The sequence below is a fragment of the Eretmochelys imbricata genome, chromosome 7 (assembly GCF_965152235.1).
Source record: "Eretmochelys imbricata isolate rEreImb1 chromosome 7, rEreImb1.hap1, whole genome shotgun sequence".
In the NCBI taxonomy this organism is placed as follows: Eukaryota; Metazoa; Chordata; order Testudines; family Cheloniidae; genus Eretmochelys; species Eretmochelys imbricata.
The window spans coordinates 90508732-90652910 of NC_135578.1; the positions used below are offsets into that span (position 1 = coordinate 90508732).

At 40.1% G+C, this 144179-nt stretch overlaps 2 protein-coding genes across 2 annotated transcripts; both read left to right on the top strand.

Moving 5' to 3' along the window:
* Positions 1–992: 992 nt before the first annotated feature.
* LOC144267921 (phosphatidylinositol 3,4,5-trisphosphate 3-phosphatase and dual-specificity protein phosphatase PTEN-like) lies at positions 993–59612 on the top strand. The gene is made up of 4 exons (XM_077822363.1): positions 993–1749; positions 27618–27702; positions 45806–45850; positions 59447–59612. The coding sequence occupies exons 1-4, from the start codon at positions 1671–1673 to the stop codon at positions 59463–59465; spliced, it is 228 nt and encodes a 75-aa protein (XP_077678489.1). The 5' UTR covers positions 993–1670; the 3' UTR covers positions 59466–59612.
* On the top strand, positions 59584–91693 carry LOC144267920 (phosphatidylinositol 3,4,5-trisphosphate 3-phosphatase and dual-specificity protein phosphatase PTEN-like). Its single transcript, XM_077822361.1, has 6 exons — positions 59584–59685; positions 74624–74747; positions 75105–75246; positions 78136–78302; positions 86075–86299; positions 88177–91693. The coding sequence occupies exons 2-6, from the start codon at positions 74691–74693 to the stop codon at positions 88357–88359; spliced, it is 774 nt and encodes a 257-aa protein (XP_077678487.1). The 5' UTR covers positions 59584–59685; positions 74624–74690; the 3' UTR covers positions 88360–91693.
* The last annotated feature ends 52486 nt before the right edge of the window (positions 91694–144179 follow it).

A 144179-nucleotide genomic window follows, 5' to 3' on the forward strand; every position in this document is an offset into this window, starting at 1 on the left:
AAGAGCCATTCTCTCCTCCATTCTGATTACGTTTGCTCCAGTCTCTTCACCTTGGCTTCACTCCTCACCTACTCAGTCACCTTCTCCCACTTTCTTTCACTTATCCCCACTCACTATAACCCCCTAAACACCTCCCCCAAAATAAAAGGAACAGACATGCTATTTGCTACTATTGGATTGTTCACAACGCTTCCTCTAGCCCCTCAGGTTACATCATATAGCCTTGGGGGCAGGGACCATCTGCTTTGTTTGAGCAGCGCCTAGCACAGTGGAGCTTCCCCCTTCTCGCCCGCTCCCTCATACTAGGGAAACAACATGAACGATAGACGTAGCCTGTAGCGCCAGCACTGCATGGGCCATACCTGGCCCTACTCCCCTGTGTGAGTGGGGGGGGGGGTGCAACAGGCAGATGCCCCTGCACCCACCCCTCCGTGGGGCAGCCAGGCCCCATGGGTCCAAGGCCCGGTTCTGCCCCAGCCGCACAGCTGAACGCCCCGGAGTAGCCCGGCTACAGCCCCGGCAACCAGCTCCGGGACGGGCACCGCCCCGCCCCGCCCCGCCCCGCGCCGCGCCGCGCCGCGCCGCGCCCCCTAGGTGGAGGTGGGGGGAGCGCCGCAGGCAGAAAAGGGCCCCGACGCGGCCCACGTGACTCCACAGGGAAGTAGCTCCGTCGCGGCGGTAGCGTGAACATATCGTTCCGCTTCCCTGTGGCCGGCTCACCGTTTGCTTCCCGGGACGGATCTCCCACCCTCTCTACGATCAGAGCGTTTCACCGGGTGCAGGAGCGCGCCGAGGAGCGGGCGGGGCAGCGGAAAGAGGAACAGCGGTAGTGGGCGGCAGCGGGACGCTGATGTGGCGGGACTATTTCTCCTTGGCGGCGGAGGAGGCGGGGGGCGGAGCCTGGATCGTCTCTCCTCGGAAGCTGCAGCCATGATGGAAATTTGAGGCGCTCAGTGTCGCTCGGGCGCGGAGGAGGCCGGGGCCGATGAGAGCGGGCGGCCTGCAGCCCCGCACGCACCGCAGCGTCTGAGCCCGCGCAAACTCGCTTGTCCGTGCGAGCTGCAGCCGGACGCGCCGCCTTCTCCTCCCGCGAGGCAGAGAGCGCTCGCCCGCCCGCCCGGCTGCGCGGCCCCATCGCGCGGGCTGCGCCGCCGCCCCGGGCGGGGAGCGGAGCGGAGCGGGACGGGGGGGCCCGACCCGCTGTCACCATTTCTGGGGCCCGGCGCGCTGGAGAGTTCCCCTCTCCGCCTCCATCGCCTCAAAGACGGCGGCGGCGGCGGCGGCACATTCAGGGACCTGGGCCGACTCTAAACCCTTCCGCCGCCGCCGCCGCTCCAGCGCCGCTCGGGGCAGCTGGAGAAGGAGGGGGCCGCCGCCGCCGCCGGGAGCAGCCGCTGCCGCCGCCGCAGGGGGAGGAGGGTTCGCTGCTTCCCCTGTCCGCCGCCTGCGGGCCTCGGGCTGAGCCGCAGAGGCAGGCCCTGTCCACGGTGCCATCCAGCAGTAACAGCAGCCATTACCCGGTCGCCGTCCAGAGCCCAGCGGCCCCCGATACAGCAGCGGGGAGAGGGGAACCCGCCTCAACCAAGGCCAGGGCCATCTGCATCCTGCAGAAACCGTCACCGCTGCCGTGCCTGTCCTCGCTGTTTCTGAGCAGCCCCCGGCTCCCAGACATGACCGCCATCATCAAAGAGATCGTCAGCAGGAACAAAAGGAGATACCAGGAGGATGGTTTCGACTTAGATTTGACCTGTATCCTTGTCCGACCCGCTCTGGCTCTTTGCTCGCCGTTCCTCTGGGAGCCGTGATCATCTCCCCAGCGACCTGTCGTGTTAATGCTGAGCAGGGATGCGTGTCTGGTCTCCTCCCCTCCCCCTTCTCCAGTGCTGCCATGTTCCTGACTGAATCTGCTTGCTCCCCAGTGCAGCCAGAGCCCAGTCGGGCAGGCTGAGTGCTCGGCCTAGGTAGGCCCTGCACCCAGGATAGAAATGAGATTAAAATGAAAATGAGTGCTACACCTACAGCTATTGCATCAGACGTGTATAGCAATTACCTAGTGTGTCTGCCTGTGTTGTTTGTATAGCTATGGTCTGGCATAATTATTTCAAGCAAAATCAAATTAAAAAGTCAAATGTGTGGCTAGGTCTGTGCAGTTATTGTGATTGTAAATTGGTCAGTTTTTAGCAACCGTATTACTTTGTTTTGTGAAAAATTGATGCAGTCTGTTACAGAAAAAGCATATCCCAGGTCGAATGTTGTCTATCTTCCAGTTGGGTAATGTAGGATTAGGCATGAACATTACCTGTTCTATAGTTGTGTTTTAGGTTCTGTTTCTTATATAGCTCAAAATAGAGATTGAGTAGCTATTTGGTCTGTAATGATAATGTCATGCAGATTATTGGGCATTATATTTAGCAAATGGTGATTGCAGAGATTAACACTGGTGCTCATTTGAAATTAAAGCATTTTAGTCTGGTCTGTATTGACATTTCTCTTACTTAGGTGTCCTGTCCCATTTGCAGTGATTTCTAAACATGAGCAATGAATAGTGCCTCTTATCTTGATGTTTGATTTTAGTTCAAATATAAAACGTAATTGTCCTATTGTGCTGCATGTAGTGATGCCTTTTTCAATTAGTAACTTGACTACTTGAATCGGAGACATAATTTTAGTGGATGTGTAGGTTTGATTTGCTGTTACCTGGGTCTTTGTGTAAATACAAAATATGTACTGACAGTGAACAAAGCATACGTTTCCAGTTTTTGACTAAAAATAAGTTCGTTTGAATATAAGAACATAAATAACTATCCATATTAATTTAAAAATTACTCTTTAAAAAACACTAATTTGTCCATTCTGTGATATTACATACTGTGCATTAATGTACCTATGCCTATGTGTGTGAGGACATTTCACAAATGAAAATAGGGGATGAGGTTCTTTTTGTCAGCTGACTGATATGTTTTGAATACATAGGACTCTGAGAAATGTGTTCAGGGATATGTAATCTAACTCTATTAGGACTAAGAAGTCAAACCATGAAACATTAGAACTGCATAGTCCTTTGAACAGATGTAGTATAGTAGCAGCAGTGGACATGTTTGGCTTTGAATGTGTGTTGCAAAGTTAATAGTATATAAGGTTGTATTGTAATAAACTATCAGAATTAAGTTCTGTTTATCACATGCTATTAACTAAAAGTAGAATTTGCTATTATGAAGTACCCTTTAGTCAAGCACTATAACTGTCTTAAGTATTGAAAATGGTATTCATTTTCAGAAGAAGGTTTGAGTTTACAATGAGTTTACAGTAACATCAAGATATAAACTTACTGCTCTTCAGAATGTGAGCTGAGTTGCATCACAGATACTAAATTTCTTCTGTATGGAGAGAGCAAAGTGTCTGTAGTACAGAATATGTACTGTTACATTATTTGGGTCTCAGCCTAAAATTTTGAAGACTATTAAAAAAACAATGTGTGATCCCAAGAAGTGACCATTTAGATTTTTAAAACACTAGCTGCTACTTAGTAAAGCATTTGTTTTTTAGTCAATATTTTTCATTCTGTTTTGGGAACATACTGATTGATTAAAGAATTGCTGTTATTTCAGACTTCCATTTTAAGTTCTTTAAACTTCTTATTTCTCTGTGATGTGGATAGTAATACAGACCTGGATTTTCAAGATATAGGTTAATATTATAAAACCTGCAAGACTAATTTCTTGCTCTAAAATAAAGCTTACAGATTTCAATTTTATTGCTACACTAAATAGTGTACGTAGTTATGACTTCTATAATGATGGTAAAAAATGGAAAACCAATAGCAAGAAACCTGATTTCATACTTCTCAGGTTTAGGGTTTGTCTTTAAAACATGTTTTCTAAAATGTGTGTCATAAGGACATACTATAACAAAACAGAACTTTCTTTTAACTATTCATCTGCATATGCTTATTTTTGGCTTCTTGGCAAGAAGATTCTTGAATTTTAGTTAATGATTTTCTCACTTATCTGGCTCAGAGTTTTGTATGATACATTCAATATTGTTACAAAATTTGTCTACTTTGTACTTTGCAGACTTAAAAAAATTCAGACCTATTTTTTTTTAGGTTTACATTAGAAGTTTGTGAGAAGACAAAGTAATTTGACATTAAAAGCAGAAATTGGCTATTGGTTATTTAAGTTTATGGAAAGATTGGTTTTAGAAATAGTTCAGAATATTTCACGGAGGAGTTACTATCAAAATAATATGAAATGCTATTTTTAATAAGATTCTGTGTTCACTGTAGAAGATTCTGAACAGATAATGAAGAAGGCTCCACGTACTGAATGACAAAATATAATTGGATGTATTAGAATGCTAAACCTGATAAATAGGTGAGCCTTTAATTTTTTTTATCACTTTTGTGAAGGCTTCACAAGGAAGCCCTTTGACAAAGTTGTTAATGGGGTAGCTAGTCCTATCCAGTACCTCAAAAGTTATACTAAGTTGTTCTCTCTATAACTTAATCATTCTTTATTCATGTAATCTGCAAATTAATCTTAGTTGAGTTAACTTTTTTGTGTCTTTTGTGGGTAGAGTTTGCTCATAACTTTGAGAAGGAAAGACTAGATTTTAAATGTAGCACAGAAGGAGGTATACGATCATATGATCTAAGCCGGGGCAGGCAAACTTTTTGGCCCGAGGGCTACATCAGGGTTGCGAAACGGTATGGAGGGCTGGGTAGGGAAGGCTGTGCCTCCCTGAACAGCCTGGCCCCCTCCCACTTCGCGTCCCTGACTGCTCCCCTCAGAGCTTCCAAACCCCCATGTTCCTTGTCCCCTGACTGCCCCCTCCCAGGACACTGCCCCGCCTCCTATCCACACTCCCCGCCCCCTGACAGGCCCCCCTGGACTCCCAAGCCCTATCCAATCCCCTCCCCCCCCGACCACCCTCCTCCCGAATCTCCACCCTATCCAACCGCTCCTTGCCCCCTTACCATGCCGCTCAAAGCGGCAGGACTGGCTTATTAGAAAGCCTGGGAGGTGGGCGGGGAGGTGCAAGTCGTGCTGCCCGGCAGGAACGGAAGGCCAGAGTGCTCCCTGCAGGGGAGGGGTTAGGGGCTAGCCTCCCCGGCTGGGAGCTCAGGGGCCAGGCAAGATGGTCCCACCTGCTGGATATGGCCCATGGGCCATAGTTTGCCCACCTCTGATCTAAAGACTGTCAGCTTTTTGGATTTTGATTTTTCTTGTGTTTTTAATGTCAGAAGTCAGGATGTGTCTTTTTCTTTTAAAACGAACATAGATTTACATAGGTTACACATTCCTAAACTCATTTTACAGGCCGTAAAAAGTCCCTTTTAACTACAAAATGTTCTTTTGGGGCTGGGTTGAAATGTGTATGGTAGTGGTATTAATCCTGGGATGTGACCAGAGATGTTTTTATATGTAGATCTTGCATTATATGATCAAAAGTTCATAAACTAATCAGTTAACAAGTGCCATACTATAAAATCAGTTTAAATTATTCATGCAGAAAGAAGATTTTAACTTGATTACACTGATTTGTACACATTACACAGGCTGAACTGCTAAACAAATTTCTTGTATGTCACATTTCAACATGTACCATTTGTGAAAGTTTTTATACATCCTGGGAATAGCGGTAGAAAGGGATGTCTTAAACATTATATCCATTCATTTTAAAAAAGTAATATATCATATTTTCACCTGCCTCTGATTCAGTCTACCATATTTATCTCTACTTCGGCTTGAACAGTGTTAAGTATGCTTTGTGAAATAGGTGGGGGGCAAGGGGTAAATGTAACTTTTTTTATATTCCTGGTTTCCCTTTAACATACAGTGACACCTTAACTTTTTACAATGCTTAATAATTTTACTAAGCTCGAATACCTGCTACTTCTGAAACTATGTACTTTCATCAACCACACAAATAAAAAAAAAATTTAAGTGGTAACAATTGGATAGAACGGTCTCATGTAACTTTGATTGAATGCATGTGTTTTAGATGTAGTCTGTAGAAAGTTACTTAATTCTTTTGTGGAGTTTTTAGTCAGTTAAGAAGTCTGAAAAATAACAACATAGTTGGTTGGTACCTATATTACATACCAGTTCACAACTTGAAGCAGGCAAATTATGATCACTGCATTTTAAAGTGTTCATTTCACACCAAAGTTCCATCCTGCATTGAGATCAGCTGGCAAGGACACCTGTATTGATCCTGAAGCCGGACTAGGGTCCCAGTTGTGTGGATAGTGACTTTTATCCATATTAACAGGTTTCAGAGTAACAGCCGTCTTAGTCTGTATTCGCAAAAAGAAAAGGAGTACAGTTAGTCTCTAAGGTGCCACAAGTACTCTTCTTTTTATCCATATTAGTATCAATGAACTCCTATAAAAGTTCTTACTATTACATTTAAAAATAATTGTGCATATATTAGTTATTTAAATCAAAATTCTGAACAGAAGTTTCACAATGTAATTAATTTTTTCCTGTTAGTACTGTCAGAGCAGTGTGCGTTTTTGAATGAAATCTTAAAATGATCATATAACTTCACCATAAATTGTTGCGTCTTGGTTTTAGGAAAATCTGAAGTAATGGTGTGATGTCCTTATCGAATATTTAAAAATCTAATATTCCATTAAAAAAGAACTATTTGTTCAGTCTTTATAACTGAGGCACAATATATGAAATATTGTTATTAAATATTTTTTGTAATAGGTTTTAATTTATATGAAAGTACTAAAATCCCCTATATTATTCAGGACTCTAAGTGTACTAGTAAATCATTGCGTTTACTTAATTTACTGGTGAAAAAATATTTCTGTGTTTAGGTATGTATTATGTTGCTTAGCAATATTAAAAGCTTGACCTGTTGGAATTGCTCTCGGAGAGTTATCTAGGAAGTTGCATTTTGATCATGAAATACTAATTTCGATATCACTGTGAATTACTCATATATCCTCTTGTAGTATTGTACCTAATGGCTTTTATTTTTAAATGTGCACCAGAAGAGTGCTAGGTCACTAGCCTGGGGCACGGGAAACCCATCTTCAGTTTCCTGGTCCACCGCCGACTTCTTGTGTGAACTTTGAGCGAATCACTGCCTCCTTTTCCCCATCTGTAAAATGTGTTAATAGTACTTCCCTACTTCACAGTAGTGTGTGTTGAGGATAAAAAGATTTTGACATGTCCAGGTACTATGGTAATTAGAGGCCATATAAGTACCTAAGGTAGAAAACAAAGTGCTGTTGGATGTAGAATTTAAAAAAAAAAAACAAAAAACACTGATTAGGTGAGCCCTTACTTTTTGTGAGGAAGATTATTTAACTTTGCCGCTTTTGTATTATGTATTTGTGGTTAGCACTGTTTTGGTAAATAAAACCCATACAAAATATATACTTCAGTAATTGCTTTTGAATATGCACTTTTGAGCTCAGCATTTTTGTGCTGTATTAAAAGGGAGACTTAGTATATTTTCATTCAAATTATAGCTTGGCTCGTAGTATTTTCCTGTTCTATAAATAGTATGATAGTGGCAACTTCATGAGGAAATGCTTGATTTCTGCATTATCTCACCGTTTTAGTCAGTGTGCAGCTTTTCTGAAGACTGTTTGCACAAACTAAACATAAAGTTAAAAAATTAACCAATTACCTGTGTACATTTTTAAATGGACAGAAGCTGCCAACTCTTCCATGTGTTCACTTGTAGCTACTAGTCAAGTGATGGCTACATGTTCTATTTGAATTCTTCTGCTTAAGTAGGAGAGAGACATGAATACTGAAAAAGAGTGAATAACTTGTAAATGTCTCTCAGAAATGAATGATTTTTTTTAAAAAGAAAAAAAGTAAAATTGTCTAGTGAAATTATATGCTCTGAAATAGTTAAAACAGAATCTTAGTTTAACAAGTAGTTCTGGAATATGTAATGGATTTGTCTAATGTATTAAAATGGGTACTGTTCTGTAATGTGTAAAATATTGCAGGATTTAGTAGAGCAAATGTATATTAAAATTGAAATTTGGTTTAAACAGACTAAGGAAATTTAAGCTCAAGGCTGCAACTGTTAACCAAACATTAACTGTATATTCTAGTGCTCTGTACAAAATTATGAACTCCTTGGAGATAGCTGCAATACCATTTGAGCTGTACAACTAGCTGTCTTAATTCTGACTCTACTTGCTTTTGAACGGTTATTAAAATCATATTACTTTATAGTAGAATTTTTAGAAGTGCTGACTATTGGTGTGTGTTCATTTACTTCAGTGGGAGTACAGTTGGGCCAGTGCTGAACACTTCTGAAAATCCTACCCTTTAAACCTTTGTTTTAAGGTAAAATGTCAGTGGGTGGGTTAAACATCAGTCTTGAGAGTGTTGTCATCTTGATGGATGTGTACCCTATCTAGCTATTTGTGGCCATCACACTAATGTCCGAACATTAAGGCCTTAGTTCTGTCCTCAGATAGTCACATGTAACTACTCTTGTTGACCTCAAAGAGAGTATATTACCCATGTGTCTTGGGGAAGAATATAGCCCTGTATATGGAGCTTGTGAAACATTTGAGCTGGTTAGTATTGCTGCAGCATGGCATATATAGAAATACGAGCGAGGTCTCTTTATATCTGTTGATTGTTGACTAATAGCTTTCTTAGTAAAGTTTTTTGTCATTGCACAGTTGGTTATTCTCAATACACTTAATGATTATATAGTAACTCTGTTGAAAATTTCCAAAGTGTAATGTTTGCTGTGTGGGTAGTAGTTATTTTATTTAGAAAATCTTGGTAGTTCTTATTGTGTGTGAAATAATTTTCAGAAGCATCTAAGTACCTTTGATTTATACTGGAGGAAGGCACAATTATATATGTGTTTCTGTATTATCTTGATCTGTGGCAATTTGGGTACAGAAATTCCTCTTGTCTCGATGGCAATATACTAATTTATGGAAGTGGCCTATGTGAATTAATGTATTTCAGGAAGCAAAAAATATTTGAAAAAGGAAAATTTTCAGCATATGAGCTAAAACCATATAGAATATATTGCCCTTCAAAACATGATAAATTAATATTATTCTTAGGCAGAACTTTTGTATATGAAGTTTCTGCCTAGAATGTAGTTTTGGTTTGGTACATACTGCTGAACTTAGTCTTTAAAATGAAATGACAGAATTTGCCTGAATCAGTGTTACCAGACACCACGTTAATGCCGCACAAAAAAAAGTGAAATTAAACCACCTGCCAATAAATCTAAAGTTAGTATTTGTAGTCCCTTTGCACTATGTGTAAAGTTACCACATAAGAAATTTTAACAGTAATAGATTGTATCCCTGACCAGTGCAAGGGAATAACAGGTAAGTGGTGGGTTTTTTTTAAACACCTTATGAACACTCCTGAGGTCCGTTTCATAACCCACCCCTTCGTTCTCAGTGTAGTGTGTTGGTTGCTCAGAATTCTAACCTGGTTTATTGGTTTTATATATATTATATATATATATATATATAAAATCTGCTTTTGTATACTGTTGGTGTTTCTTAATTACATTGAGTGAAGTTCTGTACTTGTTTTTATCAGTGAGTGTAAATGATTCAATAACTAATTGCAAATAGTGGCTGCAAGATGGTTTTTCTGTAATGTTTAGGAAGTTATGTAGAGGTGGTCCATTAACTCTGATTTGGTATTGTCATAAATATAAAGGGAAAGGTAACCACCTTTCTGTATACAGTGCTATAAAATCCCTCCTGGCCAGAGGCAACAGCCTGTTATCTGTAAAGGATTAAGAAGCTCGGCTAACCTGGCTGGCACCTGACCCAAAGGACCAATAAGGGGACAAGATACTTTCAAATCTTGGGGGGTGGGGGAGGTAAGGCTTTTGTTTGTGCTCTTTGTTTACGTGGTCGTTCTCTCTTGGGACTGAGAGGCCAGACAGAAATCCATCTTCTCCAACCCATCCTAATCCAAGTCTCCAGTACTGCAACCAGTAGAGGTAAGCCAGGCAAGGTGGATTAGTTTCTTTTGTTTTATGTGAATTTTCCCTGTGTTAAGAGGGAGGTTTATTCCTGTTTTCTGTAACTTTAAGGTTTTGCCTAGAGGGGTATCCTCTGTTTTGAATCTGAATACCCTGTAAAGTATTTTCCATTCTGATTTTACAGAGGTGATTTTTACTTTTTCTAAATTTTAATTTTTTTTTAAGTAGAATCCTTGTTTTAAGAACCTGACTTATTTTTCCATTGTTCCAAGATCCAGGGGTTTGGGTCTTTGATTTTGTAACCAATTGGTTAGGATATTCTTCTCAAGCCTCCCCAGGAAAGGGGGTGTGTAGGGATTGGGAGGGATATTTTAGGGGAAGACCTCTCCAAGTGATCTCTTTTCCTGCTCTTTGTTTAAGACGCTTGGTGGTGGCAGCATACTGTTCAAAGACAAGGCAGAGTTTGTACCTTGGGGAAGTTTTTAACCTAAGCTGGTAAGAATAAGCTTAGGAGGTCTTCCATGTGGGTCCCCACATCTGTACTCTAGAGTTCAGAGTGGGGAAGGAACTTTGACAGGTATTTATACATAGAAATTGCAGAATTGAAACCTGTGCGTGTATGCAAATAGAATGAAGGTTGTACGTTAGTGTTTGAGTATAGAGATATGTAGACTATGCAAGAGTGATAGTTGAGATCAAGAAGAGGAACTAGTTAATAGAGTGTAGCTGGGATGTTGAATGACTTAATTATTTCCTTGTTTTTCATGGTACGTGTTGGTGGGGTACGCACCTTAGATTATTTTTTTTCCTGTGTGGGGAATTTTCCATAGTTTTTAATCTCTGTATATCAGTATGGATATTTATGTAGTTGGGTATTAACATTAATATGTATTGTATTAAACATAAATGCCAGCATTAGGGTTGCTTTTTCCTGTGCAATCTTAATTCAGTACCTTTTGTGTGTATGCATTATCCTAGTCCTGCCTAACATCACATATGAAGTCCTGAGGTAGAGCCCCAGCAATAGAACCCATTTCTCCTGGGTTTTAGAGCTTTTCTGTGGCCTGGTCTACACTAGGTCATTAAGTCATTATAACTACATCATTCAGGGGTGTGAAAAATCTACAACCCTGAGCAACTCAGATGAAACAGCCCCCCCCCCCCCATCCACCTGTGTAAACAGCACTAGGCTGATGGGAGAATTCTCCCTTTGACCTAGCTGCCACCTCTTGGGGAGGTGGAGTATCTATACCAACAGGCCGCCTCTCATTGACATAGGTAGCCTCTTCAGTGAAGTGCTACAGTGGTGTTGCTGCAGTGTTGTAAGTGTAGATAAACCCTACAAATGAAGTTTTTCCAGAATAGCTATTGTTCAGTAACTCCATATGTAGGCACGTTTTTATTTGGCAATAAGAGTGCCTTGTTCTGGTTTTGGTTAATCTGCTTTGGTAGTGGATTCAGGAATAGTTTCTGTGCTTTAAATTCACACAATACCTTAATCTGTATTAACTTCCAAGACCTTCCTTAGTCGATTGTAACATAAGTTAACACTGTTTCTGTTCTTACAATAGTCTGCTTCCTTCACTGCCTATCCTATGAAGTCAGTGGATGAGGTTCAGTAGGAAAAAAGGACATGATCATGCAATTAAACATTAGCAGAATGCATATATGCAGGGGATTTGAATAAAGGTCACACGGACAGTTTTTACTGTAGGGTAGCCTTGCGACTCAAGTGGTACAAATCTGTGCTGCGACGTGAAAGTGCAATTTTCATACCCTACTAATGTATGATGGGGAGGAGGGTGTAATTTTTTCATCTTTCCTTTAAAACAAAAACAAAATCTAGGAAATCGCATGTGAAAGGAAAACTTGTTAAAAGAATGTTGTTTAGGTTTCAAGGTAAAGTGCAGAAAAGTTAAATACCAGAGTTATGGCTGTCCATGCATTCTTAATTCTGCTCTCTTGAACATACGTAGTACAATACAGTTTTTAATTACAGGTTCGCATTTTTTTTCTTGCAAGATCCCTATATCATTCACTACGCTAGATGGATGCATAAAGTTGCAGAGAATTGTAAATCCTGCATTTCCTAAATTGAGTGCTTGATTGAGCAGCTAAGATACGGTTTTTGATCTAGTATTACAAATATATCAAAAATAATAACAGTCAGACTTCATTGGGAGAAAGCAAGTGTATTCTATCCCCAATCTGGTATTGAAGATTGTTTTGCATTCCTGCTTTTGTGTATGTATTGGTGATCTCCCGGAGGAAGTTATGGTTGAGGTTGTTAATAGTAGAAAATTCTTTAAATCCCTACATTAGATTTCACAGAACTCTTTAGTACAAAATGTCTGTATCCTCCAAGCTGATATGCTCTTGTATTTTTCCCTATTTGTGGAAGTTTTGGATGTCTTGGGACTTCTATAAAATTATCTGTTTTCTAGTCCTTGCTAAGAACAGTAATTCAAAGTGTGACTACATTAACTTGAAAGCAGCCATCAGAAAGATGCAACTCTCTAGCCTAGAAATCCTTTTTGGTTAAGAAGGAATAGAATTTAGATCACTCTCTTAGCTTTGCTGGTCTTGCAGGCTAAAATGAGTAAAGAGAAGTAGAACATATTGTTCTTGAATATGACCTGAAGAGATTCACATTCTTGACTGTACATATGCTCTTTTTGTCAGATACATTTACACAGACTTTGTTGTTGGGACCACATGCATGTTTCCTTGTGGAACTGAACACTTAGATCTGAAGTTAGCTAGAAGGATATGTGCTTTTATGTTAGCTGGTTTTCCTTGTTGAACTATATTTTCCTATAGTTGCTTGGTTTGTTAGGCCCTTTTTATTTTAATTTCTTATTGCTTGTTCCTTTTGGTGAGAGAATCTCATTCACATTCTGTAACATCAGCAATTACTTTTTAGGGAATTTATCAGCCTTCCAGAGGAACGCGTGCCATCTTTTTTGTTACCCAAATTTTTTGTGTCCATGAGTCTGCGAAGCATGTTGCAATTGAGAAATCCAGCACACCTTTTTCTTCCAAATCTTTCTCTAGCATCTCTTCTGGAGTAAATCTGACCCCATGCATGTAGTACTTAAAGTGAAGAAACTGTTGTTGAAATTATGGTTTCCTAATTACTATAAAATAGAACTTGCTTATAGCCTTTGTACTCCAATTAGACACTTTTATTGTTTGCATGAAGTTTTGTAAATAGAGGATTTTCTTCCATGCTCATAGTATAGATAAACAGAATTGCTCACTGTGCTTAAATTACATGCTACAAGTTTAAGTTTAAAATATAAAAAGAATTTGAACTGAAAACATCCGATATTAAAAGGTTAAAATGTTACTCCTCAATTGCAAAATTGTCCTATCAGTAAACCACATCTGAGACTCTTCTTGTTCTTTAAGTCACAGATGGTAGAGCTGGTAAAGTGCAGCTGGTTGGCTACAAGGAATCCTCCTTTACTATCTGAAGAACTTTCTTCCTGTTCATTTCCGTTCTACTTCCTGACCATCCAGAGTCACAGAAAAATAGCAAGCTGATTGTGTCCCAGACAAGCTAATGGGAATGCAGACTGTATCTAAATAGGGAGTTTGTGTACAGGATAGTACTGCCAACTGGCAAATGTCACGTGTGCCAACAGGCTTCTGTAGATGCATGCTCAGTGCATTTTTTTATTAGGAACAGCCAAGAAAACTACACAAAAGTTAGTTGACTCTTGAGATACAGCCAAGCTTCTTTAAGTCTGCTTCAGAGAATGCTTGTAAATGACACTTTAGGGGTGAATCCTGTTCCACATCTGTCACTGCTCTTGAATCAGTAGGATTTAGTGGTGCAGAGGTTGAGATAAAATTTTGGTAGCTCATGTAGAGGATTTGCACACTTCATGTACCGTTGAGGTCCAGATATGCAACCCTGTGCACCTCAAACAGCTAGGATTTGGTGGTAGTCATGGAATCTAATGCCCATTTCCTTTACACAGTGGAGGAAAAGAGACATTGAGACTATTTCAGCAAATGAGGAATGGTGACTCTGCTGCTGCAGAGAGGTGGCATGGGGATTGACCCCAGCGCACACTTGATTTGCTTAGGATATGGACTCTGCCTAAGATTTGGGTCTTTGGCATGTTATAGCTCTAGTTTCAGTCTGTCTGCAGACTCAGGAAGACAGCACAGCATTGATTACACCAGTTTCATGTTTGAAATCATGAAGGCTAAGAATGTAATTCTTTTTCTAAATAGAAGTTTAAGATCTGCAGGACTTAGTGAGAGATGGCTTTCACTTGTCAGAAAGTTGCCTACTCTCCATTGGTGATTTGCCAAGTGGATTTGTCAAGACCTGTATCTATCTTAGGATATTTCTGCACAGTAGCTGGGAGGTGTAATTCCCAGTATGGGTAAACATACCCATGTTAGCACTTCTCAAGCTAGTGCCTAAGAATAGCAGTGTGGCAGCAGCAGCACAGGTGGCAACTTGGGCGCCTCCCCTGTGTTACATGCTTGGGCAGTAAGCCAGAGGCTCTGGCTGTGCCAGTATCACCATGCCAGTATTTTTAGGTGCTAGCTTGAGCAGAACTAGCATGTGAGTGACTTTCCACACTGGGAATTATACTTCTCAGCTGCTGTGTAGACATACCTTTAGTTACTTCTAGAATGTGCTTCCGGTGTGTATATATAGAGACTGAACAAAACTTAGGAATCTAGAAAGAATGATGGATTTTCTTTGTTACCCCATATTCTAAGGAGCATGTGTTGTGTTGGAGGATTTTCTGTATATGGACATTTGTAAATTGACAATTTTTTAAAAAAAGTCTATTTAGAATCATAGAATCTCAGGGTTGGAAGGGACCTCAGGAGGTCATCTAGTCCAACCCCCTGCTCAAAGCAGGACCAATCCCCAATTTGCCCCAGATCCTTAAATTGCCCCCTCAAGGACTGAACTCACAACCCTGGGTTTAGCAGGCAAATGCTCGAACTACTGAGCTATTTAGAAAGTAAACTTTATATGGGCTCTCTCGTATGGTTTATAAATACCATGCAGAACTTGCCATTTGGTTGTCACTTGTGTCCATAGGTAATTGTTGTTACCTGTGAAGGAAAATGTTTAATAGTGTATTTTGTATAAAAAAAATCATACACCATATTCTTTAGGTTACCTAGTGATTTAAAGCTCTAATTTTGTTGATTAAAAGAGAATGTTCTCTGTTTGACAAGTAAGGCTTTAGTTGTGTACGTTTACAACTCTCTTTTGGAGTGGATTTAAGAGCATCTTAATTGGAAAATATGTCAGGGTAACTTATTAGGCCTACTTCCATTATTTACTGTTCCATAACATAAGAATTCTATTTAGTAACTTCATCTGTGTTTTTTCTGATTAAGTTATAGTAAAACACCGACACACACTAAATAGAACTCCTTAAATATATTCAAATACTTGAAAGAAAAAATAAATAAAATTATACTGTAAGCCCTTTAATTGTTGACTTGTACTCAAATGTAACTATAAAGAAAAACGACCACTTTTTGAATGAATTATAAATGCTCCTAATTGTTACATTATTTACCATTTGTTCCTCTTGAAATAGCACAAATCTCAACTTTTTAAATATGAAGAATTTTCTTTCCATTTTGGGAATTATTTCAGGGTTATGGAATAAAGAAATCTATTTACTGTCAAATCCAGAAATACAATTACAAAAGAGTACACTGTGAGATACAAATAACTCACTTGTATGTTTTTTTCTTCACACTTTATCTTCTCTTTGTCTTACTGTCAGGGAAGCATCACTTTTTCATTGTAATATTTTCTGTTATTGTCAGTATAATTCTGTTGTACTGTCAGTTTTGATTTACATGTGTCAAATGCTCTCCTGTTCATTCAGGTGACAGTTTGGTGTACATTTTGAACTTGCAGTATATATCAGTTTTTATACAAAGAAATATGTAAATACTAGGGCTGTCAAGTGTTCAAAAAATTCCAATTAATCAGTTTCAGTTGCATTGTTAATAATATCATTCATTTAAATATTTTTGGAGGTTTTCTATATTTTCAAATAGGGGCTACGGCCCAGGTTCCAGCCTCCCTTGGAGTGCAGGGCTCCAACCCTCCTCCCTCCCCTGCCGTGAGCATAGCCTCTGCTGCCCGCAGAGCTCCTGAGCTGGGGCTGCTGCCGCTGCCTCCTTCCCCACCTGGAGGTATGCAGTTAATGTGTTTAAAAACAAAACAATACATTAATTTTGTTTTCCGTTAATCACAGGCGTTAACTGTGATTAATTGACAGCCCTGGTAAATACAGTTGTCAAAGCTGAATTCATTGCTTTTGTAGGTTTGTCAGCGCTATCGTTAGGGAAATACTTTACTCTTCAAAGTCTTTATCAGGTAGCAGATTAGGAGAATCTTTTAGTTATGTAGAGAAGCTTTTATTGATGTGTTAAAAACTTAATTTGAGGCCTACACTACTAATTTTTTTCCAAGGTATCCTGATGTTAAGTAGCCAGTGTTGAACTGGAAATGAGAAGAGAAAGCTATGAAAATGTTAGTGTTTAATACGTCAATATTGATAGTTCTATTGCTTTTAAGTCCTGATTCTGCAAACAGTTGCACCAGAATGGATTTCTGTTCTCGTGCTGAGTTCCACTGAAACATGAAATAGTGCACTGGGGCATTTTGTTGGCACAAAAAATGAATGTTAAAACCAACATGAGCAAAACCATATGTGGTATACAGGGAAAAATTGCTTTAAATAGGAATAGGGATTTCAATTTTAATTTAAATGGGTTTGACTGTGATAATCTCTTCAGCTTTGTGTCTGATTTTAAATCCAGTGTAAGCTACCAATTCATTAATAATGTAAGTGAGTTGGACAGAATCTCCAGGTGTTGGAGAGGTAGCTCAAGATGAAAACAAGAAGATTCAAATATTGCTGTGGTAATTTTGGATTTTCTCATCACAGAGCCACACAAAGTGAGTCATGTACATTTGTTGGAAAAGACTACAGCCATTCGAAAATCAGTCCCGACACCAGGATTTTTAGCTCTGTGCATGACAACATATCTCTTCCCCCCCCCCCCATTGTGTGTGTGTGTATGTTTTCTTTGGGGTTTTTGTTTGGGGGTGGGGGGAGAAGGGGAGAGGAGTGGAAGCTGGGCAAATGGGCCAAAACCAGAATTTCCGTAAAAGCTACCTTCAAAATAACTTCAGCTGTTGGTTTAAGGCATATTATTTGCCTTCACATTTGTAGCTAAACAAAGTTCCCGATGTTTCTTCTCTCCATGCCATCTGAAAAATACAATCTATCTAGCCCACAGTTAATCTTGAGGATCCAGTAATTTTGCTTTTCAAAGTGGTAACTTCTGTCTGTCTTTCTTTTTAATGCATTTAAACTCAGTTTAGGCCTGAAACTTAGAATCTCACTGCAGCCAACAATTTTAGAAAATCTTTTCTTTTTTTTTTTTCTTGAGGGTAAGAGTAAGGAATGTATATGGTGGGTTCAGGAGAGATTTTAAAAGCTTTAAAACAAATTGGGTACTCTTTTATATTAATCAATGCATGCAATTTAACTGTTATGCCTTTGAAAAGGAGTCTCAGTAAGATGAATTATATGAATTTTGGTCTCTTCACTATTGCCATATTTCAAAATAGTCTCTTGTAATATGAGGATGCATTTGTCCAAGGTTATTTGACTGTAACTTTGGCCAGGTTTATTTACTTGTATTTGTCATGTTAAAAAATAGTTGGGTTCTTTAGTATGATGATTTTTTCTTATAGAGGCATTTCCAGAAATAATAATCAGTATTTGAAATGTGTGAAAGCTTAGTTTCTACATCTTTAGATTCATAGTTTCTCTTCTCAGTTTCTTAGCTTCAGAATTCAAATGGTACTTGGATTGCAATGAATTTCACTAATTTCAAGATTTTTAGGTTTATCAAATCACTTTGGCATGGAAATCTGGCATGGTTTCCCTATGGTGCTGTGGTTGGAAAAGTGTCTAAGTTGTTGAGTATAACTGAAGTTTTAGTAAAATCTGTGATCAATAATACTCTGCTCATTATGGGCACAATTCAAATACTTATGTTACTCCACAAATAACCCACTTCGCTTCCATGGGGCTACTTGCACAGTGAATTGTGTTCAACATGAGTAAAGATGGTGGCATTTAGCCTAGAAATGAAAAACTCTGATGTAACTTTTTAAACTTCAGCCATCTTTGCTGCTTAAAAATTGGTTTGTGACACATACAGTCCATAGTCTTAAAATAAAGGAGTGTTAGATTTGACCATAGTTGTTAATGTAAACATCTGTAACTATCTTGAATACTGAAGAAACTTGTACTGCTTGGAAACTGACAGATTGACCTCACCGTATGGGAGGGTTTTTTAAGTAATGGTGTAGGACAGTAGGGGCGGAGTTTGTGTAAACTGGAAATCTGTAAATGAACTAGTTCAGTTTACAACTCTTTCCTGCCTGTACCTTTGTTTGACCATGTACTGTGTGAAACAATATATCCATTAGCTCGCACATTTTAAATATCATTGCTTGGATGCTCTGTTTGGAATGTTTGGTCTGTCCTCTTTATGGCCTATAATAAGGCTGGGAGTCTGTCACAGATCACAGAAGTCACAGATTCTGTGACTTTCTGTGACCTCCATGACTTCTGCAGCTGCTGGAGCTGGCTCAGGGCAGCAGCAGCAATTTGGGTGTGGGGAGGGGGCTTACCTTGGGGTGGAGGACTCCTTAGCTCCAACTTGCATGGCCTCCCTGCAGCTCCTAGGCGGTGCAGGGTTGGGGGTCTCCGTGTTGCCTGCACTCCCAGGCCCCATCCCTGGAGCTCCCATTGGCTGCGGTTCCCGGCCAATGGGAGCTGCGGCAGCCAGCGCTTGTGGCAGGAGCAGTGGAGCCTTTGTCCTGGCCCCTGGGTCCACCACTTAGGAGCTGCAGGGATGCAGAGCCAGATAGGAAGCCCCACCAACCTCCCAGCACCGGCAGGGGTCCCGGGCCACCTCCTTCAGCACCCCTGGACCGACCCTCCCCACCCCAAGTTTTAGTCAGGGTGGGTATTTTTAGTTAGTCATGGACAGGTCACAGGCCCGTGAATTTTTGTTTGTGGCCCGTGACCTGTCCGTGACTTTTACTAAACATACCCATAACTAAAACATAACCTTACCTGTAATCTGTTGTTTCATCTGCAGATTACTCCATATAGAAATCCTGGAAAGTATTTGATTTGTTAATGTAGTTGCATAGACTGAGAGAAAGGTAGTTTTCATTGTTTGGGATATTTTTCCATCTTGAGAATTATGGCATCATGATTGTGTGGACGTATAGTCTCAAATGTGTTTTGGAGTAGCAAAAACTAGATTTAAAGGGGGGGAAAAAGTGAATTATTTTGCAAACTATCTGGAAGGGAGATTACTGTTTATGTACAGTGTTTATTCCCAGTTGTAGATGCAGAGGAATTGCTGTATTGAAAGTTGTTTCATGCAATATATTGCAGCATTGGATTTGAATATTTTTATAATATTGTGAAATGCTTGTATATACTCGTGAGCTGCAGAAATACTTCTTTAATTGAAAGCTTTGCTTTTAGTTACGATGTAGCAAAATGACACATACTAATTTGATTTTGCATGTGTTTCCAGTGCATATTGGGGTAGATTTGGTTTAAATCACTAATCAGGAAGTCTCTATTTAATCATGGCTTTCTACATAAAAGTGCATTTTTGTTGGTTATTATAACCTTAATACATATTCTTCACAACTCTGAGATAGATGAGACCCAAACTGGGTCACTTTTACGGCCTGCTGCCATTATTGGTTTTCCCTTCCAGTAGATCTCAAATCAGTGAAGGCTACATTCAGAAAGACCTCAAGACTTCTGAAATATGCTGCTCAGTTTCATTTTTGTTTCTACTGCCTGTTCCTCCCTTCTCCCATTTATCAACAGACTTCTCCTTGTCCAGAGATATTCTGCCCCCAACAATCTTCTATTCATTGAACTTTTTGAAACTTTGCACTTCTAGCGAGAGGCAAGGGATTGACTGTGTACACAAATTTACAGAGGGACAATAGGGTTGAGGTCTGTTATTTCTCACCTCTATATATTTTACTTAAACATTTTTGCTGTTAACCATGTACTCTCTGGAGACACAAATCCACAGTTTGAGAATTGCAAAACTAAGCATCTCTGATGGTATCTTCTAGACTAAGCACTGAGTCCCATTGGGTAGATAGAAAGATTAACCTAAATAATCTATACAGAAGGTCCTGGAACCCCATAAGATTGGGTCCCTAATCCATAAATTATTGGAACTCATTTACAAAACTTTTCTTAAACATTACATGAATATATTTTCTCATACTATAGAATTAGAATTTATAATCTCTATTCCATGATGAGATATCTTTGAGCTATAATGTATCTTTATCTTTAGATAGGTTTTTCCTCAAAGCATTTTATCAAAAAAATCCAATTTAAATGAAAAAATCCATTTTTTTTTGCAGGGGGAGGGGGCGGTTAAATCATTGATTTTTATCCACCCTGGTGCATATGCTTAGTCTTTTTTATAAAGGCAGGTGTGTTATACGTTTACATATTGGCTGGTTTTGGAACAGTGGTTTGTTATAGGTGAACTTTTTAGTGCAGGATGCAGACTATAAGCATTTTTGTGAACAAAACATAGTTCTCTAACAGGAATCTGTTTTTTATCAGATGCTTCTGAAACCTAGGAAAAAGGTAATTGAGTATACTAATTTAAAAGATAGGTAGTTGAGTAACTTACTGTTAACTGCTCAAACTATGTCCCTAAACCACTTATCTTATTACATAATTATTAGCCTCTAATTGCTGTAGAGTAAAAATTTAGTAATTACTAACATAGGAGTAAATACAAAGCAGTAGCTAGTTTTTTTTGTAACTATACTAATTGAACACAGCTTATTACTACTTTTAATAGAAAGCTGTAGACTGCATGCATTTTAATGCTCAAGACAGCTTGTATTTTGGAGTTTCACATGGTATCCGACCATGTAAATCTGTCATTGTCTTGAAAGAAGAAGAGCTTACTGACTTAAATATTAAAATGGTAAAATTTATTTTTTAACTTTGGCTAAAACTTGAGGTTTAATAAAAGAAAAATTTAACTAATACATTGCCTATTATACAAGATGGTTAAATTCCAGAATAAATTAGAAAGCATTTTAAAAATTATTGGGCATATATTTAACAGTAGATGTCTTGACTACAGTATATTTTTATTAGTACCTGGGAATAGAATTGTTTTAAATAATTAAAATAGATACTGTTCTGTAATATTAGGATTACTATGTATTAAATGTTTGTGTTTTTGTTGAAAGTTTAATACATTAAATTCTTGTCAGCTGTTTTAAGACTTTAGTGTACTTTCCACAACTTGTTCAGTATTTTGGTTAACACAGTTTGTAAATACAGAGATCTCAAATGTATTACTTCAGTACAAGCCACATAGACTGCAAACAGATTTGTGGGGAGTTTGGAATGGTTAACTAAAACTGCTTAACTGTTATCTCGTAGCTCATGACAGTCTAATCTTTGAGAAATACTGGATAATTTGTGTAAACATATTCATATCTTCAGAAGATGTGGCAAATTGCCATCTCAGTGGTTTCTTCAGCTTTTTTCATTTGTTTGTATGAGGTTAGTGCTTAGTTTTAAAAAAATCATTTATTGTATTTACAGTTAGCTTGATTGTCTACTCTCATATCTTTCTATATTTAGCCTAATAACTGAAGGACTACAGGAATATTCAGAAATTAGGAAAATGTGAAGACACATCTGTGAAATTCGTGGTTTAAATTACAGTTCAGTAATGTCTCACTTAACATTGTCCTGGTTAATGTTTTCTTACGTTGCTGATCGATTAGAGAACATGCTTGTTTAAAGTTGCGTGATGCTTCCTTATAATGTTTAGCAGCCACCTGCTTTGTCCACTGCTGGCAGAAAGAGCAACCTTTTGGGACCTAAGTGGTGGGGGCTTGGAACCAGGGCAGACTGGCAGCCCCCCATCAGCTCCCCTAAGTTCCCAGTGCTGCAGCTGCCCAGCAGGCTGTCAGTTGCTGGCAGTTCAGCTGTCCCTCCCTGCACTGCCGTGTGTTGCTCCTGCCCTCTGCCTTGGAGCTGCTCCCGGGAGCCTCCTGCTTGCTGTACAGAGGGTGGGGGAAGAGGGGTGCTAATGTCAGGGTGTCCCTGTACCTCATCTCCACAGGGAGGGCAGGGGATGGGACAGAACAGTGCTTAGAACGGAGGGAGCTTGCTGGCAGCAGCTGCTGCCTCACCTTGCTGATCTACTTAAAAAGGCAGTGTACTTAAAGGGGCAATGCGCCTACATCTCTCTCTCACACATGCTGTCGTGCTCTCAGACACTGTGTCTGTCTCACTCCGCCATGCTGTCTCCTCCCTCCATTCGTGCTGCTTTGTAGAGTGTGAGGCTACATTAACAGTGTGTTAACCCTTGAGGGCTCAGCTTAGTGCTAATTCATCTTTTGGCAGTAAGGCATTTCCTGGGAAATATCCCACCCTCTTTCACCCTCTGACTCCACCACCTCAACTAAGCTTCACAATCATCATTGCTGTGTATAGTATTACATTATTTGTTTAAAACTGTGTGTGTATTAGTCAGTCTTTGGTGAAGAAAATTTCCCTGTAACCTCTTTCCCACTCCCCCCCCTTACATTAATTCTTAGGGGAAATTGGATTTGCTTAACATCATTTTGCTTAAAGTTGCATTTTTTTTAGGAACATAACTACAATGTTAAGTAAGGAGTTACTGTAATTTAAAGTCTAATTAGTGGATTACTGTTTAACCCTACATTCATCTAATCAACATCCAGTGAGGGTTCATCTTTAAATAGCGCATCTTAAATTTTGTTCAGCCAGGCTTTCTGTACTCAAATTCACTGTTCCTTTTCTAAGCTCTTTTGGTTTCATGTATGCATATTATCTCTGTCTTTATTGTAGAACTTATTTTTTTCCCGCAGACTAAGATACTGATTAGAAATAGGTAAGTGAGCTGTAGCTCACGAAAGCTTATGCTCAAATAAATTTGTTAGTCTCTAAGGTGCCACAAGTACTCTGATTAGAAATATTAATCAATATCTGGAACTTTAGTGCAGATGTTGAGCACTGTTATGGTATGTAGCTACTCATGCTTAAACATTTAATTTTTCTTACAAACATTTTATTTACACATAAGAACGGACATACTGGGTCATACCATGGTCCATTTAGCCCAATGTTTTGTCTTCTGACAGTGGCCAATGCCAGGTGTTTCAGAGGGAATGAACAGAACAGATAATAGAGTGATCCATCCCCTGTCATCTACTCCCAGCTTCTAGCATCAGAAGCTGGGGGCACCCAGAGCATGGGGTTGCATCCCTGACCATTTTGGCTAATAATCATTGATGTACCTATTTTCCATGAACTTCTCTAATTCTTTTTTGAACCCCATTATAATTTTGGCCTTCACAACAGCCCCTGGCAACGAGTTCCACAAGTTCACTGTGCATTGTGTAAAGAAGTACTTCCTTATGTTTGTTTTTAAACCGGCTGCCTATTAACTTCATTGGGGTGACCCATGTTCCTTGTGTTATCTGAAGGAGTAAATGACTCGTACTTTTTCGCTTTCTCCACGCCATTCTTGATATTACAGACCTCTCATATCCCCTCCCCCCTTAGCCCTCTCTTTTCTGGCTGAACAGTCCCAGCCTTTTTATTCTCTCCTATATGAAAGCTGTTGCATATCTCTAATGGTTTTTGTTTTCTTCTCTGCACCTTTTTCAATTCTAATCTTTTTTGAGATGGTCTGACGAGACCTGATCACAATATTCAAGGTGTGGGTGTAACCATGGATTTATATAGTGGCATATGATCTTTTCTGTCTTACTTATTCCTAATGGTTCCTAACACTTCTAGCTTTTTTGACTGCCACTGCACATTGAGCAGATGTTTTCAGAGAACTATCTATGATGACTCCAAGATCTCTTGCTTGAATGGTAACCGCCAATTTAGTTCCCATCATTCTGTATGTATAGTTCAAATTGTTTTCCAATATGCATTACTTTGCATTTATCAACGCTGAATTTCATCTGCCATTTTGTTACTTAGCCAGTTTTTTGTAAGATCCCTTGGTAACTCTTTGCAGTCAGTTTTGGACTGAACTAATGAGTAATTTTGTATCCTCTCCAAATTTTGCCATTTCACTGATAAGCCTTTTTTCCTGATCATTTATGAATCGCACTGGTCCCAGTACAGATCCCTGTGAGAGACACCACTGTTTACTTATATCCCTTCTGAAAACTGATAATTTATTCCTATCCTTTTGTTGCCTGTCTTTTAACCAGTTCCTGATCCATGAGAGGACCTTCCCTTTTATCCCATGATAAGCTTACTTTGCTTAAGAGCTTTTGTTGTGGGACTTTGTCAAAGGCTTTCTGAAAATCTAAGTACACTGGATCCCCCTTGTCCGCATGTTTGTTTGCCTCCCCTCAAAGAATTCTAATTGGTGAGGCATGATTTCCCATTACAAAAACCATGTTCTCTTCCCGCCCCTCCCACCCAACAAATCGTGTTCATCTGTGTCTAATAATTCTGATTTTTATGATTGCTTCAACCAGTTTGCCTATTACTGAAGTTAGGTTTACTTGCCTATAATTCTCAATCGCCTCTGGAGCCTTTATTTGAAAACTGGTATCAAGTTAGCTACTTTCCAGTCACCTAGTACAGAAGCTGAGTTAAATGATAAGTTACATAGCACAGTTAATAGTTCTGTAATTTCATATTTGAGTTCCATTAGACCCCTTGGGTGAATATCATCTGGTCCTGGTAACTTATTACTGTTTAGTTCCAAAACCACCTCTGACACCTCAAGCTGGGACAGTTCCTCAGATTTTTCACCTCAAAAGAATGGCTCAGGTGTGGGAATCTCCCTCACATCCTCTGCAGTGAAGATGGCTGGAGAAAATTGATTTAATTTTTCTACAATAGCCTTATCTTCCTTGAGTGTCCCTTTAGCACCTCAGTCATCCGGTGGTGACTCCACAATGTTTGGCAGGCTTCCTCCTTTTGATGTATGTAAAAAATGGTTTGCTGTTAGCTTTTGAGTTTCTTGGCTAGTTCCTCTTCAGTCTTTTTTGTCCTGCGTTGTTGTTCTTCTACATTTGACTTGCCAACATTTATGCTCCTTTCTATTTTCCTCAGTAGGATTTAACTTTGAATTTTAAAGGATGCCTTTTACCTCTAAACACTTTTCACTTTGTTTATCTATGGTTGCACTTCTTTGGTCCTCTTACCATGTTTTTTAATTTGTGGTATACAGTTAATTTGAACCTCTATTATGGTGTTTTTAGTAAGTTTCCATGCAGTTTTCAGGTATTTTACTTTTGTGACTGTACCTTTTAATTTCTGTTTAACTAGCTTCCTCATTTTTGTATAGTCTCCTTTTTTAAATTGAAAGCTACTGTGATGGGCTTCTTTCATGTCTTCTCCCCCTCGCCCCATATTAGAATGTTAAATTTAAATTATAGTGGTTATTATCAAGTGGTTCAGCTATATTCACCTCTTGGACCAGATCCTTGTGCTCCATTTAGGAATATATCAAGAATTGCCTCTCCTCTTGTGGGTTCCAGCAGTAGCTGCTCCAAGAAGCAGTCAACTTTTTTGAAAGAGGATGCTTATGTTCTTTCCTCCGATTATATGTATGGCATTGAGATAAATGTGTGACTCAAGAGCAGTTCAGACAGAATAGTTTAATGCTGGCGCCAAAAATGGGGAAATTGGGCTTTCCCCATCTATACCAAAAAGAAATAACTTCATAATCCTTCCGAGATACTGTAAATGCTCATCTGCTGAATGTTGCATATTTAGGACTTCAGACATACTGCGGATAGAATACCACTTCAACCATTAGCTCTGAGTGATAGGTTGCATTATTTGTGCAGGGTTGCCAGTTCCTCCTTACCTGAGACATGTATTTCAGTATCTTAAAGTGCAATGTTGCTGTCTAATACTCAGCTGCCTACTTTAGGATCTTGCTAATGGCTTAAGGTAGCTTTTAGTTTGGAATGTTTTTGTAATTTAAAACTGTGTAACACTTTTATTTTTAAAATAGACTTTTATAGGTGTGGATACTATAAGCGTGAAGCAGTATAGCACTTTTTCCTCAACGTTTTTGTTGTCTTGGTTCTGACAACAAAATGGTTTGTGTTTTCTAGTGAACGTTAGTGTTTTGTCCAACTGTAAATGTTTCTGATAGACAAAATTAATCCGGGTTTGCAACACTTTGTGGTAGACTTTCAGTATGCTCTGGGATTATACTCCTGGAGGAATTCTGTGCCACTGTGTATGTGCAGAATTTGTCCCCCACGTATTTCTTTGCTTCCCCACAGAAAAATGATTTTCTGACTGGGAAGCTAAGAAAGCCACAAGAGCGGTCATGCAACTCTCCCCATTAATGTATTTCGGGTGCCTAGGGCAGCCGGCAGAGAGGAAAATCACTGTGGGGCAGGAGGCAGGACTGGGGAAGATCTGGCTGGTGGCTCCTACCCTGTGTCAGGCTCAGCTGCTAGTCCCAACTGGGCTGGGGAGGATGGGACTTCCTCTTCCCTTGAAAGAGATCTGGTGCCCGGTCAGACCAACCCCAGATTTCTCCCCTAGCTGAAGGAAGCTCTGCAAGCTCCCCCTCCCGCTTACTGCACCCATTGCTCCTCAGCTGCAAGAGGGAGGGATCCCTGTACAGGGTGCTGCTCCCCCATCCACCCAACCCTTGTGCATACAGAACCCCTCATATTCAGACCCTCCCTCCAAGCCTCATCCCCCTGCACTCAGTACCCCACCCACCCAATGAGCCCTATTCCCCCTGCACCTGGATCACCCCGACGAGCCACCCGGATCCCAACCCCGATGAGCCTCAGTCAGCTGCATCTGGACCAACTGTGCCCCCGACACCCAGACCCCCCCACCTCTGAGCTCTGTTCCCTCCACACCCAGGACCCCCCCCCGCTGAGCCCCAACCACCTTCACCTAGACCCCCCTGTAGAATCCCATTACCTTTACACTCAGAACCCCTTGCTGAGCCTGCCTGTCCACTCCTAGTGCACCTGGCACAGAGGGGCCCGGTCCTTGCGCTGTATCAGGGTTGGGTGCTGCCTTACCACTGAGTCCATGTCCCGGGGGGAGCTGCACAGTGATCTCCCACTCTGCAGCCAGTGGCCTGTGCTCCCCATTGCCATGTTAGAGCCTCCATTTATTTGACAAATAAAATTTGCAGAATTTTAAAATTTTGGGGGCAGAATTTTTAATGTTTTGGTGCAGAATGCCCTCAGGAGTAGGGATTAGTCTGTTATGCAATATCTCTCAACCCAACCCCCCCGCCCCCCGCCACACACATTCTGGAAAGAATCATTGCTTTCATGCATTTATTGCTTAATTTATTTTTGTTCCTTAATAATTAACAACCATGTTTCCTTATTAAAGTAATTTTGAACTGTTGAACTTAATTCTCTTTGGTAATGAAGTGGTTTGGTCATTACTCTTTACCTTTTATTAGAACCTATTTAATACTAGTATTGCAATTTTGTGTACTTTACCAATTTATTTTCCAAATATTTCCTTAACTTGGATATTCAGATATTTATCCAAACATAATTGCTATGGGTTTTCCTGCAGACAGACTTGAAGGAGTATACCGAAACAACATTGATGATGTAGTAAGGTAAGATTTATATTTTTGCTGACACTCTGAATTATTTGCTTATCTATTTTTTTTTTTGCAATACTCCTAATTCATGCTGTAGTTTTAACCTTTAATGCCTATAATAAGTAGGTTGGGTAGAGTACACATGATCCTCTGCTTAGAGGTACTTAGGGGAGGGGAAATTTGGTGTAAAAGTGGTCCTTGGTTCTATTTCTGTAAAATTAAGTGTATTTCTAGGGATTGTATTCGAGGTCATTGTTCTATGTACAGATCAAATTCATACAGTTAGCTTTACAGGTGCAACACTGAGCTGGTCTAATTGTGTTGGAAAAGTGCTTAAATGACTTAAGAGCATGACCCCTAACTCATATATTTTGAAAATCTCACTGAGTTTTCCAGAGCAGCTAAACTTAAATTTTTAATGTAAAATACCAAGCAGAAAAACTTGCCGGAAACATAAGTGAGTTAAGAGCACAAATCCCATTTAAAAGTTGATGGAACTCATGTTTATAAGTCACTTCAGGTGCTTTTGAAAATTCTACCCTCTGTGGCAACTGGAGAATAAATGAAATTATGATCTCACAAGGGTTAAAGCTAAGAAATTGAGAGCGAAGCACAATTACTTAAAGTAATTTTTTGTTTGTCTGTTTAACTCCAGTGTCTAAAAAACACTTTGTTGAAAAATGTTCATTAAAGTTCCAGCATCGTTCCCTCTTTGTCTGGGGGGGAATACTTAAGCAAAATCAGGGAAGACCTGTTTCAGAGTAACAGCTGTGTTAGTCTGTATTCGCAAAAAGAAAAGGAGTACTTGTGGCACCTTAGAGACTAACCAATTTATTTGAGCATAAGCTTTTGTGAGCTACAGCTCACTTCATCGGATGCATACTGTGGAAACTGCAGAAGACATTTATATACACAGAGACCATGAAACAATACCTCCTCCCATGCCACTCTCCTGCTGGTAATAGCTTATCTAAAGTGATCATCAAGTTGGGCCATTTCCAGCACAAATCCAGGTTTTCTCACCCTCCGCCCCCTCACACACAAACTCACTCTCCTGCTGGTAATAGCCCATCCAAAGTGACCACTCTCTTTAAAATGTGTATGATAATCAAGGTGGGCCATTTCCAGCACAAATCCAGGTTTTCTCACCCCCCCCACCCCGCCCCCTTTTTTTTCCCAAAAAAACACACACAAAAACTCACTCCCCTGCTGGTAATAGCTTATCCAAAGCGACCACTCTCCCTACAATGTGCATGATAATCAAGGTGGGCCATTTCCAGCACAAATGCAGGTTTTCTCACCCCCCCCCCCCCCCCACACACACAAACTCTGATATTTCTGGTATTTCCAAGGTGTAAATGGCATTAAAGAAAACAACCTAAAACCCCAGTGCCATGGAGGGAAGGAGGGGAAACTTTCAGGCTTCTTTTGTCCATCATACAGATGCCAAAAGTTACAAACCTAACTTAAAACACATCCTTATTGATATTTAAATTAAAAGGGGTTTTGCAGTATTGGTTCAGAATATTAAGGCACTTCTCTGCTAGATAAAAGGCATTGTACTCAATACTTGCATAATGCTTTGGCCTGGTCTCCACTACAACATGAAACCATTATGCACACTGTTGTCAGCAATTGGGTTGACTGAACTCATACTGAGTGTGCTTGAGCTTCAAGTGTAAATGGGGACAAACCATGTTCAACAACATTTAGATAACTCTACGTAGTTAGAGTAAACTGAAACAGTCATGGTTAAAACCTGCACCACTAGCTGCCTCTGTCTACACTTGAAGCTTAACCATGCTCAGTACCAGGTTAGCTAAACTAAATTCTTGCAACTGTGTGCATAATGGCTTAATTTTGTATTGCAAGTAAGCCTGTGTGTCCACATGCTCTAGTGCTCCTAATATTACGTGAGCAATGCTAACACATCTGAATGCACTTCTGAGAGCAACATTTTTCAAAGTGTAGGACCACAGCCTCCCAGGGGCTTGGTAAAGGGCGTGTGAAGGCCTGTCTGGTGGAGTGTGTGTAAATTATGATTGAGAGGCCTCTCACAACTCATAGTAAGGGGAGGCATGAGAGAAGTGCAGTATTGGTTTATTTACAAATAACAGCGCTTATTGAACCATTTCATCACATATCTGTATGATTCCAGCATGGATGGGGGAAATCACAGATGTGGGTCCTGGTCTTCCCAAATCAGTACTGTCAATTCCACCTCTACCTCCTCCATTTTGTGTCCTATTTATTGATCTGGGAATTCCCAAGGTGGTGCTTGTCTGGACTTTCTCATAATTTTTTGTTTACAATTTTTAACAAAGTATTGTCACTCTGCTCCTCAGGAGAGATTTTATTCAGAATTCTCAGGGTGCCCAGTACCTCAGATCAATCCATAATTAAAGCTATGTTTTAGTCACAGGTATTTTTATTAAAAGTCAAGACAGGTCACGTGCAGTAAACAAAAATTCATGGCCCATGACCTGTCCATGACTTATACTATATACTCCTGACTAAATCTTGGGGGGAGGGTCTGGGGTTGTCATGGGAGTTTGGGGTGGGGGTGGCCTGGGGGAGCTGCAGGTGCTCTCGGGGGAGCAGCCCAGGATCCTTACTGGTGCTGGGGGGAGGAGGGTTGGCGGGGTTGGCAGGCTTCTTCCTTGGTTCCATTCAACTCGCTGGAAGCAGCACATGTCACTCCCTCAGCTCCTAGGTGGAAGCGCAGCCATGCAGCTCTGTGTGCTGCCTCCACAGCTCCCATTGGCCGGGAACCACAGCCAATGGGAGCTGCAGGGCATTGCCTGTTTGTGGAGGCATTGCTTGGAGCTGTCTGGCTGCAGTGCCGCCTAGGAGCTGAGGGAGGGACATGTTACAGCTTCCGGGGAGCTCCTGAGGTAAGCACTGCCCAAAGCCCTCACCCCTTCCTGTGCCCCAACCCCCAATCCTGAGGGCACACCCAAACTCCTGCTGCTGCTGGGGGAAGGGGCTTCAGTGGCCCGAGACTGCCCCAGTCAGTGCAGCTGGTCCAGTGGTTTCTTGAGCTGCTCGGGCCAGCTGAACAGGCTGCTCTAGAAGTCACGGAATCTGTGACTTCATGACAATCTCGCAGCCTTATCTGTAATATAAACAATTAAGGGGTAACTGATGTCATTAAATGGGTAATATATTGCATCGTTATCAGTTGAATGGTGTAAACTTCAGGCATAGTCACTTATTTAATAAACATTTATCATGATAGGAAATAAAACTCTGTCCTTGTGCTGCCTGCCATTTGAGGATCTTAAAGTATTTTTTACACACATTCATGAATTTAGACTCCACAAGTGAAAGGTTGATGCCATTGATATCAATGGTAAAACTCCCATTCACTTCAGCAGGACCAAGATTTCATCCTATGCTTTTGTAGCATAGGCCCCTATTTTTACAGATGAGGAAGTCTGAGGCATTGAGATATTAAGTTGTCCAAGGTCTTACCATGGGTCTGTTGCAGAGCTGGGAATAGAAAGCAGATCTTCTGATGCCATCAGACCATCCTTCCTATTTTAGAACTCCTTTTTTAGTAACCATTTTATTTCTGAACTACTAAACATTTTCTCGTATTCAGAAATATTCTGTTTTTGATTTAACATTGCAAATACTTCCCGTTCTGATTGAGCAATGAGCCTGGATAGTTGGGTTCTATTCCTATTACTGTTAGCCAAGAGAGGCATCCCTCTTAAAGACCAAGCTACCAAAACTTGTCCCAAGGTTTTGGTCTGATTTGCTTGAGTCTGTTACTGGAAGGTCTTTTTAGGCTCTGTCTCAAATTCTCTGGTGATCGGGACTCCTGTTTCATGGCACATTCCTGTTTCATGGCACAGTTTCCAGGAGATGCACTCTGAAACCAGTCCCCACCAAGATCTGGAAGTGCCATTAGTAAGGAGTTGGCTTGCTTCTTCAGTACCACCACAGCTGTGGTATTCAATCTTCAAGGTAGGTCACCTGGAGACCTACGGTGACTCTAGGGACAAGTGACTTTGCTTGGTATAGAGTAATAACTATCTTGAGAACTTCAGACCAACAAGAGAACTAATGGGATCTCCATTTAAGTCTTCAAATCAAGACTAGATGTTTTTCTAGGAGACATGCTTCAGTTAAACACAAGTAATGGGCTGAGTGAAGAGATAACTGGATGACATTCTGTGCTATAGAGGTGGACAGACTAGATGATCTAATAGTCCCATCTAGCCTTAATCTGAATCTAGGGAGTTAAAAGTCTGTGCTGAGATCATGGGTCTGGCCAGTCAAAATCTTTGGTAGCTGTACCCCAGCTTGGAGTACTACCATCTGCAACAGCATTAGTACTGTTCTTCACCAGGAATCATAGTCACCAAGGAGATGGCTTCCTCTAAGACTGAGTGCTTTTCACTGTTGCTGAGCAGAGAAACAGCTTTTGTCTTCCCTCATTCATTCTCTCTCTCTCTCTCTCTCTCTCTCTCTCTCTCCTCTCAACCATGTGCAGCAGTTATTTGGTTCCAGAGAATGCCAGTCAAACTGCTACTAGGAATGAAGGTTAGAGGTTCATACTGGGCTCCATTGGTTCCAGGATTCCCATGTTTATCCTGTCTCAGCAGCTTTCTTGTTGCCTTCCATTTCCTGGGCTCCCTTAGGTTTTGTCTCATTTTATTTTTAGGGGTATCTTCAGGACTGTACTTAAGATGACTCAGGTGAATACAACAGTTGAGGCTCTGCCTTTTGAGGGACCAGAGTTGAGCTCCAATGTGGATGACTTTCTCCTTCCATGCCCTAAAGGACTCAAGCAGCTTGAGATCTTTGACCATTACCAAGAAGTTGTAAAAGGGTCATGTGACTTCTGGTGGAGTCTTTCTGGGACTTTCTATGGACTTCCTCCTCCTCTTCCCCCCCCCCCCCCCCCCCCCCCGGTACTGCTAGGGGAAAAACTTCCTGCACTGGTGCACATGGCGAGCACGCAAACCTATTGTGGAATAGACATGAGCAACAGATCTCGAAGATCCCCAGTTACGGAAAAGGTAACTCTTTTCTCTGATCTGAAAGTTGAGAAGTGGCATGACTGGCAGGTCCATCCCCCTTGGAGAATCACAAAGAACAGCAGTGATGCCAGAAAACAAAGTGTGAAGTAGGTGGACTTACAGTTAATATCTAGCCAGAAATGTGGGCAACAGTTGGCAACTCTGAAAAGTTTGGAGAAGGGTAAAACAAAAGAGGATAATATACAAGTTAAAGAGCTGGAGTGGAAGAAGACTTAGCAGTTCTGCGGATGGCTCAAGAGTGCCACAGATTACTGCTAATCTAACTCTGGTGCTAAAACCCGTTTGAGCAAGCTTGAAGAAAAATTAAATGACAGCTGGACAATGAATAGTCAGATGAACTAGTAGTATCCATTACAGAGATGGACTCTAGAATTACCACAGTGAGGATGACATGGAGGGTCAGGAGGAGAGATGTATGATCCTAGTGTCTCCTATCAAAACATTGACTGAAAAGGTGGAAGATTTGGAAAATGGGGGACCTAGAAAAAATACTAGGATTCTAGGTCTGCTAGAAGGGACCAAAGGCAAATAACCTATAAATATTTTGAAACTTGGAGTCTGAAAGTCTTGAATCAGTTGGTCAGATCAGATAAAATTAAGATTGAAAGAGCACACTGGATTGAGGAATCACTGCACAACAGAAATGTGACTAGACCACATCCTGTCATAGTACGGCTACAGAACTTGAGGTCAAGTTTTGGTTCTCAACACAGCTGGGAAGTTGAAAGAAAAAATGGAGGGCAACCGAGTCAACTCGTATCAAGACCCTTTTATCGGTGCACAGAGGAAGAGTGTTGAGTTTACACAAGTCTGCACACAGCTCCATAGGAAAAAGCTTCAGTCTGCATTGTGTCTGACCCACCTGGTATATTTTCAGGCTTGCTGCGGGGGGAGAAAGAGGATTGTAATCTCCCACTCTTTTTATATTAGAAGCATAAAAGCTCCTGAACTCAGTCCTGGAACCAAATTCAGGAGACCAAGAACTGGGAATTAATTAAACTAATTAGATTAACATTAAATAGAGCATAATCAGGGGCCCTGTAAGTATCAGAAAAGTGGAATTGGGACAACTTTTGACTATAACAAAACAAAATGGTTTTGCGTGTTCAGGAAAATACTGCCTCAGTGGCAGAAATCTTTAGAATGATTTTATATTGTGTGTTAGGAATATTAAGTAATTGTCCATAAATCATGGCACAGAAATTAAAGTTAGGAAAATATGTAAGTATTAAGGATATTAGCAAATATCAAGTATAAGAAGGAAATGAAAATAGAATGTTGTCTGAAATACATGGTTTAAGGTTTCAGAGTAACAGCCGTGTTAGTCTGTATTCGCAAAAAGAAAAGGAGTACTTGTGGCACCTTAGAGACTAACCAATTTATTTGAGCATGAGCTTTCGTGAGCTACAGCTCATTTCATCGGATGCATACCGTGATATTGAATGTATATGCAGGGAATCTGATAATAGGAAGGACTTCAGGTTTTTTCCTCCAAAACTGCCAAAGGGCATACTAAGATACATTTAATTTTGATATCAAAAGTTCTTTTCCATTAAATTCTTAATGTTAGAGTTTGATTAATACGTATCTTGGACCAGGCACCAATCTTCATTAAAATAGTCTAATGAATGAATAAGGGAAAAGAGGAAACTTAGCTATATATTGTTAAAAGACACAAACTTGGTGAATAAAATGGAAAAAACACCGATAATTATATACATGATATATCCACGAGAACTAGGTGGGAGGCCTTTTAAGCTATAATTATCTCATAAAGTAGTTGTAGGGGAAAAAAGAAAAGCAAAAATAAGTGGACATAGAGGAACAAATTTACAATTTGCAGAAGCCTTATTATTTGACTGATGATACAAAGTTAAAACCAAGAGATGAAAAACAGAGCAGTAGAAGCACTGGTAATAGGAAAAAAAACCCAAACAGCTCTCATTTGCAAGACAAAGGCTTTATGAATGGAGGAACAAGTCTCGCAGATTGAGCCAGACTTATTTCCAGCCGGAGACTCAGAGCAGCTATGCAGTACCTTAAGGACAGAATGGAATACACCAAAAAGCAAACAAAGGAATTTACAAATTACTAATGAAATGTGTGTGTGAGAGAGAGAGAGACTAGCAAATATGTATAAATGGAAGAATTGGGAACTAGTATATTGCAGTATATTAACATGCCCAGACTGACACCTAATGAAAGTCATACTAGTTACCCCAATAACACAAGAAGAAATAGAAATGGTGTAGTCATCATTAAAATTGGGGAAAAGTCCTGTTCCAGATGGATATGCTTCTGAAGTCTCAAGTTTTAAAACACAGGTAATGCCCTTGTTAGCAAATGTATTTCAATTTTCTTGGGAAACTGAGTGCTTACTAAATACCTTCTATCAAGCAGAGAGATTTTTGATGCCTAAACCAAATAAAAACATAACAGATCCAGGATTTCATAGGCCTAGCTCATTAATAAATATAAATAGTAAGATTTTTCTTTTTACTACCATAGTGTCATCCAGATTAGAGAGGACAATGCCTAAATTAATGGACCAAAGTCCAACTGGATTATAAAAGGAGGAAGCCCCTGAAATAATATAAGAGAACTCCTATGTGTGCTGCAGCATTCCACAAGCACTAATAAAGAGGCCTGCGTTCTTATGATGAATGCAGAAAAGGCTTTTGACTCGGTAGAATGTCCTTTTTTATTTAGAATGTTAGAGATGTATAGGTTTGGGGAATCTTTCGAAGTGGATTTAAAATCTACAGAAATCCTTTGACCTGTATTTGGTGAAATGTTACAAAGACCGAGCCTGTACCTTCATACAAAGAAACAAGACACAGGTGTCACTTATTTGATTTGATTATTGAACCTTTAGCACAAAAGAACTGAGACCCTGAATTCAGGGAACTAAGTATATTGGGATTAGAAAGTTCAGTTATACACAAATGATCTTATTCTTTTGATAAAAGATATAAATAAAAGCTGGCCTGTATTACAGGAAATAATTGAAACTTATGGTAAAGGAATATAGACTGAATTACTCTAAATTAGAGATACTATGCCTGGGCTCCAAAAGATGCTTAATATCCTCTGAAAGTAGTTGATGATAAAATTAGATATTTAGGCATTAATATATTTGAAGTGGGGGAGCCGTTTAATTTAAATATTGAGCCGTTAGTGAAAAATATTTACAATGAGTTGAGAAGGTTAACATACCTATGTTTTGACTTTGTTAGGTAGAATTCATGTACTTCAAAATGAATGTCTTCTCCAGGGGCTATTTCTATGGTTCTCTTTATACCCCCTGAAAATTTCTTAAAGAAATTTAATGTTAGGATTCCTATGGTCCATTTGGAACACAAGAATCAAAAGGGAATGGCTGGAATCTCCAGTTGAAACAGGAGGTTAGGTGCTACCAAACTTCAGAGATACTCTAAGTAGATAAAATTAGATCAGTACTGGAATGGATGTCTAACAGAGACTTCCTCATGCATACAGATAGAACATAAACTGACAAACTCAGTATCATTGTATAATTGTGTACCAAACTTGTATCCCAAAATTCTAGCGTCCATGAAACATCACCTACTACTAAAAAGTTTAGTGCTTTCAAACCCCAAAAATGGATGGCTTCCTTTAGGGATGGGCAACCCTTAAACAGATATATCTCATATTTAAAAAGAAAAGAATGCACAATTTGAGTTTGTACGGATAGTTTACTTTATTAAAACACTTTCAGAGAAGGAAGGAACCAACAAAGCAATTTGTATTAAAAAATGTTATGAGGTCTCAAAGTTTCAGCACTCAAGATTGTCTAGAATGTATAATCTCATGACTGTTTTTAAAGACGAAATTACACAAAGCTATTAAGTTATGAAGTGCACACTGTAAATGTGAAATAACAGCAAAAGAATGGAATGAAATAATGTGGATAGTAAATATTGGCTCTAAGACTAACCAAATAGTACAAATTCAGTATTATTCAGTTTATAGCAGGGATCATCACTACACGTACCACAGGACAAATCCAGACTGCCAGACACTTTTGAATGGACCCCAAAATCTTTCTATTTATTTACTACCATTTTTATTTTTCTTTAGTCTGGACCTTGACTATACCTTGACAAAGAAATGTGGACCTTGACAAAAAATAAACTATCCCTGGTTTACAGAATGTTGGTTTTTCCATCTCAGTATTTATTTTATTATATAGCCACAGGTGTCTGTCTGAAATGTAAAACAGTTAAGCCCTCTTTCATATATATGTTGTGGTACTGCTGGATGGTGAAACACTTTTGGAAAACCATCATGAAATAAAAAAACCAAAAAACAAATCGGTGCTAAACTTGAACTGGATTTACAAGATGTGTTGGGAGTTAGCCTGTTAAAAAGATTCAAACCAGGAATAAGGAAGCTATCCTGTTCGTGCTACTTCTATTTTTTGCTTACAAAAAATAGAGCTTTCTTAAATTTGTGGACCCAGGATTCCTGCTGTAGATACCTGAAATAAAATATTAATAACTATCTTACACCGAAATTCTTTTTCGTGAGCATAGTGCCAAGTGGATTTCACCAAAAAAGTGGATAAAGGAAATAGTATACCTTTCACTGGAAAACATTATAATAGAAATATTGAAATCACTGAGATGCTTTGATATAGACACAGTAATTCTATACTTAAGCAAGAAGGCTATTCAGAGGATGATTGAACTAAATACACGTCCCGCCCCGTCCCCCCCATGCACCTTCACTTTCCTTTCTTTCTGTTCTCCTGAGACTTTCCCCCTTGACCCCAGAAAACATTGATTCCTAAAAAAGTTAATATGAATGGTTAAGTATTACTGACCCAGTGTATTCTTTTTTAAAAAGAAAATGTTAATGATATAATGTATGGTAAATATATAATATGTTGCTTAATATTAACTTGATATTAAGATATGTACCTATACATGTCAAGACAATGTCATTTTAATGTCTTGTTGTAAATGACCCAAAATATCAATACATACAATCTCTTCCCAACTAAAAAACAGCTTTAAAAAGAACAAAATGCCCTGGTATTGGGTTGTTCCTAGGTATGAACCCACTCAGAAACTTTACCATTGGTATAGAAGCCCTCCCAGAAAGAGTCGAAGCACAGCCACATATTGTGCTTAGAAGCATGGTTGATTATGCTGCTTGGTAACTTCAGATCTAGCAACTATTTGGGGATCTGTACCCTTCTTGGCAACCACCTTTTGTACTTCCTTGTGGTACAAAGTGAAATTACTTTCAGCAAACTGGTCCTGGAAAGAGTGGATCAAGGATGCACCCTCTAATTCTGCTCTTGCATTCCTATTTTTCCCCTCACAAGACAGTACTAAGCAAATAAATTGCATCCTTCGTCTAGATGGCGTAATAGAGATGGTCCCTAATGTGTTAATGGCAGGAGTGTTCATTGTTGTTACTTCCTATTACCAAGACAGGGAAGGGGTTTCATCCCATTGTGGACTTCAGATGACTCAACAAATTTGTCATGCCTTAGAAATTCTGCTTGGTGACAAACCCCTTCATAATCCAGTGCCTTCTACAGGAGTGTTTCTCAACCTTTCAAGACTACTGAACCCCTTTCAGGAGTCTGAAGTGAGGTGTAACTTGTGGGTACACAAGACAAATCAAACTGTTTGCTTATAAGATCAGACATAAAAATACAGAGAAGTGTCATGACACATTACTGAAAAATTGCTTACTTTCTCATTTTTACCATATAAAATAAAATCAATTGGAATATAAATATTGTACTTACATTTCAGTGTATAGTATATAGAGAAGTATAAACAAGTCGTATGAAATTTTAGTTTGTACTGACTTCGCTGTTGCTTTTTATGTAGCATGTTGTAAAACTAGGCGAATATCTAGATGAGTTAATGTACCCCTTGGAAGACCTCTCCGTACCCCCAGGGGTACAATGTTCTCCTGGTTGAGAACCACTGATCTACAGAATTGGTTTCTGGCTCCCAACTAGAAGGACACATTTAGACTTACTTTCCATGAGCTTCCTGGATTACTATACTCCGTTCACTCTAGTTGATCAACAGTATCAGTTGCCCATGGTCTTCAGTGTCTAGCAGTGGTGGTAACTATTTTGAGACTGGACTCTTGCACTCACCTTGGTTAATATGGGATAAGTCACTTCAGGGCTTGGAGAACCCTTTCAGACCAAGAATTAGTTTAAAAAACGTCCATCTTGATGCCTGCTGAGACACTAGTTGATGGGGCAGTCCTGCAATATAAATCAGTGAAAGCTTATTTTCTGCAGAGCCAGTGCTAACGGTGGTTAGATGAGATGGGCTTGTGAGCTTATGTAGGTTCAGGTTTTAGAGTAGCAGCTGTTAGTCTGTATTCGCAAAAAGAAAAGGAGTACTTGTGGCACCTTAGAGACTAACCAATTTATATGAGCATAAGCTTTCGTGAGCTACAGCTCACTTCAAGCCACAAGTACTCCTTTCCTTTTTATGTAGGTTCAGTTACATCCTCAGTAAGGATGGTTAAGGGCTGTGTACTGACTTTGTTGGGATGACATCAACTATCATCTGTGGAACAATGGCATCACTTTATTATGCTGATGGACAAAACTTTGCCAAGGCTGGAAAGGTGTCCCATGCTAGATGTTGCTGCCTACAGTACTACAGCTCTACCCTGATATAATGCAGTCAGATATAATATGAATTCAGATATAACGTAGTAAAGCAGTGCTCCGGGGAGTGGGGCTGCTTTACCTTGTTATATCCGAATTCGTGTTATCGCAAGCTGTTCCTCTGAGCCTCCCCCCAATACTTGCTGCGGTCTCTGCCGCAGCTTACCTCCGCTCTGCCTCCCACCCCCGCCCCCTCCCACGAGCACGCACCAAATTGGTGTAGCAAGCCTGGGAGGGTGGAGAAGCGGAACTGCAGCGTGCTCGTGGGAGGGGGCGGAACAGAGGTGAGCTGGGGCCAGGGGGCCGCAGCAAGTAAGGGGGGTGTGTGCAGAGGGTGAGACTTCATTATATCGGGGTAGGGAGAGGAACCGCTCCCCACCCCAGCTCACCTCCGCTCCGCCGCCTCTACTGAGTGTGCCACCGCCGCTCTGCTTCTCTCCCCCCCCCCCCCCCCCCGGACCTTCCAGGCTTCCTGCGCCAAATAGCTGACTGGTGTGCCAAGCCTAGAAGGGAGCAAGGGAGAAGCGCAGCAGCAGCGCGGTTCCTCTCCCTTCCCCAATATAACGCGGTCTCACCTATAAGACGGTAAGATTTTTTTGATTCCCGAGGACCCCGTTATATCTGGGTAGAGGTGTACTCATGGATGCCTCCACTTGGGGAGATGGGGAGATCACCATATATTAACTTAGGTGCTCTGGACTCAAGGGGAGTCCAGCCTTACTGCTTTGCAGGAGCAAAGAGCAATTAGCTTGACATGTGAAGCATGCCTACCTACCTCAATCTACGCATTCCTCTCTCAAAATGCTCACAAATACTATCCCTCTACCTTGTGTGTCATCTCTCATTATGGTTGGTTGAATTCTTCTAGAGTCATAGATTCTAAGGCCAGAAGGGATCATTATGATCATCTAGTCTGACCTCCTGTATAGCACAGGCCATAGGAATTATTTTGGGAAATTTCTAGAGCATATGTTTTACAAAAACATCCAATCTTGATTTAAAAATTCAGTGATGGAGAAGCCACCACAACCCTTGAAAACCACTGGAAAAATTTACCATCGTTAAAAATTTACGTCTTATTTCCAGTCTGAATTTGTCTAGCTTCAACTTATAGCCATTTGATTGTTTTACCTTTCTCTCTAGACTGAAGAGCCCATTATTAAATATTTATTCCCCATGTAGGTAATTATAGACTGTAATCAAGTCATCCATTAACCTTCTCTTTAAGCTAAATAGATTGAGCTATGAGTCTGTAGATATAAGGCCAGGGAAACATTCAGGTCAGTGTCTTCAACTGAAAGTGCAGTGCTCAGCATAAGTGATCCCTGAAGGAAATAGTCTTTGGATTTCCAGAAGGGAAGAAATTGTTGGGTAGATCTGTGTGCCACCATTGGAACAAGAAATAATACCAGCTTTTCTCTGAGGGAAGGCAAAAAAAAATCATGGCTGACAGTTGTCCATCTTGTGAACTGGTCTCAAATCTCCTTATGCATTTCTTCCAATCCCTTTCATACCCAGACTGATAAGTGTAGGCAGGAGAGGAACATTGTTAAGCAGCCCCAGCCTGGGCAAAGCACTTTGATGATCAGACCAAGGATTTTTTACTGGATCTATAAGTTCCACTGTCTGGTATTCCAGATCTGATGTCACAGAGCTGAAGCTGGATTCTCTATCCTGTCTCCGTATTTGACAGCTTGAATGTGGACAACCAAAACAGAAGATTCTCTGTTGAAAGCAGAAAATCTTCTGCTATGAAGCAGTTTTCTGTACAGCCATGATAAAACAGAAGTGATCTTTAAATCTATCCTTTTCATTATAGTTTGTCTTCTGTATTTCAAGCAGAGAAGTCTCTCCTCTGCTCAGTGAGTTCAACTTGCCATAGTCTTTCAACTACCTAGTGCTAAAATGATTACTCCATATGCTTTGCCTTTGAGTCACCTTCATCTTAAGTTATCAATATGGTGCTCACACCTCTCATCAGATTACTTTCTTCATGTCCATTGCATCAACCTACAGTGGTAGAGATACAGATGCTACTGGCTGACCCATTTTACATTGTGCTGGTGCTACACCCTTACTCCCAAATTCCTATCCTAAGTGATTTCTGGCTTCCAGTGAATCCAGTCAGCCTGCCTGTGTTTTGTCCTAAGCCCCGCTTACATCCTTTGTTGAATATGGGTTCTAGACATAAAAGGTCAAAAAGGGTGGGAAATCTTACCCAACCTGGTGGTCCAACCCAAATTAATATTGCAAGTGTAGTTTTGGCTGTCTGCCCGCCACAGTTACAAATATTTAATTCTAATTGCTTTACAATTTAGAAGAGATGTACTTGGTTTTGAGAATGCTGTGCATTATCTGCAAGTCATAGACTTTAAATAAAAGTTAGATGAGCAAAATAGCATTTCCATAAAGTTAGGTGACTAAAGGAGAACTTTTCATTTTGCAAAGCCATATCATAGGTATATAATCAATGACATTTAGATATTTTAAAATATGCAAATTAAATGACTGCAAGGGACCTGCATGTGACCTGGGTTATGTTACCTTGAGTTCCTTGTTGTCAAACATGAAGCATGACTGTACAAAAGTATAACCATGCAATACCCCAGCGGCAGTAACCATTTTTTCATTTTATGAAAAAGATTTTTGAGTTTACTAATGCTTTACACACAATCCATATACATTTACTCAAGGTCCGGGAGAAATTAGTATCTAGTTTTTTTTGACTAGTCAGTGTCAAATGTGGTGTCAAATTAATTAATGACATTATTGTATTGGAAATACTCTGTTTCTAAAAAGCTACTATTACTCTTCATCTTTTAAAATGCAAGCAGTTACTTTTAAGTTTGTTGTAGTGCTGCGTTGAGGCTTTTTAACTTTTTGTGAGGGCTTAGAAAAATGCCTTATTTGACAACCCTAGAAACTAAAACTCATCCACAAAGCCAGTAAACTACTGGCAGAAACCAGAGAAAGTGCCAGTTTTGCCCCTCCCCCTTCCATGTATTCCAACTCTAATCTTGTGGGGCCATCTCTAGGGATGAATCTGTGTTCATTAAGCCATTTGAACCCTCTGAAACGGCCTACAAGGGTGCCAGTCGTAACTGTGTTCTTGCAGTCTAGGATTCAGTGCTATACTCACATCTGTTCTTATTTTAACACATCAGTTTAACCACAGAGGTTCTTCTGGAGTATTATGACTGATAACTAGAGCTTGTTTTTGCTTGAGCTTTCCAGGATTTTAGCAGCTCATGTTTCTTTTCAATGTGAACAGCATGTACTGCCATGGCTAATTTAATTCATTCTGGCTGATGTGCAAACACTCTTTGATAAGTGTAAACACTTGTATGTTGTTTCTTATTGAACATTACCAGGTGACACATCATATATAACCATGGCACTTTTGGTGTATCATGGTTATAATTCAGCTCTTAGAGCTGCTACATGAAGTGTAGAAGAGACTTTTTTTCCTCTTCCCCTTCCCCACCATTAAGGGGGAGGAAGGGAGTTTGCACAGTGCTTTAGCTGACCTGAACAAAGCAGGGAAAACTTGACCTTGTTCCTACTTAGTTCAGAAAATTTATCACTTATAATTCTGTGGGTTCTGTTCCTCTATTTCCCGTTGACTGACTGACTGGTAAGTGAGGGACACTTAGAGGGAAACTGTTCAGATTAAATTTGACGTCAAATTTAGACTTTTATTTAAATAAACTTTTACAAAATCCAAGATTAATAGGAAAAAATACCAGTACTGTTTTAAAAACAGATCAAAATTCCTGTTAAGTTCTGCAACTCAAACATTCCAAACTAGTGCTAGTGCATGAGAAGATAAAATTGAAATGGGAAACAAAGTGAAATTCATTAGTCTACCTAAACTGTGGTCTATAAAAAGTAGATTAATTTTATTTTTTAAAATTTCCAGTTTCATTAGTTTATGGTGCTTTCTGTAAAATAGTTAAGATCCCTTTAAAAAAGCCCCACCCAAAATAAGCAATTAAAAAAGACTGTTCTCGTTCTGACAGCGTACCTCTGACTTCTGTGCCTTGTTCATCTTTAAAATGAGTGTACTCTCCACCTCAAGGGGATGTGATTAAACAGGTTTGAAGGGCTTTGAGGATTTTGATTGTACCACATTATAAAAACACAGTGGGCTAACATTGGCACTCACTTAAGTCAGTGTAAGTATCAAATTTAGCCCAAATTATTCTTATCTTCATGTTGCTATCTGAAATTTTAGTAACATTGTAGAGAATTGAATTGAAAATGATCACTAGAGTTTTAGCATTGGAAAAAACATTAATCTGTTTTTAGAGATTGATAGCTGTTTAAGTGATGCTGGTTCAAATAATTAGAAAATAATGTTCTTCCTCCCTCTCTGTGTGCCCAAAATACTAATTGGAATGCCTAATGCAGTGCGTTAATGGCTAATAATGGCTATTTAGATCCATTTTGGAATTTGATTTTTAATTGCACTGGTGGAATTAAGATCATCAATGTGACACAGTAATACCAGGGGACAGAATAGGTCGTACTGATGGGGGAGTGACAGAAATGTGTCTGTGAAAGAAAGTGTAGAGTCAAATGAAGTAAATATCTTAAATGAACCAAACAGTACCATAGAATCTCTATGGATAGTAATTCCATGCTCTAATAATAAGAATATAGCAATAGGGATATATTACCAACCACCTGACCAGGATGGTGATAGTGACTCTGAAATGTGCAGGGAGATTAGAAAGGCTATAAAAATAAACTCCATAATAATGGGGGATTTCAGCTATCCCCATATTGCCTGGGTACATGTCACCTCATGGGATGGGATGCACAGAGAGTTTCTTGACACCTTAAATGGCTGCTTCTTGGAGTAGATAGTCCTGAAACCCCCAAGTGGAAAGGCAGTTCTTGATTTAGTCCTAAGTGGAGCACAGGATCCTGTTCAAGAGGTTAATATAGCTGAACTGGTGACCATAACATAATAAAATGTAACCTCCCTGTGACGGGGGAGGGAATACCAAAGCAGGCCACCATGGTAGCATTTAATTTCAGTAAGGGGAACTATACAAAAATTAGGAAGTTTAGTTAAACAGAAATTAAAAGGTACAGTTCCAAAAGTGAAATCCTTGCGAGCTGCATGGAAACTTTTTAAAGGCACCGTAAAAGAGGCTCAATTTAAATATATACCCCAAATTAAAAAAAATAAGAGGACCAAAAAAATTCCATTGTGGCTAAACAACAAAGTAAAAGAAGCAGTGAGAGGCAAAAAGGCATCCTTTAAGAAGTAGAAGTTAAATCCTACTGAGAAAAATAGAAAAGAACATAAACTCTGGCAAGTGAAGTGTAAAAATATAATTAGGAAGGCCAAAAAAGAATTTGAAGAACAGCTAGCCCAAGATTTAAAAAAAAAAAAAAGGGCAAGAAATGTAACTACATCACAAGTAGGAAGCCTGCTAAACAACCGATGGGGCCACTGGATGACTGAGATGCTAAAGGAGCACTTAAGGAAGATTAGGCCATTGCGGAGACACTAAATGAATCCTTTGCATCGGTCTTCATGGCTGAGTGTGAGGGACGTTCCCAAACCTGAGCCATTCTGTAGGTGATCAATCTGAGGAACTGTCCCAGATTGAGGTGTCATTAGAGGAGGTTTGGAACAAATTGATAAACTAAACACTAATAAATCACCAAAAACAGATGGTATTCTAAAGTGTCCCTACCCTCTGTTTGCCAGAATCTGGGAATGGACTATGGGCTGTTTATCTGTTCTGTTCACTCCCTCTGAAACACCTGGCGTTGGCCACTGTAGGAAGACAGGATACTGGGCTGGATGGAGCATTGGTCTGACCCAGTATGGCGGCTGTTGTGTTCTTATGATATTTGATTGGCCTATGAGTACAGGTGCATCAGTAAACTTTGCAGAGAAGCTCATAAGATAAAATGTTTCTGGTAAACATTCTGTGTTTATGATTACATTGGAAGTAATTATTATAGCAATTATTTTTATTGAATTAGTTAACTAGACATCCTTTTGGTAAACAATTTCAAACTAAAGCGCAGTAATAGAAGTTTTAAAAAGATTCTGTATTGTTGACAAATGGAGCATGAATATTAAAAGTACATTTTGTAATTAACTATATGGGCCTAAAACCTGCTGCCTTCACTTATACAAGTAGTCCTGTTGATGCTAGTGAGGCTACTTGTATGAGCGAGGCATGCAAGATTGGGTCCCATCACTGTGTGTTGAGATACTGTGGGGGAGTAGCCTGCATTTCGGATTCAAAACTGCTTAGTTTGAAATTAATCTGAAAACATTTTGTCGTCTAGTAAATATATTAAAATATCTTTGAAACAGTAGTAGCCAAAATACATGTATGTAAATTGCCTTTTCTCTTTTAAGGTTTTTGGATTCAAAACATAAAAACCATTACAAGATATACAATCTGTAAGTATGCTTTTATATCTATGCCTTTCAAAACAATGTTGTAAACATAGCTCATGAGTGAAAGTGGTTTCTTTTTATGCTTGGACAGAACTGAACATATTGTTTTACAGATTTCTTAAAACAATTATTTCAAGACAACTAATTGAGAGCACTGTTACTTCATTTTAGTAAAGTGTAATGAAGATATTAAACGGCATGCTGGTATGGGCTCTTGTTACTTGATCTACTCTAAATTGCATGGTGTACAGCCCATTTTAGATCCTTTAACCATGTGGTAAATTCAGAAGTAATTCACATCATGGTTTCTGGTAATACATTAATGGCATCTTCAGTGATGGAACTGCAAAATAGATATTTTCTGTTATTCTGAATCTCTATTTCTATAGCACTGTATCAGTAGTATACACTGTATTTAAACAGCTCTTTTTTGCATTTACATGAACTCTTTGCTATCCCCTTGTGCAATTTTGAATAAGTTATTGCAACTGTTGGTGGAGTTGAGCTTGCCTTAGTTTTATAGGTATAATGCTTGCTTCTGTGGATTGAGTAGTTATGCATACGTTTATCTATTATCAAAATATTTTGTAGGATTTTGTTAATTATTTCCTTTGTCTTCATTTTCCTTTTGTTTTAAACGTGATCCTGAGCTGCATTCTGAAATGTACAGTAATATTATGTCGATTTCAGCTGAAGTTTGTGAATGTACATGTTTCAAAAATGCAGTGCAGGAAAAAATAAACTTAATAGGAGTTACCTTGGAGGTTGGTTGGTCTATTTTGAGCCTCTCAAAGCTTTATTTTGCTTAATTCTGTATATTTTTTCTTCCTTTTTGTTACAGAAAAATCAACAGTAAATAATTAAAAATAGTGTAAATGTGCCTCAGATATAGTAAAAATAGGTCCCTGATGGATTATCTTTATATAGTTGATGACAGTTTTAAGACTCTAGATACACGTAACACCATTAAAATGAATGAGAAATGGAATGCTTTTTTAAAAGTTGCCATAAGGTTGCTCTTAAAAGATGGGAGGAGGGAAATGTATTGATGTTAACCAAACTATATATTAAAATAATACAACTTTGACAATTTTGAAAGCAGTTGATCATACAGTCCAGTAATGAGATTTTCTTGTGCCTGTAAATTGTTCAGAAGGCAACCTAATCGGAATATAACCTCCCACTGAAAGACGTGCCAGCTCTATTCACAGCTAAAAGTGACAGTATTTCTAAAAGCACTTGATAAGTCATTTGAATATACTCTTCCTGCCTTAAAGAGCTAACTAGGTATTTATTGGGTGTCTGTCACCATTTCACTCCTTCTGCAGTTCAGCCTGGTCACCCAAAGCTAGAGGGCTTTAGTGAATGTTCTGATATTTTTAAATTATAATTATCAAGGGGAGGACTTATCATAGTCATCAGGTTGCATTTCAAGTTTTTTTGATATAGTTATTTTAAAATGGTAATTCGTTGAATAGCTCTTAAACTGGAATTAGAGCCCTTCGCAGATACGAAAAGGTATCCACGTCCGATCCACGAGCCGCAGATATCCACGGATTTGCAGGGCTCTAAACAGCTCCTCAGGTCGCTGTGCAGCAGTGACGCAGGGCTGTGTCAAGCCCCTGACCACGTGCCTACCTTCCAGCTCCACTTCTCCCTAGAGACCTGCTGCCCCCTCTGCCTCTGCTGTACTTCCTTCCCTGCTCCAGCCAGGGAGGCTACAATTCTGGGTCCTTCTATGCAGCGCCACCCTCCCCCTGGGGGGCTCGGACACCCCAACGCAGTTACGACAGCTCTAATGCACGCAGCCATTGCTGCCTATCTGTTTAAAGAACCCCACCTTCAAAATGACACTTAGCTCACTACTTTTTGGGAGCTGTAGTTTACCTCCTCTTTCCGAGCAAGCTGGGGACTACAACTCCCAGAATGTCCAACACACTGTTGCGTGATTCAGAGGGCTGAGCTGGAGCCTTCAGGCTGGGTGACAGCCGCTATGTTTAGGTGAGTGTGTGCTGCAGAGCCCTGTGCGGATACAAAATTTATATCTACATCCGTGCTGAAATCCATAAAAATGGTCTGTGGATATTCACATCGATGGATACGCAATGGATATCTGCAGGTTTCTAACCAGAATGGTCAAGATTGAGTGAAGGATTTTTTATCCTTCCGTCCCTTCTGCCCCCCGAATCCTATTTGTAGGAGCCAATTTTTTTCTGGAAAAATGTGAAATAGAATAACTTCTTCTTGCTGCTTAGGACTGTCAGTTTTAGTGAAATGTGGCTTTGATGATGATCACAAGATCAGGGAGTGTTGAATTGCTCAGTACTGAGTGTGTCATTTGAAACTGGTACAAATAGTGACAGGTTAAAAACAGGTGAGTAAAAACACTAAATGTGTTATAATTTCTAAATCAGGTCAGCATATAAGAATTTGTAAGGAAGAGGTGAGGAAAAACTTTAAATGTGTAGATTAAAATAAAGTTGGAGGCACAGAGCTTGTGGATGGTAAAGAGGAGTAAAGGATTACTCTTTAAAAACTTTGGGGTTAAAAATGAGGAGGAAGTGATAAGAGCCATTGTATTCAGGGCACAAGAGCCTTTGAGATATGTATATTGCCAATACACCATTCCAGATTTTCTAATATTATCTATTGTATTTATGAACCAAATTTGTCAATGTGTCAGAGGCTTTTTTCAACTTCATGGCAAGTTTTTAAGTTGAAATGTAAGTCTTTCAGTTATGAGTTCAAAACAAAGTCTTGTTTTTGTGTCCTTACAAGACATATTTCACTTGTTCCCTGCTTGGTTAACTCGAGACTGATGCAGGTGACTTAATAATGTCCCAGAATCACCAAATTTGCTCTTTGGATGAGGCTTTCATGTGAAAAATGTGCCTAAAGAGTTTTGGGTTTTTTCAAGAAGTGGATCGATTGGGAACAGGTTCAGAATAAAATGACTCTACAGCCATGGTAAACCTAGTTTGTAAATGCCACTCATTTGTGTAGAGAATCCAGGAAATATCTTAATTCTTATGTGGGCAAAGTCTGTACAAACACTTACACTAGGTAATCATAAATTTAACTAGGATTATAAAGGGGGTAATTCAGCACAATATTTGGCCCAAGATAGGAAAAGGATCAAATGCTAGCTTTAGGGCACCATTGAGGAGCAGCACTTTAGTTATGGCATCTATGTATGATATCAGTCCCCAAGACATTGCTTCCCATTGTAGTTACTAACTTTTAATTTAAAAATGAGCAAAGTTGTTGACATTACTAATTTTCTTACATGAATATTGGGGAAAAAAATGAGCTGGGGTCCTGTGGAAAAAATTTTATCATGTAATTAAACTGTCATAACAATAGTATATCTGAACTTTGAGCGCTTGACTTTTCAACCTCAAAGTTGTTTTAATGTAGTTTGTTGTTTGAAATCTCAAATAGTATCTACATTAGACAGTTGCATCAATTTAACTTATAGTTTCTAAATCATTTTAAATTGGTGTTCAAACTGTGCAGATAAAGCCTATTGTAACAATTTGGCATTTCAATTATTAGAAATATTTGTAAATGTAACGGTTTCCTTCATTTTTATTTTCTTTCCTGTCCTTTACTCTTTCTTGATCAGACATCTTAAACCACTTGCTCTCAGTTCCAGTATTCTTATTTAACCCATGTTTTCAGTTTTATCTTCTATTTTCGTACACCCCAAAATTGTAATCTTTTTATTCCCTATCTCTCCTTTGTTCCCAATCCTCTTTAGTATACCTCTTTTGTACTTGTATACAACTTCTTGCAGTCTTCTTCTTTGAATAATTAGTTGTGAAGCTATTCCTTTGTGTGCTCTCTTACTTCTATGCAAAGTTCCTCAACATGGGGAAGGCGGAGGTTTAGTTGCCTCTGGCATGAAGCCACATGCTGAAAACAGGCTGCCTTCTCTTTAGCCTTGAGACCTGTCAGTCAAGTTGATGGATAATCTCTCATGTTTGTATGATAGCCGGGAAGGTGCAGGTTGGTTGCATGTTAAATCATGGCCATTTTCAAGCGTAAGTGGCTTTTCAAAATTTTGAAGCCACTGAAGCTGCTAGGGATTCCCGATGTCAGGATTGGCTACAAAAACACAGCTGTAGCTTGGATGAATCAAAAATAAATAAATTGAAGTCTCAGAGGCTCGTTTACTGTCTTACATTTGATTAGTTCTAATTGGATTTTTAAATAGAAACATAAAATTCTAAATGAGGAAAGAATAGGTAAGATTTACTACTTTGAGTGTCAGTGTGCCTCCTGTGTGAGATTGAAATCTTGCATAACAGTGTCTGAGGCTGTCTGCCTGGTGCAGCAGGCAGACACTTTTTGTACTCCTGTGAAACTGCATAAAAGATGGAGCAGCCGTGGCCCTCCCACCATTCCCTCTTATCAAGTATGACTGCGAGATGGAATCTAGCGACTGTCTAACACACTACTCTGAGAGCTTCAAAACTTGTGCTTTTAACAACAAACTGTGAAGAACTTTTGTCGTCTCCACTTCTTCAAATTAGATGTTTCCTTAAAACAACAACAACAAAAAACCATGCTGGCAATTTCTCAGTATATCTTCCCCCGCCCTCCTGAGCGAGATGTAGATGGCATTAAGCTGGCCAACCTCAACATGACTAGTACCCTTAGAGAATGCTTCACTGGCCATGTTTGGTACCATCATTGCATGTGTACTGGAGCAGATCCCCCTCCCACATGTTGAGGAAGAGAAGATCTCACTCTACAGTGGCATCATTAGCCAGGCCACTCACTCGTGTCAGACTTTGATCTCCAGGAGCATGTGACAATGGAGGTACAGCAGCCATCTCAATCTGTACCTAAGGGAATCATCATCACCACTAGTTGGGTCAGTGGACTTCAAGGCTTCCTGTCCTGGATTACAGAGACCCTGGATACTGAAATCACAGTAATCCAGTAGAAGTCCCAAAAGCTATTTGAAATACTAAGCTTTACAACCATTGCTAGGAACACCCTCCCAATCAATGAGGGCATACTTGAGCTGTGAAAGGTATTATGGCAGACCCTGACAGCTTTGCCCTATACATGTATATGAGTGGAAAGGAGATACTGGGTGATTTCAGAAGGCTTTGAACACTTCTAAACTCTGGGGTCTCTGGTGATATCAGCAGTACAAGAAAAGTCTCTAGGCCCACAAAAGACATGTAAAAGAAAAGGACTTTAAAAAAACAAAACAAACCCCAAAAAACCCCTCCAAACCCAAAAACCTGTACCTCTTCAGACACAACACGTATTCTTCCACCTCATTGCAGCTCTGCATTGTGAACTACCAAGCCCTGTTCACAAAATGTAACTTCCTTAGCTGGGAAAGATAAATTATTTCTGTCTGAAATTCTCCAGGAGAAAGGGATGGAGCTGAAATGGATTATAAAAGGGCTAGGTGGTGGTCAGAACAGCATTGCAAATGACCATGGATGTGTCCAAATATGGTTTGAGATCAGTCACCATGGCTGTCACCATGAAGAAAACCTTACGATTGCTAGTATCAGTCGTTCTAAAATGGCTGCTAGCATTCAGGCTTCCCAAAAGAGGTGCAAGCCACCAGAGAGGGACTTGCCTTTTGGGGGGGAGCTCTTTTAGGCGCAGAACAGACAAAGCACTCCATTTAATGAAGGACTCCTGGGCCACATTAAGATTCGTAGGGATCTGTACGCTAGCTTCTATCAGAAACAATACAAATAGTAAGCTCAGCAAGAGGCACCTTCCTTCTCCTAGAGCAGACAGCCTAACTATCTGCCAAGTAAAAGACCATTATACTAGAGGAGCTGCCTGTTGTAGTCCTTAGGTTTAGTTCTAGTATAACAGGCAAATCGGTATTGATCACCAACAGCTACCCTGTTCATTTCCACACCTTATTCCCTACCTGTCCCCTTCCCCGTTCCTCAAGAGACTTTTCATGAGAGCCTATTCAAAAAAAAAAAAAAAAAGTTGGCCTTTTTGCTTCATCTAGGAGCAGAGCAGGAGATACCTCAGAAGTAGAGGAAGAGACTCACTTTTGGTACTTCCTTATCCTGAAGAGGAAAGGGATCCTATCCTAGACCTGAGGAGACTGAACAGATATATATGCCGCCTCAGATTCAGGATGGTAACCCTTGCCTCCATCATCTCATCTTTTCAGACTCAAGACCGAATCTGGCTGTCCTCACAAGACATGTACTTCCACATAGCTATCAACCTGGCCCACAGGAAGTCCTTGAGGTTCACAGTGGGGCCAAATCACTACTAGTACAAGGTACTGCCATTCAGACTCTACATGGTATCAAGAATCTCCACAGAATACCTAGTGGATGTTGGTGGTGGAGAAGACAGGATCTGAGAAGACAAGATCCACGTTTACTCTTACACTTGGTTGATCAGAAGCAGATCCCAGCAGGAGACAGCAACAAGCCTAGAATATACACATGCACATGCTTTCTCTCCCCCTTTTTGCGTGACTTAGATCTCATGGTGAGCTTTGAAAAAACTCTCATCCCATCACAGATTATAGAGTTTGTAGGAGCTATGATCTGCTCCAAGCCAAAGAGAGCATATCTGCACAAAGACAAGTACCTATTTTTGTGAGGGCTGCTACCAAGATAAAATAAAACCAGCCTATGACCTACAGGCTTGCCTTGGGGTATTGGACCACTTGTTAGCCTGTGGATACATGACAGTACTTGTCAGATTTCACCTGTGGCCCTTATAATTCTGGCTCAGATCAGTCTATTCTCTGCCAAAACACCAGAAGGTCTGAGTACCACCTCATGTTCTCCCTTGCAGAACTTGGATGTTAGAACCCAAGAACATGTAGGGGCATAGTACTGTTCTGTAGCTCCCTCCCTGACTAGAACACTAATCGTGGGTATTTAAGCGACAGCTTGGGAAACCCAGCGGGACCACCTGCAAGTACAATGGCGTTGGTCCCCATGAGACCTGAGACTTAACTCAGAGCCATCATATTAGGTATGAATGACATAGAGGCTGTCCTTCAAAATTCCAGTGCAGCTCCTGACAGACTGTGCCTCAGCAATGCACTATATGAACAAGCCATGAATTGCCAACTCCTCACCCTTCTGTAAGTCATCAAACTTTGGATATAGAGCCATCAATACAAGATCACCCTGATGGCTCTCCACAACAGTCTGGTGGATTTCTTCAGTAAACAGTAACAATCGTAAGTGGTCACTGAAGAGGTCCATCATAGAACAGGTACTTCGTTGTTGGGGGAGAGAACTGTTTGCCGCCAAGGACAACACCAAGTGTCAGAACTTTTGTTCCAGAGGATCCATGAGCTTGCGGTCTTTACCAGACATCTTCATTCTGCAGTGGAATTGAGGTGTGCCTTTTCTTTGATTCTCCTGGTCCCCCACGGTGATATCTGAAATCAAATGAGAGAACTATCATCATTTGCGTAGTCCCCTACTGGCGAGGGTAGTTTTGGCTGACAGATGTGCTACAGATGTCTGTTTAGTTGCTTGCTCGGTTCCCAGACTGCCTGGACTTGATATTGCAGTGCCACAGTCATATACTTCAGACCTGAAGTTACTACGTCTGACAGACTGGATGTTGGCTGGCTAAGTACCATGGATAGCAAGTTCAGGGTATCCTTCTACAAAGCAGGATGACCTCTACCAGAAACACTTACTTGTCTTAAGGTTTTTGATGTGTGGCCCAACATAGCTTTCACCCTGCAGGCTATACCATCAAAGATCCTCTACCCTTTGCTGTGTACCTTTTTAAAATGCTGTGGCCTAGAGTTCAGTTCCATTAAGGTCCCCCTTGCCTCAATCTCTGCTACCCATCCACCGGTACAGTTATGCTTGGTCATCCTCTTGAGTCATGGTCATGAGCCATCTCTTTTGAACCTATCAGAATGCTCTTTCCTTCATCTCACTCTGAAGACTTTATTCCTACTTGCTGTATTCCTTTGGTTAGGAGAGCAACTCTGAGCACTTATGGCTGATTCTTCCTATATAATCTTTCATAGAGACAAGGTGGTGTTGAAGGTTTACGCAAAGTTCATCCCAAAAGTGGCCTCCAATTCAGATGCAACTCAATTAACTAACCTTTTTTCCAAAGTCCCACTCTACACTGGAAGAGAAGTTACACACTGGATGTTTCCAGAGCATTATTTTACTACATCGATTGTCTGCCCACTTATTTCTGTCAATAACTGGCTATTCCAAAGGCCAACCCATTTCAGCTCAGAGAATGTCTGTGTATTTCATATTGTTTTCAGTTGGCTGGTATGTGTGTCTTTCACAGCATCAGGGCTCAGTCCACCAAAGCTCAAGTGACATTCTCCACCTGCTTCAGAAGTGTGCCAGTTTTTGAAACGTGCAAGGCAGTGACATAGAGTAACCACTGATCTTCACCAAATATTTGTGCATTGGACTTAGCCACAAGGGCAGATGCCAAGTTCAGGACAGCATGATTCAACTGATGCAGCTGGTATTCTCTATCTCACCCTCCAGTAGGAGTACTACTTACCTGTCACCTGCAGTGAGATCCACACTGACATGCTTGAACAGTTTTTCTTACCCTGCAGTTCTTCGAGATGAGGATGTCTGTATGAACCCTATAATCCATCCTCCTTCCCTGCTTTCAGTTTCTTCAGCTAACGCAAGTTTCAAAATGTGAGGGAACTGAAGGAGAGTCACAGCCACTCTGCCCTTTATGCCCTTGTACGGGAGCAAAAGAGAACAGGGTGCATGCATGACCTTGATGAACACAGCTATTCCAAAACGTCTGATCTTGCTCATGAAGCATATGCATACTTGAAGGGAGATTTACACTGACTACAGTATCTCAAAGAACCACAGTTACTGTGGGGTAACCGTTATGTTTCAGCAAGATCTTTTAAGTTTGCCATGTTCTGAATTTCATGGATCAAGTTTAGCTGTGGTGTTGAGCTATAAGTGATGTGAATGTAGGGTGTGGTTTTGGGGGGGGGGGGGAGGGAGGCTTTCATATGCTGATCCTTACATACCAAAGTGTGATAGAACCTGAGACTTACCTAATGTACTTATGTTGAACTTTAATCTTTTCTTTTTAGATGTGCTGAAAGACATTATGACACCGCCAAATTTAACTGCAGAGGTATGTTTGTGCTGCCTAGGATCTAGGCTATTAGCTTTTTTCCCCCCTCCAATTTCTCCTTTTATTTTTCTGAACTAAGGAACAGAATAAAACTGTCAAATATTAATATAGTGTTTAGGGGAAGAGAGAAGAACAGTATTAGCTTAAGATTCCTTCATGAGAAGTTTCAGAGTAACAGCCATGTTAGTCTGTATTCGCAAAAAGCAAAAGAGTACTTGTGGCACCTTAGAGACTAACCAATTTATTTGAGCACCAGCTTTTGTGAGCTACAGCTCTGCATCCGATGAAGTGAGCTGTAGCTCACGAAAGCTTGTGCTCAAATAAATTGGTTAGTCTCTAAGGTGCCACAAGTACTCCTTTTCTTCATGAGAAGCTTACTGTGGTGCTTGACACTGCGTAGAAAGTATATTCTTAGCAATTATCTATGAAGGGCTAACAACACAAATAGTTGAAATTTCAGTGTGTGCGCCTGAGATTGACTCAAAGCTAATTTTAAAACAAACTATGAAGTACTCCATTTAATTTGATCAACACTTAATTCCCCAAAAATGGGGACTTTTATGGAAATTGGGAGAAAGGTCCTTTCTTATATACAAGAGTCCATAGAATGAAAATGGAGAATACTAGGTTAAGCCATGCTTATTGGTCAGAAGGTACATAACTACGCTGCAGTAAATAACCCGTGGCACCAAGTCACACAGCCCAGGTCAGCTGACTTTGGTTTGCAGGGCTTGGGCTGCGAGGCTAAAAATTGCAGTGTAAACGTTCCTGCTTGGGCTGGAGCCTGGGCTCTGAGACCCTCTTCCCCCCCCTGCCCAGCCCCAGTGGGGTTTGAGTCTGGGCTCTAGCCTGAGCCCGAAAGTCTATGCAGCAATTCTTAACCCTGCAACCTGAGCCTCACCAGCCACAGCCATGCTGTGAGTCTTTTATTGCAGTGTAGATGTATCCATAGGCAAATTTGCTAGAAAGTTTTGGAATCAAGGTTTTCTCCTGCATAAGGAATTGAAACTACATCACACTTCAGTATTCTGTCTTTGTTTAAATGGGGCTGCTCAGTGTCACTCTGACTTGGAGCTTTTCCAGTTATTGAGGAGATGTTTTGGGTGTTACTGAGAATTCTGCCTCTTGACTCGCAGTTAACTAAAGTCTTTTGGCAGGATATCTGCTGAAAGTAAATTAATGTTGCTGCTTCATGTCCACACTTTTCTCCAGTGGTGGCTCTAGATTCCTGCATGGTAGTACTGGCAGAGGAATGTCTCTGGACACAGTGCATTAGTAGTTCACTTTCATACCATGATTCAGAATGGGTGGATAGATAAACAGAGGCTCTTCAGTATGGATGATCTAAGAGTGTCTGAAGGAGCTTGCTTTGCTTCAGATGGAGCTCTAAAGGGAAACACCTCCAGCATGTTATCTAACAGAGTGAATTTTAGCATTAATGGGCCATGCTACAGCTGTAATCCTTGGGACTCCAGTCTAAATTCACTAGGCTCTCCAGTGCCCTTTTTCTTACCTAGTCAGTGGTATAGTCTCCTTCAGTATTCAAAATTTTCCAAAGTGTGGGGTGTGTGCCCCAACTGAGGAGCATGGACAGAACTCTCAATCATTTTCCTGAGTCTGTTTAAATGTTTTTAGTAGAAGCTAAATCTCTAGCTGTTATGGTTGCAAAGGAAACCTTCAAAACACAATCAGAGGTTAACTGATTCTACAGTATCTGCCAGGGTTTACAGAGAGGTAGAAAACAATAGATTAGCGGTTTAAACTGCCCCATTCATTTCAATGGGTGTTAACTCAGATGTCAGTTATGATGCTTTAAATGTCATCATTCTTAACTATTTCACTGTTTGTCAAAGCATGTATGTAAAGAGAGGAAGCATCCTATTAAGATCAATTCCAGGACTTCCAAGAGTAGGAGGGAGAGACGCATAAATGAAGTTGTGTGGGCCTTTAACAACACATGACCAGATGTCATGATTGCTTTCTTTTTTATTTTTCATTATGAAGAAGGAGCTTAGATTTCAGAAATCACTGATTTACTGAAATCCTTTTAGTCTAGAATATGACGAAGTGTCCTTAACACAGTTGAATGTGTATGTATCATCCCAATTGCTCTATTCTGCCTTAGCTGAGGTTGCTCAGAGTTGCATTACTTTTTGTATTTTTGTCTTTCCTTTCATCACAAAAACAATAATCCACCTTTGATATCTGAGAAAGTGACTCTTAAACTCCCCTTTTATACACCTTGCCTGCCCCGAGGAGAAGAGGAAGCTTTAGTAATTAAGGCACTCAGAAATGAGAAGTGATTTTGGGTGCCCAACATGAAGCATCTCTAAGGTGTCTGATATTCAGAGGGTGGGTTGTCAGCCAAATCAAGTATCTTCCTTGTGGGGCAAACTAAGTCCAAAACAAAATGAAAAACTATCCAGAACAAGACCATGACCCTCTGTGGACCATAGCCCTTTGCCTAGGGTTTGTGTAACCTTTTAAGCCTTTCCTCTCAGGATTCTCTCCCCTTATTTCAGGGATCAAGCTGTTTTTCACCTGTCTTGTGCTTCAGCTTCCCTCAGTTCATGCCAGTGTGTAGGGATTTTCCCACAATCTTTAGGTAGGTGGTGTAGAGGAGCCTGGGTCCTCCCAACTACTTCAGGATCTAGCCCTTGCCCTGGGTCCCTGAATGGGGAATCACCTGGCCATCCCAAACTCTAGACTGTCTTGCTCCACTTTTCCTAGGACCATTTTGTACATTTCCCTAACTCACTTAAGTGTTCTGTGGAAGCTTCAGCTGAGCCCTTCCTAGGCCCATTGTTCCTTCTCGACAAGGAACCATGCCAGCCTTGACTCAGATCTAGTCCCTGGAGAGCTTCCACAACAAGCTGCTTTTCTTTTGGAACTTTCTTCCAGGACTTCCTCTGTGACTCCCTCTCTGGAGGGAACCTTGGCTGGTTCCCATCTAAAATGGAATCTACCTCCAAATTTTGGTGGCAATATTCTGAGAGAGATCTCAGAATATTGTCTCCCTTATCAGTGCCATGTTGGTAGTGGCTAAAGGACTGGTTCAGTTTCCTTCTATACAGCTGTCTAAAGGGTCTAAGACTGTAATCTTCACCTGGAGGTGGCCATTTTAGAAATACTCGCTCTTCCATGTGAAAGGAACCATGGTGGTGCATTTTTATATTGGAGTAGTTTGCAAGACTAGCACTCATTTTTGCTGCCTTGATGGAATCTGAATGTAGTTGTGAAGTGTCTTGGATCCTCCTTTTAAAGCCATGTCAAACTTGGTTCATTTTTGTCAGTTATTTGGGGGTTTTTGCTCTTCCAGAGGACCAAGTGAATGGCCTGCGCTGTGAACCTATAAGCCGTCCTTGCAGTTTTTTCCAGACAAAATGGTACACTGCACTGCACCAGAATTTTCTGCTAAAATAATCTCATGATTCAACCATAATAGTCATCTCTCTTCTGCTCTCATGACCTAAACTGTCTCTTCCAAAGGAATTTACATAACCTGAATGTATGGCAAGCCAGTAAAAAAGACTCTCCCAAAATTGGATGCTTTATTCATTCTTTGTTGGCCAAAAACTAGAGAGAGCGCTTCCAAGGTGACAGTTTCTGACTAGATCTGAGTGGCGATTTGTGCAGGAGCCGGTCTGTCCTCAAAGTCAGTGAGGGAACCTGTTGGGCAGAGAAAATACAGCTTTGTGTGACTAAATATACTGAGCAGCAATATGGGTATTATCTATTTTTGCTTGACACTGTAAGATAAGTGTGTTTTGTTTTTTGGATGCTGCAGTCTCCTGGTTATCACTTATTTCTCTTCTGTTTTCAGAGTCATCCCCTCCTCTTCCCAATTCTAAGTAGTTGCCATCTGTTATCTGATATCGATGTATATGAGTAAAGAAGAAAAATGGTTGTTTTTTTTAAAAGTAAAACCCAGACATTTCAAAGGCCTGGGTGTGTTTTTGTGGTTTTTTTTGTTTACAGTTGGCAGTTATGGTTACGTATTACGCATATTTTAGAGTCTCTTGGACCTAATTACGTGAACATGACCAGTTCAGTCCCTGGGTGAATTGTAATATCTTCAAATGAGGCAATTCTGCTGATCAGTGGGCATGGCTTAACCCTATATTCTTGTAACAATAGGTTCTGGTATAAGATCACTTCTGGAATGATGGATTGTTATAAGACAAATTGTCAGATATGAGCAAAATTGCTCTATTGAGTAAGACATTGTGTGAAGAATTGGGAATTTGCTGGAATTTGAGGGGCCAAGCTATTGGCATGTGCTCCACATCTTGTATACCACCTTTCTGGAATTGATCATTACAGTACTTGTCAGACCACTTAACCTATTCAGTTACTTCTTTAGACTGTTAATTACATGATATGCATTTTGTAAAGTTAACCTCTATGATTAAACTAGTTAAAATGCATTAAATTTGAGACTTCATTGTAAATCTTATCTTCCTATCACAGTTGCACAGTATCCTTTTGAAGACCATAACCCACCACAGCTAGAGCTTATCAAACCTTTTTGTGAAGATCTTGACCAATGGCTGAGTGAAGATGACAATCATGTTGCAGCAATCCACTGTAAAGCTGGAAAGGGACGAACTGGTGTAATGATTTGTGCATATTTGTTACATCGAGGCAAGTTTTTAAAGGCTCAAGAAGCTCTAGATTTTTATGGGGAAGTAAGGACCAGAGACAAGAAGGTGAGTTATTGTACTGTGCTTTTTTACACCCTATCACCCATTCCTTGGTACTTTTTCTAATTAAGATAAATTTAGATGGGATAGGCTTCCAACAGAAGGTATGATTGTGTTTGACTTACTAGTTTAACTTTCAGTTTAAAGAAACAACACCATCCGTGTTTTTGATAAGATTCTATTAAAACTTGTCTCTTCCTTGTTTCTCTTATGTCCAAGAAGATTCTGAATATTTATGCTAGCCATAGGAATTTCAGATCACCTCTTCAAAGGGTGTTTTGCTTCATATTACATCAAGTTGGTGGTGCATGGTGAATTTTCCCATTCACCTATACGGGCAGCAGCTTCAACCAAATGAAAGATAGGACTATTCTAGTTTTGGTCCCTTTAGTGGATGAGCTGTCCAGCTCCTCTATTGCCTTTATTCTTCTGTATTCTTCTGAGGCATTCTGCTACTCCTTTACTTCAGGTACTTGCTAAGGCTGAAATGCGATGAGCCACTGTAATGTATCTGGATTGCCTTAACTATTCAGCAGAACTTTCTGCTTCCACTTTACTTGGCTTCTGTTCTGCAGGGATGAAACTTTCAGGGTAATAGGCAAGGCAGAAGCTGCCGTCAGCATCCCTTTATAGCATGCCTTCATTGAGAGCATCACCTTTTCAGTTCCTATACCAGCCTCTCAATCAGAGGAATCTGTCAATCTCTGAACTGAGAATGGTAGAAGGCTTTTAGGGCCTTTAACTCCTTGCTAGTAGACTTAGTGGCAGCCCTGCAAAGGCTGTCTGGCACAGGCAGGTCTTTGTTCACATGCTGTGGCTACAGCTTGCTGATGGTAATCTCTAGTGCCTCAGAACCTCAGAGTATTATTTTCTCACTTCTGCATCCTAGTCAAAATATTTTCCAGCTACATTGGGGTCTGTCTTTCAAATTCAGATCATCAGTCTCCCTCCTCTTTCCCAATTTCATCTGTAGTGTTACAGCAATTCAGACACCTACATTGGAAAGGACTGGAATTGGTGTGTGTGTGTCAGCCCCAGTCCTTTTCAGGGCAGGTGTCTTTGAATTGCTCTAGCACTGCACAAAAATTATGTCTGAGAGAGTTGGACTGCATTTAGGTTTTTATACATTTCGTAGCATCTAGATCTCTATACAGGTTGACGTGTTGAAAGGCTCTTGGTTGTGGAAGCATCAGTTGAGCAACTGGATAGAAAGGTGGATAGAAAGCTGGCTAGATTGTCGGGCTCAACGGGTAGTGATCAATAGCTCCATGTCTAGTTGGCAGCCAGTATCAAGTGGAGTGCCCCGGGGTCGGTCCTGGGGCCGGTTTTGTTCAATACCTTCATAAATGATCTGGAGGATGGTGTGGATTGCACCCTCAGCAAGTTTGCAGATGACACTAAACTGGGAGGAGTGGTAGATACGCTGCAGGGTAGGGTTAGGATACAGAGGGACCTAGACAAATTGGAGGATTGGGCCAAAAGAAATCTGATGAGGTTCAACAAGGACAAGTGCAGAGTCCTGCACTTAGGACGGAAGAATCCCATCCACCGCTACAGACTATGGGACCGAATGGCTAGGCAGCAGTTCTGCAGAAAAGGACATAGGGTTACAGTGGACGAGAAGTTGGATATGAGTCAACAGTGTGCCCTTGTTGCCAAGAAGGCCAGTGGCATTTTGGGATGTATAAGTAGGGGCATTGCCAGCAGATCGAGGGATGTGATCGTTCCTCTCTATTCGACATTGGTGAGGCCTCATCTGGAGTACTGTGTCCAGTTTTGGGCCCCACACTACAAGAAGGATGTGGAAAAATTGGAAAGAGTCCAGCGGAGGGCAACAAAAATTACTAGGAGACTGGAGCACATGACTTATGAGGAGAGGCTGAGGGAACTGGGATTGTTTAGTCTGCAGAAGAGAAGAATGAGGGAGGATTTGATAGCTGCTTTCAATTACCTGAAAGGGGGTTCCAAAGAGGATGGATCTAGACTGTTCTCAGTGGTAGCTGATGACAGAACAAGAACAATGGTCTCAAGTTGCAGTGGGGGAGGTTTAGGTTGGATATTAGGAAAAACTTTTTCACTAGGAGGGTGGTGAAACACTGGAATCATGAACTCATAATTTCATGATTACTTTCACCTAAGCTGCCTTCCTTTTTCAAATTTTCAACTAGTTCATCCCTATTAGTCAAAATCAAATCTGGAACAGCCTCTTCCCTAGTGGCTTTCTTCTCTGTCTGAATAATAAATGGTCTCCAATACATTCCAAGACTGGTTTGATAATCTCTCTCTCGCGCGCGCACACGCACATGGACGTCTGGGTAGTTGACTGTTATGGAGGACATTGTCCTGTGCTTTGGATGATCTTGTTAGTTTGTAAAAAGATTCATCCACCTCCTCTTTCTTGTTAGGTGGTCTATAGTAGACCCCTACCATGACATCACCCTTGTTTTTCACCCCTCTTATCCTTACCCAGAGACTTTCAACAAGTCTGTCTCCTATTTCCATCTCAGCCTCAGTCCAAGTGTATACATTTTTTATGTAGTAGGCAACACCACGTCCCTTTTTTCCCTGCCTGTTGTTCCTGATCTAGCTGTGCCCTTCTGTACCAATATTCCAGTCATGTGTATTATCCCACTAAGTCTTTGTGATGCCAGCTGTCAGTTATATTTATTAACTAGGATTTCTAGTTCTTCAAGAGATGTCCCTGTGGGTGCTCCACTCCTGGTGTTGGTGCACCCTTATGCCTTTGCTCAGAGATTTTTACAGCAGCATTTGCACGGGCCACACATGCGCGGTGCCTGCCTTACACACTGAATGTGCCTCAATTACATGCTTGTGGCCTGGGCTCCTCTGTTCCTTCTCTACCGTCCCCGTCCTGAGACAGAGCTCAGCAGTCTCGCTCAATTATTTCTCACTTTAGATAGTAAGCTAGTTTTTTTTAGTCAGATAAGTTTCATTTCCCCCTTCTCTTTTTAAAAAAAAAAAAAAAAATTCCTTCCTAGTTTTTTTTTCTGTCTGACAGTTTATACAATGCCTGGCTTGCCATGTTTTAAGACAGGTTTCAGAGTAGCAGCATCCGCAAAAAGAAAAGGAGGACTTGTGGCACCTTAGACTAACAAATTTATTAGAGCATCCGATGAAGTGAGCTGTAGCTCACGAAAGCTTATGCTCTATGTGCAGAGAGGCCATCCCTATCTCTGATGGCCATTCTCAATGTTAACTGTTCGGGGGAGTTGCACGTTCCCCAAAAATGTGCCCACTGCAGTAAACTGAAGACTAGGGCACAAAAGGATATAGACCTGAGACTCAAGTTAATTCTAATGGAGAAGTGCCTCACACCTGCCTCTGACCCAGGTCAGAAGTCCTATTTTAGACAGAGCCCTCCTAAGTCCACTCAGGACAAGAAAAGAACAAAAAACAGCTAGCTTCATCACCTCACAGAGACCAGCCAGCATCCAAACGGTCTCCAACCAGGTCTGTTTCGTCGGTGCCGACCGTTCTGCAGCTTAGCACATATGATGCTCTGGGCACCTCTGGCACTGTCTGTACCTCAGTTGCCAGTACGCACCGCTCCGGTGCCGAAGCTACGGGCTTAAAGTTGCCTGCCTCTTCTAATATGGTATCACACAGCACTGCAAAGGAGTCTGTGCCTTCTCAGCTGAGCCTGTCTTTGCTGCACGCAAAGATGGTTGCTATCTTGGCACTGACACACCTACCACCTATGACTCCGAATACAGTGCTGCACCAGTCGGCACTGGCTGACCCTACTGCACCGCCATTGCATCCAGTGCTATATATTCTGGCTCCTTCAACCTCGGGACCACAATTTATTCATTCCAGCGATTAGCTAATCTCGCCACCTCCAGATTCCTCATTATTTGGTACCGATCTCTCACCGGACCGTTGGCACGGCACCGACAGCTATCCCCTAATCCCTCTCACTTCCTCCACTTCGTCGTCCTCATCACTAGAAAAGTTTATTCACCATACCATTTCTCCCCACTTCACACTCCTACCTGCATGGGACCATGGAGATCAAGATCGTCATATTCCAGGGACTTACCACCCTGTTATGGACATCTGTGGATGGGACCACCCATGCCCTTCCCCGGACAGTGGCATTATTGGAACCCATGGGGGTCCTACAGCAGGTACCACAGTAGCCAGTATAGCCCACGTAGAGGCAACATTAGATCTCCTCCTGTACCCGTTCACGCTTCTGCAGTGGACGGACAGGAGCAACCTGCAACAGTGCACGCAGACGAGGAGGCACCTGAAGCCACCCCAAACCCTCCTCCACCTCACCAGAAGACTATTATGTCCACACCCCCAGCAACAGTGGATGATTTTACTCGTTTTCAGGACCTCTTCAAAAGAGTGGCTAATGAGCTCAAAATCACTCTGGAGGAGGTATTGGAGACTCAGCATGAGCTGATCGACATATTACAACCTTAGACGTCCTCCAAGATCGCCCTACCTGTTAAGGGAGCCATTATGGACCCTGCCAAGAATATCTGGCAAACCACAGCCAGCAAACCCCCAACCTGCAAAAGGGCAGACTGGAAATACTATGTCTCCTCCTCCTGCTCAGAATTCCTTTTCACACACCCAGCACCAAATTCGCTGGCGGTAGAAGCAGCCAACCAAAAGAACAACCAGCAGCATTTCTGGTCCACTCCCTCTGACAAGGACAGCAAAAGAATGGACCTACTCGACCACAAAGTTTGTGCATCATCTTTGCTACAATTTAGAGTGGCAGACTATGCGGCCCTACTGGCCAGATACGATCACTGAAATTACAGGAAACTCATGGACTTTATTAATGACATCCTAGAGGACAAGAGAACAATTCAAAGCAGTAGTCTCTGAAGGGCAGATTATTTCCCGCATTGCATTGCAGGCTGCCTTTGATGCTGTGGACACAGCTGCTGGGTCTACTGCAACAGCCATAGTGATGCACCGGGCTTCATGGTTTACCTCTTCTTCTTTCCCATGCGAGATACAAAACACCATGGAGGATCTCCCCTTTGATGGCGAGAAGTTATTTGCAGCAAAAACCAGTGAGGTGCTGCACACTGTGAAGAATTCCAGAGACACGCTCAGATCCCGAGGCATCCATACACCGGCAACTAGAAGAAGATAATATAGGTATCAGTCTTTCCAATGCCCATGACATCCGGCCTATACACAACAGAGGCCATACGACCACCAGCAGCAACGCCACCAGAGACCCAGGCATCAACGACGCCTCATAACCTCAGCACCGTCCCAACCCCCTCCATCTAATAAGCAAATTTGAAGCCTTGGTCCAGGATATAGAAGAGCTCCCACCCATTCCAGCGCTTATATTTCCCATCCTACCCCTTTGGTCACAGTTTACTCCCATTCTACCACAACTGGTGAGTCATCACTATGGACAGATGGGCCCTAGAGGTCATCCGATTTGGGCTATTCCACCCCCCCTCCTATCCATACCCCCTACCCTGTCCCTCTTCAGGGACTCCTCTCACGACAACTTGCTCCACCAAGAGGTGCAACATCTTCTACAAATAGGAGCAGTTGCAACAATGCCTGATCAGCACAGGGGGAAGGGTTTTTATTCCCACTACTACTTTTTGAAAAAGAAAAGTGGAGGATGGCGACCCATCCTTGACCTCAGGCGACTCAACAAGTTCATCAAAAAGCAAAAATTCAAAATGGTTACCCTCACAACCATAATTCCAGCGCTGGAGCAGGGAGATTGGTTTTCAGCCCTTCACCTGTAGGATGCTTATTTTCACATAACTACACACCTCCACCCACAGGTGTTTTATCAGATTTGTTATGGGCTCAAATCACTACCAATTACAGGGTTCTGCCCTTTGGCTTCTCAACAGCACACCGCATCTTTTCCAAGATTCTCACAATGGCAACGATGCACCTACAGAAAGGAGGAGTCAATTTTTCCTTACTTGGACGATTGCCTGCTCAAGGCACAGACTCTCGGGGAGGCCATGCAAGCCACGCAGATGACCATCCACTGCTTCCAGGGTCTGGGCCTACAAATAAAATAACAAATGCACATGAACTCTAGTAGTTAAGTAGGAGTTAATAGGTGCTCATCTCGATTCCATCTCTCCCACCTGACAGATTCAACATCATAAAGAATCTTATCGCCAAGTTGCAAAATAGGTCACTGTCCGGGACTGTCTGCAACTTCTCGGCCATATGGCCTCTTGTACTTTTGTGGTCAAAAATTCACACCTCTACATGTGGAGCCTGCAGGGTTGGATGACCACTGTCTACAGACCGCGAACGTGCATGGCCTGAACAGACTTCTGTCCATACCTTCCAAAATCAAGGACTCACTCACATGATGGACTCTTCCACACAACCTCTGCTCCGGAGTCCCATTCGTGCAGGAGTCCCCATCTGTTATTACCACGGATGCTTCCCTCCCGGACTGGGGAGCACCCATGGCACACCACACCACTCAGGGACTCTAGTCACCTAGAGAAGCTTCACTACACATAAATCTTTTAGAGCTTCGAGTGGCCCGCAATGTCTGCCTCCAATTTCTCCCACACAACCAGAACCAATGTCACCTACATGTTTTATATAAACAGACGAGGAGCTAGATCTCACTTGTTCTGCACAGGGGCTATGAAACTTTGGAATTGGTGCCTCCATCATGATATCCAAATTTCAGCCTCCTATCTGGTTCACTAAACGCCACTGTGGACAAGCTCAGCAGATCTTTTCCCCTAGATCATGAATGGGAGATAAATGATACCATCCTACACAATATATTCAAAATATGGGGCTACCTGCCACTGGATCTTTTTGCAATTCTGACCAACAAAAAATGCCTGGAATTCTGTTCCAAAGCAGGCCTAGGAAAACACTCAATGGGAGACGCATTCATCATCAAATGGAGCGACAATTTCCTATACTCATTCTACCTCCATACCACTTTTTCACAAAAAATACAAGCGAAGAGGGCCAGGGTAATACTAATAGCTCCTATGTGGCCCAGACAGGCATGGTACCCATTTTTAATGAGGATGTCAGTTTGCCCATCGATTCTTCTCTTCTCTCCCCCTGCCATCGCCCCAACCTATTACCACAACACAGGTGTCAACTACACCACCCCAATGTAACGATGCTGCACCTGAAAGCATGGCTCATAAGTGGTTCTCTAATGAGGAACTAGACTGCTCTGAATGGGTACAGAGAGTACTATTACATAGGTGGCATGTGTGGATTGTGTTCTGCTATCTCCAAAAATGGACTAAGTTCACTCACTGGTGCTCCACCAAGCCAACCACTCCTGCTTCCGCTCGTCTTTCACTAATATTAGACTATATTTTAGAACTTAAACTATCTGGGGTCTCTGCTGCTAGATGTATCTTTATGGAGCTAAAAATTATGGCGTTTCACAATAAGACTGGAGACACTACTGTCTTTGCTTATCCCATCACTAAGCAGTTCCTCAAGGGACTCCAATCAACCCTGGGACCTACACTTGGTCCTCACATGCTTGAGGCACTATCCATTTGAGCCACTTGCAACATGCTCCCTCCTACATCTATCCATAAAAACTCTGGTTTTAGTTGCCATTGCATCTTCCAGACATGTAGGAGAATTGGAGCGCTTATGGCTGGCCCACAGTAGACCATATTTTTTTTTAAGGACAGAGTCACGCTTCAAACGCATCCTAACCTTCTCCTGAAGGTGCATTCTTCCTTCCACCTCAATGAACTTATCCATCTACCAACCTCCTTTCCTAAACCACATGCGAACACTTTTGAATCAGCAGTGCATACACTTGACGTGCGCAGAGCATTGTTCTTTTATTTAGATTGGACTAAGCCCCTTAAGGCTTCCCCTAAACTTTTTCATTTCAATCGCAGAACGATCCAGAGGCTAATCCGTGTCTGCGCAGAGAATATCCAATTCAATAGCAAACTGCATCTGCCTGTGCTACCAACTAAAGAAGGTGAATCCTCCAGCTTCTGTTAGAACACGCTCCACCAGTTCTGTGTCAACGTCTGTGGCATTCTTATGTAATATTCCCCTCACAGATATTTGCAAAGCCGCCACCTGGGCTTCAGAGCATACCTTTGCTAAACATTATGCTCTTACTCAGGGACCCCCCTGACTGACATTTGAATAGGCTGAACTGTGCTGTCTACAGCTTTCTTACCAGACGTTAACTCCGTACCTCCTTAAGAGACGCTGCTTTTTCAGTCACCTGGAGTGGAGCACCCACCGGGACATCTCTCGAAGAAGAGATTACTCACCTGTGCAGTAACGGACGTTCAAGATGAGGCCCTGTGGGTGCTCCACTACCTCCCCCCCCCCCTCCCCCCCCCCCGTTTCGGAGTTTGGAGCAGTCTCCATTGTGGAGAAGGAACTGAGGAGCCCAAGCCCCACACGTTGTTGAGGCAGGCACTGTGCAAGTACTGCTGTAAAAATATCCGAGTGAAAGCCCCAAGGGGCGCACCAACACCTGGAGTGGAGCACCCACAGGGACACTCATCTCGAAGAACGTGAGTTACTGCACTGGTGAGTAACCTCCTCTTCTACTACTTATTCCCCATGCTTCTCTCATTAAGATACTGATTTGATTTCCCTCCATGTTCTCTCGTCTCTTCCTTATCCCTGCTGTAGCTGCCTATGCTCTCCCCAGATTCCGACCCTTCTCCCATGTCTCCATAATGATGACAATGACCAAATCTAGTCCTTTCTCAGCAAACCCCAACATCAATTACCGATTCCAGCTTAGATTTCACTCAACTATAATGAAGTTATATTTTCAATCAATTAATACTAGATAGTCTCTTCCCCTCCCCGCCCCGCCACATACATTGGTCTTACTGAGCAAATAGACAAACAATAATTTAACCCTAGACATTTGGACAGCAGAATTAATGGGTGTAGTATAGGTCTCTCTGAATGGGAAGATGAGAATGACTTGTATTCTGAAATGATACTTCAGAATGGTCACAATTGAACAAGATCAGATATCTAAACAGTGTACTGACTGTTCCAGCAAAACCTGGCAAAGGTAACTAACAAATATCTGTAGAATAGATATGACAGTCTGCAAACAATATGAAAAATGTGAATCTTCAGTAGGTTTTATTAATCTCCATTAATAGTCAAATAGGTAGATGCTGATTGTTGAAGCTGTCATCGTACAGTATGTATGATTAAGCACTGTACAGTAGGAAGGTGACCATCTACATATTCTAGGGACAAGCTATGGTTCAGTGTTCTCCTTTGACGGAGAGTAATGATGAAATCCCTATGGAGGTTCTAGTTGGAAAAAAGAAACACTTGTTAATTTGTATTTATTACAGTGATATTTTGTTCTGATCTGTTAACTAAATATTCTTGTTAGATTGCGTGTATGATTTGAGTCAGTCCTTAAGATCCCTGTCTGTTGTCCCGCCCTCTGTTTTTTTTAAAGGGCCGGGGGCCGGATAATGTTTATCCACACCAAGGATGGTTTTTAGGGTAAATAGTGAGGTCCTCAGATATGTGATCTGAACCACAAGTACATATCAATGTTCTTATGAAAATCATATAACTTTAAACAAAGGGTCAGAGCCCTATTTAAAGTCTCATGGTAAATACCTAAATATCATGTTGATGATGATAGACAGTCTCTGTTCTCTAAGATCTGCTGTCTCCCCTCCACTTTGATCTGATTATTTGCTTGAGGATAATATGCACTAAGTAATTCTAGGAATACTGTTTATAGACAAGTATAATTTTAAAATGTAGTTTCTAAGAGTTTTTGTACTTCCCTGAATGTCCATTATTATAACTTAATGTTGTATTTCAAGTGCTGTTCTTTGAAGATTTATAGTTCCTGATAATTAAAATCCTAAGTGACTTATTGAGAATTGGGCTCAAAAGAACAAACTCTGGCCCAAGACAACCAACTGCCTTTTTCTGTTGGGGCAAAGACCAAAAACTGGCTTTAATTTGATGCTAAATTCTCTCCCCAAAGCAACCCACAATGTGCATATAGCTTGCTTAGAGGGGTTCAAATCCCAGGGGACAGTAACCAGGGAGAGTTTTGAAGTTAACAAGCAAGGCAAATTAATTCTCTCAAGAGTCTTGTGGCACTTAAAGACAATGTAGACAGGAAGTATGAATCCAATTGCAAGAAGAAGTATGACTAATTGAAGAGTACAGCCGCCAGTATTTTTATGGCTCACTTTTCCAGTGTGTCTGTATGGAAGAAGTTTCCCAAAGGCCTTTGCAGCACCAGATGGGTAAGAGAAGCTGACGCTACTCTTGAATTTCCTAGGCAAAGGAACCGTATCTGTCCTACTCTTGGCCAAAATAATGGGAGGACAAGGCAGTTACTACCTCTGGCAGGAGCCATTTCAGATTCTGTCAGTTATCTGGGACAGAACTTTGTTATTAGATACTTTTGGCTCCAAAGACAGTAGAATATGTCTAAGCCCACTAAAGAAAACTTGATGCCAGAAGTACAGGCTGTCAGCCCTTTCCACCTTGAAGTCAAAGTTTGACTCCCCCCACCCCTCCAAAAAAAAAAAAAAAATGGACAGACGAAAGATTAGAAGTGAGTGTTTGAAGTATTGGATAGAAGGTAGCACAGTAGTTCTGTTACCCTGGAAAAGGGGTTTATCATGTATCCTCTACTCTTAGACCTAAGATACCCGAATATAATGCTTTCTAAAATTCAGCATAAAAAATGTATTCATACAAACAATACTTTTCAGCATCAATAATTATTTCAGGAGATCTACTTCCTCCTTATTGCAGTTACAAAGAGATTTGGAGTGCTTCAACCAGTGGTTGATCTGGGAATAGCTAGCTTTATTGCACATGGTGATTTTAAGATGGACATTAAAGCACCATTGTGACAGTGAAGCCAGGGAACTTTCCTGCATGTTCCCATAAAAAGAGGCACTGGCATCCACATCTAGTGCCTCCTCAGAGGTGGTTCTAATAGTAGCTATGGCACTACTAATAGGTTCAGGCTTGGTCCCAGATTGAAGCAACCGTGGCAGTGTTATAGTTTGGGTTGTTTCATACAAGGGCCCCTTTTAACATCTGTCCACGTCTTGATGTTCCTGTCTTTGGAGGAACCGCTCTTTGAGCCAGTGGAGTTGATGTCAAGATTGTTCTGTCTGAATAGATCAATGGGTATGAGTTATGTTCTGAAATGGTGTCTCAGAATGGCTATAATTGGAGATCTGACTTTGTTCAAACCATGTCCATCGTGTCATATCTGAATGATTTATGTCTGACCTAAGAGGCTGATTTAACATATTGTACTCAATATTTGGGTGATATCCTGTGTTTAAAATCTTGCAATGCTTCCAGCTTTTGATGTTGGTAGTGTTACCCCAGTGGAGCATTTACTAGAGGGACAGTGTTAGAAAAAACTTTTGGGTTCTGCTTTTCATGACATACTGTCCATGTTACAGTGCAAAAGTAAAGGGGGAAGGAGCATCAGCACATTTAGAGTCCGCTCAGGAACACCATCCTGGAAGAAATGCTCCATATCCATGTTTTGAAACGTTGGGTCTTTGCATTCAAGTCTCAGTTTATTTTTCCTTCTGGTACTGATGTAGAAAGACCATATCAGTGAATTCAAAACTCTGGCACACGTTTCAGTAGATCTAATTCTGTGGGCATACACTTGCCTAGCATCCATACAATAAGCTAGTCTACTGGGAAAACACCAGCTTCTCTAAGGAATGATATAGATATCAAGGTGGATTAAAAAAAATTTTAAATCAAATTTTAAAATTTAAATTGGATTTTTTATTTAAATCTTAGTTTATTTTTAAAACTAACTTATTTATAATTAAATTTGAATTGATAACCTATGTTAAGGCTTGAATTTATTGTAATCTGTTAGTCATTTGAATTAATTAAAAATATTTTGTACATATTTGTTGCCAACCTTTAAAGAAAGTCAAACCACTGCATCGGTGTAAGTCACTAGCTAAGCACCTGGTACTAGGGATTGTTGAAGTGCTAAACTAGCTTTTTTTATATCAGTAGTCTCATCTGCCGGTGCAAAGAGAATATTTTCTTTTTCAGTTTATTCAACTAGTTCAGCTTGCTCACTAGTTCAGTAAAAGTTAAGAAACCATTTGGGAGTTGAAAAGGCAGGAAAGCTTGTTTTCCTCTTCCACTCTCTGAATAAAAACCAGGTGTGAGAGAAGATCTCCTAGTTCTGAAATTTTTGAAGGGCACAGTGACCAGAAACAGTTCAATTCATTCACTACAGATTCTTTTATTAAATAATTGTTAGTTTTAAATGCAAAACATATTTTTGATAAACATTTTTCTAATGTATCCAGCACATAAAGGTAGTTTTATTTAATTAATAAAAATACTTTTTATGCACTTTTAATTACATTTTAATTTCTAGCCAAATAGAGCTTAACAAAAAATACAAATAAAAATAGTAAATAAGAAATGCTTCATTTACCATGTTCTAACCAAAGTAAAAATTTAAGAATCTGAATAAATGGGGGTTAATTACTTAACGGCATAGATGTAGTGTGTTCTCTTGGTTAGCAAACAGAAGCGATAAATTTAGTGCAAAGGCTCTATTTAGTTGCAAATCAACATGTTGTAATTATCAACCTTTCTTTAGGAAAATAACTCAAATACAAATGCAAAATCTATTTAAATCAAGGTTTCCCTGTTTGCTAATTGAAATCATGATTAAAATTAATTCACCCTAATAGATTTCTCCTCTTTTTTGTCATAACTCTTTCTTCAATAAGGATAAGCAGACATACCATGGACTTGATTCAAACTCTCAAGTATTTTTTTTTCCATAAAACTATACCGCTTAAGCAAATCTCTGCTTTTTATTCCTTCTGCTTTAAGGTCCTCAGGAAAGCAAAAAAATGTGATATTCCACTTTAGCTTAGTGTACCTATCAGTGTGTTAGGACTAGAGGCATAAAGACCCTGCCCTTTGGAAATAAGAGCCTAGTTGATTTGAGGCATAATTGCTGTCTGTGCTGAAAGAAAATTGGTCATTGTTTCCGAGATGTGCCAAGCTGCCACTTGGCAAGATTGGAGGGTTCACCATCTACTTCAACAAGTGTGTTTCTGCCTAAGTTGATACAGCATTCAGAGTATAAGCTGTTACCATATAACTATTTCTCCCTCGATCTGGTCTTAATGTTAGCAGACTTGGTAAGGATTGGAGAGATTCCTGTACAAAGTGTGTGTTCCAGAGTGGAGATGTTATAAGTAGAAGAGGAAACTTTTTCCTGTGTAGCTCCCCCCTTCTGAAGTCCTGTCAAGCTGCATGTTAGTCATTTTTAGGCTAAGGGCTATGTTTCTGAATTTAAACAAAGTCCAGATTTGTATTAGGAAAATACTTAAAAGCTCCTTTAAGAAATGGATCTGCTGAAGCAAGATGCCCGAAGTCAAAACCTTGTTATCAGACTGAGTTGTCTGACAGCTACTTGTAGACATCCATTGTACAGGTACCATAGGGGAAAAAATCTATTGTATGTAATACAGAAACATTTCGAGTTGTAAAAGGCCTTATTTTTGCGGCATTTTTATAAAGGCAAAAATTAAGGCTGTCAAACAATTAAAAAAATCATGATTGTGGTTTTAATCACACTATTAAACAATAATAGAATACCATTTATTTAAATATTTTTGAATGTTTCATACATTTTCAAATATATTTCAATTACAACACAATACAAAGTGTACAGTACTCACTTTATATTTTACAAATATTTGCACTTTAAAATAAAGAAATATTTTTCAATTTACCTCATACAATTACTGTAGTGCAATCTCTTTATTGTGAAAGTGCAACTTACAAATGTAGAATTTTTTTTTGTATAACTGCACTCAAAAACAAAACAGTGTGAAACTTTAAAGCTTACAAGTCCACTTAGTCCTACTTCTTGTTCAGCCAATCGCTAAGACAGACACCTTTGTTTACATTTATGGGAGGTCAGGCTGCCCGCTTCTTATTTACAATGTCACCTGAAAGTGAGAACAGGCATTCCGCATGGCACTGTTGTAGCTGGCATTGCAAGGTATTTACGTGCCAGATATGCTAAACATTTGCATGCCCCTTCATGCTTTGAACACCATTCCAGAGGACATGCTTCTCTGCTGCTGATGGCTTCTGTTCAGTACTGATCCAAAGTAGTATGGACTGACGCATGTTCATTTTCATCATCTGAGTCAGATGCCACCAAAGAATGTTGATAATCTCATATTGGTACCTTCTTTTGCGTTTTGTCAAATCTGCAATTAAAGTATTGTATTGAATCTGTATACTGAATCTGTATACTGTAAGTTACATACTATATTGTAGATTGTTTTGAACTGTATAATTCTCGAGGAAAAATACTGACCGTGTTTTGTCACTAATTTTGTTCTGAAAATAACAAAGAATAAGCCAGGATATTTTTTGATTAACTTATTGCTGCATTCAAATTGTAAAATAGTTAAATCAGTTTAGGGAAGTTATTCTTCAACTGTAGTTTCTCAAAACAAGTATTTAATGCAGTGTAGTTGAACAATCTTATAGTGTGACAGGGAGTTGGGCTAGCTGGCCTAATCTAATAGATCTTTCCACTTCTAATTTCTGTGAAACCTCTAGCAATGGGTTTCATAATGGAAATAGTAGTAGCACTATAATTTTATAGATGGTGTTAGCAAGCATGGCTACAACATAATACAGACTTGAAATCTTGTAGGAGCATAAATCCTGTAAAGACTTTTTAAAAATACAGGTGGTTCATATGTCCTTCCTACGAAATATATGCTGCTACTAATTGAAATCTGTTTTTCTAAAAAGCAATGTCATGTTGTAGATTGCTTTGTGGACCTTAAAGCCTTTTGAGTTTTTGTATTAATTTAGTATATAAAATTGAGGGTAGCATTCCATAATACTTTTTGCCTCGTATCACCTGTAGAACTTATATGTACATGAGTTGAAAAATCCTTTAGCACAATGTAAGAGAAGCTGGACCGTGTGCTGTTATGCTGTTTTGCTGCCTCTCCTGTGGTCTGCCTGCATTTGAAGATTTTGCAGGAAAGGTAAAGCAAGTGTGTGGCTGTGTGTGGAAAGAGGGGGAAAAAATAGAGGAAGCCTTCACCTCTCCTTATCCCTCACCCTAAACCAGGAAGTTGCTTTCGAGGCAGTTTTTCCCCTTGGCTAGTGGGTTTAGGCTTTGGACTAACGGGTTTGAGGTAACTTTTTTCCAGCCCCTGATTTCCAGCAATGAACATGGTATTACCACTAAAATGCATAAATGTTGAACTTGTGTCCACTGAGACTTTATACTTAGAACTGATTTTATTAGCTTGACTTTAGTTAACAGGCAGGAACCACTTAATGTGAATACTAATTAATGGTTTGGATTGTTTTTTGAAGTTTGGCTTCTCTTTATTTAGGGAGTAACTATTCCCAGTCAGAGACGCTATGTATATTACTATAGTTACCTGTTAAAGAATCACCTGGATTATAGACCAGTGGCACTGCTGTTTCATAAGATGATGTTTGAAACAATTCCAATGTTCAGTGGCGGAACTTGCAGTAAGTACCCTTTACTCCATATTAATGGATCTTATCTTCTAAAATGTATAGGTAATTGAATTCGTGTATAGTTACTTATGTAGCTCCTTGCGATTGAGGCAACATACTAAAGCCATTACATAGCAGGACCAACTTACCTTTTTAAGCCGTAAGATGTATTAGCAGTATAAAGAATCCTGTTTAGAGTCTTGGACTCTGTTGGGCTCAAATCCTGTCAGGAGGGGGCTATGCACTCTTTCATCCTTGTAAGACTTCTGTGTAGCCTGTGTGGGATTTAACAAACCTTACAAACAGGTGCTGTTTCATTAAACTTTAAATTGGGAAACATTTAAAGTGGTTGAGAAGTTAAAAGTACATTTGTTTGGTTATTCAAAAGTCAGTTAAAAACACAGCAACATTATTGAAATAATACTGCTGAAAAATAGTTTTGGTTCTGTGAGTGGTACATAGACTCTCAAAGGCAACAAAATCCCCATGATTGTTGAACCAACTCATGACTTTTTTTAATCATTGGACTCTAAAATACGTGATTCTGCTGGATATGTTATGTCTATATGCTTCTTTCTGAAGGAAAGTCTTATTTCAGAGGCTTATAAAGTAACATATCTAGCCCGATGTAAGTCTGTCTGGTTTGCGAGTATGCTGTATATTGGAAAGCAAATTGTCAGCTGACTTGAGTTGTTTAATGAAAATCTGTATTCACCTTTGTCTTTGTGAGACTGAATTTCAAAGTAATTGCATGGTAGCATGCATTCCTATTCTGTTAATGTACAAAAATGTTGCTTTCCATCATTTTGGAATTACTGTAAGGGGCAATATACTGAAACTAATGCCATTGCAATATACAGCCTGAACATACATAGACTTAAAAGTAACCGAGTGCAGGTTTTTATAGAGATACATAAAAACTAGCTTGATTTGCAGGAACAGGAAGGGAGGAGGCTGTCTGCAAACAAAAAAGAGAAACCACCAAAATGGTAAAGTGAAGATTGCACAGATATGTATTTGCAAATATCTGTTCAGCACAATTCAGGCCTCATTGTACAAAAAGTTAATGCTTAGTTTTTTTAAAATTATCCTCGGATGGCTTTCTACATTACCAATCTGCATATAGGTTTAAACATGTACTTTTTGATAAGCTTCTCTATTACTTCTACTCCTGGTGAGTTAATGAATTATTAGACAAATGCATTGAAATACCACAATGTGTTTTTCATCACAAAAGTGTGGTTTCTATGAGGTTTTAAATGCCATTTCAGGTAGCAAACCTGTAATTGACTACTTCTTGAATCTCTGTGTTCAGTTTGTACTTGTTGTGATGGTATTAACTTCAACAGACATAAAGAGCTAAATATTATCACCCCTTCTGTGAGTTCTGAGGCCCCTGACTCAACAGGATCAATGTGGCTTTTCTTCAGAAAGGGGAGTGGTGGCAGGATTTGAAGACCCTGTATATGAGGGTTTGAGCAAGGAGATGCAGTTGTAAGTGTTATGCTATTCAGTCCTGTAGCTGGAGTGCTCTGGCTGTAGACTCTACAATTCTGAGGCTGCAATAATAGATTCAAAGTTGCTTCACAGTGAAGGGCAAGATTAATTCCCCAATCCCAGGGGTGGCCAACCTGAGCCTGAGAAGAAGCCAGAATTTACCAGCGTACATTGCCAAAGAGCCACAGTAATACGTCAGCAGCCCCCCATTAGCTCCTCCAACCTGCTCCCAGTGCCTCCCACCCACTGGAAGCTCAGCACCTCCCCCTCCCTCCCTGCACCTCCTGATCAGGTGTTCCATGGCATGCAGGAGGCTGGAGGGGGAGGAGCAATGGCACTTCAGGCTCAGGGGAGGGGGCAGGAATAAGGGGAGGGCCTGTGGCAGAGCCAGGGGTTGAGCAGTGAGCACCCCCCGGCACATTGGAAAGTTGGTGTCTGTAGCTCCAGCCCTGGAATCGGTGCCTATACAAGGAGCCGCATATTAACTTCTGAAGAGCTGCATGTGGCTCCGGAGCCACAGGTTGGCCACCCCTGCCCAATCCCTTAGATGCCCAGTGAACAGCCTGGATTACATATTAACAGATAGGATTTGACCTAAAGTGTGTTTCTAGTCTTAAAAGTGATTGTGATAAAGTTGCTGAATTTTATGTTTTCTTTCAGTAATTTCTAGATCAAATATGCTTAGTTTACAAGCGTAAAAGCTTTTCTAACTCCTATCCCTGCAGACTTAACTTGAGTTAAAAGTTAAATTGCTAATGTTTTATGGATCATCGCTAGCAGTAAAGTTTCTGTGAGCCGGATTAATTGAGATTTGATAGCCCCGTTATTGTCAGTGTGTCTGTACATTTGTTGAGATTCACATTTTTGACACAGTAATTGGGATTTAGTTAACAGTTCTGTTTACATGTAAATCATAATAGAATCCAGTTTATTCTGGCACAACTGTCATGGCTCTACAGTGCAAACAGGATTAAAAAGTAGAAAACTTACGTACAGTAGTGTCTGCTTTTTTAATGACAAAAGTGTTTTTAATATGCAAAGGGATCAAACTGTTAAGAAGCTGTCATTTTTACAGTCGCTTCTTACTATAATTTTATTATAAATTAGAATGTAGAATAAACATCTAAGCATCTTACTATGGTATCATAGGTGGAAATTCTGACATTACAAGAGTTACAGGATTCTGCTAAGCAGTGTTTTTATGCTTTAATGTTTTAAAAGATCTTTCAGAAAAGTGGTTTATTTTCTTGTTTACCATATCACATTGGATAGTTCTAAATACATACTTTTAAAATCTGTTGTACATATTGCAAATGATAACCCTTTGTGAGTCCGTTAACCCAGGTTTTGACAGTTAAAAGGTATTACTTGTGAAATGATACTCTTCTATGTTTCACCATGCAGATCCTCAGTTCGTGGTATACCAACTAAAGGTAAAGATATTTACCTCCCCTTCAGGACCCCCAAGACGAGAAGACAAATACATGTACTTTGAATTCCCTCAACCATTGCCGGTGTGTGGTGATATCAAAGTAGAATTCTTCCACAAACAGAACAAGATGTTGAAAAAGGTTTGTTCTCTCCATTGAGGAAAATATTGTAAAGGTGCTGTGCAAGTGGGAACTGGGTGCTTCTGTTGTAGGGCTTGGGTCTATTAGGAGTTATTTTCAGTGGTGAGGGTAGCTGCAGAGATGAAGCCTATGACATCTTGTTTGCCAAAATCCTGACTTCTACCACAAAATTAATACTGGCTAGTCTGAGAACCCTTTTGAAAGAAGAATAATGTTGTGTGTGGAAGGTAGGTAGAAATTGTGCTAGAGAGGTATGCATGCAATAGCGTAGATATGGGGATATCTAACTGAAAGAGGCAGTCGTGTTCTTTAAAAAAAAAAAAAAAAAAAATTAAAAAATGCCTGTACACTCTTATGTGGTGAATTAGCTTTCAGATAAGCTATGGAGAGGCATCTAAAGTGCTAACAGGCATCTGAGAACTTAGTTTATGCTTATCAGGAGACAGAGGTAAAATAAGGGGTTTTTTAACCTGTATGGGGAGGGAGCAGTTGAGAGAAAAAGGTAGTTTAGATTAGCTTGGAACACTTGCTTTTCATTCTTTTATAACCAATTCTATATTTAATAGCCATTATTACAATGCCACAATACACGGGCAAGATTTGCTGTCCAGAGGAGCTTAGATTCGGAGTTAAGACAAAACTATTCCAGTATTATCTTGTTCTTAGGAGACAAGAAGGCAAGAGATTGTAAAGCAAGAAGATGCCATCATTTTCTAGCCAAATGCATACATCTCATGTCTTTGAATAACGTGTATGCAATACGTTGTGGTGGGATGTAAAGGTTTTATCAGCTAAATTTGTGGATGACTAAATTACTGACAATTAGCAAAGCTACAAACAAATTATGCATGTCATTCCAAACAAATGTAGTTAACCTGTGTACTACTCCACCATGTATCCTGTATTCACTCTTACTGTTTTTTGCAAATAGTTGTGAATTTTAAACTTTTGTATTTAATTGGGACTATTTCTTATTCGTCACCAGTTAAACCAGGTACCTTGTTCAGGAGATGCTATAGAGGGCTCAGAGAGCTATCGACATTTTCTAGAAATGTTTAAAATTCCTTTTCTGAACGTAAAAATTAATGAATATAAGGCACAGTGGTAGGTGTGGAGAAAGTAGCATCAAGGGGACTTCCAGTTGTATAGCCTAGACTGAGAAAGGTGGTCATAAGGGAAATAAAGAAAACAGAGATAGGAAGGAGCAGTATCCTTGTCTTACTAGGTTTATCTTGTGATTTCCTCTTACGCTTTTAAGACTCTATTTTAAATGTAAACTTTAAAAAAAAATCTTATCTGTACACCGTTCTCATGCCTGAATCTAAACCTTTGAGAGTATTGGGTGAAGGTTTAAATGTAAGCCAGGCCCCCTACTGGTCATTTCATGCCAGCTCCTCCCTGGTATAATTGCTGTCCTTCCAAACTGATGTGACTGTTTATATTGCCTCTGGTCAGCCAAGGTGCTCCCCACGAGGTCCAGTATGTCATTTGCTATTGCTTCAGGATTCTAGTGATTCTTGTTGAGTAACTTGTTAATCTTTTGTGCTTTCTTCCAGCACAGTCAATCACAGTACTAAATTTGTAGTTTCCATTGCACACTTATCAGTGCTTAGATATTTGTTTTCTGAGCACTCTTTTCAGCACAGACCAGGAACCCTTTTCTGCCCTCCTTTGCAGCATGGGGCACGGGTCACTTGCAGGCTTAAACTAGTGTAAATGATGAATTCTTGGTAAATTAAACTCTTGAAACCATGATTTGAGGACTTCAATAATTCAGCCAAAGGTTAGGGGTCTATTAGAGGAGTGTGTGGGTGAGGTTCTGTGGCTTGCAATGTGCAGGAGGTCAGACTAAAGGATCACAGTGGTCCCTTCTGACCTTAAAGTCTGAGTCTGAGAACCAAGGAGGACAAAACTCTATGCCAAGAAATACGACCCACTTCCCTGGTCAGACTGCTTCCTGCATCTGGCAGAAAACCTATCCTCGTTGCACTGCAAGGAGAAATCACCAGGGTCTGCTCTCAGAAACTCTCGTCCCCGCTTCTTGATTGCTCTACACCTTGTGTAGCCGTTAACACCAGTGCAAAGTGGGTGTGAAGCACTACCATTCTTATTTTTGGTAGCATTTCGCACCTTTGTGGCATGGATGTAAATGACACCGTTGTATAGGGCAATGGAGACTTAGGGCTTGCCTACACTGGAAATTTGCAGCGCTGTAACTTTCTCGCTCGGGTGTGAAAAAACACCCCCCTGAGCGCAGCAAGTTTCAGCGCTGTAAAGCACTAGTGTAGACAGTGCACCAGCACTGGGAGCCCCTCGTGGAGTTGGTATTTTTAGAGCGCTAGGAGAGCTCTCTCCCAGCACTGCGCCGTGACCACACAAGGCATGTTAACGTTGCCAGTGAAGATGTGCCCTCAGACTACAGCACCTCCCACTGAGAGATTTCTCTTCCTTTAGAGAAAATACCTGTATTCATGATGCCATAGGCTTCCAGAAATAAACCAAGAGCAGAACTTAAAAATAAACACTTTCCTTCCAAGATTCTGGCTTATTCACACAGGCAGTCATGGAACCATTGAGGGGAATTGGGGCTGCCATCTCTGACATCTGCCCTTCCTGGGTATTAAAAAGAGAGTAAGGAACACCTCAGATTCCTAAGACTGTCAAAACCTCCTTTTTACCAACCTAAAACAGTCTCTGCTAGAGACCCTCCCAGTGTTTTTATCTCTTTCCTAAACATGCTAATCAAGAAGCTAATGAACTCAATACTGCTTGGTTTCAGAGTAGCAGCCGTGTTGGTCTGTATTAGTGAAAATAAAAGGAGTACTTGTGGCACCTTAGAGACTAACAAATTTATTTGAGCATAAGCTTTCGTGAGCTACAGCTCACTTCATCGGATGCATTCATGAAGTGAGCTGTAGCTCACGAAAGCTTATGCTCAAATAAATTTGTTAGTCTCTGAAGTGCCACAAGTATTCCTTTTCTTTTTGTCAATACTGCTTGTTAACTGCTATTGACCTGAATCCCCTCTAAGGCTTCAGGGAAGGGTAGCGAGATAGTATTTTTTGCCTTGGTTGATAACCACCTCCTCTCCATGGTCAAGGGAAGTACACCTGTGCTTGTTCTGGATCTGTGATATTTGATACTACTGATTACCAGATACTCCTGTCCCAGGTCTAAGAAACTGCTGTGTTTGCAGAAGACCCCTGAAATGGCTCATATCCTTCCTTACAAACCAAACTCCATTAGTCATGGCAACAGTTCCTTCAACTCCAGAGTTCTGTAACTCTCCGTTACCTGGAGTCCCGTAAAGCTCAGTAATCTTCCACTTATTATTCAGATCTCAACAGTCCACTGAGAGTTGGTGAAACACAAGCTGAAGTGCCAGCAGTATGCAGACACCCGGCAGAGCAACTTGTATGTCAGATGTAGATAGCAAACTCCCAGTTTTCTCAGTACTTAGCTAAATTCAGCAGCTGGCTAAAGCAGAACCCACGCAAGGTAAAGGAGATAGCAAAGAGGGAAAGACTTTGAACACCTTGTAGCCTCTCTAGCATTCTCCATTATCAAGAGCATCAGCTCTGATTACTAAATCAGTCCTCAGCCTTTCATTTCTTCTGTGCTATTGGATGCCTAAATAGCATGATATAAATGCCCACTTTCATCTTTCATTGTCCATACTATTTGAAACAAAGCTGGCCACAGTATTGAACACAAGCTTTATTGTTGCAACCAATTTTTATATAGATAGATATAAAGCAAAACAACCTGAAACGGCTCCAACAGGTACAAAAGTCAGCAACACAGGTTGCTGTTAACTCTTCATTGGTACTCTCCTTTGGGCCCTGGCTTCCCATTAAAACAATGCAGTTCAAGCCCTCTGTTGCTGATATTCATAATCCTCTGTGGGATTTTACCCTTACTAAATCACAGGTTACCTCTCTTCATGGCCATGATCTCCCATGAAACTGTCATCCAGTTGGTGAGTGCAGGACACTGACCTTTAATAGAAGCTTGCACTTAGACTGTGGAACTCCCAGAAGCGGTAACAGTGGCCATAAAACTGACAGCTTTGAGAGAAATACAAAATTTGTGTCATCTTAGCCTTTCCTCAGTTTCTTTGCACACACATTTAATATTTATGAACACACAAATGCGTATGTATACACAAGACCCTGTAAAGCTAGCTAATATAGTTCTATTCCTGCAGATAAAAACTAAGAGTAAGTGCTCAGATACTAAAGATGTGGGATGGTGCTAGGTGGGAAGCAAACAAAGGGAGAGAACAGAGAAGGAAGGCAAGCATTTTCCATTGCTTACAACCCCACTTGCCTTAAACTAAAAACCATGTAAAGTCTTGATCACTAGCAAGACCTCTACCATTGCCTGCTTCAAGAATGCTTCCATCAGTTTTTTCAGAGTTCTGTAGTCTTGTAACCACAGATTTAGAAAGCATCACTGCTGACATTTGGCCTCCAAAAAAAATTCCAGTTCAGACTGTCCATGCTTTAGATCTTGTTTTCAAGGTAGTGGAGGCCACTCTCCCTTCACCCAAGAAGATTTTTTTCACAATGTCCCTTTTTGGTCAACTGAAAATTTTTCCATGGTGTTTTGCCCCTACTTTCTGTTTTCAAGTACATTAGAATCTCACAGTTATGAACTGACCAGTCAACCGCACCTCATTTGTAACCAGAAGTATGAATCGGGCAGCAGCAGAGAAGAAAAAAAGCAAATACAGTACAGTACTGCTAAATGTACACTACTTTAAAAAAAAAAAAAAGGAGCAGCATTTTTCTTCAAAGTTTCAAATCTGTATTAAGTCAATGTTCCGTTGTAAACTTTTGAAAGAATAACCATAACGTTGTGTTCAGAGTTACAAACAATCTCAGTTTCTGAGGTGTTCATAACTCTGAGATTCTACTGTATATTGGAAGTAGGAAGCCTGCAAAAGGTGGGTCTGTTGCATCCAGGGCTTAAATGGACCAATTAAGGAAGATAAGGTCACTGCTGAGATACTAAATGACTTCTTTGCATCAATTTTCCTCAGGGTGTTTGGGAGATAGCTACCCCAGACCTGGTCTTGTTCATTTTTCAGGCATATGTTTTTATTGGCCTTACCTTTGCCTTACCTTTCTGGGAGCATTGCCTTCTGTGCAGTTGAAGAAATGGAAGTGGGTGACACTTGAAGGCCAGTAGGGGATTTGGCTCACAGTCTACTGCAGTTGCTTTTGTAAGGGTTAAAATAAATCTTACAAATTAAGGTAGTTCTACCACTTTGTGCTATGGTGCTAAAGCTTGAAAATCCTGAAAGGTATTGTCAAAGAAGTAGAAAAATCCAAGGTGAGTACGTTTTCCTTATTTGAACACAGTAAAATACTAAAAATAAGTTTCACTTGTTCTGATAGACTTTGGTTAACTTTCTCCTTGATGTGTCTGAAGAGCATTTTCAGTAACTTGGAAGACTTAATTTAGCTCCAGTACCGCTGAATATTGTCTACATCAAGGACAGCATATTTTAATATGAAATGATACTTTGTAGGTTTTCCTGTCAAGTTATGTGACTGTTAAATAATCCCTTAAAAGAATAGGGATTGCTAAATGACCCTAGCTTTAGAAGTGGTGGAAACATAGCACTCTTAATCTTTCAAGAGTACTGTGTAGACACTGAATGGCAAAATATTTTTACATCCACAATTCTGGAAAGAAGACTACATTTTTTTTTTTAAATTTGCCTATTTTAAAAGCTCCAAGGACATGTACAGGATAAAAAGTTTAAAAAAACATCCTTTTCTTTTTATTGAAAACTAACAAGTCAAATGGACACTTTCTTTGAATTGCCCTACCACCCACAGAGGCAAAGGATTAAAGATGTGATAAATTGGAGTTGGCCATCAGTAGAGCCCATGAAAATCTGCTGACATCAGCTTTATACCCACGTATATCTGCAGGTCATTTTTGTGGCTCGGGTGCAGATACAAATTCTGTATCTGCACAGGGCTGTGCAGCACACTCTCACCCAAACAGAGCAACTGTCACCCAGGCCTCAAGCTCCAGCTCAGCTTTCTGAATTGTGCTGCAGCAACCATAGCCCACTGGGCATTCTGGGAGTTGTAGTCCCCTGCTTGCTTGGACGGAGGAGGTAAACTACCACTCCCAGAAGGGAGTGTGAGCCAAGCGCAGCTGTGTGTTAAAGCAACTGCAGCGGCTTAGGGGTGTCTGAGCCCCCCCAGTGGGAGGGTGGCGCTGCACACAAGGGCCCAGGATACAGCCTCCCTGCCTGGAGCAGGGAAGACAGTACGCCAGGGGTTTTTGGGGAGAAGTGGGCAGTGGTTGTGGGTTTGGCATAGCCCTGCGTTACTGGTGTGGGGTGACCTGTGGTGCTGTTAGCAGAGCCTTGCAAATCCGCAAATATCTGCGGATATTTGCATCCATGGACAATTTATGTGGATCATGGATCAGATGCAGATACAAATGTTTGTATCTGCACAGGGCTCTAGCCATCAGGGCATAACATAAAGCCTGATTCAGTAGATTTGATCTCAGAGTGACTATCAGGGGAGTGGACCTAGTTCCCAAGTTCCAAGAGTGATGTGCCCCCAGTTTACACATCTTAATCGAGTGATTGTTCACAACCACCTCAGCTAATCTAAAATGTTGGCCATGTAGGAGAGTTTCTGACCAGGATCCAGACAACACGTGACTTTCAGGTTGTGGATTTCTGTATGTAATTTCACCTGGAAACTAAAGAAAATTAATGCAGCCTTTGGATGATGTATACTTGTTTGATATTGTTGACTGAGTGGGGGATCCATGTTCTGCAATATATTGAGTCTTCAAGGCTAACTCCACTTACAATGCATTCCAATAATCCAGTTGGGAGATCCACAAAGGCATGGATGATGTCAGTGAGGTACATATTAGAGGATAGTGGTAAATCTCTAGCTAATTATACATAAAGGCAATTTTGACCATCATTGCCACCTGTCTCCCAGTTAGGGATTTGCAAATATGCCCTTGATTTCAAATTTCCTTGAAGGTGGGTATAGTCTCTCAATAATGACAGGGATATACACATATGCACGGGAGGTTGTGTTTATGCATATGTATATGTAAAATAGTAATGAAGCAGTTGCAGAGATGAAATACAAAGCCCGTGAAGAATTCTTGCAGGATGAGGAATGCTGAGTTGGTGTAGAGCCACCGCAGCTTCTGTGCCACCCCCAAATCATCAGCACTGTGGTGTGGTCTGGAAGGAAGGGTTGGGCGTTTTTGTTCTTGTTGTTAGAAACACATCTGAGTCCATCATGTTATATGGGCACTAATAAAAATACATAGGGTAGGTCTACGCTACCCGCTGGATCGGCAGGTAGCGATCGATATATCCGGGGGTCGATTTATAGAGTCATCGATCCCCGAGCGCTCTCCTGTCGACTCCAGAACTAAGTTTTTAATCTCCCATTTTGTAGATTTGGCCATTTAATTTATTGAATCCTTTTTGGTTCATGAAGGACCCTTTTAAAAAATTTATTTGATTACCTGAGGAAAATCCATGTGGCGATTAACATAGATAAGATCTGTGTGTTACGTAAGAAGACTAATGAAAATCTACTTCCTGACAGTTGATGTGCCAATGATGTAGTATGGTCTAGATTTTTATGCCTTTCATAGTTTGGTATTGTTAAACTCATCAATTTTTAAAAACCAGATAATGCTTGTATTCAAATAAGATAATATGCCATCTGTAAATACTAAAGCAAGCTTGCTTTTTCCCGCAGGAAAAAATGTTTCACTTTTGGGTAAATACATTCTTCATAGGACTGGATGAAAATTCAGACAAAGTAGAAAATGGAAGTCTAGTTGGAGATCAGGAACTTGATGGTATTTTCAGCACAGAACGCTCAGATAATGACAAGGAATATCTAATCCTTACATTAACAAAAAATGATCTAGACAAGGCAAATAAAGACAAAGCCAACAGATATTTCTCTCCAAACTTCAAGGTCAGTATTTTTTTAAAGAGCATAGCATAAACAGAATTTTGAAGAGCTACATGTAGCATGTCGTTATTTAATATATTACATACACACACACACACACACACACACCACAGTATCAAAACATGTTTATCTAGGAACCATTTGTTATATAACTTTCTGGACTGAGGCAAGTAATATATCTGGATATGTCATTTCTTAAAAATAGATAAACTTAAACATTCAGTAACTGATATTGGAATTATTGAAAAAGGTGATAGATTTTCAGGAGTTAAGTTACAATTTTAAAAATGATGTTTTATCTTTAATTCTGAAGAGTTTCGTTCATAATTTATGCTGTGTAAGTTTATCAATATGTTCATGGTCTGAAAAATTAAAACACGCAAACTTGACCGATCCACTCTAGCAGCAAGTAGGAAACCTCAGGGATATAATAGTCTCTATGCTGCTTGTATTTCCTCTTCATGGGCTGATAAGTGGATCCACCATCTCTACCCCAAATATTTGATGAGTTGAGTTCCTTGGTGTGCAGGATTGCATACTCCCTGTTTCAGCATTTGTTCCATAATCTGATTCTGTTCATGTCACTCGGAATCTTGTGTTTTAATTCCTTGTCTCCACTAAAGAAATGTCTGGTTCCAAGTACCCTTTGGTACTCTTACCTTGCTTATAAAACTTTTGTCCCCTCACACATGCGCTCTCTGCAAATGACCCACAAATGAAGGAATAGGAAAATTATGGGGGATCACAGAACAATGTGTACCAAATATTGTTTGGATTAACTTGCTTTTAGCAAAGTCTTCTGGAATCTACTGCTCTGGGAGCTGTTTGAAACCGAGGAGGTATTGCAGCCGAAAAGGTTTAGAAGAGTGCTAAAGAATGGTGGTGATACGGCTAACTGCAGTGATTCAGAATACAAATGATTAATGCACGTACAGAACCACTTGTACTTAAACCAAGTCTAGTAAATTAATTCATTTCAGTTCCCAAGTGTAAACATAACTGTAATTATATTAACACTGTCTACTTCAGAGTCTTCAACCTTGTTTTAAGTGAACAGACATGACTGAATCCACATGGGGAGTGTATTTGTGGAAGAAGGTGCCATTTCTATATACCATTTTTCTAGCCATAAGTCTACTTTTAACTGAGGATGCTTCTGCTATTTGGAAACATCACTACAATATCCATCTGTTTTAACCAGTATTTAATACCCACTGATACATAAATTGTATAAAGGTGGGTAAAGGAAAAAAGGATAATTGGTAGCGAGTAATTAATAGTGCCACAAAGGGCATAATAGTGATTGTTGGGTGTTTCTTAATGCTTAGGAAGATGTTGGGAGCTCCTAAAGGTCCCTTCCTAAGGTACTTGTTTATTGACATAGGTTCATGACTCTTACCATTTGTGCTACTGAAAAATTTGTAGGTGTTTTAGATTTGGGACTTGGAATTTTGTATGCCAGATGTTTAAGGTTGATAGAGGTTTTTAAACAAATGTACGTGGTGGAATGATTTTGAAGTACCTATATGATTTGGCAATCTCTAAAGCCAATACTATCATCAAGATTACACTACAAACTTGCTATTATATCTGTGTTGATTAGGGGTATGATTTGTGACTGACATAGCCATGCTGACAAAAAAACCCAGTGTAGATGCAGTTTTGCCAGCAGTACTGTGCTTTTGTTGGCTTAATTTATTTCACTAGACAGAGCCTGGAATAAGCTCTCCGGTGTAAACTATGTCCACACTAGGAGCACTTTGTCGGTATAGCTATACAAGCAAAGCCTTCCAAGTGTAGGCTTGGCCTGTATTGTCACCACTACTTTAAGAAAGAAAAGTTCAGACTATATTAACTTTTTTGTTTTCTTCCTTTCCTAGGTGAAGCTATTTTTCACAAAAACAGAGGAGCCATCAAATCCAGAGGCTAGCAGTTCTGCTTCAGTAACACCGGATGTTAGTGACAATGAACCTGATCATTATAGATATTCTGACACCACTGACTCTGATCCAGAGAATGAACCTTTTGATGAAGATCAACATACACAGATTACAAAAGTCTGAATATTTTTTTTATCTGGGAAAAAAAACCACAAAGAGACAAACTTGAATAAACTGAAAAAGGACCTTTTCAAATGGCAATAGAACATTGTGTCAGATTACCAATTATAGGAACAATTCTTTCCTGACCAATCTTATTTTGCCCTATAAATCTACAGGGTTTGACACTTGTTGTCCAGTTGAAAAAGGTTACGTAGCTATGTTATGTATATACCTTTTTGTGTCAAAAGGACATTAAAATTTCAATTAGGAAATATAAAGATGGCACTTTCCCATTTTATTCCAGTTTTATAAAAGTGGAGACAGATCTGATGTGTATGCGTAGGAATTTTTCCTTTTGTGTTCTGTCACCAACTGCAGTTGGGAAAAAAAAAAAGCTTTCTGATATACAGGTTCACATCCTGCCCCTTTCTTTGCACTTAAGTGGCAACAGATAAGTCTGCAGTTGGCTAAGAGAAGTTTCTAAAGGGTTGTACTACATTCTAATGCATGTATTCTGGATAGGGGAATGGAAAGAAATGCTCTGAAAGGAATATATTATGCTGGACCCTGGACTATGTACCGTATCCGGCTACTTACATGCACCTTTCTTTAGCATGCTGCAGTAATTAATCCTGGACATTTGAGGAATTGGCCGCTGTCACTGCTTGTTGTTTGTGCATTTTATTTTTTTAAGCATAATGGTGCTAGAAAAGGCAGCTAGAGGGAGTGATTCCATATAGGGGTACAGGAATGAACCTTCCACAACATCTAAAGACCCACAGATGAAGGGATATGAAAATAATGGGGTCACAGATAAGAAACACAGCAACAATGACTTAACCATACAAATGTGGAGGCTATCAACCTAAAATGGGCTTGAAACAATGTTCTAAAAAAGACAATGATTTATTAAATGTTTTTCTCAATTGTAATGGCTGCTCCATCTCCTGTGTAATCAAGGCCAGTGCTGAAAGTCGGATGCTATTAGTACATACATCAGTCAACATCTTACACTTATTTTATTAGTTTTTCAATTATATACCTGCTGTGAATGCTTCATGTGCTGCATTGCGAGCTTTTTTCTCATTAAATATAAAATATATTATAACGGTGCACGAGAAACTTCAATTTGAGATTCTACAGGTTAGTGTTTGTTTTGAAGATTTGTGGATGCATTTATTCAATCAAACAGCTGTCAGCCCTTCCACCCCTTTGACCTTACACATTCTATTACATTCATTACAATGAGTTTTGCAGTTTTGCACACATTTTTTTTTTAAATGTCATTAACTGTTAGGGAATTTTACTTGAATACTTAGTACCTACAATGTTTAATAAGAGACATTACACATGGAAACCAGTCTTGCAATAAATTCTCAACACTGCACAGATATAAAGATGTGTACTTTTTAAAAGTAGAACATGTCCCAAATATTCTATCTGTTGTTTGCTATTAAAAGAATTAGATATCCAAACTGGCAGTGTTGTATCATTCCTTCATAGGGATATAGCCAGGACGAGGGATGAGCTTCACTTCTGAATATTATGATGACTGACATGCCCAGACTGCAGATAATTTAAGAGTACAACTACTGTTGAATACAGATATGAAGAAATTTTTAAAAATTCTATTCACTATAAAATACACCATGACCTTCAAACTTTTGGAATATCTACCCCAAAATTTACACTTTATGGTAATTTTAATTAACTTACTGGCGCCAACATTGTTTATTAGCTGTGTTCTTATCTAGTTAACAAATGAATCTGGGATCCATAGGACCCAGTACAACAGCACTAACAGAGAATATGAATTGTAAAAAGACGAATTTTGGTAAACAAAGGTGTCACATGCTTTTTCAATATTTATTGGTTAATTTTGCATGTCAAATTCATGATCTAAACTTATAACAAAGCTATTATAGGATTTTCTGATTTATAAGTTAACAGAACAAAAATGCTGATCCAGCACTCATAATTCCCATTGTTAAATTGGCCAGCAGGCAATGGCTACCTGAAGACCAGACCCTTGACTTTATGCCTTGATACATGTTTCACCTTATGTCTGCTTTTAGCAATTGAAAGTCATGTTGGCTAATAAACAAAAATATTAATGCTTTAAAATACTTTGATTTTGACACTGTTCTATGTCCCACTTTTGGGCTCATGATATCAAAATTAAATTTGTGCGGTTCCAGTATGTAACACTGATGGCCAGAATGGAAATAATGACATTATAATGGGCTTTTGCACTGTTGTTGTTTTTCCTTTGGAATGTGAAGGTCTGAATGAGGGTTTTGATTATGAATGTTTCATTGTTTTTGTGAAGCCTTGCTTACATTTTATGGTGTAGTCATTGGAAATGGAAAATGGCATTTTTTTATATATATATATAAATATATATATATAAAAATATATATTATACGTACTCTCCTATACTTTATTTCAGTTACCATCCCCATAGAACTTGACAAGAATTACTATGACTGAAAGGTTTTTGAGTCCTTATTAAAACTTTATTTATGACAGTATTCATAATTCGCTTGAAATGCATTCGGTAGGTAATCTCTGAGTTTCTGGACTGTATACTTAAACTCTTGGATGTGCAGCAGCTTACATGTCTGAAATTACTTGAAGGCATCACTTTCATAAGAGCTTACTGTTAGGCCCTGTACCATCCGTAGTCATCTGTAGCCCCACTTGAAATGTTTTGCCACAGTTATTTAAGGGCGGTTGTATAAATAGCATCAAGATTCTTTGCTGTGGCACAAATTGTAAACTAAAGTGGAGTTTACATGCAGCATCAAATGTTTCAGCTTTAAAAAATAAAAATAGGGTGCCAGTGTGCAAGTTCCATGTTTAGTTACAGCAAATTTGTGCAATATGTTAACGATGCCTGTGGTTGCCACAAAGTGCCTCGTTTACCTTTTAAATACTGTTAAATGTGTCATGCATGCAGATGAAAGGGGTGGAACTGTGTGCTAAAAGGGGCTTTAACTGCAGTTTGGCAGAGCTGCCTTTTACTCTGCCAGTTCAAATTTTCAGTCTGTTTTCATATAGCGCGTGTGTGTAATTATGTGTATATATACACACACACACACACACACACACACAAAAATTGAGTTTGTCAAGCAGCCTTACTCTGATTCAGCCTCTTCAGATACTATTGTGCTGTGCAAAAGTGGCTCTGTGTGGAATGCTATGCACTGAGGATACACAAAAACAACAAAATATGACATGTACAGGATAATGCCTCATACAAATCAGATGTCCATTTGTTATTGTGTTTAACAACCCTTTATCTCTTAGTGTTAAAACTCCACTTAAAACTGATTAAAGTCTCATTCTTGTCACAGTGTGGGTGTTTTATTAAAGTATTTTGGGTGTAAACTGCTCAGATTATATTTTGCTATTAAGAAATGAAGAATCAAGTGTGATCCTGGGAGTAAGGGACATTTCCCTAAAAGGAGAATTTCAGGAAAACTGCTAGTTAAAATCCTTTGAGATTAATTCTTAACAAATTAATGTTGGAATAGAAAATGTGGGTTTGCTTGCACTGATTTTCAAAAACTATAGAATAAATAAAAGTAGGTGAGCCTTTCATTTTGACGCTCTCCAACCTATGAAATATAATACAGCACTTTGATTTCTTGAATTAAATCAGATTAATGGCTTTCAGGTAAATTTGTGTTACAGCAATACATATTCTTTTTCTGTCAGATAACGTTGAGCTTCCCATGCAAACAAGCTAAACTTTTCAGGAAAATATAATGCAGATCACTGAGATACAATTTATTTTTTTTCTAATCTTAAACCGCCAATGGCTTACTCAAGTCTGCAAGATGCTTTTTCCAGTGGGACTAGTATAATGTATGCATATCATAAAATAAGCTTGAATTTTTTTCAGGACTGCTGATCTCTCTGAAATTGATTTTTAAAATAGATTTTGTACATCTCTTAATGAAGAAATACTGTATCCTCTATTACTTTTTCAGCTTGTCTTACCATTTGAGCCTTAAGGAAGAAAGAAGCCACTTGATTTGTGCTTAAATTCAATGAGGTTGCTACAGATTCAGTGGCTGTGTAAAAGTGGAAAGAAAATGTTTTATTTTGCATTTGGTGATGGTTTAGCAGGATTTGAATTATGAAAATTATACATATGACTACTTCATTTCTACATGCTCTATTCCTGCCTCTTTACTGAAGCTTTTTCATTTAAAAATGGCTTAACATAGGTGTTCGGCTGAGAAAGTCTTCAAAATGATTCCCATACTGCTTTGTGAATCAATTCACAATATGTATACTCAGGGCTATAGCCATTTCCATATGGTAATTTAAATGAAAAACATGTTGCTGCTTTAATATTGCTTGATTTCTCCAACTTGGGTGGAATCTTTCACCTAATTGATGTTTGTCACAACCAAACTGAATTTGTTAATAACTGTTGCATTTCAGTAAACAATAAGACAAATATTGTTTAGAGTTAATCCTGTACATCTTTCTTCCTGTATTTATTTTTATGGTAATAGTTCTTTTACATTCTGGAAGCAAAAGTTTTTAAAAGGCTTAATTGTTTGGGGACTGGGAAGTGGGGGGCTGTTTGGTATGAAGAATATCAGAGGAATTAGAAACTTTTAGAAAGTCCATTCAGCACTCTGTTCAATGAGTGGCTTCTAATAGAATATTAGAAAAGAATCTACATGAAGAGGTTCTGGTGTTAGGACAATTGTAATTATTTGTCTGTGTTTGTATGAGCTAGTGGTGTATAGTTTACTTCAGTGCAGAGTAGGATCCTGGTGTGGTAGTCTAATAGGCTGCTTCAATTGCTTTTTATCTCCAATAGAAAGCTACAATATAATAGTTCTAACTTGTACTTGGAGGCCTTCTGTTGGAATCCATTCTGGGTTTCATGTCTTTCAAATTGAATGCTACTTGCTCTTGACACGAGTCTTGAGACGGCTTTAGTTTACTTTTACCCTTTTTTTTAGTAATTTGTTACTTTTTCTCAAATGAAATTTTTGGAATGTATTACCATTTAGCTCTGCATATGAGCTGTAATCCCTACTCCTTTTCTTTAAGCTTTTGCCTACTGAAGCCAAATGCTACGTTGCTTTTCATGCCTTTCATTTTTTTCCAAGGGTGCACCAGTGCTTACTAAAATGTCAATTCCATAGCATCCTGTTTATAATTCGTGTATGTTTGTGCATGGTGGAGCATGGGCAGCAACAATGCAAACATTCTGCACAGTGTACTTTAATTCTGAGTCTCCATGTCCATCCTGTCTGTCGACCTCTACTTGGCTGCTATCCCATGAAGGTTTTATCTTGGTTTTATGTGAACACTTTTTCCATGCAAAACTGTTCCAGAATACCAGCTCAATTTATGTAGGCCTCTTCAGCCATAAATGGGTAGATTTTAAAAAGCATTTTTAAAAATTGTGGCCATAAAACTGACAACATAAAAATGTCTTGATAAAAATAGTGCAATAGGTCATTTTAAAATAAGAGCTTTGAAAATAGTCTTGATGGCGATACACTAAGTATGTTTAAGAAGTAGCATGCTAAAGAGTTGCATGTTGGGTCTCATAATACAATATTTGGTATTGGGTGGGAGCCAACAGTAGAGAAAAGATTTGGTCAGGATCCCAGAGGGAGCAAACAAAGATATGGAAGGATCTTTGTAAGGAAGATATTTGGAGAGAGGAACACAAGCAACATTTTAAAAAGCCAGTCCAGAAGCCTGGGAAATGAAGATGGGATTGAATCACAGTCAGGTGGGAGAAAGTATTTTTGTTTTTGTTCTTCATCCTTGGCCTAATTCCCTTACTGTTTTATTACTGTGTGTGCATTATGCTAGGACAAATTGCTTTAGAACCTCTCATCCATTCCCCTATATAACTATTTTTCTCTCAACCTTTTGTGCCAGTCAAGATAGTGTCTAAATGTATCCCTCCTTTTAGCAGAAGAGAGAACTTACTCCTCCTCCTCCCACCAAATATAACAGGATTGCTGAAAGTATCCTACCTGAAAAATCTAATAAGTCTTAGCCACCCTATTGGAAAGTAGGGGGGGAAATGCAATAGTTGAACCAACTCTTAACGAAGGGAACTCTGTGCTTGCATAAAAGAATGCATGAATCTAATTGCCAAGCAAAATATCATTGGTCTCTGCCAGCCCTGACTGCCAAATCAGTACTGAAATAAAATATGTAGCTCTGCCTAGAGAGAGCATGAAACACCTGGATAAATTACTCCTGACTGCGCTGGAATAAGATGCACATAACCCTAAATATCGAGTGAGAAAATTATTCATGATGCTGAAGCGTGCTAGTACTTTACCGCCAAATAAGGAGAGAAGTTCCAGCCCAGTGGAACTTCCCGTTTATATTACACAAAAATAGTAGCTAATTACTATACCTCAATTTTAAACAAGCTATATGTAAAATAAGCATTTTTCCAAAACTATTTCATTGCCTTTTTTCCTACAATTGTGGACATATTATACATGGATGTGTGCACTAAAGAAAGAGCAAGGAAGAACAGAGAGCATGCCAAGGTAATAATGGTGTGATGTCCTGATCTGCATGGATTTAAATCTTGAAACTAGCATGGCATTAATAAAGCTTTACAATGAATGACAAAAGTTTTCATTTACAAAAATAAATTAATGCAAAAGGTGATAAAATAGCTCAGGAGTATGTTAATTGATATAGTAAAGGTCAAATGTTCAGCACTGGCTTTTAATTTTGTGCTTGAGCACCTGCAAAATTAGAAATAACGTGGGATTCTTAAAAATATTTTAATTTTCTTAACACTGACTTCCCCTTCATTTTCCTGTCAGACACACCCAATTCTCCCTTCTCTGTCTTTCATCTATCACCCATATTTATTGTAATGGAAAATATCATGCGAAAGCAAAGCAGTTTTTATTATAAATCTGAGTATTGGAATTATAGTCAATGTTCTCCTTTTCACATATTTCCCTCTCTGTGTGTTCTGATTTTGGGGGCATTCTTTATCTGACTTGTTTCTAATGCTTTCTGTCCCCTCTTACACTTGCTACTTTTTTATAACTGCAAAGGGTAACTTTCTATTTTCTCTTTTAGATTTTAAGTCTTCTATTTTTTAGATAATGCCTTCAGAATAAATCCTTTCTGCTCCACTTTCTGGCAGCTTTTCCACTTTTCCGTTGAGGAATGACTTCAGGAGACTGTCAGGATTGTATGGGTTAAACAAATCCAAGCTGCAGTTATACATGCCTGAGTTAATTTCTGGTGCACTATAAACAAGCTGGTGTGTAGACAATATAATAGGAAATGGTGTACATGTGTACTGAATTTGTTCAGTGAGCTGAACGCTAACTTTAATGTTTGCTGTTAACACACACAATTATTTAATCTGGACCATGTTTTTCAGCACTACATTTTGTGGATTATGTTGGTTTTATGGCACAAAGGAAAGGGTGGTGGGGGTTTTTTTTTTCCATTTTTGACAGAGACTGTTCCTCTCAACTCCGGTGCACGCTCCCACTGGTGAACATGTGGTGGCTTCCCTTCTTTCCTTTCTGGGAAGATCCTCCTGCTGCATGCCAAATTCTGTACTTGGTCATGTTGCATGTGATTCTCATTAAATCTAGTGGAAGCCAGACAAAAGAATGTCCATACTGGGTCAGACCAATGGTCCATCTAGCCTTGTATCCTGTCTTCTGATAGTGGCCAGTGCCAGATGCTTCAGAGGGGATGAAGAGAACAGGGCAATTTGAGTGATCCAGCTTCTGGTAATCACACATCACAGGCCAAAATTTGGCCCTTAAAAACTCCGATAAGTCAAACAATGCAGGCTTTGCTCAAGAGGTCTGTTTAGTGCCTTGCTAAGTAATTCTTTTGAGCTGCAGTAAAGGAATTTGCTTAAAGAAATTAGCTTAAGCCAGGATCATGTGGGGCTTGGAAGGTGAAGAGCCTCCCCTGGAAGGGCTGTGAACAAGTAAGGAACTTTAAGACAGTGAAGAGATTCAAGAAAGCGAGAGACTTGATCAGTTTCAAAAAGGATGTTTCTTCCCTAGGTAAAACAGGAGGAGAGGGATGATTTTGAGAAGAAAGTAAGCCAGGGAGGAAAGTTTCCCCAATGGAAACAATATCAAAGTGTAGACAAGTCTTTTTTGCAATGGGGGTAGTGAAGAAGAGGATAGGTTTGGTAACAGAAAAGAAGCTACAGATCTTATGTGAAACTGTATATGGGAATGCAGATGACAATTGAGTCTTGGTGTGTGAAGGGTGGTGGAATTGACCACTGTCATAGAGGAAGTATGCAAGGGAGAGGGTTTAGAAGGATAGATTAGTTCAGTTTTGGAGAGACTGAGGTTGAGATGATGGAAAACATCCAAGTAGAGTTGTTTGGGAGGCAGCTGGAGAGAAGCAGATAAAGGGGAAGTGGTTATGGCTGCAGGGGAAGACTTGGGAATTATTTGCATAAGGGTGGTAGTTGAAACTAAGGGAGCAGATGATGTTGCAGAAGTTGTAATTGGAGAAGGAGGGGATTGAGGACAGAACTTGGAGAGATGCCAAGGAAGAGGGATGATGAGGAGCCATTAAACAAAATGCTGAAGTGGTTAGTAAGAGGAGAGAACCAGCCAAGTACAGTCATAGGAGCCAAGAGGGAATTCTATAAATTGTTATGAAGTATCACAAGATAATGACATGTCACACTTCAAATAGTGATGTCTTAAGCGAAAAGATGAGGGTAGTTCCCAACTTTTCACTCCCTCTATCAAGTTATTTAAGAAACTGTTTTCTCCAATGCTAAGTAGTGCTTAAGTGTTGAAAATAATACAGGATATATGTATGCTATCATTTGATTTATCTGCTGCCGCAATCCTTTTGTTAATTTTGCACATTTACACTTCCACCTTGGGAGCTGTATGCTTGTGGAGATCTATTTCATATTTGTAATATTTATAGAAGTTTTTATTTCTTTAACTGGGCTGTTAGAAGAAACAACTAAAGTAGTTTGGGCTAGTTTTCCTAATAAAGAATTAGATTTATGAAACAGTTATTAATTTTCAGTCTCCAAGGCTTACAAATAAATATAACTCAACTTTTTAAAATCAACTGCTATTTTTTTATTTTTATAGAAAGGGTATATTGTTATGAACTGATTTACTATTTTATACAAATATTAACTTATACTATTTATAACAATATAAATTAATTTGACTCAGATTTTAGTGATAACATGCCATAAATTTGTTTTTGTGTATTATAAATTGAACTAGAGAAGAATGATCTTAGCAGGTTGGTTATGTAGGAAAGCACTTGTGAAATGGGAATTTCAGTGCTTGACTTGTGTTTGTTACTAAAACTCTCAGGTAGCCTAATTGATCTGCTTCCTGTAACACCTAAACATGCTGGTTGGTTGTTATACAATTGCAAAGGGAGAGAAAGTTGGAAATCAGTTGATCTATTTGTATTCCTTATCTTACACAACACATACTAATGAATGTAATTTTTCATTACTCACCTTATACCTACAATCTTTAACAATTCCCAATCTGAAGTTTGCTAGTAAAAGTAACCCATAGGGGAGAGGTCAGGGCAGAATGTAATGGATGGTAGTGTGGCTTTTGAATTGCCAAAAGATGCCCATCAGCACTGTGTTGGGGATGAGTGTGCCTGTGTTTGTTGTTTGTTTGCATGTATATAATCAAACTGGAGTAATTTCTTTAAATCATACACCCTTGACCACAGTGAAGCTTCCAAGTGGCTATCTTCTCCATGCAAATTATTATTATGGAGAGAGAACTTAAAAGCCCTTCTGGAGAAGATACAACATAGTGATGGAAATATTTATCCAAAACAAATTTGACAAGCTACTTGTGACTTCTTTATAGGGGGGAAAAAAAAATGAAGCACTCCTGTTAAAATGGACTTACTGTGGCTGGGGAGAAGGGGCTGGAATGGAAATAAAAGAGAGGTGTGGGAAAATGAGATGGGGGGGGGTAACTACAGGTGAGGTGGAAAGGAAGGAAGATATCACCAAATATATTGTGTAACATTTTAGATGTGTTGAATAAAGGCTTGGAGATTGTATTTGGAAGGAACAGACTACTTCAGATCTTGGCTGAATGCAAGTCGTGTCTGTCTCAGCACTTGCAGAAAGAAGCAACAGGAAAGTTTTCTACAACTGAGAAGGGGGGATGACCAAAATGTGGTTTGCTTTCAACAGGTTGGGGCGGGGAGGGTGCATTTTGTCACCCATTATGAATGACCACACTGGCAGAAAATCATCATCCTGGTGTATTGAGTATATCGGCACAAAACTCAGACTGATACTGCTCTGCTTGCACGATCATTGTCTGGATGTTTTCACGGGGCTAGTCTTTTAAAGGTTTCCTGCTCATCTTTCCTACTAAAACACATACTTTCTCCTGATCTCTTATGTGCAGCTGGAGAAGATGGTTAAATGTGTGTTCAGAAGCACAGCCCTTACCATCTTCTTTTGAACACATTACACTATAACTGTCTTAATTCATCTGACCCTCTAATGGCAATCAGAAAAAAATGTCGTAAATTGCAGGAAGTTTGGCATGTCTGTGGTTTGAAAAATGCTGAGTCTGAGTGTATTTTCCATTCTCTCCTCTCCCATACACCCTCCCGCCCCTTGTTTGATTATGGTCTTAATCCAGGTCTTTAAAAATACAGATGTCTAAAAGTTTCTTATGATTTTTTGTAAGCACTTCAGATACGAATGTATAGAGAGCAGATTGATTAGATTTTGTCCTAAGAAATGTCCCTTGATAAGACCAAACAGTAACAGGTGGAAAAGTTTCAATTTGGTCCAAAGTTTGTCAATAGGGGTGAAAAGATAAAGTAAACATTATTTAAAGTAGGTAGTTACATTAGAGTTCAAGCCAGCAATAGTTAATTAACTTCTTATGGATCAGTCTGAAGTAAATGGAAGATAGTGAAATGAGAGGTGAAGGTAATGTTAGGATATGGGAAGGAGAGAAACCTGAGTGTAGAAGGTGCCAGATGAGGAACCAATAGTCTGTAAATTGTGGATTTACAATGCGAGATCATAGAAAATTAGGGTTGGAAGAGACCTCAGGAAGTCATCTAGTCGAACCCCCTGCTCAAAGCAGGATGAATCCCAATTAAATCATCCCAGCCAGGGCTTTGTCAAGCCGGGCCTTAAAAACCTCCAGGGGTGGAGATTGGTTCACCTCCCTAGGTAACACATTCCAGTGCTTCACCACCCTCCTAGTGAAATAGTGTTTCCTAATATCCAACCTAGACCTCCCCCACTGCAACTTGAGACCATTCTCAGTGATGGCAGATGACAGAACAGCCTAGCTCCATCCTCTTTGGAACCCTCCTTCAGGTAGTTGAAGGCTGCTATCAAATCCCCCCTCACTCTTCTGCAGACTAAATAAGCCCAGTTCCCTCAGCCTCTCCTCATAAGTCATGTGCCCCAGTCCCCTAATAATTTTCATTGCACTCTGCTGGACTCTCTCCAATTTGTCCACATCTTTTCTGTAGTGGGGGACCCAAAACTGGATGCAGATGTGTCCTCACCAGTGCTGAATAGAGGAGAAATAATCACTTCTCTCGATCTGCTGGCAATGCTCCTACTAATGTGCTCAATATGCCATTAGCCTTCTTGGCAACAAAGGCACACTGTTGACTCATATCCAGCTTCTTGTCCACTGTAATTGCTAGGTCCTTTTCTTTCAAACTGCTGCTTAGCCAGTCGGTCCCCAGCCTGTAGCACTGCATGGGATTCTTCTGTCCTAAGTGCAGGACTCTGCACTTGTCCTTGTTGAACCTCATCTGATTTCTTTTGGCCCAATCCTCCAATTTGTTTAGGTCGCTCTGGACCCTATCCCTACCCTCCAGCGTATCTACCTCTCCCCCCAGTTTAGTGTCATCCTCAAACTGACAGTGCAATCCATCCCATCATCCAGATAATTAATGAAGATGTTGAACAAAACTGGCCCCATGATTGACCTCTGGGGCACTTCACTTGATAACGGCTGCTAACTAAACATCGAGCTGTTGATCGCTACCTGTTGAGCCCGACGATCTAGCCAGATTTCTATCCACTTTATAGTCCATTCATCCAATCCATACTGTTTTAACTTGCTGCCAAGAATACTGTGGGATACCATATCAAAAGCTTTGCTAAAGTCAAGGTATATCACATCAGCTGCTTTCCCCATATCCACAGTGCCATTTCTCATCATAGAAGGCAATCAGGTTGGTCAAGCATGACTTGCCCTTGGTGAATCCATGCTGACTGTTCCTGATCATCTTCCTTTCCTCCAAGTGCTTCAAAATGGATTCCTTGGGGAGCTGCTCCATGATTTTTCTGGGGACAGAGGTGAAGCTGATGGGTCTGTAGTTCCCCGGATTCTCCTTCTTCCCTTTTTAAAGATGGGCACTATATTTGCCTTTTTCCAACTGTCTGGGCTTTCCCCCGATCGCCACAAGTTTTTAAAGATAATGCAATTAGCCAACTCCCTCAGTACCCTCGGGTGCATTGCATCCAGCCCCATGGACTTGGGCATATCTACCTTTTTTTAAATAGTCCTTAACCTGTTCTGTTGCCACTGAGGGCTGCTTAGCTCCTCTCCATATTGTCCTGCCCAGTGCAGCAGTTTGGGAGCTGACCTTGTCTGTGAAGACTGAGGCAAAAAAAGCATTGAGTACTTCAGCTTTTTCCACATCATCTGTCACTAGGCTGCCTCCCCCATTCAGTAAGGGTCCCACATTTTCCCTGACCACTACCTTATTGCTAACGTACCTGTAGAAACCCTTCTAGTTACCCTTCACATTCCTTGCTAGCTGCAACTCCCAGTTGTGCTTTGGCCTTCCTGATTACACTCCTGCATGCTCAAGCAACGTTTTTATACTCCTCCCTAGTCATCTGTCCAAATTTCCATTTCTTGTAAGCTTCCTTTTTGTGTTTAAGCTCACCATAGAATCATAGAATCATAGAATATCAGGGTTGGAAGGGACCCCTGAAGGTCATCTAGTCCAACCCCCTGCTTGAAGCAGGACCAATTCCCAGTTAAATCATCCCAGCCAGGGCTTTGTCAAGCCTGACCTTAAAAACTTCCAAGGAAGGAGATTCCACCACCTCCCTAGGCAACGCATTCCAGTGTTTCACCACCCTCTTAGTGAAAAAGTTTTTCCTAATATCCAATCTAAACCTCCCCCACTGCAACTTGAGACCATTACTCCTCGTTCTGTCATCTGCTACCATTGAGAACAGTCTAGAGCCATCCTCTTTGGAACCCCCTTTCAGGTAGTTGAAAGCAGCTATCAAATCCCCCCTCATTCTTCTCTTCTGCAGGCTAAACAATCCCAGCTCCCTCAGCCTCTCCTCATAAGTCATGTGTTCTAGACCCCTAATCATTTTTGTTGCCCTTCGCTGGACTCTCTCCAATTTATCCACATCCTTCTTGTAGTGTGGGGCCCAAAACTGGACACAGTACTCCAGATGAGGCCTCACCAATGTCGAATAGAGGGGGACGATCACGTCCCTCGATCTGCTCGCTATGCCCCTACGTATACATCCCAAACATCACCGAAGATTTCTCTGTTAAGCCAAGCTGATAGCCCTCCATATTTCTATTCTTTCTGCACATCAGGATGGTTTGTTCCTGTGCCCTTAATAAGGCTTCTTTAAAATACAGCCAGCTCCCCTGGACTCCTTTCCCCCTCATATTAGTCTCCCAGGGGATTCTGCTCATCAGTTCCCTGTGGGAGTCAGTCTACTTTTCTGAAGTCCAGGGTTTGTATTCTGTTGCTCTCCTTTCTTGCTTTTGTCAGGATCCTGAACTTGACCATCTCATGATCACTGCTGCCCAGGTTCCTCCCCACTTCTACTTCCCCTACCAATTCTTCCATATAGATGACTATATCAGGGTCTTTTCTGCATGGAAATATGTTCCAGTCCAAAAGACACAATGGCGGGGGGAGTTCAGGCTGACTCCTAAAGTTGTTTTTTCTCTGTTCTGAAGGTAGGTGCTGGATGTGATTTGCACTCTAAGATTTGGGGAGGATGTAGAAGTTTTCATAGTCTTAGTGAAACTTGTGTATGGTAAGAGCTATGAAGACTTTCTCCCTTTAGACTGGATTGCCTGGGTTATCCTCCTCATGGCAGAACAGACCTAATTTAACAGGTGGCTAATGGGTCAACTCAGCACTGAGCGGTGACTGCAGATGGTTGCCCATATGGGCCTGTTGTGGTAGATCCTAGGCACATAGGTATCTGAATCTCCACTAGGCTGTGTAGATACTGTGAAACATTCTGCCTGTCATCTGGCTGGTGTCCAGCTCAATCTTTGGCATTTTGTTAATGAAGTGCATTTGAAATTTGCACTCCTAGTGTTGAATTTAAAAATGTGAGTGCATAATCAGGTTCTACTCTTGCGCATCTTAATTTTTCTTATTACTAGCATCTTACAGCCTATTATGTAGTTTTCATGAGACTGTTGTTTGCCATTTTTGTCACTTCTTGTATTGTATATACCTGTAGTACACTTGTGACTGTCCTGCTAGTTAGTACAGGTTCAAAGCTTGTCTTGCCACACCACCTTCGCTGTGATGCCATCTATTCCGGCAAGCTAAACAGTCCTGCTAATGCAGCATTTGGAGGGGAGCATTCCAATAAATCACTTTTAATCACATGAGTCAATGATGGTCACTCTCTTCTGTTTGAACCAGTACACAATGTAAGCCTCAAGTATGGTGCTAGAGTGTCCCCTTCTAATGAACAAGGACATGTTTCATGCTAGACCAGAGGTATTCACTAGAGGTAATTTAAAGATCCCCCAATGTTTTTGCAAGCAGAAGGAGAATTAAACTTGGCAACACAGCTGAATTACAGCTTTCAGATAACCTACAACCCTCTGCAGTTTCAACTGCTTAAAGGATGTTTGGATCCTGTTCTGTTGCTGTACAGCAACAACCGACTGCTTCATTTCACCACTGGATGAAATGATCCCTGCTTATAATACAGTTTAAATTGTAAAATATTTTGGGCTTCTTTGGGGTGAAAGGTCTTCTATAAACACAGCATATTGTCTCTTTCTGCACTTATGAGGAAAGTTAATTTTAAAGAAGAGAAGCTTACTCCAGCTTTTGCAAAGAGTTTTCTTTGCAAATTTACATTTTCTTTATTGTAACCTTTTCTTCAATCTTCTTTTCCTCCATACAGAAAGCTTCCTAGATCTTTAAGTCCAGAAGAGACCATTCCAGTCATCTAGTCTGACTTTCTGCATAACACAGGCCATAGAATTTCACCAAGTGATTCCTGGATCAGGTTCATATGCTGTAGCTCAACCACAGATAATCTTTTAAAGCAATTACAACCTACTTTATGCTAACAAACAGGAGTGGTTAACTGGAGTTTTGTGGGGGAGTTTAGAGGGAGAGTGTGAGTTAGATACACTTAACATTCTTTAAACTTAAAGCCCAAAACACCCCCTGATAAAAACTAAACATCAACAAAGGAACAAGCTGCAGGAGTAAAAAGAGAATGCAGGCAGAAGTCCAGCAACAGAGTGGGGGCTATCCAGTTTATTGCACCCAATGCAGCATGTATGATTGCCTGTCCTATGGGCAGGTGCCATATGTGTGCATTTGGTGCAAGGAGCTCCTGGCCCTCTGAGACCATATATGGGCTTTGTAGCCAAGAGTGGCTGAATTGGAGGAGCTAAGGGAGACACAGGTACATAGATGAGACTTTTGGAGACACGGTAGAATGATCCCACCTCCGGTCTGACCACCTCTGTGCTGTTGAGGAGGATGAAAGTCTCAGGGAAGGAGAACATCCAACTGGAGCAGAGGGAAATGGTCTCATAGTCTCCCAGATGGTGTCATGGTATACCTATACAGGAACAATGGGCTCCACCTAAACCAAAATGGAACCAGATTGCTGGCACTTAAAATTAAAAATGTTGTAGAACAGTTTTTAAACTAAGGGCTGGGGGAAAGTCAACAGGTGTGGAGGATCTATTAATGGAGATTCTCTATGTCCTAGTAAGGAGGAGAAGATGGAAGATGATAAAATACGGGTAGGATCTGATGAGAAACAGTCAAATGAAAGAGTCCCATTCAATGACATCATGTAAGGGCAGACAGCTAAAAAGTGACAAGTTTTTAAAGTGCTTGTATACAAATGCTAGAAGTCTAAATAATATGGGTGAACTAGAGTGCCTTGTATTAAATGAGGATATTGATATAATAGGCATCACAGAAACTTGGTGGAATGAGGATAATCAATGGGACACTCATACCAGGGTACAAAATATATTGGAAGGACAGAAAGAAGTCATGCTGGTGGGGGAGTGGCACTATATGTGAAAAACATAGAATCAAATGAAGTAAAAATAATAAATGAACCAAACTGTAGCATAGATTCTCTATGGATAGGAATTTGATGCTCTAATAATAAGAATATAACAGTAGGGATATCCTGACCAGGATGGTGATAGTGACTGTGAAATGCTCAAGGAGATTAGAAAGGCTATAAAAATAAACTCAATAATGGGGATTTCAACTATCCCCATATTGACTGGGTACATGTCCCCTCAGGACGGGATGCAGAGAGTTTATTGACACCTTAAATGACTGCTTCTTGAAGTAGCTAGTCCTGGAACCCACAAGAGGAAAGGCCATTCTTGATTTAGGCCTAAGTGGAGCACAGGATCTGGTCCAAGAGGTGCCTATAGCTGGACTGCTTGGTAATAGTGACCATAATATTATTATGTTTAACATCCCTGTGATGCGGAAAACACTGTAGCACTTAATTTCAGAAAGGGAACTACACAAAAATGAGGAAGTTAGTTAAACAGAAATTAAAAAATACAGCATCAAAAGCGAAATCCCTGCAAGCTGCATACAAATTTTTTTTAGACACCATAATAGAGGCTCAACTTAAATGTATACCCCAAATTAAAAAACAGAGAGACCCAAAAAAGTGACACCATGGCTAACTAACAAAGTAAAAGAAGCAGGGAGAGAAAAGGCATCCTTTAAAAAGTGAAAGTTAAAATAGTGAGGAAAATAGAAAAGCATAAACTCTGGCAAATGAAGTGTAAAAATATAATTAGGAAGATCAAAAAAGAATTTGAAGAACAGCTAGCCAAAGATTCAAAAAGTAATAGCAAATTTTTTTTATGTACATCAAAAGTAGGAAGCCTGCTAAACAACCAGTGGGGCCAATGGATGATCGAGATGCTGAATCACAGAATATCAAGGTTGGAAGGGACCTCAGGAGCATAGGCGCAGACTTCGTGGGTGCTCCAGGGCTAGAGCACCCATGGAGAAAAATTAGTGGGTGCTTTGCACCCACCGGCAGCCAAGCTCCCCTCCCTGCCCCATCTCACAGCCTCCTTCACCTCCTCCCCTGAGCGCGCCGCGTTCCCGATTCTCCGCCTACCTCCCAGTGCTTGCCACTGCCAAACAGCTATTTGATGCCATAGCAAGCTCTGGGAGGGAGTGGGGAGGAGCGGGAATGTGGCGCGCTCAAGGGAGGATGGGGGGCTGGGGCCAGGATTTGGGGAAGGAGTTGGAATAGGGGCAGGGAAGAAGCGGAGTTGGGGCAGGGACTTTGGGGAAGGGGTTGGAATGGGGGTGGGGCAGGGGTGGAGTCGGGGCGGGGGCAAAAGGGGGTGTGAGTAGAAGTCAGTGCCTATGCTCAGGGTCATCTAGTCCAATCCTCTGCTCAAAGCAGGACCAATCCCCAACTAAATCATCTCAGCTAGGATGCACTCAAAGGATAAGGCCATTGTGGAGAAACTACATGAATTCTTTGCCATGGTCTTCATGGCTGAGGATGTGAGGGAGAATCCCAAACCTGAGCCATTCTTTTTAGGTGACAAATCTGAGGAACTGTCTCAGAGGTGCCATCAGAAGAGGTTTTGGAACAAATTGATAAACTAAACAGTAATAAGTCACTGGGACCAGATGGTTTTCTCCTAAGAGTTCTGAAGGAACTCAAATGTGAAATTGCAAAACCACTAACTCTGGACACTATGGTGCTAATAAATGATGGTCACATAAACACGACCCTATACCGGAAACCTACTGACCGCTATTCCTACCTACATGCCTCCAGCGTTCTTACAACCACAATACCCACCTGCTGAAGTGAAGAAACAGATTGACAGAGCCAGAAGAGTACCCAGAAGTTACCTACTACAGGACAGGCCCAACAAAGAAAATAACAGAACGCCACTAGCCATCACCTTCAGCCCCCAACTAAAATCTCTCCAACGCATCATCAAGGATCTACAACCTATCCTGAAGGACGACCCATCACTCTCACAGATCTTGGAAGACAGGCCAGTCCTTGCTTATAGACAGCCCTGCAACCTAAAGCAAATACTCACCAGCAACCACACACCACACAACAGAACCACTAGCCCAGGAACCTATCCTTGCAACAAAGCCTGATGCCAACTGTGTCCACATATCTGTTCAGGGGACGACATCATAGGGCCTAATCACATCAGCTACACTATCAGAGGTTCGTTCACCTGCACATCTACCAATGTGATATATGCCATCATGTGCCAGCAATGCCCCTCTGCCATGTACATTGGTCAAACTGGACAGTCTCTACGTAAAAGAATAAATGGACACATCAGATGTCAAGAATTATAACATTCAAAAACCAGTCGGAGAACACTTCAATCTCTTTGGTCACTCGATTACAGACCTAAAAGTGGCAATTCTTTGACAAAAAAACTTCAAAAACAGACTCCAACAAGAGACTGCTGAATTGGAATTAATTTGCAAACTGGATACAATTAACTTAGGCTTGAATATAAAACTCCCCACTGTATTTTCCACTGAATGCATCCGATGAAGTGAGCTGTAGCTCATGAAAGCTTATGCTCAAATAAATTTGTTAGTCTCTAAGGTGCCACAAGGACTCCCTTTTCTTTTTGCGAATACAAACTAACATGGCTGCTACTCTGAAACCTAACTCTAGTTTGTAACCTATCATTTAAGTCAGCTTCTGTACCAAATGACTGGAGGATAGCCAATATGATGCCACTTTTTAAAAAGGGCTCCAAAGGTGATCCCGGCAATTACAGACTGGTAAGCCTGACTTCAGTACTGGGAGAACTCTTTGAAACTATAGTTAAGAACAAAATTGTCAGACACTTAACACAATTTGTTGGCGAAGAGTCACCGTGGTTTTTGTAAAGGGAAATCATGCCTTGCCAATCTACCATGTGGTCAAGGGGAATCCAGTAAATAAAGTGTACCTAGATTTTCAGAAAGCCTTTGACAAGGCCCCTCACCAAAGGCTCTTAAGCAAAGTAAGCTGCCATGGGATAAGTAGAAAGGTCCTCTCGTGGATCGGTAACTGGTTAAAAGATAGGAAACAAAGGGTAGGAATAAATGGTCAGTTCTCAGAATGGAGAGAAGTAAATAGTGGTGTTCCCCAGGGGTCTGTTCTGGGACCAATCCTATTCAACATATTTATAAATGATCTGGAAAAAGGGGTAGACAGTGAGGTGGCAAAATTTGCAGGTGGTACAAAACTACTCAAGATAGTTAAGTCCAAAGGAGACTGTGAAGAGCGACAAAAGGATCTCTCAAAACTGGGTGACTGGGCCACAAAATGGCAGGTGAAATTCAAAGTTGATAAATGCAAAGTAATGCATATTGTCAGACATAATGCAAACTGTGCATATAAAATGATGGGATCTAAATTAGGGTTACCACACGAGAAAGAAATCTTGGCGTCATTGTGGATAGTTCTCTATGGATAGTTCACTGTGCAGCGGCAGCCAAAAAAGCGAACAGAATGTTGGGAATCATAAAGAAAGGGATAGAAAATAAGACAGAAAATATCACGTTGACTCTATATAAATCCATGGTATGCCCACATCTTGAATATTGCATGCAGATGTGGTTGCCCCATCTCAACAAAGATATATGGGAACTGGAAAAGGTTCAGAAAAGGGCAACAAAAATGATTGGGTTATGGAACAGCTTCTGTGTGAGGAGAGATTAATAAGACTTTGACTTTTCAGCTTGGAAAAGAGTCGACTAAGGGGGGATATGATAGAGGTTTATAAAATCATGACTGGTGTGGAGAAAGTAAATAAGGAAGTGTTATTTACTCCTAACACAAAAACTAGGGGTCACAAAATGAAATTAATAGGCAGCAGGTTTAAGACAAACAAAAGGAAGGTTTTTTTTCACACAATGCACTGTCAACCTGTGGAACTCCTTGCAAGAGGATATTGTGAAGGCCAAGACAATAACAGGGTTCAAAAAAGCACTAGATGAGTTCATGGAGGATAGGTCTATCAATGGCTATCAGCCAGGATGGGCAGGGATGGTATCCCTAGCTTCTGTTTGCCAGAAGCTGGGAATGAGTCACAGGGCATGGTTACTTGATGCTTATGCAGATTACTGTTCTGTTAATTCCCTCTGGGGTACCTGGCATTGGCATTGTTGGAAGACAGCATACTGGGCTAGATGGACCTTTGGTCTGATCCAGTATGGCTGCTCTTATGTTCTTAACGTTGGACCACCCTACCCACAATGTGATACTGGGCGAAGTGGCAGTCTGAAGTTCACTGACGCTTTTTCAAAATAGCATAATTACAGCAAAGTCTGTGCTAAAACTTCCATGCTTGTGCTCCAAGGTAAATATTAGTATACAGGCCTCAATTTTTTACTACTTAGTCTGGTGCCATTAATATAATGGTTGCACATTGCTCTAGAAAGTAAAATATAAACTCTCTGAATAGGTCTCAAAAGACTCCTTTTTTTGGATGTGCAAGATTCAGCTGTCTTAAATTTAAATGCAGAAGCAGAGGGAGACATTGCAATAAAATTAAACCCATTCAAATAAGATAACAAACTTCTCAAGATACATTAGCCCAACAGTGACTCAGAGCTGTAGCCAATCTGCACACTGTACATCCCTGAAGTATTATTGTAAGTTTACTGTTGATTTCCCACCTACACAAATCTTTTTGTTATCTTGCTGTTAAGGAGCCCAGATTTATGCTCTGTATAAATTTTCAGTCCTTTCTTCCTCACTATTGTCCCATTGGCAGTGAGTTCCCTGATTCCCCACCTGATACATTTGCGTTGGTATTGTTTTATTCATACTAAACATGTTCTTTATCTTGGGCTATGTTGTCAAATTTTTGTGCAGCAGCTACTTACTATATGAAAATTCATAATATAAGTGGAGAAGAAATAAAAGGAGGCACACCAGATTGTATAGATGTAATTGGCTAATCCTGACACTTGTAAGAAAAAAGAGCCAGGCATTCTCTGGGGGAAACAATTCATGCAAGAGACAAAGTCTAAAGAGTCTGTACTGAACCTGGAATTTCATCCAGCAACCAAGTACTTTTGCCAGTGTTTCTAGATGTTCACCACAAAAGCAGGTGGAGAAAGAGTATGCAAGAACCAACAGATCTGTGTTGGAATTTGTTAATATTTTTATTCAGATTTTCTGTGCTTGATATTTGTTTTGCTGTCCTTATAATGGGAACTGCAGCCAGTTTAAAAGTAAATGCAAAGGTACTTTAGTTTCTCTACCTCAAAAGTATAATATTGAAATGCCTTTTCCCCAAGCTGTGCAGGGAAAATGAACAAGAAAATAGTGGGACCATGCTGGCATGATATTTAAATGAGCTATATCCATATCCAACGTTTCCTTCCCTATAAAATTAATCTTTCTAGCTACCAGTTGTTAATGTTTTGTCTAGAAAAAACTTATGCTCAGTTTTTCTAAGCTATAGGGTTTGCACATCCATGTTCTTCACAATTCTTTTTCGTATTAACTTTTGTTTAAAAAAATACCTTTCTCCTTCCTCAGTCCCTCTGAGTCTTACTCCAAATACAAATCTTTGTACAAATCAGCACCTACTTCTATGTTGTCTGTGCTGTTGGGGGCGTTATATGAGGAAGTTGAATATTTGCCATCACCTTGGCTTGTCCAAAGATTAGAATCTCTGTTACATATAGTCCATCTCATTTATAGATTTCATTCTTATTTGTTTAGTAATTTGAGGACTTTGTTAAAATTTTCAAAAGCACCTAAGTCCCATTTTCTAGAGTAATATATGCAATTAGCAGCCTAGATGTCACTGAAAGTCAATGGGACTTAAGTTGCTTGCTGTCTAAGTCACTTTTGAAAATGAAAATCAGGCTTTAGTAAGTTTTTGGTACTTTGGAAATTTTTATTCCTTTTGTGTATACACAATTTGCACAGATTTAACTAAAATCTGTTTTTAAATTGATTTTAATTAAGGGGCTGCCCTTGGTGGATACTTCTCAGCTGACTTACATTAGTCATTATTGATTACGCTTAACTTGGCAAATTACTGCAGACTACAATATTGAGTAGGCCAGCAATTAAATGGTATATGGGTTTGTGAAATTTTTTTAGGTAACTTAAGAAACAAACCACCACTATCAACAACAAAAAAGCCTACGTGCACAAAAGGAACCTTTCCTGTCTCATCTGACAATCCATCATCATCACCATAATACTACCTATTGCAACGTGAAGAATTCCTTGATTCCTAGTTAAATGCTCTTTAACTGTCTAAAAATTCAGGCCTCATTGAAGATATCAGTGCTAATTATATTACACACACTGACAGCAGAATACAAGGCTTGGGCTCTGATTTTAGAAGAAATGTCTTTACAGTTATCCCTCTGGTGAGCAATAACACTTTCCCCAGTGTTGAGAAGGACATGGGGGTGGCACATAAGAACAATATTATGAATTCCATGCTGTGATTAGTGTCTTATTTAGTTTGGCTGCAAATTAAAATAGGGACATTCACCATTGCAACTACACCAAGCAAATGTAATGTTTGTAAGCTTGTAGGAGTCTCTGTCAGAAATTTTCTGGACAGGCCAACATCATTGCCTGAATTCCCATGGATGTTGCTTGTTTGTCACAATGGAAAATGTTCTATTTTTGGCCTTGCCATTTTTTGGAAAAAAATTATAGCATAGCAAGAGTTTGTGCGTAGCCTTTACTAGTGTATTTGGGGGACTGAGACAGGCCTAACAAATGTAAGCATTCTAAACAGCTACATGAGTTGTTAAAGTTCTACTGCATATTCAAGGCTGAGAAAATAAATGCATTAACCAAGTGGGATGATCAAGGGAGCACTGGCATGAAGGTTTGTAGTGGAGGCAGATTTGGGGGTATGAGAAAATTCCTTTTTTGACCAGAAAAGATGAAAACAAATGGATAAATACATGAGCATGTGTCTCAAGACCTGAAGAATGTACTATAGATCAAAGGAGAGCATCGTTCATGAAAACAAGGAAGCCCCTAGTAAGCAAAGAAGCGATCAGCCACCAAAATGACAAGCCCCAGGAGTGATTTAAAGTTGGCAGCTTATCTGTTAAATAGCCAGTTTCAGCCTGGAATCTGGCTCTCAGTGTTAGTATCCAGAGGGTGAGCACAATGTGGTAAACTTCAGTTGTGCCCAACTAAGCTCATGTTTAACGAACAATGACTTGTTTAATATAAACTACTTAAAAAAACAAGAAGTCTGCCTTTTCCTGCCACATGGAAAATTAAGCTAAGGGTACAATTAACTCAGTGAACTTTCACTACCATTTTGATCAAATATCCGATTAAAAGTGCATCTTCATTTGAGACACAGGGCTAGATCTTGACATCTATTACAAATACAATTCTATCATTGGCGTTTGGGCTGTAATATTTCCCTGTCAAGTCACCAAGAAGGAAGGCTTAAAAACTATGGTTAGGAAAACTGGAACCACTACCCTTCCCTTAAGCTAATGATTTTTTTGGGGTGGATTTCTGTTCCTGAAAATGGTTCCAAGTTGATTATTTCACTAGGCAGCAAAGTGCTGGGAACACTTCTCTGCTCCTTCCTCCTGCACCTGAACTCACTTTAACTCTGCCCGTTCTCCCACCAGGAGACCACCGTCCCAGTCAACAATGTAGTAGACAGGGACTGGGCTGGGAGTGTGGGACATTCAGATCCCTTCAGTGCTGCTCCTCAAAACTGTCAGTTGTCCTAATCACAGTTCTGAGCTGAGGCATTCTAGGTCAAATCCTGGGCCCATTTAAATTAATGTCAAAGTGCCTATTGACTTCAGTGAACTAGGATTACACCGTCCTGGAAGCTGAGGTTGAAGTCCTGGCTCTGTCGAAGTCAATGAGTTTGACGACGACAGGATTTCACTGTGAGCATCCAGCCATTGCAATATTCACAGCCCAAATAGCATGGGCAGCTAAAGACCAAAACTAGGAATCAAGACTCAGACTCTATGTGGCTGCAGAAAGGCCACCACGCTGATTCCACTTATTTTATTTTTTAATCAAAAAGTGGGCATTAAAATCAAACCTAACAGATTGCTTTCTACATGGAAATAGTCTTTCTGGTTTGTGTGTTGTCTCTCTTACCCTTTAATGAATAGTGAAGGCTTCTATGCTGTCGAAACATGTCTACATTGCACAGAAAAACCCACAGTGCTGAGTCTCAGAGCCTGGGGCAGTTGACTTGGGCCCACGGGGCTCTGGCTGTGGGACTAAAAACAGTGATGTAGATGTTTGGGCTCATACTCTGAGACCTTTCCCCCATGGCCAGGTTTCAGAGCCGTGGCTCCAGCCTGAGCCCAAACTTCTATGCTTCTGTTTTTAGCCCCGCAGCCCTGAGTCAATTGACCCAGGCTCTGAGACTCAGCGCTGAGGGTTTTTCTTTGTAGTGTAGACACACCCAATAAGTCCTTCTTTGTTCAAGCAAAGAACACCACCTCAACTCAATCAATTTAAAAAACACTGATCCAGTTAAACTGGTGCACGCTCTTAGTGTAGACTCACTTAAACAGGTTTAACCCTTGCTGGTAACTTAGACCTGAGCTAAATTAATATAGAGCAGGATTAAGGTGGCTTAAGTGTGTCTGCATTATGGTTTGCACAAGTTTAAGTAGATCTCTCTTTAATTCCAATTTTCACTGGTGTACTTTTTAAAATATAGACCGTGCCAAAGAGCCAGGAAATTCATTAGGAAAATATACTGTTGACCTTGTTTTTAAATGAAAATGCTAATTTGGGGAATTCTAAATATATATAAATTTTAAAAGTCTTGGATAAACAAGTCTGCAACTATTTTTTCAAATTAACAACAAAAATACTGTTTAAAATCTTTCAGGAATACTTTGAAGTTCTAGTAAAGCAGGAAGTTAATTACAGCGACTGATATCTTACAGCATGTTTTAACAGCTGCTTAAGAGCCAGTTCAAACAATAAGAACTAATGTGGTTTGGGACATGCTTGTGAAAGTCTGCGTTGTCCACACTGAAATGTCTATGCATGTTAGAGCAACAGCAGTTTGTTTTAACTGTAAAAAGAATTCAAACTAGCTTATTTTCAAACCTATAATAGAGGAACTTTTAAGAAGGAAAGTGGCCAAATATGAATGTAACATTAAGACTACTAAAAAAACGAGGAGTACTTGTGGCACCTTAGAGACTAACAAATTTATTTGGGCATAAGCTTTTGTGGGCTAGAACCCACTTCCTCGGATGCATGCAGTGGAAAATACAGTAGGAAGACTACTGTATCCAGTGCCTGAATGAAACACTTTAGAACAGAACTAACAGTAGCATTGCAGCTACAATGCTAAATGCTAAAGTCCTATTTTCAGTCACTGACTTTTTCAAATTTTTTGTGGGCTAAAACTTCCCAAGTTTGGTGACCGCACAGAAGTGACACTTCCTCGAAAGGTTTCAGAGTAGCAGCCGTGTTAGTCTGTATTCGCAAAAAGCAAAGGAGTACTTGTGGCACCTTAGAGACTAACCAATTTATTTGAGCATGAGCTTTCGTGAGCTACAGCTCACTTCATTGGATGTATACTGATGTGCGTCCGATGAAGTGAGCTGTAGCTCATGAAAGCTTATGCTCAAATTGGTTAGTCTCTAAGGTGCCACAAGTACTCCTTTGCTTTTTACTTCCTCGAAAAAATTTGAATGAAACCCAAATAGCTTTTAATTGCAGCTCAGTTTTAGTTTTCAGTTCTTCAGTAAGAAAATTATTCATATTCCTTTTTCCACTGGGAGAATATGTATTAAAAAAATTAAAACTTCAAACTTACTTTGCTTTCAGGTGTTGGTCAGGTTCCTGATAATCATAGTAAGTCCATCTGTGTGAAGGGTTTTTAATGCAATTTAATAGTGCAGAAATTCTCTGTACCGTGGAAAGAAGGAAATCTCTGAGAACTTTTATCGTCCTTTGTTTTTGTGTGATTAGGGTTGTTAGACTTTGAGAAAACCAAGCTAATTTTTATAATTTTGTTTTTGCTGAATAATCTACTGTTTTCAATAAATATATAATCAAACTCTGCAGGTGTGTAGCTCTGCTTAGTTAATACAACATCATTAGTCTTCAGCCATGGGTATCTTGCATGGTTAATCCAGATTGGTATTTTAGTGGGAGATGTGCAAGTGCGGCAAAGTCTAGGACACATGCACACTTTTTGGTGCAAAATATTGCAGCCAAGGCCCTATTTCTCTGGGAACTTTTCTTGTTGGTCTCCCTGCCTACTCTTACTTATGTGTACTGTTTAATTAAATGAACCCAGTAAGGTTGAGATTTCAATTGTACAAAAGGTCTGTCCTTGTGCATTACAATAAAGCCTTTCATTATGGTTGCATAATACTGGGCAATGTGACAGTCTTTGTCATAACATAAAGGAAAGGGACTGCACCTTTTCCTAGAACTGTGGCCGTTTATAAGTAGCGTTTTGTAGTACTTACATATATGTTGCTCTGGGAATCTTAACTCTGAATTTCCTAACTTGAGTTTAAAACGTCATCAGCTTTAATAGTGTCCTAACAGTCTCTGTATGATTATATCCAGTGTAAGCTAATAGGTGCCTAAGTATTGACGAGAGAGCCTAACCTGAGGCAGCCAGGTTGAAGATTTTGGCCATAATGACATCAAAGTCTGACTAATTTATTAGGCTTACAGTCCTTCCAAGACCAGGGAAAAGCCTACTGCAGGCAAACATATTTCTTATTTTCAATTGCTACATACTGAACTGAAGCTAAAGTAGTGCTAAGCATTTCTTACACACTTGCAATCGATACACCATTTACAAAACCTTCAGCTTTGTTAGCATAGGATAAATAGTCAAATTGGCAGCCAGCTGAGGCCAGATTGTCAAGAGGCAGTTCCATTTTGTACGCAGCTGAACACTTTTGGATAGGAAGCGATGACTGGAGCTTAACTGTGGAATGGGGAAAATGTTGTGGAAGTATTTGGGCTTTTTTAACTTAAGAATATACTGTATCAGTCCTGGCTTTTGGCTTTATGTAGGCTGCAGTATACACTTTAGTGTCAGAAAAAAACCCAGTACTAGAAGGCACATAATTCATGAACACTTTGGAGCAGAGTCTCAGCTGGTGTAAATCAGCACAGCCCCATCAAAGTCAATGGAACGAAGCCAATTTATAGCAGCAGCAGAGCTGGTTTGTAGAAATTTCCCATAAATACTACTGAAGAGATGCTTCTGGGGAAGTGCATGTATAAATTTTGGGAGACAGAGCAGTCTGACTAACTGTGTTTTAGCTAATGCACTAGATGTTTGTCAGGAGTAATAAGTACTTTAATGAGATGGAAGACATGAGCATTGGAGGGAGTGAGCATTATATTTTTTCCAGTCATCTACCAAAATCCAGCTTCAATACCAGTACTTATTGCACAAAACTCCATTTTTTCAAAACTTCTCTGCTTTATCCATTCAGAAGGCCAGATCAACATCACTCGTGCAACCCTTGGCCATCAGCCCATCTAACTTTTGCAACGAGTTTAGCAACATCTGCTTTGCCCATTAAAGTGATTTTCCTTATATTGGCCTCGAGCCTGTGTGCTCACAGCAATTGATTAATAGCAATTTCCTTCCATACCTGTGAGTTCACTGAACTCCTGCAGGATTGTCATCTACTGGTCGTCATGAAATTTCGTGTGTGTGTGTGTGTGTGTGTGTGTGTGTGTACGCACACAGATCTATAATGACCTTGTTTCTCTGCTGAAAATCATTTCAGCAATTGTTTGTCATGTCTAAAGTTCCCATAAAATACTTGCAAGGCTATCTTCCAACAGCGTGAATGGAGCTTACTTTAAGCCACTTGATTTTAACTCTAGTATCAATTATGTCTTGAGTGACATGTGCCTTACATTTTTACTTTTTCTCACTAAACTTTAACAGTTACATAGAAGCAAAATGAGTCACTTGGCAGTTTTCATTGCCTCCAAGGAGCTTGTGCCCAATGAATAGAAAAGTCTTTTGAGGAACTCACAATTTGCTCATAGGAAGTAACAGAAGTTATTTTTAATATGGTAAATAATAACCAAATTAAATTATGATGATTCCAGGACAGTGTTATGGTGTTAATTAAATTTTGCCAACAGGTGGGTAAGACCTATGAAGTTGGAAGATGCAGTAATAGAATTTTTATCCTTTGGCACGGCTGACCTTTGGTAAGGCAGCACAGTATCTCTCTAGTCCACTCTCTACAGGTGCCATTCTCAGAGAGAATGGATGGTTTATTTAGGGGAATGAAAAATCACAAGCATTCTTCACCAGGTACTTTTCTTAAAAGAATCAAATGATCCCATTACACACCAGACTGCTGCAGATGTGACCCTGGTTTTTGCAGCTGTTAACACAGTGCTATGTGTGTGAAAATAATAAGTAGGTAATTGAAGTGACCAGCTCTTACAGCAAGGTGCTGATTGCCTGAAGTAGTTTGTCATTGCATTTTCTATATTTTGTATTGTATTATAAGTTCCTAAGGAAACATCTTCTATTTCTGTGGACATGAAAAATCATACCTAACTGTTACAACTTGTGAAATTGTTCCCTATTCTCCAGGGGAGGCTGTTTAAAATCCATTCTTATAATGTTGGTTTTAGATAATTGAAGTATACTTACGATGTAAGATTTTTGTTACATATTTTCAGAACAACTCAGGTCTGTGCCTCTCGAAGGCATTTTATTGTCACTTGTATGCAAAAGTAGCAGGGTGTGAAATATATCCTATCTGTGGCTCTGGGCCATGTCTTGGGGCACTCTAAGAATTAATAAAATAACACCCCTTCCCCACAGACTTTCCCAGAAATAGCACAATACACTATAGAGCGATTGAGAAACATAAAATTGCAGAGCCTCATTTCTTGCTTACAAAAAAAAAAAAACCCCACCTCAGTGAGGAAAACATTAGACAAACTTCCAAACTGCCTGCATTTGTTCTTTGCAGATTATGAATCAAACATTATTTAACATTACAGCCCCCAAATAAACAGGAGCAATGGATCAATTAACTAAGGCTGCAGTGCACTAAAATGAGCTCACTCATTCTGTTTCAGTTCTTCTACCAGTTCCCCCTGTAGATGGGATTTAAAAGATATCTCTCCTCTTTCCACAGCTTGGTAGAAGCCCCCAAGTGATAGCTCTATTGCTGAAGCATCTTGCAGAGGTCCCTCTAATGTTCATCTTTCTTCCCTTCCCATGGTGCTCTGGACAAGCTAGGTAGGTTACCTGCACTGCACTTTTCTTAGTGAGCAAAAAATTAATAAAACAGTTTTTAATGCACTACCAATGTCTGTGCACAACCACCAAAATGGCATCTCAGCAGAGAGGGATAGTCTAACAGTAGTTCTCAAACTGTGGGTCGGGACCCCAAAGTGGGTCATGACCCCATTTTAACGGGGTCACCAGGGCTGGTGTTGTTTGCTGGGGCCTGGGCCCAAAGCTGAAGCCAGAGCCCCATTGCCTGGGGCTGAAGCCCAAGGGCTTTGGCTTGCCCCTGAGTTGTGGGGCTCAGGTTACAGGCCCCCTGCTTGGGGCTGAAGTCCTTGGGCTTTGGCTTGCCGCCCCCCTCCCCCAAGGCAGTGGGGCTTAGGCTTTGGCTTTGGTACCCCTGCCCAGGGCGGTGAGGCTCGGGCAGGCTCAGACCTTGATCCCTTCTCCTGGGGTCATGTAGTAATTTTTGTTGTCATAAGGGAGTTTGAGAACCCCTTTACTATCAAGAAGAGATGAGGGGGAAAAAAAAATAGGGCCTGATTCTCCATATTCTGGCAGTCTTGGGTATTTACTATGGGGACCTGTGAGAGTGAAATGCTACCAGTTCAGAGTGGGTAAATGGCCCAAGGAATAAGGAAGGGGAACAGCAGGCCCATATTCTACTTTATGTAAATACTCATTAAGTGAGGTGGATTAACTGGTTCAGATTATACAGTATTAACATGTTCAGAAACAGGCCTCATTTCATAACAGCTACCATCCACAAGGCTGCAAAAAATTATTTCAATCTTCCACAAGAATGAGAACTATATGCTCACGTTGAACCCTGCTTTTAGTGAGTATTAGGAGTGGGGTTGTAGCCACATGATCTATAATTACCTGAACTTTAAACCAAAACGCAAATTTAGCTCAAATTTAACCTTTTTTTGAGGTTTGGAAGGGTTCAAGGTAATAACTTTTTTCTAATCGTGACAGATATTACAACCATATGCAATATCTTTGGGGACCATATTTAAAGTTTATGTATTGCTGTGTGCTAGGGATTGTATGCAACTTCATGTGGGAGAGTTACCACAGCCCCTACAAGAACTAAAAACAGGGTGTGTGGGGCAGGGGAGGGTGATGAAGGCAAGTCACTGAGACTAATCCATGCTAGAGAGGTATTAACCTGCTGGAGTAGGGGGCATATACTGGTTCAAGCTGGGTTTTCCAGAGACTAGGAGATAAAGGAGGGCATTTGGTATAAAAAGATGAGCATGGACTGATGCAGGGCCATCTTTCTCATGCAAATAGACAGGACCTTCTGTCCAGGGTTCCTCAATCCTTGAGGAAGTGTTGGAAAAACTTTGGCCTAGTAAGGCCCCATAAGACTGATGGGTGACTCCTGTTATGTTTTAGTGTGTGTTTTGAATTGGTTTATTGTTTTCTCTGTAATGGTTTTACCTTAAGAATAAATGTGCTTGCTGAGAAGGAGCTGTGTGGTAATTTGTAACTGCTGGCAATACACTGGTCATAGTCATTGGAGAGAAAGCCAGGTGCAGGTGCTGGCCTTATTAGGCAGTCTGGCTTGCTTGTGGATACTGCAGTGTAAGGCAGGGAGCTGTACATCTTTAAAACCCTGATAAGGTGGGAGAGAGATGTGAGTCTTCACCCAAGAGAGGTTACGGCTCAGCGCTGGACACTTTTATAATGGGTACCCTCATGGGACTCCAGAAGGGGAATACTGGTGCAGTTACCCCAAAACTGTGACACTATTTGTGTTTCTTCACTTTCTGGTTTGGGTTGAGATGTCTGTAGTGCATTACGTTCTTGCAGCACTGAAATTATTAACTAATTTGTAAAACACTCTGTGAAGTTACATCAGGTATTTTTCTCTCCCTATTTCTTATAGGAAGGGGCACAGTAAGTTTAATGACTGGCCCAAGGCCACACAGTGAGTTAGAAGGTAAAACTGGGGTTTGAATTCAGGAGCTCCTCATTCATTGCTCAGTCTGCTAGATCACTTTGTCTTGCTTAGTCTCTGAAGTGTGTGGACTGGCAAATAGCCATGCTCTACAGAGATGATACCGAGGCAACTACTGGATGGGTTGTAATGCAGACAAGACATTTTGCTGATGCCATGGAGGATATCAGCAGACCCGAGTGAACGCTGGTGAGGCCTCTCCAACCCAGACACACAAGCTAAAATCACTGTAGTTGGATTAGGTGGAGGAGCCTCAAGACAGGACCAGATAGCGCTTCTCAAAGGGGCTGGACAGCCTGCCAGAGAGCACTTCAGGACTCTGGGACTGCGCTATCCACTGACTCCAAACCATGAGTGGGGTTTAGCTGATGGGGAAGGGAGCAGTGATGTGGTAAAGGGACATTTGCTGATTGGATGTTCACGAGTGGGGTATCAGGGAACCATTAATGGAGTAGTGCCAAAGTTTATCACTCATTTAGCTATATTGTTGCTAGCTGATTTTGTGTTCCCTTTCCCTGAATAAAGTTATCCTTGTTTCATACACAGACTCAGTGCTTGCAAATGGAAAAATATTGCCTGTTAAGGTTATGTAGGGGGAAGGCATTTAATGATTCCAGAAATTCTGGGATTGAGCTCCAGTCGATGGTATTTTAGTTTTAAGAGGGTAACTATTTGAACCTGACCTTTTTTGCTACTGACAACACTAGGCAGAAATATTATGTTATATTTCGTAGTGAATCCTGTGCTTCCTTTAGCTGTGAAAGTTTAGATAGCAGGACAAACATTCCACTACAAACTTAAGTAATTTTGAACTGTCCTCAGTTTTATTATAACACAGGAACAAATCTTGTTCCTACAGCACTAAATTTACATATTTGATAATTATTTGGAAGGATTTATTTCATGAATGTGCTTGCAAAGTGTCTGGGTTAAACATGCCCTTTAAAATAATAGATGCGCATGAAGATATTGCAGGGACTAAAACCCTGATTCAGCAAGGAATTGAATCACATATCTAACCTTAAGCATGTGCTTAGTTACCTTACTAAACTGGGGTCTAAGTAAGTAAGAGAGAGAATATAGACATGGAGCCACGCCTTACTATCTACCAAGAGGAGATGCAGTTAGTTTTCTGGGTTTTATGCAATTTCTTTCTTATTTATTTTATTAAATAAGGTAATAGAATAATATAAGAAGTGAATAAGGCATTTAATTCACTCCCTGCAAAGAGTGGGACTGTACCTATCAAGTAGTCACATATGCTTCGTTCACCATGTCTTTTAAATATTTCAAGCAATAGAGCTCTACAAATTGCTCACGGTGGCACCTACCTAGGAAATTATTCCTTATTCAAACCATTTTTACCAATTCAGTGTCTGAATTCTCCCTTATAGGATGTCATGTGACTTCTTCTAGGTATCACACCTGGTATCATTCTGAGTAATTTCTCCCCAATGCTTTGTTTTGACCCTTTTCAGATAGGGTATGGGCCCCTCATGCCACTTTCCATTCTGGACTCAAAACAGCCCGAAAGGGTTTGATAGAAAACTACTAAATAGAATATTGGCTACAAGGCCACCCATCTACCTTCACATAAAACTGAGTTGAATTCTTTTAAATGCAGGGAGCACCTTAAACTTGGACCTCTTAATTTGACATAATTGTTTCATAGCATAATCTTGATGTCTTTTATACCAGGCAATAGTGAATTACTGTTTGAATACTGGGTTTTGTGACTTTACATGTTGGTATTGCTATGGTAAAACTGTTCTCCAACTAAAAGCAATCTTTTTACAGATTACCTTTGATTTTTCCACCACTGCTTGATGGGCAGTCATCAAGGTAATATATCTCACTAGCCAAACGAACTTTTTGGGAAAACTTTCTACCATGCAGATAGAGGTAGAAAGAATATGCTTCTGTAACTCTCTAACTGTTAAACACTACATCCATCTGCATTTACTTGATTCTTCAAGAGTCTCATGATTTTGGAACTAGGCTCTTTTGAAGTCAATAGCAAAACTCCAATTGACTTCAATAGAACCAAGATTTCATCCCATGGATTTTAAGTTGCCAGGCTATGTTTCCTCTGGGATTCCCAAGTTGGGTATATTGGTCAGTTTTCTCATTATTGTTGGATCAGTTCTAGTCTATTGATAACAGAATTCTTTCCAGTGGATAGTGAGAAGTCTTTAAAATGTTTTGATTAATTTACGGCAATGTATATCTGTAAAATAATACATTACTGTTGCTGAAATAACCATCTGAGGATCTTTCCAGGGATTCCCCCATTTGGGGTTAATAGGTTCAAAAACTGAGCTACTCATTTTCTAACCTGTTAGAAAAGGTCATAAATTATGGAGGGTCTTTTCCCACCCAAGAATCAATGCTCCAGGATTGTTTTTCTAAAAATGAATAATTCAGTCTAGGCACCCTAATTGTCCAGCATTGAGTAATTCTACCATAACAAAATCTGTATCTCACCCATAATGGAAGAAAAACAAATTAGATGAGGAAAAAGGGATCAACAATAAGATAATAGAAAACTATTGCTGCCCAGGGCAATATCCCTATAGATATTTTTCTTCCAGGGCATCATAAATAATGTATCTGTTGTGTGACTCCTGCAATAGGCTACATCCTCAGCTGTGTTTCCTGTCAATGTTTTCAGGATCATCTTCAGGAGACTACTTCTGTGCTACTGGTGGAAGATGGCATCACACTTTGGAGGCAGGTGCTTCTGTAAGTTACTATGCTTTTCTTTTTGCTTTAGTACTCAAGCTCTGAAACGTGTCATATGGCCCAGGATGAGAATTTCATCAATAATCTAAGCAGATGTCTAGTTCCAATTCATTCCTATAACTAATGGGGAGAGAAAATGATTTCCCCTTCCCCCGCCTACTCCTACCAATCACAACATTTCACAATATATTTTTTTCTATGCTATTCCACTACCCTGGCATAACACATTTTGTGAGCATTTAGAGAATAGATAATTTCACATTCAAACACCCACTTCTAAATATGAACATGCTTCAATACAATTGATTTGTCTGAACAAAATTTTGAATAGCCTTTGAATTCCAAAATTGAAAAAATACCAAGATTGTTGCTTGAAAATGCAGTAAATGGACCTACCTAAATTTAGTGAGGAACAACATGCACTAGTACAGCATCTCAGTGCTGACACATGCTAAACACAGCAGTGGATAGACAGTTAATTTTTAGGGCTCTCAAGCTATTATAAAAATTAATCGTGATTAATCGCACTGTTAAACAATAATAGAGTACCATATATTTAAATATTTTTGGATGTTTTCTAAATTTTCAAATATATTGATTTCAATTACAACACAGAATACAAAGTACACAGTGCTCACTTTATTTTTTATTACAAGTATCTCCACTGTAAAAAAACCCAAAGAAACAAACAAACAAAACCCCAAAATAAATGTATTAGGTGAACTCAAAAATACTAGGTACTGTAGTACAATCCCTTTATCATGAAAGTTGAACTTCCAGATGTAGAATTTTATGTCCAAAAAAACCTGCATTCAAAAATAAAACAATGTAAAACTTTAGAGACTACAAGTCCACTCAGTCCTATTTCTTGTTCAGCCAGTTGCTCAGACAAAAAAGTTTGTTTACATTTGCAGGAGATAATACTGCCTGCTTCTTGTTCATAATGTCACCTGAAAGTGAGAACAGGCATTCACATGGCACTGTTGTAGCCAGCGTCGCAAGATATTTATGTGCCAGATACTCTAAAGATTCATATGTCCCTTCATGCTTCAACCACCATTCCAGACGACATGCATCCATGCTGGTGATGGGTTCTGCTCTATAACAATCCAAAGCAGTGCAGACCGACGCATGTTCATTTTCATTATCGGAGTCAGATGCCACCAGCAGAAGGTTGATTTTCTTTTTTGGTGGTTCAGGTTCTGCAGTTTCTGCATTGGAGTGTTGCTCTTTTCAGACTTCTGAAAGCATGCTCCACACCTTGTCCCGCTCAGATTTTGGAAGGCACTTCAGATTATTAAACCTTGGGTCGAGTGCTCTAGCTATGTTTAGAAATCTCACATTGGAACCTTCTTTGCGTTTTGTCAAATCTGCAATGAAAGTGTTCTTAAAATGAACAACATGTGCTGGGTCATCATCCGAGACTGCTAGAACATGAAATGTATGGCAGAATGAAGGTTAAACAGAACAGGGGACATACAATTCTCCCCCAAGGAGTTCAGTCACAAATTTAATTAACACATTCTATTTTTTTAACAAGCACCATCAGCATGGAAGCATGTCCTCTGAAATGGTGGCCAAAGCATGAAGGGACATACGAATGTTTAGCATATCTGGCACATAAATACTATGCTATGCCATGCAAAAGTGTCATGCAAATGCCTGTACTCACTTTCTAGTGACATTGTAAATAAGAAAAGGGAAGCATTATCTCCTGTAAATGTAAACAAATTTGTTTGTCTTAGCGATTGGCTGAACAAGAAGTAGGACTGAGTGGATTTCTAGGTTCTGAAGATTTACATTGTTTTGTTTTTTGAGTCCAGTCATGTAACAAAAAATTGACATTTGTAAGTTGCACTTTCATGACAGAGATTGCACTACAGTACTTGTATGCGGTGAATTGAAAAATACTATTTTTTATCATTTTTATACAGTGCAAATATTTGAAATAAAAAATAATATACGCTTTGATTTCAATTACAGCACAGATTACAATATACATGAAAATATAGAAAAACATCAAAAATATTTAATACATTTCAATTGGTATTCTATTTAACTGTGCGATTAAAACCGTGATTTAATTGCGATTTAATTTTTTTGAGTTGATGGTGTGAGTTAACTGCGATGAATTGACAACTATTAATTATAGTTCTAGACTCCTCTCTCTGCTTTGAATTAAATGCTTCACATGTTCCTCTTTTGGATTAGAAATCTAGATTTGAATTTGGTGGCTTGGACCTATCTTTAATTTGAATAATTAACTTGGCTTGGTTTAATAAAAATATATTTAATCCCTACAATCCAAAGCAGTGTGGATGCACACATGTTCATTTTTAATTTAATTTGCATATCTGATTTTTTTAACACTTTCTATGCTGTGGGAAAAGACCATATTTGAAACTTGCCTATTTGAGCAAGTTCTAGAGAGTTTACCTTTTGTTCTTGGATGTAGCCTGAGCTGTATGGGGACCTATAACAAAGCAGTAAACCAGTTTTGCATAATAGAACAAGAAAGACACTTTCCTCATTCCAGTTTAGAGTGACCAGATGTCCCGATTTTATAGGGACAGTCCCGATTTTTGGGTCTTTTTCTTATATAGGCTCCTATTACCCCCGCACCCCATCCCGATTTTTCACATTTGCTATCTGATCACCCTATTCCAGTTATACAAAGAGGAAGATGTGTGGGGAGTAAATGAAGGCAGAATAAGGACCTTGATATATTTTTTCCTTTAAAATGTACTGTATTTCTCACTGCTCAAAATATGTTATAATTGATCAATAATAATAATAAATGCTATTAAAATGTATAACTCTTCCATATGCTGAAAGCCAGAGTTCTGCTGAAATATGGATTAGCCTACAGCCTGTGGGTTGGGTGGTAAATCTACTCTACCACTATATCAATCATTAATAATATTAGAATGTTTTCCTTTAATCTTGTTTAATTTTATGGTTGTACAATGAATAAACCTTCCTTGAGTAGAATAATTTGAGGTTTATACAGAGCAAGAATAGGAATAGACATAATTCATGTTGGAAAGAGGCACAGATATTGATTCCTCATTCATTTCACTCTATCATCTAATGCAGAGGTGGGCAAACTATGGCCCGCGGGACTGTCCAGCCTGGTTCTTGAGCTCCTCCCCCATAGCCATGCTGCCATGCCGCCAACGCTCTGGCCTGCCACTCCTGCTTGGCAGCATGGCTGCGAGCTCCTGCCGCTCTGAGCGGCATGGTAAGGGAGCAGGGAGGTTGGATAAGGGGCAGGGGGGCAGTCAGGGGAAAGGGAGCAGTTGGATGGGGTAGGGTGGTTGGGAACGGGGAGCAGGAAGGGTTGGATGGGGGTGGAGTCCTGGGACAGGGGGTCCCAGGAGGGGGAGGTCAGGGGACATGGAGCGGGGGGGAGGGTGGATGGGTCGGGAGTTCTGAGGGGGGAAGTCGGGGGAGGGGTTGGATAGCGGGTGGGGGCCAGGCTGTTTGGGGAAGCACAGCCTTCCCTACCCGGCCCTCCATACCGTTTCACACCCTGATGTGGCCCGCGGGCCAAAATGTTTGCCCACCCCGATCTAATTGATCATATATGCAACTTCAATATATGTTTGTTTTAGTTTCATGTGGTCTCATGTGACTTGTTTCCTTGCAGCCTGGCTGCCAGTTTATCCTATTAATTCAGGACATCATGCTTATTACCCAGTATTAGCAACTTCAAGTGCTAAAAATCATTAGTCAAGCCAAAAAAATTGTGAGACTGGCTTTAAAATCCATTAATTTTTTTTTTAAAGTTAGGTATTTATTTGCCTTTTGGCTTTTTGGGTCCTGCAGGTAGGATGGATAAAAAAATCAATGATTTTTTTTTTAAATACTATGATCACATTTTTTATTTAAATTGTATTTTGGATTTAAATTTGAAATTGACCACCTATGTTAAGGCTTTAAGTTTTCTGACCTATTAAAATCATTTAAATTAACTTGAAAATATTAAGCAGAACATTTACTTTCAAGTTTTAAAGGAAGCCTCACCACTGAACTGGTGGAAGTCACTGGCTAAGCATGTGGAACTAGAGTGTGCTGAAGTGTCAAAGTAGCTTTTGACAGTGTTAGTCTTTTCTCTTAGTGCAGAGAGAATATTTTCTCCATTTCAATTTATTCACTTCGATCAGTTCATTAGTTCTTTCAAAGTTAAGAAAACAATTGGGATTTGAAAAAGCAAGAAAGCTTGTTTTCCTCTCCCAATCTATGAATAGGTTTGAAAGGATGAGATTTACTGATTTTAAAATCTTGAAGGCCATGGTGACCAGGAACAATCAGTTCAATTCAGCTACAGATAACATTTTCCGTGTTTAATAAATCACTTAGTTTTAAAAACAAAACACATTTTGATAAACTTTTTAAACATTTTTCTTACATATCCAACACATTTAAGTTAGTTTTCTTTAACTAATTAATTTTTTGAAATGCTGTTTTTCGCATTTAAAATTGAATTTTAATTTTCATCCAAATGGAGCTTGACACAAATCATAAGTATAAAATTAATCACCATCTAGTAAATAAGAAATTCATAATTCACTATTTTCTAACATAAATAAAAATGTAAAAATTAAGAAATCTGAATAAATGTAAATTAAGCTATATAATTACTTCAATAAATATATATAGGTATAGTTCAGCTTCCTGGTTAGCAGAAAGAAGCACTGGATTATTGTGTATATATAGTTGTAAATCAACATGTTTTGATTGTTACCACCTAATGAGAATCAACCTTTCTTTAGGAAAATAACTCAAGTACAATGCAAATCAAAATTAAGATTTAAATCAAGATTTCCTGCTTGCTGATTTAAATGATTAAAATCAGTAATTTAAATTACTTAAATTTAAATCACTCAACCCTGCTTTAAGATTCACTCATATCATGTTTTCAAGCTTTTCTCTGCAACCAGGAGGGCTAGAAATATACTTTTTAAAACAATGAAAATTGAACTTCTTACATAGCCACTTGTTTCCAGGAGCTGGGGCTTCAAGTAAAACCTCAAATATCACATTCTAGTCATTCTGGTGTGCACATACAATTTGTTTGTGTTCTTAACACTTAGAAATTAAGGAGAGAGGCTTCTCTGAAAAACCTAAGACAAAGAAAAACGGTCTGAGTTCATAGCCCTAAAATGATATGATTCAGCTCTACAATCCATATGAGGTAAATATTTCTTCTTGCTGGGCTCCGTTGAGGCAGGTAAAGAGAAGCAGAGTTTGAGCAATATTTCCTTTGCATTTGCTATTAGTCCTGTCAAACTTGGGTGAGATAGCACGTTGCGTTCTTCTCATGACCCATTCTGCTGCACAGGTCAGCCAAATAAATTTTGTTGTATAATTCAACCAAAGGAAAGTCTGTTTCAGTTTTAAATGCCACTGCAGGTCATGCAATGTTTGAAAAGAAGTAATGAAGGAAAAAAAGGCTTTTTGATTTTTGAGGTACTGCTTAGTGTCTTCTGTTCAATTAACTGGAGTGTGTGACAGAGTGTTATATTAATGCTCTTTAATATGAACCCCAAAGTATGGAAAGGGGGGTTATATTTACAGGATTAGTGAACATACTCATCTTCGTTGGAATGCCTTTGTTCCAGTTTCTTTTGTACATTCTTCCCTTTGGACACTGGAAACATCTTTCCTGTCAGCTCTGGAATGGACGGTCTTTTATAAACCGAGTGGTTACATTTTTTTTAAAGGGAAATAAAAGGTAGGAAAAGCAGCTCCATCAAAGCAGGAAAGAAGATAAGAGTTTGTGTACGGACCTCTGTCTCTTGACTGTTGACTTCAGTGGGAGCTGTGGATATTGAGCACCACATAAGATCAATAAAAAAATCCTTAGTGCTGATAGATAGAGATCAAAATGTACCAAACTTAGAACTTGCGTTGTCTGGCTGCCCTTCCATCTCCACCTGAAAGCTTAGCTGATGGTAATGCCTGTCCAGTAACTTCTTGATGAATTGTTCTAATTTGGCCTTTGTGGAGGCATAGTTTCTGGCATCGTAATTCATAACAGAACAAGAAGCACTGGCAGAGGTTTTAGCTGCTGCGGGAGGTGTAATGATCGCTTGTCTCGGCCCATCATTTGAAATGTGGGGAGGAATCTGGGAAAGCAACCTAATGAATGCTTAATGCTGGTTGTGACACTGAGCCAGAAAGGGTTAAGCAACCAGCAGGCTAAGTAGCTCAAGATCAACCTTTAAAAAAGTATCAGAGAAGTACTGAAATGGTGAACAGAGCCATTTCTTATAGATAGTTATCAAAGCCATGTTAGATAGGCCAGAGTGTTTAAAATGCAAACCTGTATTGTAGAGAATGAAAGTAAATAGTAATTATAGTTGCCTGTTTACCTGTATCATCTTATGTGTTAACAATGTGATTTTATTAGCTTGTAGATGGTAAAGTTCTATTCCTGTCTGTTACTGTATTCTAATGATTCAGAGATCAGAAGGGAATATTAGCAATTAGATCAGGTGGGCAACCTGTGGCCCGTCAGGGTAAACGGCTGGAACGCTGCAAGACAGTTTACATTGGCCGTCTGCAGGCATGGCTGCCCGCAGATCCTAGTGGCTGCAGTTCACCATTCCCAGCCAATGGGAGCTGTGGGAAGAGGCGGCCAGCACATCCCTGCGGCCCGCACTGCTTCCCGCAGCTCCCATTGGCTGGGAATGGTGAACCGCGGCCACTGAGAGCTGCAGGTGGCCGTGCCTGCGGACGACAATGTAAACAAACTGTCTCGCAGCCCTCCAGTGGATTACCCTGCCGTGTCGCAGGTTGCCCACCACTGAATTAGATGAAACGTGTGGTGTAATAATATCGTTGTCTTTAATTCTCTTTGAAGTTTGTGGTAAATTACTGACGAACCTTTGGATGGTTAACAGCCTTATGCTAATCAGTGCAACTAATTACCTGTGTATACATAGGAAATGACTGTTCAAAGCAACAATGTACATTACCTAGTCTTTGTATTACCTGCTGTCAAGAGGATATCGTAGCCTGCCAAAGATCTATAAAAGAACTTTGGTACCTGATCCTTTTTTCATCTCAAGTCTGCTTGCCTTATCAGAGGTTTTGGGTCGCAAGACTGAGGTCTATACAGACTCTGCACATGGACTGCCTATTGGATTATAACTTATGGAATCAGGAACACTTTGAATAGTGGGGTGCTGAAAGCCAGCCCCCCTACCGCTGTCCGCCCACCACCTGGAGCTGGCAGCTGGGACCCAGGGGCAGGGGCCTGGCAGTCGGGGTGTGTGGGGACCTGGGGAGTGTGGGGGGCTGGCAGCCAGAACCCGGGCACCCCTAGTTCCCACGCCTATGTATGGAATTGATTCTGAAAACTTTTTTGCACCTCAGCTGCTCGCCATCTGTACTATGAAACTGACCAAAGAACTTTATTTATAGCTGTATGTATAATGATATTTTAACAATAATCATTCTTTTCTTTTTAATAAATCTTAGATTAATTAATAAGAATTAGCTGTAAGCGTGTATTTGGATAAAGTCTGAAATATTTATTGACCTGGTGGGTAATGTGTCTGATCTTAGTATTGGTAGAATTTTATATATGGTGAATAAGATCTTAAATAATCCTCATCATATTTGACTTGGCTGTCTGGATGGGAGCCCAGGGCTGGATTGTTTAGGGGAGCTATATTTTAGCTTCTTGATAACCAGTACGGTATTGTAGAAGCTGTTTTGTTGCTGTCTTGGTGAATCTAATTATTGGAATAACCACCAGTTTTGGTGATTGTCTGCCCCATTCTTTGCAGTTTGTCCTGACTGAGCAATCTGAGTGAGGCCCCTCCAGACACCATGGTCACATTAGTGTATGCTTAAAATTTAGATTGAGCTACATGAGTTGCTCAGGGATGTGAAAGACCTTGACTGCTTAAACCAACCTAATCCCCAGTGTAGGCGTGGAATTCTTCCATTGATCCAGGGAGGTGGTTTACCTATGTCAATGGAAAAAACCCTTCTGTTGATGTCGGAAGCATTTTTGTTATGATGCTACAGCAGTATAGCTGCAGTGCACCACTGTAGCACCCCTAGTGTAGACATGCCCATGTCTTTCAAAACACTGGTAAAGGATCTTTTTCCTATACTTTGATTTAGCCAAACTCTTAAGCAATTGAGTAATCTTATTGAAGTCATTTCGTGCCATGATGGGATAGGTCTTGAAAAATCTATAGTGGTTTGCTGAAATAGGGTGTCTAATCATTTTAACAAACTTTTAGCTCAAGAAAAAAAATTGAGATTAGTGAGAGATCCTAGTTTTTTTAAATCCTAAATTTGGTGTAAGAAATAGGTTTATGATTTACAAACTCCCAAAGACGATCCCGTTTTATTGCAAATACTGAAGATGGGAGACAGTAAGTACATGAAAGTTCACCTGGACTTAGTTCATATTATCTCCCTTTTTTTTTTTTTAAGATAATTTCACTAGTAGTTATAGTAAAGCACTAGTACCCTTAAGGATTTTAATTTTAATCCCAGTTGAATCATTCTCTAAAGTGGAACTGGTTAAAAATTAGGATTTTTTTTTTTGCAACAAAAAGTTTCCTTTTTATCAGAAAAATTAGAAATGTAGACACTTTTTGACTTAGCTCACACTGGAGGAATCATTTGGTCTCCTTGTGCCTCCAGCAGTCAATTTAAAATGTAGTAAAAAGGGGACCACTCTGAAACTGACATTAATTTCCATATGTATAGGGTATGGGTATTTGAGTTATAAAATATATTTCTACTAAAAGAATCTAAATGCACCCTTTGACACACATTTATGTTGGTCACTGGATTTATGCTTTTGGCATTATGTATACATTTGAAAGATTCTATGCCAGCAAGTGCAATAGATCAGACATACTTCTTAATGTTTGGACCCTACAAGTTGTCTAGCTCAATTAATATGAGCTACTTCGAATATTTTACTTTACAGTACTGAAGATTTCCTTCCTGTTTTGCAGTAGTGGCAAAGGGCACTTTAACATGTAAACGGCATTTATGCTTGAAAATGTCTGACCTTTTGTTATGACGATCACCGTGACAGAAAGGAGTGAGTGAGAAAAGGCATTTTTTTCTCTTTTTTCAGTTTGTTTCCTTGGTGACTTTGACAGCAGTTTATGTCTTGTTGGTTTCTCTGTTTTGTTGATTGTCAGTTGCACTTCCTGTCCCATGCATGCTCTCCTTTAGGCCTGGCAGCATATGTATTTTTACCATTAATTCTGGCAGAGTTGCTGCTGCTTCTGAGGTTGGGGATGGAAATTATTTGTTCTTTTTGGCCTGTGCATGAAATTGGGGCACAACAGGAGATGAGAGAGTGGTCTATTGCTCCACCAAACCACTTCTTCTCCCCTCAAAGCAAGACTGAGAGCAATGGGAGCCAAGAGCTTGGGGAGCTGCAAAGGTGACTTAAAAGCTACCTTTGCCCCCTCCCCTTTCAGCTGCAGCTGAGGATCTATAACAAGATGCATGTTTTGGCAGAACTATGTATTTCTTTTGGTGGACAATCACTCTCCTCTTATATTGTGCAGAAGCAAAAGTTAATGTCAAAGCCAAGTTTTATTTCTTTTGTAATGAACTCCCATATGGGGAAAGTTGTTTTCCATTTCACAGTAGTGGCATATATTAGATTTAAATACACTCATGTTTTATGCACTTTTCCTAGTCTTTCTGTGCTATTTTATCAGTGATCCAAGGAATTTATTGGTGAAATAATGGCTCTCCCCCAAAAGATCTTTTCCATTGTTTGATTGTGGAGTGAAGTCAGAATGCTGACTTTGTGACCTATGGAAAGAGACTGTGATGGCATAAATAACCCACGCTTATGACTTAATTGCAAAATGAAGCTCACAAAGGGGTTGAGTTGTGAATAGAGCTGGGTGAACTATATGCATTGAACAAATGATTTGATGAATGTGGCCCTATTTCTATTCATGAATTAACTGTAAACAGACATTTTAAAAATAAATTTGTTCATTGTCAGAAAGTATTTAAGAAATGGCTTATGAAAACCTCTGTGTTGCCTGGAAACTATTTGCCATAACTGTTGCTAGTTCACGTAATATTTCTGCTCCCTGAATGTATGGTTCTCAAACCCACAAGGAGGTTTCAGGATGTCTGTGCAAGAACTTCTGGTGCAAATATTTGTGTGAATACATATTTACAGCATGTCCCTTGTCCAAACCCATTGTGAACAATATTCTTTCCACAGATGTTTACAAAGAGCCCCAGGAGCCCAGGCCTCAGCCCATAGTTGCTTGCCCTAAAATTCTCAGTATGCAGCGAAGTTGGCCAGGCGTGCGCTGCAGCCTTTCCTAGCAGATTGCTTTATGAGTCTATCAAAAATCTTGTACAAAATGTACTCCGGGTGCTTGGTATGTGATTTCCAAAGGCTCATAAACCATTTCAGTCAACACCAAACTTCACCAGAACACTCCAAGGCACTTTTACTTCCATGCCAAATTTTAACTTTCAGTGCTTGAATTAGTGTGTAGAACTGTTTAAATAAAATACTGTAATACGTCCCAACTCTTTAAAGGGCGGATTTTTTTTCACTTTCCTTATTATACTCCCAAACAGCTGACCCATTTTTGATTAATCTTAAAAGATGAATACAGAACATTTGGGCAGAGACCAAGGTGTAAAAATTTCAGCCTGAAAGGTGAATATTTCAGAAAGTTACGAGCAACTAAAAGCAGACTTAGAATTTCAACCTACACGTAGTCTGTAGAATGGCATTTATGCTGACATGAAAAGTGCTACACTGAAATAAGTACGTAAGCCAAGAAAGACAGAAAAGAACCTATAATGATATACTATAAATAAGAGCAGAGGACAGCTGCATTATTTCCTAGCATATAGCCAATAAGTAGGGGCAACATACTATAGATAAAGCAGTACCAAGTTTCTCTTTTGGAATAAAATATTATCATTCTTTCAATTTTTGGTTCAGAAAATATATATATTTACTTTCCTTGCAGTAGTGTATACTGAAGGGTTACAAGTGATACATGAGGAATTTGGAGTAAATCTTACTTGGACTATATTCAAAGGCTTTTCTGAGTACGCTCTTTATGATTATTACTGCTTATGGACTCAAACTATGTATACAGCAGACGCTACTTCAGTAAACCAGCGTTAAATGCAACCCGGCAAAACAAACAGAGAAGCTCATCTGGTGTTTGGATAAACTTCTGAAATTCGAAGGCTGTCTCTCTCCATTGTCTTTCCTTTGAAATCTTTAACGAACAGAAACAGAAATGGTATGTTTCCTCTTCTGGGATGGTCATGCTCATTTTTTTTATCTTGCTTGATGCTATATGCACTAGTACAGTACTGTATCTTTGAGCTTCTTGCACTGCTTGTGTGAAAGATGACTGGGATCCACAAGTTCATGTTACAAACACACTTCCACCGCTTTATATGAATATGCACATTAGATAGCCCTGCTCCAGAGTGGTGCCTTTCACATCCGTGCAAGTTATAGTGCTCAACACCTTTCAGAATCAGGCTCTTTATTATTTTCTTTCCCCTAAAACAATATAGGAAGAACATTGTGCTGATTTTTTTTCATTTCACTTTTTCTTTTCTGGAGCAAAATTCTGCTCTTGGATATTCATTGTTCATTTCTTCTTTGATGTGCAGTTTTCTGTTGATACTCTCTACTTACTTCCCACACAAACCCTCTGTTGGTATTAACAAGAATTCCACATGAGGAATGAGGTGATAAAATAACTATCCACAGTGTGCATCTTGGAGCTAAATTTTACCCTTAAGGGAAACGTTCATTTATAAAAGGTTACATTGTAGGTCCAGCAGCAATGTATCGTTCCTCTGTCTATATGTATCATCCTCTCTTGACGTCATTCATTCAGACTCTTCTTCAGACTCTTCCTCAACCATCCTTTGGTGAATGATATCTTTTCTCTGTTCATTTCACACTGACTTTCAGCTTGTTTGCTCTGATCATTAAGAAAGTGTGGGCTAGATCCTCAGCTGCTGTAAATTGACATAGCTATGTTTAAGTCAACAGGGCTATGCTGACTTACACCAGCTGAAGATCTGCTGCTGATCTCACACCAGTATAAATCTGTAACTTTAGTCACTGGAAGATAGAGAAACCAACACATTATTTAGTTATGAGAGCGAGACTGAATTATAAAATCCAAGCAGCTATAATAGCTATTTGTACCTATTACTCTGCTCACAGCAGTCTTACACGGCCTTGGAGTTACTCCTGATTGGCACTGGTAAGTGAGAAGACCATCAGGCCCCAAGTGTTTGATGATATTATATATGCTTCCTCTATGAAAATTCTAACTTACCTACTGTAAGTTTAAAATAGCTTCCTGGTTCATCAACTGCATGAAAAAAATATTCTCGCACCACACAGTGAGCAACACTAGACATCCTAGCTATGTTCCCATGTCAGCTGCAGAACAATTGATCCTTCCCTAATTGAACTGCTACTTACATATGAATTCCTGGTTACTCAAGCTACTATATTAAGTTGTTTTAATTATTGATCATTCTGTGATGTTGACCTCTGATACATTTTTAGCTGTACTGTAGGTCAAAAAGACTAAACATTCTGGTTTTGCTAGGAGAGGCCCCAGCCACATGTATATGGTGTGGATAGGGGTGTGTGTGTGTATTTGCCCAACCAAATAAAGCACTTTTTCCATGTAAGAACAAATCACTCATGACAGATGTAAGTCATGTCACTTAATGCACGATTAGAAGGCATCCAGACACTACAAATAATGAGGGTGGTATATGAATCATAGAATTGTAGGACTGGCAAACACTTTGAGAGGTTTTCTATTCTAGTCCCCTGCACTCAAGGCAGGACTAAGTATTATCTAGACCACCCCTGACAGGTGTTCATCTAACCTGCTCTTAAAAATATCCAGTGATGGAGATTCTATAACCTCCCTAGGCAATTTATTCCAGTGTTTTAATTACCCTGACAGGAAGTATTTTCTAATGTTCACCCTAAACCACCCTGGCTGCAATTTAAGCCAGTTGCTTCTTGTTTTATCCTAAGAGGTTAAGAACAATTTTTCTCCCTCCTCCTTGTAACAACCTTTTTTGTACTTAAAGACTGTCATCATATCCCCTCTGTGTTCTCTTCTTCCAGACTGAACAAATCCAATTTTTTCAATTTTCCCTCATAGAAGTTTTCTAGACCACTAATCATTTTTTTTTTTGCTCTTCTCTGGACTTTCTCCAATTTGTCCACATCTTTCCTCAAATGTGGCCCCCAGAACTGGACACAATACACCAGCTGAGGCCTAATGAACACCTATTCCATATAGAATGAACTGTATTGTTTGTGTTGCTGTGCCAGTCTGGAGAGCCCTAGTGACTGAGGGAGACTACCCAGAAGCAGACATGCAATGCAATTCCAGAACACAATTAAAAAGTAAATAAGAATCATTGGGATTTTCCTGGGGACTAAGGGAGTTAGGCACCAGCTCCCATGGACTTTCTTTGGGAGTTGGGCACCAGTCTAAAATATCCATCAACACCAACCCAGGCATTATTCAGAAAATCTTGAGCTAGATCCTAAATTCCAGCAGAGCTCTACTCAGCGCAGCAAGAGAGGGAGAAAGGTGACTGAGTCATATTTGCATTCCCCCAATCAGTTTGGTGACAAATGTAATTTATAGCAACCTCAGGACCTTAAATGCAACACACTTTTGCTATGCCCCCATTCTGCCCTGACATGCTCCTGATCCTCACACTATGCCAAAGGGTTTGGGACAATAATGTAAAATGCCATGGCCACTTTCAGTCTGGGAATGTGAGTCACAACTCAGACTATGTAATAATTTACTTCAAACTCAGATAAAAATCTGATAAATAATACTATGGATAATAATGCCATCTGGTTTGAAATCTCATTCTGATCATACAGAATAGAATCTATCTAGCACTCCACTCATGCTGCCTGTTACTGCAATTTAGTGCTTAACTGTGGGCCAGCTCCTGAGCAGTGAGCCACCCTGTTTGCATTGTTCTGGTAGTGCAAAAGGGCCAGAAAGTAGATGGATTGAATGTACTGGAGATGCTGCTACACGGGGGGTTCGATTGCAGGCAGGGAGTGGTATATTAGGGCACTGCTGGAGTGTGCTGTTGTCTGGCAACACCCAACTGGCAAACATCCCCTTGGCGGGGAGAGTGTGCGTGTGTTGCCCCATATGCTGTACTAAAATACATCACGGCTGGGGTTCGGGCTGTCATGGAATTTGTTACAGGATCAGGGATCCACACCTGGTTCCTCAGGGGTTCTCCCTTAAGTGAGGCTCGAGCTCTGTTGGTGTGTTAGTGACTCTTCAAGCCAGTAGAGAATAATCTGACAGTGTGAAAATCGCCTAAACTTAAACCATTCACTTGTGTCTGCATCAAATCCTGCAGTGGGCTTTGCTACCTTTGGGTATATATGTCTACACTGCAATCAGGCACCCATAGCTGGGCTGACTTGGGCTTGATCCTCCCCAACCCCCTCCAGCCTGAGCCCCAAAGTCTAAACTGCAATTAAACAGCCCCTTAGCCTGAGCTGTGGTCAGTGGATTTTTAATTGCAGTGTAGATGTGCCCTTTATATGCATGGGCTTGTTCTGATTAAGTTCTTTGTGGAAAACCCACATTCTGCATGTACAGTGCTGCAGGACAATGAAAACAGTATTTGTGCCAAGAGCAATTTATCTGGAGAGAGGGGGCCTGGTGGTTGAGTTTTGTTAAAAGGCCTATGCTCTGTCAGGTTGTGATTTGATGGTATTTAAAAATAATATTAGGGGCAACCACTGATGTAGAGCACTCTGCTTTTCTGCCTCCCTCAATTCCCATGTAAAATTGTCTAGCAGATTCTTTGTACATCATTGCATTGAATGGCCAGCACTTTTTATCCCTAGGAAACGATAGTCAACACATGAATACTATGTACATGGTAGTCGTGGTAGCTTTGTAAATATGATATCTATATGTTCAATGACAGCTTCAAGCCTATCGATCTGGATTTCTGTTGTATTGTTTTGTAGCAGAGCGAGGACTCATCGGTGCGGCACCTCCTGCTGATCGTTTTGGGAATTAGCTCTTGTCTAGTCCAGAGCGCCCTCTGCAGGCCGGTGTCTCACCTGCCTCAGGCCCCGTGTCCCTCCCAGACCCCAGTGCTCCATTACCTCAGGGTTCTGCCCCAGTAGTACCCCCACACTCTGGGTCTCCCCTCCCATGGGAACCCCCAACTCTCTAAACCCACCTTGCCTCAGTGGCTACTGCCGGTCATCATCTAGCCCCCTTCCACTGGGGCAGACTGCAGTCTTTAATGGCCACTCATCATTGGCAAGGGGTTAGTACCAGCTGCATCTGCCTATTTCCAGGCTGCACCTGTGTAGCCCCAGTACCTTTGTAAGCCTTCACCAAGACCTGCAGCCTGGGGTTTTACCAGGCTGAAGCTCCCCAACTCCCTTTGCCCTTCCCCAGCACTGCTCCCCTTCAGGTATCTTGCGCCCAGGCAGCTAGCCCTTCCCACTCCAGGGCTAGAGTGAGACTCCTTCAGCTCCTGGCCCCCAGCCCTCTTGTAAGGGTCAGCTGGGCCCTAATTAAGCTTGCCACAGCTGTGGCTACTTCCCCAATCAGCCTAGCTTGGCTGCTTTTAACCCCTGTTCTACTGGAGTGGGGCAGCCACACCACTACATGTTTCTAAAGGCCTGATGAAGTTTTCATACAGGAGGACCAGTGATTTTTATATGGTGCTGAGTTCCAGCCTAGCATAACCATATAATTGCAACAAGATCTTCTGTGCTAGAGTTATTGGGTCAAATCCTGCTCTCCTGGAGTACATCTGGTTTTATGCCTATGTATATAATTTCTCCTGGACATGTTTTCACATGTACATACTGTAGCATTGTTGACTTTATTACACGTATCTTTGGTTGTAAAGGAGTTTTTTACTTTACACACACACTACTAAATGTTTTTCTGTGGATACACAAGCTAGTGTGGCATTCAGCCTCTGTCACTTTTCATATCCAAGAGAGTCTTTTTTGTGGGTAACCATTGATTTTTGCCACTAGTCTCTCAAACTAGTTGTAAGCTACTAATGCATCCTAAACCCCAAAAGTTTTTCTGTAAAAAGAACCACTTATAAGTTGACTTTAGAAAATGATGGATTTGCCAGTTAAACAAGCCCCAAAGTTATAGAACATTACATGTACGTCCTACCAGTTGGAGGCAAAGTAAAAAATGCCATTTGAAAGAGGATAGGCTGATTCTGTCATTCACTGATTTGACGCAAATTTGGGATCTTGAACTAAGTCACCAATCATGCTAAAATAACCAGGAAAAATACAATAGCAGAAAGACACTGGGATTAAAGTTTGGCTCAATTGAAGTCAATGGCAAAACTCTCACTGACGTCAGTGGGGCCAGGATTTCACTCTATGTATCTATTGTTGCAGCATCTCTGGACAGACACTGCTGCTGTGGAAGTTTGTTTCAGGAGATGCAAGCCCTGATCCTGCAACTGCCATTCACTGGCATAGCCCTGTACTTATGGGGAGTCCTACTGATGTCAGTGGAGTTCCATGAAAGTGTAGGAGTCTGGCTCTGGCGAGCTCATTGTTGGATGGGAAATGTGTGTAATTCAATTGCTATCTTGCATGACCAATTCACTGGGATGCTCAAGGATACACGTAGCCTGTTTCTCCAATAAATGATTATTAAACAAACAAGAAAAAGAAAACCGCAAACGCTGCATTTTAAAATGTGTGTCTTGTCTTATATATTGGGATGTTTATGGACTGAAAGTTATGGCTGAAGGTAGGGAAGCCAGATGTTTCTTTTAGCAGCCAGAGCTTGACAGATCAATGCACATGTAAATAATTTAACAGCCATATTCACTGACAATGTAGAAATTCAAGTCTTGGTATTGTACCTTACCCTGTATTTCATTCAAGGTATTAGTAAAGAGAAGGTAAATATAGTTCATTTTAAATTTTTATTGTCATATCAGAACTAGTGTTTCATTTCTTGAGCTATAGCCCCAAGTCTCAGCTGTCTCATCTCAAAATGTGTTGCATTTTGTAGTTCCTTTTCGATTTCATTCAGCGCTTCTGCTTCCTTATAGAGATTAGTGATTGCTTAACAGCCATGCCAGTCGGAACAGAAAAGAGATGACGTTACAGGACCACTTCATGCTGTAGTTTTTGCAATCATTTGGTAACATTTCTTTACTGCTGGTACATACTATGTAATTTTGGAGTACATTTCAGCCTGCTGCATAGAGAACTTGGGTCCTGTCTACATTAAGAAAATTGGCACAACCGTATGTAATTACATTGATCTGTTAATCTGGTTACATACAGAAATAAGTTGCACCAGTATACACCCCACTTGGCACTGGTGCAGCATGCCTACATTAAAGATTTTCACTGGTATAACTACATCAATGTAGCTACACTAGCGTGAATTTCCTTTGTGTGGATAGGACCTAGATATGTAGCTCTTATTTACAATAAGGTTTGAATATCTAATTCCTTAAAGAACTATACTTAAGATACCCTTAAAGGTCACTTTTAATAAGCACATTTTCTTTATGCTTTTATAGTTATGAAAACACACTTGAAAATGAGAGCGAGTGCATAGAAGACTGAATAGAAAAACGTGAGTAGACACTGGATATGGATAAGGAAAGGCGGAAACATTTTGGTATTGAAAAAGACTGTGAAAACAAATTTATGATGTAATAGTACTGTTTTCCAAAATGCAAGGACATTTCTCCTACTTTGCTTTGCAATGTATAATGGTAAAACAAACACAATTCAACTGTGGCTTACAACTTGTCAGTGCCTGCAGGAAAGTTCACAAAAAGTGTTTCATAGTTCTAATCATGCAATAAAATACCATATTAGAACAAAGGCTTTGGAAATGTCAAAGATTCCAGCAAAGGAGTCCATTGTTAATAGCACGGAAAAGTACTAAATACCATTCCAAAGGTCCTTGAGACAAACTCACCAAAATTACCAATGAAACTGTTTTCCTAACTCCTCCTTTTTACCCTCAATGTAAAAGTTGTCATGAAGCCCAGTCAGGCAAACCACTCACTGACTTTTTGCTGTATTAAAGACTTATTTGGCCAAATTAATCCTTGGTGTAATTCCACTGACTTCGTTGTGTTTACATTAGGAATGCATATGGGCAGTGTTTGCAAGATCACCCACTAATTTTTTAGGTGACAAAGAACTATGTCAATTCTGTCTATTGTATTGAGGTAAGTACTGAGCTTCAGCCTGTAGTATGGCACACTTGTCTTTGCTGGGTTTAACCCAGATCTATTGCACTATTTTAACACAGGTGGAGTTTTAAAACATTTTTATTAGGGACATATTTTGCTTTTAGATAAAAGTTTATAACTCCCCATAAAGTCAGCGGAGGAAGCATGTATGCTGGTGAAGGCAGATTTTGGCCAGTGAGTGCATTTTTTTTCTTTCTCTCTCGTCAACACAAGATCATTGGCAAGCACAATTCTTCAAAAAGATCTTTTCTCTCCAGAAACCCAAAAGGAATCCTAATTGTCCCATTCCCTAGCCCCTTCAGACAATAGGATAGATCCTTATTTGCTTGTTGGGCAGCTGATCCATCCTGGAATTCTGTTTATTCCTTTCTGATGCACATGGTCTGATTCTCAATGCTTATAACTAAGGGTTATAACCCCAAAGAAGTTACCACTGTTAAAAATAAAATTCCCCCATTAGTAAATAGTTACTTTGACTATAGTTCTAGATAGGGCAGAGGTAATAACCTGCATGTCAGCCTGCTTCTGATATGGAAGTAGCAGCTAAGGACTTCAATGGGCTCCATTTCCCATGAATAAATCATGACTATCCTGTTGGCCTCTGAACAATATACTTGATGCTAAGATTATTTCTTTATTAAAATGCAGACTCAAAATAAAGCACTAAACTCTACCCCCTCCCACAACGCAAAGGGAGCGAAGTAAAAACACATCTTTTCTACTCTGCTTGCTTCTGTAATCTCTCTGCTGCCTGCCTAGAGCATTTTTGTTTGATTGTTATCAGCATGGGACACGTCTAACAAAAAGATACTGTCACATTCACAGTGCTTTTATCAACAAAGGCCTAGTACGCTACAGTTGCACTGATGCTAAACTATTCATGAATGTCTCGGCAAAGAATATAGGCCTGTGGTTTCTTCATTTGCTTGAAAAGAATTGTTGCATGCTTTATTTTAATTTTTTTTAATGGCATGTTTAGTTCTCCTGAATAGTGCTGAGTGCAGCCTGGAAGATGAGCTTTCTGTCTCTATCCACAGGATAAAGAATGCACCGGTTGCCTCAATACCAGCCTCCCCGCACTGTTCCACGAATTTCTCTTACACTTGTTGTGGACAGATAACCTCTCAGGGGCAGAAGACAGCTTAATCTCCATGTTCATTTGCTCCTTGATTTTTCTGCTAGTTACAGTCCATTATGATGGACTATGATGGACTTATGAAGGACTGCTAACCAGAGATGAGGCCCACCTATCGAGGAAGGGGAAGAGCATAATTTGACTACAGACTGGCTAACATAGTGAGGAGGGCTTTAAACTAGGTTCGACGAAGGCAGGTGACCAAAGCCCACAGATAAGTCAAAGATCTGGAGACCTTGGAGAAGGGTCAGAATCTGGAGGGAGCATGGGCTGTTATAGCAGAAATAAGGGAGAGAAGACAGAACTGGGGGGAGGGAATCAAATCAGTATCTTAGATGTCTGTATACTAATGTGAGATGTACGGGGAATAAGCAAGAAGAACTTGAAATGCTAGTAAATAAACACAACTATGACATGGTTGGCATCACAGAGACTTGGTAGGATAAGACTGGAATATTGGTATAGCTTACTCAGGAATGACAGGCAGGGAAAAAAGGAGGTGTTGCCTTATATATTAAAAATGTATACACTTAGACTGAGGTTGAGATAAAAATAAGAGCCAGACTTGTTGAAAGTCTCTGGGTAAGGATAAAAGGGGTAAAAAAACAAGGATGATGTCATGGTAGGGGTCTGCTATAGACCACCAAACCAGGAAGAAGAGGTGGATGAGGTTTTTTTTTAAACAACTAACAAAATCATCCAAAGCACAGGACTTGGTGGTGATGGGGGACTTCAACTACTCAGACATCTGTTGGGAAAATAACACAGCAGGGCACAGATTATCCAACAAGTTCTTGGCATGTATTGGAGACCATTTATTATTTCAGAAGGTGGACAAAGCTACTAGAGGGGAGGCTGTCCTAGATTTGATTTTGACAAATAGGGAAGAACTGGTTGAGAATTTGAAAGTGGAAGGCAACTTGGGTGAAAGTGATCATGAAATGGTAGAGTTCGTGATTCTAAGGAATGGTAGGAGGGAGAACAGCACAATAAAGACAATGGATTTCAAGAAGGCAGACTTTAGCAAACTCAGGGAGCTGGTAGGTAAAATCCCATGGGAAGCAAGTCTAAGGGGAAAAACAATTGAAGACAGTTGGCAGTTTTTCAAAGAGACATTATTAAGGGCACAAGAGCAAACTATCCCACTTCATAGGAAAGATAGGAAGTATGGCAAGAGACCACCCTGGTTTAACCAGGAGATCTTAAATGATCTAAAATTCAAAAAAGAGTCCTACAAAAAGTGGAAACTCAGTCAAACTACAAAGGATGAATATAAACAAATAACACAAGTATGTAGGGACAAAATTAGAAAAGCCAAGGCACAAAATGAGATCAAACTAGCTAGGGACAAGAAAGGAAACAAGAAAACATTCTACAAATACATTAGAAGCAAGAGGAAGACCAAGGACAGAGTAGGTCCATTACTCAATGAGGGGGAAAAGACAATAACAGAAAATGTGGAAATGGCAGAGGTGCTTAATGACTTCTTTGTTTCAGTTTTCACCAAGAAGGTTGGTGGCGATGGGACGTCTGAAATAGTGAATGCCAGTGAAAATGAGGTAGGAACAGAGTCTAAAATAGGGAAAGAACAAGTCAAAAATTACTTAGACAAGTTAGATGTCTTCAAATCACCAGGGCCTGATGAAATGCATCCTAGAATACTCAAGGAGCTGATTGAGGAGATATATGAGCCATTAGCAATTATCTTTGAAAAAGAATGGAAAATGGGAGACATTCCAGAAGATTGGAAAAAGGCAAATATAGTGTCCATCTATAAAAAGGGAAATAAGAACAAGCCAAGGAATTGCAGACCAGTCAGCTTAACTCTGTACCCGGAAAGATAATGGAGAAAATAATTAAGCAATCACTTTGCGAACACCTAGACAAATATAAGGTGATAAATAAGTCAGCAGGGATTTGTCAAGTACAAATTGTGTTCAACCAACCTGATAGCTTTCTTTGACAGGGTAACAAGCCTTGTAGATAGGGGGAAGTGGTAGATGTGGTATATCTTGACTTTAGTAAGGCTTTTGATACTGTCTTGCATGACTGTCTCATAAACTAGGGAAATACAACCTAGATGGAGTTACTATAAGGTGAGTGCATA

Excerpts from the sequence above, each read along its gene's own strand:
- LOC144267921 (XM_077822363.1), top strand. The coding sequence starts at position 1,671 with ATGACCGCCATCATCAAAGAGATCGTCAGCAGGAACAAAAGGAGATAC. Across the intron at positions 1,750-27,617 it reads TTTCGACTTAGATTTGACCT|ATATTTATCCAAACATAATT; the intron begins GTATCCTTGTCC and ends TTGGATATTCAG. Across the intron at positions 27,703-45,805 it reads AACATTGATGATGTAGTAAG|GTTTTTGGATTCAAAACATA; the intron begins GTAAGATTTATA and ends TTCTCTTTTAAG.
- LOC144267920 (XM_077822361.1), top strand. The coding sequence starts at position 74,691 with ATGCTGTTTTGCTGCCTCTCCTGTGGTCTGCCTGCATTTGAAGATTTT. Across the intron at positions 75,247-78,135 it reads GTTCAGTGGCGGAACTTGCA|ATCCTCAGTTCGTGGTATAC; the intron begins GTAAGTACCCTT and ends TTCACCATGCAG. Across the intron at positions 86,300-88,176 it reads ATTTCTCTCCAAACTTCAAG|GTGAAGCTATTTTTCACAAA; the intron begins GTCAGTATTTTT and ends TTCCTTTCCTAG.